Raw genomic sequence first — 144,179 nt, forward strand, 5'->3', positions numbered from 1 at the left:
ACTTCCAGCTGATGTAAAGCGTTCCCTCCTACAACAATTATTTATTCCGCTATGCATCATTGTGCTTACTGCCAAACTGCAACTCCCATTAATCTTAACCAAGCTTCTCGTTCCGCTGACTCGCAGGTTAACTGACCCTCCATCATGTCTGTGTCCGCATGCAGCGTAGGCAGTAAATCTTTGTGCAATTCCAAACTTTTCCTATGAAATCATGATGGGATTAGCCTTCTTATTAGCCTTTAATGCATCACAATAAACATTTCTCCTTCTGAAGTCTTATCCTTACAGATGTGACTTTGACCTTGTGGTGTGGGGAGACAAGCTGCTTCAAATGTAATAAATCTACGTATTATACAAAGTCAGACCTCACAAGAGCTCATAACTAAATGAAAGACGTTTAACCCCTTAAGGACAATGGGCGGTCCCTAAACCCATTGAAAACAATGCATTTTGAGCCCGTACATGTGCGGTCTTTGTCATTAAGGGGTTAAAAAAGTATTTCATGATGTTTTTTTTAAGCAATCAGTCGTTATATAAGTTAAAGGAGTAAGTTATTTTGGTGTCCCAATGTTCGTATTGTGCTTCTTGGAACCAGGAAGCTCCACTGATGGCTGTAATTATGTCATCGTTACCCCGCATTCTAAGGAAAAATATGAAATATATTTGCCCTTTGAATTTTGCCCGTTCTGGTTTGATCACGCCATGTCTTATAAAGAGATCAGGCTGTCCCGGGCTTTCAGGGCTATTTAATGCTTTGAAATGCCCGTGGCCAGGTTGGGCGATTGGGTAATTTGTCCACTAGAGCCCAGCAGTGCCCTTTTACTATAGGCTTAGTAAATGGTTCATTTTGGGAACGATATGGCAAGGGTTGTGGTTGAAGTAAAACACTGTATTTTCCACCAACCCAGGTATAGTTTCATGTGAACATCGGATGTCCCTGGGACTGGAGAAAAGTGGGAATCCTATGTCTTTGCATCATTTAGTGGTAGCCTAAAACTGGGTAGCCTCGTACCTGTAAAATTCCTAGTTAGACTCAGATCACTGAATTCAACTTTTCAAAGGAATTATATTCTTATATTACATTACATTTATTCATAGAGTGCTACTAGTTCCATAGTGCTATTCAATGGGGGGGGGGGGTGAAAATGAACAATAACATTGAAAGTGATAATATACAATTTAACAATTAGATGAACCCACGTTAACACTTACTGGTACAAAAGGAGGAGAGGATGTCACAATTTACAATCTATACTATATTACATGACATTATATATATATATATATATATATATATATATATAAATACACACCGTATATAATAACAATTAATAATTAAATTCTGTGATTGGTTTCTATACAAAGTCGTATTAAAAAGTTCTTGCATAAGATAAATGCAGATATCATACTTATGACTCATATGGAGAATGAGCAGTGAAGCATAATTCGGAATGAGAGAATCGTTGTATCAATGATTATAGCATTTTATGCCCCGTGACAGTGGTATTACACATACGAGGATGTTGAGGTGTGGTGGAGAATAAACAGCGTTGCTATTCAAGGGGGCAAAAGTCTGGTCTTGTTTGCCCTGAAATAGTATAATCCGCAGCCGTCGTTAGTGGCTAACCCATGCAACCCCTGACTCATCGTGGGGGTCCGGGGTCTGTGTCACACGTTGTGTCAGAGGCTGCGCATGCCGCATTACCTGTGATCATACTATAGCGCCAAAGAGAGGAAGACATTTGTCCCCTGGTCAAGTGACAGTAGGGAAGGGGGATGGTGGTGAGACATCTTATTCCCCAGGTCCTGAAGGATGTGGTAATAGCCCTAGGTCACAGCGTTTGAGTGAATCACGGAGACCGCACTCCCCCTCTGAATCTCTCAGTGTGAAATACAATAGACCTCACGACTTCAGAGAGTGATCCATAGCAAGAGGCATCCTGCGTACGTGAGGGGAGGCTGGGCGCTCACAGCTCCACAGAATCTGATGCTTCTAGGCACAGGTTTAAGTATTCCCACCCCAAGGCTTTCAATTAACCCATAGGCACTAGAAGAGAACCCATAGGCACTACAAGAAGATATATGCTAGGCACCTATATAAATTCTCAGGCACGCATGAATTCTCTCAATATTTTCCTGCTGATTATCAGTGGTTAGATAATGGCGGGGCAAAAGGGGCAGTTGAAAGTGTGAGTGAGAGTGTGAGTCAATGAGGGTGAGTGGCAATTTCATCCGAACCAAAAGAGCAGGAAATCAAATTTGTTGTCTGAAAATGAATAAACCAAAAAGAAAACAAAAAATACGTCGGGATCGTTTTTGGCCCGTTTGCACACAGGTATGCTATTCTACCTCAATGTAAGAGAAAACAGGAGGGACATGAAGTGATAATTAACCTATAGATTGTAAAGGGGCTGTCTAATGTCCCATACAGCCAAACTGCAAATTATATTAAAGTGCGTTGTACCTGTAAGTAGCTTCATACGCATTTCATAAACCTGTACAGAAAAAAAAGAAAGGACACGTACCTTAAGGAGAAGCTGCAGTGCTCTGCCCCCTTTGTGATCTGATTTTTAATGGAATATCTTCATAGGCCTACAGAGGCCCTTAATCACTCCCATCACTCCTGTGTCCCAATGGTGCGTTGTGTTCGCTGATCCAATTTTACATTTAAAAGAGTAATTGATCTAGGGCTGCAACTAACGATTATTTAAATAATCGATTAGTTGGCCGATTATTTTTTCGATTAATCGATTAATCGGATAAAAAAAACAATATGCAAATTTTTCGTTTATTTAAAATAATTTAATGAACTGGATGTTAAAAAACAACTTAAAATTTACATTAACATTCTTATTTTGTTATGATGTAATAAAAAACAATATTTTCAAAGTACAAGAACCCAAACACAATATTTATGAAACAAAATAACCCCAAACATTCTGAAAAGAGGTGGACTATTACTGTTCAAGAAACTTTGCCCCAGCACTTTGCACCTTGCACCCAGCACTTTGCACCCAGCACTTTGCCCCAGCACTTTGCACCCAGCCCTGGCACTTTGCACCCAGCACTTTGCCCCAGCCCTGGCACTTTGCACTTTGCACCCAGCACTTTGCACCCAGCACTTTGCACCCAGCACTTTGCCCCAGCACTTTGCACCCAGCACTTTGCACCCAGCACTTTGCACCCAGCACTCAGCACTTTGCACCCAGCACTTTGCACCCAGCACTTTGCACCCAGCCCTGGCACTTTGCACCCAGCACTTTGCACCCAGCACTTTGCACCCAGCACTTTGCCCCAGCACCCAGCACTTTGCACCCAGCACTTTGCACCCAGCACTTTGCACCCAGCACTTTGCACCCAGCCCTGGCACTTTGCACCCAGCACTTTGCACCCAGCACTTTGCACCCAGCCCTGGCACTTTGCACCCAGCACTTTGCACTGTGCCCCTGCACCCAGTCTCCAACTCTGCCCTGCACCCAGCCCTGCCCCCACATTCTGCCCTGCCCCCACACTCTGCCCTGCACCCACTGTGCCCTGCACCCACACTCACACCCTGCCCTGCATCCCCACCCCCACTCTGCCCTGCACCCAGTCTCCCACTCTGCCCTGCATCCCCACTCTGCCCTGCACCCAGTCTCCTGCCCTGCCCCCCACCCCCACTCTGCCCTGCCCCCCCACCCCCACTCTGCCCTACACCCCCCACCCCCACTCTGCCCTGCACCCACACTCACACCCTGCCCTGCATCCCCACCCCCACTCTGCCCTGCACTCAGTCACCTACCCTGGCCTGCCCCCCCACCCCCACTCTGCCCTGCACCCAGTCACCTACCCTGGCCTGCCCCCCCACCCCCACTCTGCCCTGCACCCACCACCCCCACTCTGCCCTGCACCCACACTCACACCCTGCCCTGCATCCCCTGAAACCCCACCCCCACCCCGCCGTGGACCCCCACCCCGCCGTGGACCCCCACCCCCGCGAATCGCTCTGTGCGAATGGAGCCACTCGCACAGAGCGATTCGCACATAGACATGAAGAATACTTACCTCCGGAAGGCGTCACATCCGTCACGTAGCTGAAAGAAGGCGGAGACTGCAGAGCGTGTAGCAGAAGCGGGGAACGCTCGCGGAGGTAAGTAAAAGGAGCCGAGTGCTCCAACAACGAATCGATCACTCGATTAATCGATAACGGAAATCGTCGACAACGATTTCCGTTATCGATTATTATCGATTTTATCGATTCGTTGTTTCAGCCCTAAATTGATCGTTAGAAACTCTTTTGCAATTATGTTACAGCTCCTTGTTTTCCAACTAAGTGACCCCAAACTTTTGAACAGTAGTGTATATATATATATATATATATATATATATATATATCATATCATATATATCATATAACATGTTCATTAGAAAGCCCTACTTGTCCTAAACATGTGTAAAATACATGGTTAAACCAGATGACAGAAATTACAATTAAACAACGACAAAGCAAAAGCAAACGTAAACTGCTTTCCCACTTAATGTAAAAGCATTACATTCTTGTTCTTTAAAGGGTTAAAACAAGCATGCAATAACATACCTAAGAACATAGCGACAATCGTGCGTATCCAACCAACAACATTTTTTTGTACAGTCATTCTAAATAATAGGAAAAACGACAGGGACAGACGTAAAACTCAGCACCCGGCGCGATATTTACATTTTTGGAATATTTTTGTTATGATTAATGATTTAACAATTGGATGATTTTTTTTTTTTTTTGGGTAGGAAACAGGAATACCTTTGGCTCATTTTTACTTTTTTTTTTTTTTAATTAGCCCAACGTGTTAGTCCGTTTATTGGAAATATTTCCAGGCAGGACGTGACCCTCTGGCAGTTGGGATGGGAAATCGCCTCGGGGGTTATAGAGCCGGGGTCCTGACCAGGCACAGCTCCGTACACGCTAACAATTTCCGAAAAAGACCTAAAGGGGGGGTTACTTCCTTCTGCTGTGACGTTCCCCAGTCGCAATCAGCCCCAACCACGTATGTAATTATCTCCCAACAAAAAATTCCATTCTGGAGCCCTCTCCTCCCAGTTAAACCAGTATGATTCACAAGAAATGCATGCTGTCTGGTGTGGTGTAGTCACTAAACCGACAGGTGGCTTCACAGGAGTACTTGCCGACTGCATTATTATTATTATTTATTGATTAATAATCAATAATTTATTATATTCAGACGTGGCCAGGACTACCTGCTGACATCGTGGTGGTCTCGCTGACATTGCTGCTGATGTCACACCTCCATTTAAGGGGGGAAATGGGTGGGGAGTGTCAAGAAGAAGCGGGTTCCCGGAGAGTTCCCAGGTATTGAAATCATTGACTTTCAATTGGAGGCTGTGCCGGCCCGACACTCTGCAGTGAGGACAGTGACCATTGGGGTGGCGGTGTGTGGCATTGAGGTGCTGCCCTGGGTTAAAAAAGGTAAATAGGCCTCTGCTCACCTTAGAACAGGATTTTGGCCTATTCTACACTGCTGTGATCACACATACGACTTCCAATTGGTGATTTTTCCACCGGTATCTTATGGTTGATATCCCTGCTTGAATGCAGGTGGCTCAATTAAGTATATCTTTAAACAATGACAAGCCAAGCTTTCCAAAAGGACCCATGTTAGAGCCTTTTGGTGTACGCATTTGGCGAGTCACTACATTTATTTATGTAGCTATTTTTTTAGAAGGTTCTCAAGTAAGCTGGTAAACTGTACCTAGCAGCCAGCTGAGAGTAATGGGAGTTTTAAAAAAGACGTAGTGCAGGGCAATATCATTTGCGACGTCATTATTACCACCCACTCCTGACAAATATTATTTTAATGTGTGTTAAAAACGGCGCTGACAATAGCCAGGCTTCCTAATATCCACTGCCTCGGGGCTCCCGCCGCTGATAGAAGGACACGCAGTTGGGCGATGATTGGGTTACGTGGGACTTAAATGTTCCTGTGAGAAACTTGGGTATATCCTGTATGATTTAATGGACAAAATTCATCTTTCACGATACGCGGGGGAACAAAACATTCGCAATAGCGAGAGCGCCAGAAAGCGTGCCTGATAAGACCTCCTAAAGAGCACAGAGATAAGCGGCCTGGAAGTATATTGCTCTTTGCTGTACGCATCTCTGCTCTGAGACAGCGCTAGTCACTAACTGGGTTATATAGGGGGTTAACTTACTAAAACCAGCCATATGACAGCCAGATGACCCCGTCTTCTTGTTATCCAAACAATTTTCCATGAATTCTGTATATTGAGAGCTGCCTCCTGACATCAGCTACACAGTTACACCAGATACACTATATGGACAAAAGTATTGGGACACCTGACCATGACATCAACAGGGACTTTTGTGACATTGCATTAATTAATATGTAGTTGGTCCCCCGCTTTGCAGCTATAACAGCTTCCACTCTTCTGGGAAGTCTTTCCACAAGATTTTGGAGTGTTTCGGTGGGAATTTTTGCCCATTCATCCAGTAGAGCATGTTCAGGTGTTCCATGGTGTTGAGGTCAGGGCCAGTCAAGTTTTTCCACACCAAACTCGTCCATCATGTCTTTATGGACAGACCCATTCTTGCACCTCGTTCTGGAAGTATTCATCTACAGAGACCTCAGCGTATAGAAGATATGCTGAAATCAATGCGAATATATAGAAATATATTTTTTCATGCAATTCACCCTTTTCTTAGTTGCTAAAACAGTTAATATTAAAGAAGGTTTAGATCAATCCACTATTAACTAGAATATTAGAACATAAATTGTACCCCATTGCTTTGACACTGAGCCTCCCAAATATAACACAGTCCATCGTTCTCAATGTTCCATGGCCTGCTGATCCAATGTGCTATGTCTAATGGAACAGAATGATGGAGGTTAAATGTTCTTGCACTTATGCTTCATATTCCATAGTTCTACCTTGCCTGGTCCTACCAACCTTCTTTTCTTTTCTGTTGTCAGAGAAATAAAGACCGTGATGTTCTCCTTGTGTCATAATATAGAATATGTTCTGTATCAGAGAAGATTAGTTGTAATTCTTGTAGACACATAACCTCACGAACAATCAGATTTGACTGGTGTTACACCAGGCAGGTCTAGAACACATTATTCTCGCATGTCCTTTACATCCAGGATGCCTTCCAAATCGTACCATGAGACATAAACCATTAATGGACTTCTTGATGGAAATCTGTGTTGTCCATGTAACCTGAGGGCAGATACGTAGGAACGGTGGAGATATGGGGAGGCACCACGGACACTCATATTTCACTCTGTCGTCCCTTATTTCTGCTGCTGATAAAAAAACCCCCTTAAAATTAAAAACAATCAATGGGCATCTGGTCGGCGTGAGTTTGGAAAACACCAGATAAGGAGAACATCTCTAGTGCTGTGTTCTTATTTAAGGTCACGACAGGATACATTGTGTAACGCATATAGCGCCAGACATTCAGTACAGGGTATTTCATAAAGCATCTGGGGCTTTAAATGGGTAAATCTATAGATTTGGGACGTTTACTGATAATTTCTTGGAGAATATGGGACAGTCGAAGCTGAGCCACATTGATTAATTTGACAATATGTATGAAAACATGCAATCATTGCACCTTGGTTTTAAGCAATGTACCCACCTGCCTGCTGTGAGAACTCAAATCTTACTTGGCCCGTGGTTTAGTTTTACATTAAGGATAGCCTGTCCGAAGCATGTGTAAATATACCTTACTGTATTACCCTCTACCACAGGGGCGTCCAACACGCGGCCCCCGGACCTTAAGGTGTGGCCCGCGTAAGATCTGCAGCCAGGGCAACCTGGATGGCAGGATCGCAAGGGCCCTGCTGATTACCTGTGGGTTGCTTGCACACACTGTGCAAGCAGTGTCTTTTTACAGCACAAGGGAAGCTGAACCCAGCAACTTGGCCAGGGGAGACCATGGTCTCCCCAGGCCAAGTTCCGCCATCAGGAGTTAAAGGGCTGTGTGAGCGACTCTATTGGTCACCTGCAGGGGCCTTCTCCGGCATCAACCAATTGGAGGAGGCCCCTGCAGGACCAATAGAGTCGCTTGCATGGCCGTTTAACTCCTGATGGCGAACCTATGTATTTCAGCTCCCATTAACCCCTGCTATGCTGCGTAGATAAGGTAGGCTAGATGGGGAAGGGCTCTGTGCGGCCGGTCAAGTTCTTCCACCCCAAACTCATCCTTCATGTCTTTATGGAGCTTGCTTTGTGCACTGGGGCACAGTGATGCTGGGATAGAAATGGGCCTTCCCCAAACTGTTCCCACAAAGTTGGAAGCATAGCAAGAACTTTCAGCTATCCAAATCATCCAAAAATGTCATACCAAGACATGTCATACCAAAGAACTATGTAAAAATCAGACAAAACTGTTCCTTTAAAAATACAGTTACGGGTAACCAAATAATCCAGACCACGCTTGTGACCTGTGGGCAACATTAGCCATTGTGCAGAGGCTGACTTCTGCATTCACACATCTACTGGTTGCTTCTTGTTAAGATTGGTACATTTTATGAGGCCAACAAAGAGAACGATCAAAGTTACATAAGTTATGGAACCTAAAATACCTTTCTACGTTGGTCCAATAAAAGAAACCAACCTCAACCAGAGATGTATTTTCGAATATATATGTGCCATATTATCATGTTTCACGTATGACATAAAGGACATATCATAGAAATGCATTGTCTATCCACAGCCTGTCTGTCCTCCTATGACATAGCATTCCTTTCAAAAGGGAGTAGTTACCCAGTGAAACCAGTTAAACCAGTGTCATGGGCTCTCTGTATCGCTCCCCGTGACCTCTTCAATCAGTGAGGCGTGGTCCATACAGAACACGTCACAAACCGTGTCACACATTGACCCCACAATATGACTGGGGGGGTTCTCTTCTCATCAGAGAGATTCCCCGCACCCAGAGGCAACGTGAAAAGATTCAATTACTGTCATATCAGTGTATTCCAGGGCAGCTCCCACGACCGCCCTCGCTGGTTGTGCCGATTGCGCCAGATGGAGAGCTGAAGGATCTCCCTATTAACTGGCCAATTATCAGCACAGCGCTGAGGCCAGAATACGTCCCTGGTCATTATAGTACCATTGTGAGGATCCCCAACACACTAAACTACTGCTGAGCCATTTTCTCTGTATCATTATACACTGTCCACTCCTGACCTCTCTTTATAGGATACCATCCCTCTCCTGATCTCTCTCTATACACAGTGCTGTCCATCTCCTGATCTCTCTCTTTATAGAGCACTGTCTCTCTCCTGATCTCTCTTTATAGAGTGCTGTCCCTCTCCTGATCTCTCTTTATACACAGTGCTGTCCATCTCCTGATCTCTCTTTATAGAGTGCTGTCTCTCTCCTGATCTCTCTTTATACACAGTGCTATCCATCTCCTGATCTCTCTTTATAGAGTGCTGTCCCTCTCCTGATCTCTCTTTATACATAATGCTGTCTCTCCTGATCTCTCTTTATACAGTGCTGTCCCTCTCCTGATCTCTCTGTATACACAGTGCTGTCCCTCTCCCGATCTCTCCGTATACACAATGCTGTCCCTCTCCCGATCTCTCTGTATACACAGTGCTGTCCCTCTCCCGATCTCTCTGTATACACAGTGCTGTCCCTCTCCCGATCTCTCTGTATACACAGTGCTGTCCCTCTCCCGATCTCTCTGTATACACAGTGCTGTCCCTCTCCCAATCTCTCTGTATACACAGTGCTGTCCCTCTCCTGATCTCTCTGTATACACAGTCCTGTCCCTCTCCCGATCTCTCTGTATACACAGTGCTGTCCCTCTCCCGATCTCTCTGTATACACAGTGCTGTCCCTCTCCCAATCTCTCTGTATACACAGTGCTGTCCCTCTCCTGATCTCTCTGTATACACAGTGCTGTCCCTCTCCCGATCTCTCTGTATACACAGTGCCGGCTCTCTCCTCCTCCTCCAGTAACAGGTACTTAGCCGCTCCTTAATCTCAGCTCCTCCTTTGTCATACGTCTGTTCCTCTCCTCCTTCCCCCTCCTCTACACAGAGAGGTCCTGCCCTCCTTCCCCTCTAGCTGTCTCTTGGCATGGAGCTGGCACTGCCCCTTCCCTGGCATTTGCTCTGGTTCTGCCTTTCTGGTGAGTTTGAGTATGACTTCATGGAGTGTCATGTATGACTCCCACCCCTCCCCCTCCTCTCTGCCTTCTCCCCCCTATCCTGTCTCCCCGAGGCTACCTGTTGGTTATTACAGCCGGTAGGGCAGAGGCAGGAGGGTATTGATTCCAGACAGACCCCCCATTTCACCAATGGGATTACAGCGATCTACCCCGGGGAAGGGCAGGAAACAGAGGGGGGGGGCAGTTATATCTAGTCTGCACACTAATGGGAATGCGCAGAATTGGGGAGGAATAAGTTAGAAATGACTTTTTTTGTGGCCTCTCACCTGTGCATGGGGCCAATCACATTAACCTTGCTGTTTTGCGATGTGATTGTCAGGAGGCAAAGTGTGCAAAGTTTCATTGATTTAGTGGAAAGGTGGCATTTTACAGGGAATCCCAATGCACTTTGATAACAATAACCTATGGGATATAAAGACAAGATTTTTAGGGTTAAATAGTAAAAGAATCACTGAGAAATCTGTTTGAAATGTTTATTTCTGTGTTATGTACGCACATGCTGACCCATCTGGCACTGAAAAGGTTAATTGCAAACGATGTTGTTCTGTAACATTAGAATGCGATAAGTTCTTCATCTATTGATCTATTTCATATACTTTGTTCATTTGATCTATACTCATAGTCAGGACTGATATCAGAGGCAATAAGTAACAATGTAGGGAGGTTGTTGACGTATTTGCGCTGGATATCTCTGGGCTGGTTTGGCCTATGATCCATTTCCAGGAGAAGAATGGAATTCCCAACACTTTTATCAGAGGAGAGTCATAAACGATGCTCCTTTTGTTTTTGCTGGTGGTAAAGAGAGTCTGGATAAATATGTATTGATCGGGGCTGGGGAGATAAGAATGGCATACTGGGCCAAATGGAGGACTTCAGTCCAAGGGCTAGATTTAGGGAGCAGGTCTCATCCATAAGACAAGATCATTAACCTCGCCAAGAAGTTCTTCTCGAGACCAAATGGAAAATTAGGAAGTACAGATGCTTTAATTACTTACCGATCAAACCAGGGGTGGTTATGGAAAATCGCGGGGATCTCATAAAAATTGCTGCTGTGCTACAGAATGTATTTCCTTATAGGAACCATCTGTTGAGCCTATGCTAGCCTGCCAACCATGATAGGATGGGTTGTCCACTTATTCTTAAAATGCCACCATGTTTAAAAATACCTGTGAAGTCCCCAAAACTTGTGAGAAAGCAGCTTGTACTTTAGAAGTTACCAGCTTTTTTCCCATGGAGACTGGCACTCACTGCTTGTGATCAGGTGACCGGCAATCTTTCAGGAGCAATTTTGACCAAGATGGACGTAGGAGACCCCAACTTGATCTCCTCCACTGATTAGAAGCTGAAAAAGAAAATCCTTGCGACATCATGGTAGCACATTTAAAATCTGTTATGTTTATCTTTGTCTCTTTCTTAGGTTTAAGCTGTGGCTCGTTACTTAGGAGCTCGCTAGTACGTTTCCAGAATGGAACTGTGGTTGAGAGCGAGGAACCATGTACAGGAATCGTTCTATTGGTTACCAATCAGACAAGAAGCCTGGTAAAGCCCTTTTGTAAAAACTACAGCTTTAGACATATTTTGGGAAAAGTGTAGAGTTTTCTCTGTCTGCATTCTGACCTACAAAGCTTCTCCAGCTTTTCACCGGAGCGTCTTCTCTCACCTTTGTTTATCTTGGCCTTGGAGCTGGACAAACCCATGAACCATGTACAGGGCCGGACTGGGGATTATCAGGTGGTCCTGGCACATGAAGGCCAGCCGCCTGCATAAATGCAGCTGACGGCACATTATGTTTTTAAGCCCACATGGTATCCTTAGTTGGCTTAGTGTTTCATGAAGCAATGTGTAGGAAGGACTTACCTGAAGTTTTTTGTGTTTCCTTGTTGCCTCTTTGCTTCAGTCTTCACCACCAGACCTGGCCTCTGATGTCATCAGATGCATTTTAATGAAGCCGTGTAGCCAAAAAAAAGGCAGTAATTTGTGACCTTTTACTTACTCGATATTTACTTGGTGACATTGCATACAGAGCCAGACTAGCAATGACTTCACTTTAAGGCCAGTGGCCGCCTTATGACGTAAGTGTGGCTGGTGGCTGGATATGTGCGGCTGCGTTTTTATGCTTACTTAAGGCGCGGCTGGGCATATCCAGCCACTGGCTGCAGACCTCAGAACCCAATCTGCCGCTGCCAGGCCTGATTGTTGCTGCATCGTGTGTGGTATTCTGGGTTCAAGGAGGCTTCTAGGTCATGAGGGAAGAGTGTGCCAGGTGATCATGGGTAGGTGCAGGGCCGGCCTTAGGTGTGTGCGACCTGTTCGGCCGCACAGGGCACCATGGCAACAGGGGCGCCTGCCACGGAGGATGTTAAATAAAGTTAAAACAAAGTCCCGGGCCGGGGCGCCGAGCGGTCGCTCGTGGAGTTTTCAGCAACCGCTCGGCACCCCTCACTCTCAGCGACTCTGTCGCGGTGCCGGCGTTTCATGCTGAGCGCCGGAATTATTCTGGTGCTCAGCTGTGAAGCGCGCACCGTGGCAGAGCGGGAAAACGGACACCTCCCGCTCCCACTGCAGGACTCCGGCAACAAGGTAAGTAAGGATAGAGAGAGGGGGTAGATAATGAGAAGGGACAGGGGGGGTAGATAGTGAGAAGGGGCGGGGTAGATAGTGAGAAGGGGCGGGGAGCAGTGAGAAGGGGCAGGGGATAGATAGTGATAAGGGGCAGGGGGTAGATAGTGAGAAGGGGCAGAGTGGGGAAGGCAGTGAGAAGGGGCAAGGGGGGGTAGATAGTGAGAAGGGGCAGAGGTGGTAGATAGTGAGAAGGGGAGATTTTTTTCCCTTTCTTTTTTTTTTGGGATGGGGGGCGCCAGAGGAGTAGTCCACACAGGGCACCAGAACACTTAAGGCTGGCTCTGGGTAGGTCAGTATCCCCGTTTAAGCTACAGGTAAGTAAAACAAGTTCTACTTTTCCACTAAGGTCATCAAAGATTATCTGACTACATATTTTTCTGTGATAGACCAATAAAAGGAATCACCCTTGACTAAAGACTCCCATGTTCTTCTTGGACCAGTAGATCCGTGTTGCTTCTGCCATTGAACTGCAAACTAGTAGCACCAACTCAGGAGGACAGTAGATAACTACCCCAAAAGAAGCCTCTGGAATAAAATATTCGGAGTCTTCCATAATTGGGAATGTTACTGACTTCTGGTCACATTTGTGAATACAGCCTTGGGGTGAGATGACCTCTCAGCCAAGAGGCGTAGAATCCCATCAAGCAGACTTGGAAACGATGACCAAGCTTCTTAATTTATTAAAGCTGGTTTTGTTTGTTTTTTTGGCTCTGATCCTATTACAAAGCGATCCTCAAATATAAGATTTAATATGAAGCAGATTTAAAACATATGAACATCTTAAGAAGCTTTTTCTTAGCGTGGCAAACAAGCTAAATAAAGATGTTTTAAATTGGTTTGTGAAGGAGATGTTCCAAGGAGCATACTAATGGTTCTGGATGTAAGGGGATGTGACTGCAGATTATCAGGACAGGTTCAGACAGTGCTGGGTTTGTATGTAATGTGAGGGGATGTGACTGCAGATTATCAGGACAGGCTCAGACAGTGCTGGGTTTGTATGTAATGTAAGGAGATGTGACTGCAGATTATCAGGACAGGCTCAGACACTGCTGGGTTTGTATGTAATGTAAGGGGATGTGACTGCAGATTATCAGGACAGGCTCAGACAGCGCTGGGTTTGTATGTAATGTAAGGGGATGTGACTGCAGATTATCAGGACAGGCTCAGGCAGTGCTGGGTTTGTATGTAATGTAAGGGGATGTGACTGCAGATTATCAGGACAGGCTCAGACAGTGCTGGGTTTGTATGTAATGTAAGGGGATGTGACTGCAGATTATCAGGACAGGCTCAGACAGCGCTGGGTTTGTATGTAATGTAAGGGGATGTGACTGCAGATTATCAGGACAGGCTCAGACAGTGCTGGGTTTGTATGTAATGTAAGGTGATGTGACTGCAGGTTATCAGGACAGGCTCAGACAGTGCTGGGTTTGTATGTAATGTAAGGAGATGTGACTGCAGATTATCAGGACAGGCTCAGACAGTGCTGGGTTTGTATGTAATATAAGGGGATGTGACTGCAGATTATCAGGACAGGCTCAGACAGCGCTGGGTTTGTATGTAATGTAAGGAGATGTGACTGCAGATTATCAGGACAGGCTCAGACAGTGCTGGGTTTGTATGTAATGTAAAGAGATGTGACTGCAGATTATCAGGACAGGCTCAGACAGCGCTGGGTTTGTATGTAATGTAAGGAGATGTGACTGCAGATTATCAGGACAGGCTCAGACAGTGCTGGGTTTGTATGTAATGTAAGGGGATGTGACTGCAGATTATCAGGACAGGCTCAGACAGCGCTGGGTTTGTATGTAATGTAAGGAGATGTGACTGCAGATTATCAGGACAGGCTCAGACAGTGCTGGGTTTGTATGTAATGTAAGGAGATGTGACTGCAGATTATCAGGACAGGCTCAGACAGCGCTGGGTTTGTATGTAATGTAAGGGGATGTGACACAAATATGCACAGACACAAACACTGTAGGTCTAATTACAATTTTCCACTCTATATTTCCAGTTTCCGTCTCTCTCCATTCACTGGAATCTCGCGTAGATCTTATCAGAATCTCGCGTAGATTTTATCACTGCAAGGAAAGCTATTTTTGTTCTTGATGTGGCTATTTTTAGTTGCAAACAGGATTTCTACCGTAAGATCTCCGGAAGCTGGTTTAGTTTTCTCACCTGCTCGACCCACAACTTAATTATAAAGCAATTCATTTCCTTTCCCACCACGCAAGCAGGACGCATCTTAAACGTTACCCAACAAACCCGGCGTTACCTGTTACCCAGAAGCCAAAACTCGTACGGATTGTATATATTACGGAATAAAAAAGGAGATATTCGAGCTGCTTCTTATCTAGAGCAGGTTCAGGTTTCTGAAATAAATTCTGGCAGCGATATGCTGCAAACTTTAAAAAAAAAAACAGTAAAAAAAAAAAGTATCTAAAAACAACCCTGGATGGTGAAATGTTTTTGTAATGTTATATCACATATGTTTATAAACAGCTGTAGCATAAATAAGATGAGAATTTGGGGTTTATATATATATATATATATATATATATATATACATATGTAAAGGTTTGTATCAAGGAGATCTGGACACATTCACAGCTAGTTTAACTTAATTGAACTTAATTGAATTGTTTAAGTCGTTTGATCGCATTTGGGTGCCGGGAGGTTTGATCTGATCTACATCGGCAACTTGAAATTGAAAATACTATTGGAAATGAGGAAATTCAGAGTTATGTACGTGCGGCAGAACATTTAGCGCTTGTTACTTGGCTATGTGCTCTGAGAGTCGATTCGCTTACTAGTGAGTATGGTTTTAGTGTTCTTTTTTTTTTTTTTTCTTCAGTACTCCGGATTATTGAATCAAGCCCAATGTTTCTTAGTGAATACTTTATTAGCCGAGACTTTTAACGTGTTCTGTATATCGATGCAGATAACGAGGTTCAGGGCTGCTGGCTCTGCTTTCACGTCCTGCTGAGATGACTCTGTGGCTCTAATGAAGCTGGTTTGCGAAGCAGACACTCAGCCGGACCGCAGAACGTGTCCCTCGCACACACGCGCTATTCTTCTCCCAAATATTTTCTAAGAATAGCAAGGAATTGATCTGTCTCCGCAGCGCCGTATTATACACAGTAATGTGAGGACGCAATACGTGACACACGGTGACAAGTCGGTTACTCGCCGTTAGTATTGATTTCTGCCTCTTGGTACCGGCTGCATCAGGGATCATAATTAGATATAAGAGATCTGCCTAATTTACTGTCAGGGATAGAGAACTGTTTGCAGGTACACTGGGTATGATCATTCCCAAAATCTTGCAATATTCTAAATTTTGAGATTTACCACCATTCCTGCAAAATTATATAATGTAGGTAGTTTTTTTTGAGGGGGGGGCAAAGAAAATCAATTTATGTTTAATATTTATGCTTTCTAAGTTCGGTGCCATGTTTCCATGTCTAAACCTTTGCACAGATCGTGTTTCTGGCCTCTCTTTAAGTATTTTGGGTTCAGTTAAAAGGGATTTTAGAATCCAGAGAATACGGAATGCAGAGCCCATAGAGGCATCGGAATCTATCATTTGGCGGCATATAAAAACCGGCTGGCATCCTTTTATGTGCCAGTGGCACACATGTCTTGTGACTTAGGGGCTGACATCTGCCAAAAAAGGGTTAAAGTATCACAAAATGCCATATACAACCCTGAACACAATGACGGGTTAATTCAAATCTTTTTTTTTATTATTTATTATTTATTTTATTTAGGGTTAAGCATTTTCCTACACATTCATGCTAACACACAAACACACCCATTCTAGCACACATACACTTACACATTCACTTCTATGTTAACACAAAAACGCATACACATCCATGCTAACACAGAAACACGAGCATATACACATCCATGCTAACACACAAACACACATTCATGCACACATACACTTACACATTCATGTTAACACACACACACACATACATACAGTCTCATTCTAACATACATTTATACATGCTCCTTCCCTTGTCCTCTCACTCACTCGCTCCCTTCCTCTCGCACTCCCCTTACTTCACCGGTAGCTTTTTCTCTGGCTACTTGCAGAGTGTGCAGGAAGCCTCACTTTACTTGGTCCCGCTGCATTCCTGCCTCCCTGTGCCAGTCCAAAATTGTTTACAAAGGGCCAGTACAACCTGGACTGGTATGGTCCAGTTTGGACCAGCCCTTTGTAAACAGTTTAAAACCGGCCAGCCCGCCCCTGATGTGAGAATTGTTAGAAAGGCAATTTTGACAGGGCTGCACATGCATAACTCACAATCGCTACTCCACATGCGCAAGCAATATAGCAAATACCTGAGCGTGTGCGTGCCACATTGCTTACTTATGTTAGGTTACATGCAGAAAAACAAAGGCAGGGAGGCCTTTACTTAACCTTAAAAATGACATCACTGCCCCTTAAGTAGAATTAAACAATTATGAGCCATACTAGAGTTAACCCTTTTGTGGTTGTGTGCAGGTGTGTGATAAATTGTGGGGTGTGGAATCCCTTCTCGCTAACGTCGTTTGCCACGAATCAGGCTGCGGAAAGCCAAACCTTACATGGACCCTGCAGTTTCCTCCACCGTCCTCCTTAGGGGCCGTCCAGGGGCTACGATGCACAGGTACCGATACACTCGCTAGGTATTATGTATGTTTGCAAGGCTTGCTGATCAGTAACACGATTTTACTTTAATTTCAGGAGAGGAGTCCTCTGTGAACGAGTGTGAGCACTTGGGGGAAGCTGCGCAGGATTGTGTCCCGCAGGGCATTGCAGCTGTAACGTGCGAACGCAATATCACACAGGGTCCAGGTATAGCTAGAGTGGATGAAACACACTGTCTGGGTACAGGCTTAGTATATGAGAGTCACACTCACAGACCAAATACAGCCGGAGCGTAAGAGTCATACATACATCGCAAGTGTGAAGCCTGAAATGAAGCTTTAACCCATTTGTAGACTGAAACCCTGTGTATACAAGTTTAGGAAAGTCATTGACCTAGGGCCAAATCGGCCACCACCAGCCATTATGTGGAATACGGACCAGACATTCTGTACAAAGTTAATTTTATTCCTGTTCACATGTTTCTATGCACCTTTTTTTCTAAATGTCACTTTCTCCTTGCGATCTCCCAGGTAACTCTTCCATGCGTTTGTCCAGGGGCCGTAACTCATGTGATGGACACGTTGAGGTGTTTACAGGGGACACTTGGAGCCCTGTGTGTTTCACGGGTATCAAGGATGGTGACATTCAGGAGCTCTGCACACAGGTAGGAGAGCACTAATGCCCTTCTTCCTCCACCATCAGGTTCTAGCCATGGCTTGAGTTCTGACCTCCTCAGTAGAGAGTGGTCTCACGCTCTCCCCCATTGTCTCGTTACTCAGCTGGACTGTGAGCCTCAGAATCCTCTGATTACCGCTCTCCATAGAGGACAGTTACAAGAAGCTGTGATGTTCCAATGTTCGGGGAACCAAACTTTGCCCTGGGAATGTGACCATGAAATGGTGGACGTGTGTCAGAATGGTGTGACTACATACCTGCAATGTCATCGCCCAAGGTGAGCCTACGACTGGTGCAAAACCCAACATGCAGGGGATACATTGCAGTGCTGTGCCTGGGTACATGTGTAGGGAATGGCATGCTCAGGGTTAAGGTTTTCTTTTTTTGTATTTAACATTGAGAACCAAAGGAACAAAGTCTGGTGGGCATTTGAATAGCCATTATTTTCACCATGGGTGCCACAGAGGTGGACAAGGGTGCAGGGCTTTGCAATGTGTTTGGGTGTTTATAGAATGGTTGTGGTACTATATGATCTTACGACAGGCTTTCTGAGCCCCCATCTGTGTGTCTTTCAGGATGGAGGAGTCCTGGATGGTTTGGACAGCCATATCTTTAGCTGTGCTGATGATAGTGGCGCTTTGCTGGGTTCGTGTTGCGAAGACCTGGAAATGCTGTACTCAGTCCTTGAACAGGCATTTACGGTCGTGTTGTTCTGGTGCCTCGCGCAAACATAAACCGCCCCACCAAAGTGCCAAGAGGCGTAGGAACATTTATCGCAACGAGACCCCCAGTGTGGTGATTCAGGAGATCCTGAGTGCTCCATCATCCCCTGGGGCTTTACAGGATCCAGGAGGTAAGTGAAGTAAAAAAAACATTAATGTAGAGAGAGACGTTGTTATAGCCGGAGGGCGAGATGAGAGGTACTGTCATTTTAAATCTTCACTTGGTCGGTAGGAGAGTGGCAGGGCCACCTTTAATATTGAGTGGACCCTGGGCAAGCATTAGCTTGGGCTCGCTCCCTCACTCCACTCCATCACCAAAGAAATCCCCACAAAAAAACCCAAAAGTACTTGCCGCACCGACTCTACAGATTAGGAGGAGACTGTCAGAGTCAGTGCGGTCTCCCCCCCACATGCGCAGGGCAGGGGAGCACACTATGCAGATCGCATTGCCAGTTAATGGTGCGGGTGCAAGTGACCTGAAACGGACGTGCGAGTCGTGATCGGGGCAGGCTTTAGGTGTTCAGGCGCCCCTTTCACTGTACCACACCTTACTTTTACATACACATTCATGCTAACGTGTGCACATACACACATACGCACAAACTACATACACTCTCACATGCATGCATATACACTCCCACCCTTACTCACTCCCTTACCTCACTCGCTTTCTTCCTTTCACTCTGAGTGAACAGCGCGTTACGTGACCCCACTGCGTTTCTGCCTCCTTTAGGCCTGTCCAAAAGTGATCACAAATTGAGCCTGCCTCTGCCTACATATCATCCTTCATTCAATGAACTCATCCCCATCCAAGCAGCGCTTTCCTATTGTTTCACCCCCCCTGCCCCAACCACTGACTAGATTGTAAGCTCTCAAGAGCAGGGCCCTCTTCTCGTTTTCTACCAGTTTGTTATTGTCTGTGACCGCTGATTGTAACAGCGCTACGCAATGGCAGTATAGTAAAAACGTGTGTGATGTAATAGTTCAGACAGTGAGGAGCAGGGCTGGCGATCACAAGGGCGGCCCTGGTACTTTAAGGCCAGCTCCCCCTGATTTTAAGCATGACATGATAAATCTGGTGTGATATTTAACTTGTTGGTCTCTGCAAAATTAGATTGCAAGCTCTGCAGGGCAGGCAGGCAGGCACTATACTGAAAAGCGAGAGAGACTACATTGTGATGGAAGCTTGGGTCGGGGAGATATAGGTTGTTAAATAACATATGGCGTTTTGCTGTGTATAACATTTTCTTCCCCTGTCTTGTTTGCAGAAGTAAATGCCCTGCTGGCTCCCCATGGATTTCGGCTTAATAACACCATCACCCCTCCCCCCAGCTACATGCACGCTCTTAAAATCCTCTCCCGTCCCCTGGAGAACACGCAGACTCCACCACCTAGTTACCTGGAAGCTCTGAAGATACTTTCTCGGCCGGTCCTGGTCCACGTCCATGCCACAGACTGCCAGGAGGAGAAGGAGGATCTGGCGGCTCTCAAAGAGGAAGAGAAGAGAGACGACGCTCAGAACCATTAATGTGAATTGCTTTTATACAATATTCTGTACAGACCGTATTTAAAGTCACAGAGAAGAATCGCTTGTAGAAAAGTCCATTAGTAAAACATAAAGAAGACCGTTTAGTGAATACAATATATCCTTGTAGTATGGCTAGCAGGGACACTCCAGCCATCACACGCACTTTAATGCAAACGACAGCTGATTGTTACCTTTTAGTTAACATTGTTTGTGTGTAAATTCATGGAGAGATCCATCAGAATCCCCTCTGTGCGGTTGGACCGTGACATACGGTGTTACACCGCCAGCCAGCGCCCGTTTCCCGCTCATTTATGAGGTCCAGGCATAACAAGCATTGTTCTGTCTCCACATGAAGGCGAATGAAGGTGTAACTGGTAGTGGCTGTGTGACTTTCCTACCTTCGTGTCCAAGCAGTGGAGCAGACAGGACCGGCAAAAGCTCAGGTTAGACGGATACACGTAGACACGGAGATTTGAATCAATGTGGGTTTATTTGACCCAAGTCAAACACAAACAATGATACTGAAACCTTGGTGTTGTCTGTTAATATCTTTCCTAAAGCTATCTGCTGGTCAAAAAACTGATGCCTTACGAGCCCAAGTGATGAATGTCCAGTCACACAGAAAGCAGATCCCTCACACAAGGGTTGCAGGAAGTGACATGGACCCAGGCTCCTCAAAACACGCCCAGAAAAGGAAAACTTTATTAACAAGAGCAGAGGCATGCAGCATGCAAATTCTGGCCAGCGGATGGCAGCAAAACAACCATACATAGAAACAACATGGTGATGGAAGAACTGATAATATGGTGGACAGTTAAATAATTACAGTACAGAGGACAGCACACTCCCCGTCTGAAATTCCCTGAGGGAATTTCACTATGACTAAATGTCCAAAAAAAAAAAAATAAAAAAAAAATATATGGAACAAACCTGTAACAAACATGTTAGAATATAACGGGAAACATTACAACATAGTCCTGTTTCAAACTTGAAATGGAGAAGATCCACAAAATTCAAGTTCAGTTCTGTTCATCCTGCAGATAGGCAACCGCTGCTATGGCTTCCGTGGAGGCGTCTGAGAACACGTGGAGTTCTTTCTTTATGCTAGAGGTAGATGAGGTTTTGACATAGCATCTCGGGATGTGGATCTCATCCAAGGCACAGAAACATTGTTTCCAGGCTTCCCATTTTTGCTCTTTATCAAAAGGAAGTGGGGTATCCCAATCCTTGACGGTTTCAGAAAGCTTTCTCAGTAGGGATCTACCTTGTATGGTGATGGTCGCTACAAATCCCAGCGGATCAAATAGCCTGTTCACCACTGATAGGACACCACGTTTTGTGAATGGCTTGTCCGCACAACTTATTTGAAAACCGAAGGAGTCGGCCGAGAGATCCCACCTGAGGCCCAAGCTCCTCTGCACAGGTGGACTGTCCAGTCCCAGGTTAATGTCCTTGAATCCAGGTGCATGATCACCTGACTCAAAGGCTCTCATTACGGCCAGGCTGTTTGAAGCAATTTTGTGTAGTCTAAGTTTAGCTTGGTACAACATTTTTTGAGTCCTCTTGAGCAGACTGATAGCCGCTTCTTCAGTCGGTAGTGATTTGAGTCCGTCATCTACGTAGAAGTCCTTTTCTACAAAGTCTCTCGCGTCTGCACCATACTCGGACTCTCCTTCTAACGCAGTTCTCCGAAGGCCGTAAGTTGCTACGGCAGGTGAAGGGCTGTTTCCAAATACATGCACCCTCATTCGATACTCCACCATCTTTGCGTTGGTGTTATTGTCCTTGTACCACAGAAACCTGAGGAAATTACGGTGATCCTCTCTGACTACGAAACAGTGGAACATCTGTTCAATGTCGGCAGTGATGGCAACAGGCTCTTTCCTGAACCTCATCAGCACTCCTACTAAGTTATTTGTCAGATTGGGACCTGTGAGAAGAACATCATTTAGAGATACACCTTGATGTTTGGCGCTTGAATCAAAAACGACCCTAATTTGATTAGGTTTCCGTGGATGATACACTCCGAATGAAGGCAAGTACCAGCACTCTTCGTTCTTCCTTAAGGATGGAGCTATTTCTGCGTGGTTGTTACGGAATATTTTATCCATAAAGGCGACAATGTGTTTTCTCATTTCAGGCTTGCTGTTCATGGTACGCTGAAGAGAGTTAAATCTAGACAGAGCTTGTTCCAGATTGTTAGGGAGTCTTAGCCTGGTAGCTCGGAAGGGTAATGGAGAAACCCAGTGATTGGTTTCGTCTTTAAAGGACTCGCTGTCCATTATCTTGACAAATTCTCTGTCCTCTACTGACAAGGCTACTTTATCGTCGTTCTTGGTTGTGTGAAAAACTGATCTCCCCAAGTCGTCGGCAAAGAAGGGAGAAATGATGTCAGGTTGCTGTATGAGGTCTGGAGACTTCTCTTTAACTTCATAGTGATGAGGACACGGCTTAATGCTAGTTGCGCGTCCATCTACACGCACGTAAGTCTTGAAGGAGTCAATTCCTGGTTGATCTAAGCATACGTTCCCTATGACTACCCATCCCAAGTCCAGTCTCTGGGCGTATGGCGCATAGTCGGGACCATTACATTGTTGACGCACCTTGTGTACCCTTAGATTGTCTCTGCCGAGCAGGAGTAGAATCTCGGCGTTGATGTCCATAGGTGGGATAAGGCTGGCTATGTGCCTTAGGTGTGGTTGGTGAAATGCAGCTTCTGGGGTAGGAATCTCATCCCTATGGTTGGGTATTTGGTCGCATTCGATCAGCGTCGGTAGGGGTATTTCGGTATCCCCATTGATAGGAGAAGCAATGAATCCTTGTGCCCTTCTGCCGCTAGTCTCTATGCGGCCCGAGCAGGTGTTTAAGGTGTAGGGTTCTGATGGTCCTTTGATTCCAAAGGCTTCAAAGAATTTAGGTCCCGCTAGGGACCGGTTACTTTGGTCGTCGATGATGGCATACATTCTTACTGCCTTTTCTGGTTGTCCATCTGGGTAAACCTTGATTAGGCATAGTCGGGCACAACATTTCTCTCTCTGACTCTCCCCACATACTTCCAAGCATGAGCAGGAAACAGCTGTGGTGGTGTTGGCGTGATTCTGGGGCTCCCCGCCATGACTTGGAGCGGGACTAATTGCGACTGCAGCCGGTGAGTCTCTGGCGAGTGGGGTTGGATGCATAGCTGAGGTATGTCTTTCGCTATGACACTCTTCACACTTGATGGCAGATTTACAGTCCTTAGCCATGTGCTCCACTGAAGCGCAGCATCTGAAACATACCCCAAGCTCGGTGAGGACTTTCTTGCGCTCCTGTATGGTTTTGGATCTAAACCCTCTGCATTTGTTCAATGAGTGTGGTTTTTTATGAATGGGACATTCACGATTGAAGGACTTGTCTCCTAATGAGGTAGTGTACTGTTTTCCTATGGGTACTGCAGGTGATGGTAGGTTAGTCTTTCTAACGCTCACGCTGCTCTTAAAGTCTCTGTGTTTATGCATGACACTTTCATACCTTGATGATGACGTCGCTGAGGCTATAGTGTTGGACTCCAGGAAGTCAAGGCTGGGGTCATTCCTCATTTGGGACTGTTCATCGATGAACTTACAGAAATGAATAAATGGGGGAAAGGTGACATCATGCGCTCTTTTGTACCTTGAGACTGACGCTGCCCACTTCTCTTGCAGACTGTATGGTAGCTTCACAACAATTGGGTTCACTCCATGCGCTGTATCCAGGTAGCACAGCCCAGTCAAACGAGGGTCTCTTTTGGCTAGCTCCAGTTCCATGAGCAGATCACTTAAGTCCTGAAGCTTATGGACTTCCTTGAGATTGATCTTTGGGATGTTTTGCAGTCTCTGGAATAGGGCCTTCTCTATCGCTTCTGCACTACCAAAGGTACGTTCAAGTCTCTGCCAGGCGGCAGTGAGACCTGCTTCTGCTTGTCCCACATAGACAGTTCTGAGGCTCTTGATACGATTTGTAGAGCCTGGGCCCAACCATTTGATCATGAGGTCAAGTTCTTGCTCTACGGTTAGGTTGAGGTTGGCAATGGCGGATTTGAAGGTTGCTTTCCAGGCTCTATAGCTCTCTGCACGGTCATCGAACTTTGAAAGACTGGTGTTGATTAGCTCTCTGCTCACCATAAACCTGGCGAACTCAGACATATCTGATTTCTCACTGCTTGTTGCCATGACAACTTGTGATGCCCCTGGGGCGTATGGGCTGCTTGGCGTGAAAGGGTGAGATGCTACCGGGTAGAATGATGTTGCTGCAGGGTTGAGCTGTGGTTTAGCCTCTGTAAATTCTGATGACTGCTGCTTGAGCTGTGGAGGTAGGCCAGAAAACACCTGCTGTAATAACTGTCCTTGAGAGGGCACATCCGGGTGACGGTTATTAGCTTGCTCAGGTGCTGTGGGTGGCACTAGCACCGTAGGTAAAGCTGGCTCGGAGGTTTCAGTGTTGTCGGCTTGTACAGTACTGGAAATAGGGGCTGGCACGGGTAACTGTTTCAGCACATAGTCACTGGTGCGATCGACTGGATCGTCCATTTCCTGTGGTAGTGAGCAGACTGGATCAAGACCTTGGCTCAATGCTTGCTCAAGTATTCTTACTTCGGCTAACGCAATTTCCTCATCCATCTCTGATTCCAAAATCTTTATCCGAGCCTCTGCTTCTGCTTCTACCCTCTTGGCCTCTGCTTCTGCCCCTGCCCTCTTGGCCTCTGCTTCTGCCTTTGCAAGAGCTGTTTTCTCAATGAAGGTACGTCTCGCCTTGGATTGTTCTGCATTTATGCGGGCCTCTAGTATTCTGTCACTCATGGCTGAGCTTCTAGAGCGCGATGATCTGTATGACCGAGAGGAATGTTTAGATGAATTTGATCTGTGTGATCTAGTTTCATGCATATGAGAGATATGGAGTTCCGCTTTATTTTTAACATCCTGCACCATGGCGTCTCTTTCTCTGTCTACTGATTCTGCCTTGCTCAGTTCTGATGGGGCTTCATCGATATTAGAGTCTCTTAGAAAGGTTATATACCTTGTGGATACTCCCTTGTATCTTTCATAAGCTGTGTTCAGCCGTCCAACGGCGACTTGTAAGCTGGCAGCACCACCTGAGGAGGATTTAAGTCCTGACATGAGGGAGGAAACCCGTTCCCATTGCTCTTCCAGGTTATCACATAGCTCATCTTTCATGGTGTGATAGTTTTCAATGACCTTTATTGTCGGTTTAAGAGAGCGTCTTGGTCGTGCGTCTTGGTCTGCTGGAAGCATGGGTTCTGCTTCCTGCTCTTCATAATTACCATTATCAGGTTGCATTTGCTTTGTTTTATCGCTGGGGAACTGAGCAAGGTCCTTTTCGGCCATTTTGATTTAAGGTGCGCTATCTCTTTAAGAAAATAAACGGTTCCTATACGGCACCTGATAAGCTTCCTAAGGTGTTTTGAGTGAATTGCTGGGTTTTGGGAGTTGTGGACTTCCAGGCGAGAGAGTAGATTCTGCGGATGCACGTTGATTCCCCTAGGCTTGTCCAGACATATTCAGTGGCTGGGTTGATTTGCTGCACGTAGGCCTGTTGCTAGGGAGATTCCTGAATGTGGTACTGGTCACTAAGGCAGTTTTTTGACTGTTCTGTCTCCACATGAAGGCGAATGAAGGTGTAACTGGTAGTGGCTGTGTGACTTTCCTACCTTCGTGTCCAAGCAGTGGAGCAGACAGGACCGGCAAAAGCTCAGGTTAGACGGATACACGTAGACACGGAGATTTGAATCAATGTGGGTTTATTTGACCCAAGTCAAACACAAACAATGATACTGAAACCTTGGTGTTGTCTGTTAATATCTTTCCTAAAGCTATCTGCTGGTCAAAAAACTGATGCCTTACGAGCCCAAGTGATGAATGTCCAGTCACACAGAAAGCAGATCCCTCACACAAGGGTTGCAGGAAGTGACATGGACCCAGGCTCCTCAAAACACGCCCAGAAAAGGAAAACTTTATTAACAAGAGCAGAGGCATGCAGCATGCAAATTCTGGCCAGCGGATGGCAGCAAAACAACCATACATAGAAACAACATGGTGATGGAAGAACTGATAATATGGTGGACAGTTAAATAATTACAGTACAGAGGACAGCACAAGCATACCTGGGAGCTCCCTGGCTCCGGCTACTTGCGGGTAGCAGGTCCCATTGGCGTTGCAGGCGGTCGTACTCATGTCTGTGAGCGGTCCCTCTGATGTGAGTGGGTGGTCCGGCTGACATCCCGGCACGCCAGCAATTGTTGGAGGGGAAGTGGCCGGGGAGTGGGACAGGCTGCAACAAAGCTCCCGCGACCCGGTGATTCCCGGTAGCGACCCGGAGTCCCCCCCAGTATGCTAACAAGACCCCCCATCAGCATGTGCAGAGAGCACTTCTAACGCGTACCACCCAACTTCTACTCCTGGTGAAGCGTGATGCGTCAGGGGGGGGGTTTGGTTCAGAGCTTGTAGAGTGTCACAAACTGGCAGCACTACTGTGCATGTGCACAATTCTGAGCATGCTCAGTCCTGAATCCCGCTGGCCCTGAAAAGCAGATAAGAGGTAGACCGTTAGGGGGCATTCTTATTGAAGAGGTGGTACTTTCCTGCCACTGATTGCACTTACTTTGCTGATGGGCTGTATGGGGCATTATATTACCCCTTTAATGGGGGTAGTAGGGGACAGCTGGCTTATACTACCCCCTCTAAGTGGACCCTACCTATTCATGGGTTAATCATGTCAAGCGTCACTTAAAAACTATGAATTATGCTATTGGTATATTATTTGGGAATTATTGAAAGTCTTGCCCCTCTTGGTTTTATTCTAGAAATTTGCACTAAGGGATCTAATGTATAGATTAATGTATATTTTCTTAGGTGTTTATCGCAAGCTTTTATATGCTGGGCTTAGGGGACTAAAAATCTCCTTTGGTGAGGACAAATTATGCTATTTTTGATAATGACCCTTTTAAATAAGTGCCTTCAAATACTGTAATAGACAGTAATGCCTTAATTAAATTAACTTTATACGAAAAAAATATGTTTTGGGAGATTTTTCTATGTGTAAATTTTATGTCATTTTTTATATGTTTTTCATTTTATCGCAGACAAAATTGAGTTGGGCCAACAAAGAAATAGATGTAGAGCAGGAAAATGGGGGCATTGAGCTCCTTTTAAAAGAGATTTATTTTTAATTAAGCAACCAGTCAGGTGCATTGTGGGAAATATTACGGGGAGATGTTTAAACAATGGTGCTATCTCTAATTCTTGATTTTTAACTGGTAAAATCATGGAGAGGGTGGTGGACAGTTTTAGTGCAATAAAGTGATATTGAAATGGGGCACATATGCAATTTTTAATTAAATGGCCTTTTCATAGGCTTAGACAGTAATTGTGTCACAACTGCAATACTTTTATGCCATATATACTGTGTGTATATATATATATATATATATATATACATACCCTACCATTCAAAGGGGTCACTTAGAAATACCCTTGTTTTTGAAAGAAAAGCACATTTTGTCCGTTAAAATAAAATGAAATGGATCAGAAATCCAGCGCAGACGGGGTTAATGTTGTAAATTACTATTGTAGCTGGTAACGGCTGATTTTTAATGGGATATCGTCATAGGTGTACTGAGGCCTTTATCACTCCCATCACTCCCATCACTCCTCCGTTCCAATGGCACGTTGTGCTCTAAGTTTGAAAGGCTAATTGAGCGTTAGAAACCCCCTTTAGTAATTATGTTACCGCTAGAAATGTCTTGTTTTCCGTGAAACAATTAAATTAACCGTGTGTAACCTGACGTACGAAATGGGGTTTATTCACTAAAGAGAGTGTCAGAAGGAGCGCGGTGTTCTAGAACCTTCAGTTCACTATACATTATGAAGGGCCCACCCCTGCAGGAAGAGCTTATAATGTATAGTTAAATCAGTTAGAGGCCTTACACATTATACATTATACAGGGCCAGCTCAGCCCTTCTCACTGGGGAAACCTGCCAATGTGGGCCCTTCATAATGAATAGTGCCTACTCTCATTTTAGTGAATAAGCCCTAATTACAAGAAGAAGATGCGCTGTGGAGTGTATCAAGACTTTGTAACGAATCATTCCGCTGTGATATTTTATGTTATTTTACTGTATGGTTTATATATATAAATAAAATGTATTTTTACTCTCTTATTTGAACAAATCTGCTTGTGTTACGATGTGACGATGTTCTAGACCTCGATACATTTCTATAGCAACCTGTTGGGTGCATTTTTTATTTCATGTCTCAATTAGGGTTAGACAGAGCTTCTTAATGTCAGTCCCTCTAATAGTCTCTTATTACCAGAGGGGTTTATTTGTTAAAGGGTTGTGATTTTAACTCTTTGGCTTCACCATTCATTAAGAAGGGCCAACACGGGCAAGGGTTTCTCCAGCAAGAAGGGCTGGACCTGCATGATGCATTGTTCAGTGGGTTGATAAAGGTCGCTGATTTAACTATACATTATACAGCTCACTGACGATGGGGCTTCTTAATGTATAGTGTAGTGAAGAAGCTAAAACACAACTATCATGCAAACTCTACACTTAGTGAATAAAGCCCTCGAATATGCAAGGAGAAAAGACAAGATGTGGATAGGGTGTGGGTGTGCAAGGGTTAACGATACCAGCCCTCTGGTCACTCACTTAACCCTTGAACACACCACAAAAACCCACACCAGACTGGTAATACACTGCCACCGCCAAGTTATGTTTTAAGATAACTGCAGCTTACAGATGCTTCAGTAATGCCCAGAACCACACTGAACCGATCAAAAAATTATAAAACCCAATTTAAGTAAACTATTAAGTAACGTGGTTTATTCTAGTTTTCTCGGAAGGTAGAGTTCTGTTACAGCCCAGAGAAGGAAACTGGATTGATATATAGTTTAATCTGACGAATGTCACAGTGCTTATGTACAAAAATATGAACAAAGGTGATAGCAATTTAGACACACAGTATACAATACAGTTTGTAAAAATAAAACAAATCCAAAATCCATAGAAAGTTTCAGGAGAGATTCTAAGAGAGGTTCACTGATTTTCCATAAAGCCATTTTATCCCCTGGTGAGATGTTCTGCCCCTCCAGTGTCACAGAGAGACATCCCAGGCCTAGCCCTTAGTATCACATAAATTATTATTTATTATTATTTATTGTTTTATATAGCGCCATCAAATTCCATAGCGCTGTACAATAGGTATACTCTTAACTGTTAAGATTGACAGATCTCATTGTGTCCTCAAGAGGACCCAAACCCAGCATAGAAGCCATCACCCTAAATTCCATATCATAGGGGAGGCACCACCAATGGTCACTGTGGCAGGGCTCTGGTATGTAAAAGGTGTCGGTCAGTCTGAGTGGCTGAAGAGGGCAAGTTGTTGGCTCTTAAACACATCTGGCTAGGTTAACCCTTCCAATGCCAAACCCCTGCGTTAGCCCAGCATGCCAAAATCTACCTGTTTGCAGGTATGCTCACTAAGAAGTAATTTAAAAAAAATGCTAAATGGCACAGAGCTCCCTGCATTTTACACTCTGACCACCGGAGGGCAGAACAAGCTTATTTTAACAATTTTGGTAAATGAATGGTTCCCTTGAGACACTTGCATGAACTCTCAAGAATGGCCATCATTACAACTTCATGTATCCCTATCCACAATATAAAAGTGGCAGGCGAGCTTAAAGACACTCAGTGAACGCGTCAATGCCATACCAGGTATATCTGGTGCTTGTTCATGAATGGAGAATGACTGGAATTCTGGAAATACGTTACTGAACAGTTTTGTGTTTTATTTTTAGGTAAATAGCGGAAAGGATGATGAATCCATTATATAACAACGGTTTCTGTATGTCTTAAAACCAATGGCTCCTACACTCCCCCATGGCATTGGTGCGGAGCACAAAAACAGGCATCAGATGGTCTAGTAAGTCCTTTCTAGGACCCACATCATTTTATTTCTCTTTTGTACCCTCATGTACAAAAGAGAAATGTATGGAGGGTGTGAAATGAGCCATAAAGATGTATTATTACTGTAAAATCACATATATAATACTCTTTTTGGGACACTTATGTGCTAATTATGCAAATTAACAAAATTACATTTACAATAACAGATTTATTCTGTCATTGTAATTATTTATTATGTATTTATTATTTAGCAAATCATATGTGAGTGCATATTATACCTGTGATATTTCTTGGTAAGCAATAGTTTGTGTTGTTGAATTGTTGTTACAATAGAACACCTGGTGGCTGTATATGGAATTACAAGTGCAGGCTTTAGTAGTTTTCTATAGAAAAAGATGTAAAGAGGTCTCTTCTTCATATCAAAATCATGGTTTTCATCTGTTTCTACCTTCCTTGTTAGATTCCAAGTAACCACTGGGGTTTCCAGCATAATAAGGTCTTACACACTGACAGCACCTTTACTGGCTCCTTTCTGTTTTTTATGTAGGACTTGCCTACTGAGCTAAATGTTGCCAGCTGTCCCATGTTTCTGGCCAACTTGCTCAAACCTACAACAAGGATGTCTACTTAAGTGTCTCGGGGTGGGGGTGGGGTATTCAAAGAAAAATGGGCAGACTAGATGGGCTGATTGATTCCTAACTGCCATCAAATTCTATAATTGAAAGTTGATATAATTGACATGTATGTGACCGATAAAAAATGTGCACACCTCGCCTTAAATATTCTGCGATACTTGCAACTACGAAAGCATAACCTTATTCGTGCACTTACCCCTTTTGAATGGCTACATATGAGAGGGGCCCTGCTTTCTCATGGCATCTCTGCCCTATATAGGCTCCTCATTCAGGTTGACGGGGACTCTTTGCCTTCTTTTGTAGGTAAATGGGAAAATGTTCTCGATGTGTCCTTATCCAGGGAAGAGTGGGCAAAGATTGTTCGCCTGACACATACGTGCTCTATTAACAAGTGAACCCAGGAGCTTTCTTACAAGCTCCTGACACAGTGGTATAGCACACCGTCACGTCTCCATGCTATGTTTCCCGACCATCGCGATGTCTGCTGGCATTGTGGGTCGTCAGGGGGATCGGTTTTGCACATTTGGTGGGAGTGTCCCCTTATAGTACCTTTTTGAAAAGCAATACATGGAGTTCTTTATCACTTTACTGACTCACCGCCCCCTTTCCAACCTGTCAGCTGTTTACTCCATCACACTTCTGTCTCAATGTCGGTTTACAAAAGGTCTGTAGTACGACCCCTGCTAAATGAGGCCAAGGCACTGATCCCCATACATTGGGGCAAGTCATTGCCGCCCTCCCTCAGAGAGTGGGTTGCCAGAGTGGAAGATGTCCGAGCTCTGGAGGAGTTGGTGGCCGGTAGTGCTGGTCGGGAGGAAGAACACGGGAGGATGTGGTTTTATTACTGATCCGTCCACACCAACCATCCTTGCTACCTAACTGTGGTTATTGTGGCCATGTATTTCTATGATATCCTTTGTGGGGTTTATGTGTTTTTTTGTTTCGTTTTTTTCCCCTTCATTTTTCATTTCCTTTGTTTCCTGTATTGTGTTGTCCTGCTGCGTCAGGGCATGAGGTGTATTTCCCTTTTTTGTCCAACCTCCCTCCCGCCCTTTCTGTGTACTCCTTGTTCTTAACTTAAAAAACAATAAAATCTTGATTTACAAAAAACTAAATGTGCACAGCTATGTATCTATGTGTTATTCTGAAATCCAGAAGTGTGTTGGCCCCTCTGGACTGGAGCTTGACAGACGTGGTTGATGCACCACAATTTATAAAGCTCTTTGAAAATTGGGAAACACAGCGTTTTTTTACTTAAACACTTTATTAAAATCGAATATTACAACTGATTGTAAATGTACAGAAAAATATAAAATATATAAAATATACATTCTGACAAAACTAGTTGATTAATGGTTTGTGAAATAAGGCAGGTAATTTAATAGATAACATAGAAAACAAATGCATTGGAAAACAAAATAAATTAAAGGCGTATACAGATAATCAATTCAAAATGTAAAGTCTCTTGAGACAAGTTCTTTCCAGAATTTCTATGGTGATCTCAAAAAACTGATAACTGGGCGGCTATGGACCATGGATGGTCCTGGAACTGCTCCAGTTTGCCTTAGTTAATATTTGAAAAAGTCTACTACCTAGGAGCGATGGCTGTAAAGGAATGTTCATAAATGGATTTATTTATGAATATTACTAAATATACAGTATATATATATAAAATATTTATTGCACAGCAGCATTCTCATAGGGCGTTACTCTCTTCTGATCTTGGGTTCAGTTTAATACCTGATGTGAGGTTTCAGCCCCTGCAATAAAGAGAAGGACCTTGTCATCATCACACACAAAAACTCAGTCATGAGAAGCCCAAAACAAAAGTATCTCACAAGATCTCTCGTATGAAATTACAATACCAGGAACCGGGACAATATTCTCCATAAGGCAAAAAAATGCAGGAAAAGATGGCAATTGATGTATCACTTATGGAACGCTTCTCCGGGATAACTACAAAGAACCTCTTACTTTAAACAATTTACTTCATCTCCATCCTGGCCAACAAGCTCTACTGGGAAATAAGGTGTCACGGTGACCCCCTGAGGCTGAGGACACATTGGGGAAGGTTTGAGTTTGGGAGGGGGCCATGACGGATTCATGGGAAGACTCTTTGCTTGCTCAGTCCCCTCTCATGTCAAGTCACCCTCTGCTCATTTGGGCACAGAGTGACCGGGAAAACCCCTCTGGTCTGCCCTAGCTTCCATGGACTAGCCAGCTATGGGGTCTCTACATGGCCACAAATGCTTCATGCGCCTGACTGGGACCTAGCTGCAAATCCATGGAACTGTACAGTGGCTACAGATGTCCGTTGTCACACCACGTTCCTCTTTTGACGTTATACTTTGCTCGTGGTGGGCCACAGTCCGAGGTGGTTAAGGGGAAGGAGCACATTTTATTACCTATTTTTAGAACCGGGGTTTAGCCAGCAGGAGCTCGGCTGATGTGTTCCAAAAAGCGACTTGATCTGTCATCAGGTCCCTGAGCGACAGTGCTGGAAGTGTCCCCAAGAATAGTCTGCACGATAGCCGGGCCAGTGCAGAGGTTTTTTTTGTTAACTTTATTTAACATGGAGGATGTTAAATAAAGTAAAAAAAAAAAAAAACAACCCCCCCCCGATGTTTTAATTTAAGTCCCGGGCAGGCGCCCCTGTTGCCATGGCGCCCTGTGCGGCCGCACAGGTCGCACACCCCTAAGGCCGGCCCTGTCTGGTGCTCTGGCCCGGCTATCGTGCAGACTATTCTCGGGGACACTTCCAGCACTGTCGCTCAGGGACCTGAGGACAGATCAAGTCGCTTTTTGGAACACATCATCCTTTGACCCTGAGCTCTCCATTGGGGCCACTCCCTCAGGATCACCCCAAAATAGTGACTGTCTGGTAGGCATTGCTGGCCATAGAACTGTATGTTTGTGTGTATAAATATCTGTGCTGTTCCAAATAAATTCATTTCTATTTGGACCCTACACCAAGTCTTGTATAATGCTTGGGTGATCACAAAGGGTGACCGTCTACAAGTCTAGAGACTACATCCCTACATGAAAGGGAGAGTTGGTATAAGCATATACATCACTGGGTGAGTAAACTCTAAGATACCTGTGGTGGTGGGGCAGGAAACACTGGCTTGTTGGCAGGTGGGTGAGGTGGCATGTTAGCTGGTCTCTGGATCACCTACGATCAAAGCAGAGTCTGAGAATCAATCATTGCAACAAATCAATGCAAATATAGCAAAACGGTTTTACTGCTTTTTAAATGATTACGTTCATACATCTAACTCTAGTGCCGATTCCACCGTAGATCTATGAGTGCATTTAAAATATTTATTGCATTGCCTATGCTGAAAAATAGACTTTTTTAAGGTGTTTATGGGTCCAACTACCTACAGTTAAGGTAAAGCATCAGGATGCAATGACTAGGAGTCAGTGGAATTCCAAGTGCCTAGCTAGGTGGAACCTGGCAATGTTTACACATGGCTATAAGAAATTCATGATACGGGCATGGATCATGTATCCTCATCAGGGTGTGATTTGGCAAAACTGGAAGGATATCCTTAATAACTAAAAAAGGCAAATTAAGGTTAGCTAATGTCATCTTTGTGTGAAATATGATGTGAAAATGGCATGACCCTAACTTTGACATACCTGTGCTGGGGCGGTAAACACCGGTGGAGGGTAAGATGGATTATTTGGTCTCTGGAACCCCTAAAATGGAGAAGTAAAGAAAATACGTAAATGAACAGTTTAGTCACCCAAATTGTATTTATGTTTTGTATGTTGGAGTCCATTTTTCATGGACTTCAATGCATTTTACTGCAAGCAAATTAGAGCATGCCTCCTTTAGTTATTGGAGTTATAAAATGAGACTTCTCGCTCATTTAGCTCCTCCCCGGCTGCCCCTACTAAAAACAGGAAGCATTCCTATGTACACCACCTTCACATCCTAAATAACAGTCCCTTTGAAATCAGTAGGATCCATGAAGAAATGTAGTTAACATGAAATAGAGCCGTAATGCTCTTGCAATCCAATTTTACTCTATTCAATCGAAACTTCTTAAAACATACAATATTATGGTTTATTTTTAACCGATCCAGCCCAAGCACTGAGTACACTGTATGGGGCAGTGTAAGTTTTAATGGTTTTAATGTGCAAATTTTTTTTTGTCTAACTACCCCCCAGATAAGCAAACTCATCCAGAGACAATGACCTGGAGTCATTGTTATTCCGAGTACCTGGCTGGGTAATGTTTAGTGTGGATATGGGGAATTCTGGTTGTAAGCATGGATCATTTTTAAAACGAGAAAATCACAGGGCTGTAATTTGTCATAACCGGAAGGATATCCTTAAGACTATTTACTAAAGAAAGGTAAGTTAAGGTTATCTAATGCTGTCATACATGACGTCAGTGTGTGCACTTGGATGAAATGCCATGGCCCAAACTCTGACGTACCTGTGGAGGAATATTAATATTCTGTTTGTAGGGTGGAGGGTAAGGTGAATAATTTGGTCTCTGGAACCCCTAAAATTAAAAATCAAAACATTAAGGAGAAACATAGAATGCACAGAAATGACTACCGTCCATCGAGATTGCTAGCTTTCAATTCTACCCTCACAGGACACAGGAATATTTTCATTCTAGCTTTCACCACAGTTGTAAAATCGTAATGGCTATACCAGAAGTTACAAATGATCAATTAGGTTAACTAAAGTGGAAACAAAAAAGAATGTTTTATTGCCTAGATTAGCTCATGCTAAAACAAATCTTATGAAAATATTACATATTTGTATAATTTGACTCATAAAAGACAATCCAAGAGCAATGCTGTACCCCTCTAGTCTGCCAGTCTGTCTCTCTGAAACAATGTCATGTTGTCTACCTTTCTATTCCTTGAAAGGAGATTTAATACTCACATAAGCTACTTGAGGCTTCTGTGACTGAGCTGGAGGAGCCGGAGGGTTGTACAGAACAGTCTAATAGAAAATAAATGTAATGTTAACAGGTAGAAGCAGAGTAAAAAAACACAGTCAGAGACGGACTATTCCCCAATTGTATTTTGTATTTGTTATGCATGTGTGGGCTCAAATGCATTTTACTGCAATCGAATTGAAGCATGCATCATTGAGTAGTTTGGGTTAGAAAATGAGACTCCTGTCTCATTTAACTCCTCCCCTGGCTCTGTCTACCGAAATCAGGAAGCATTCCTATGTACACTTCTTGCACATGCTCAGTAATATTCCCATTGAAAACATGCCGTTGACTTCTCCATATCATATTTCAGTGGGGTTTCTAATGGGCATGTGAAAGAAGTGTGCTGACAAATGCTTGCTGCTTACAGTAAGGGGGAAGAGTTTCATGAAACAGATTTTTTTTTTCTCAAATTCAACAACTAAAGAATATCTGCACCTATTTGCATGCAGTAAAATTAACTTCGGTGTTAATTTGTTTTGAAAATAGGGCTGGAGTGTTCCTATATATTTTTCAGAAGATGGGACCCTGCATTTTTTTTACTCTATTGACTAAAGTTAAGAGATCCAGAATTATAAAGGACCCTAGAAGGTAATCTCAACAAGTCTGCCAAGTAGAGGCGAGGACATATTCTGTTATTCAGATGGATAGATTAAAGAATTAACAGTTATCATAGCAGCCCTGCTTAATGTGTGAATCATAAGTTTGGCTAGAAAGAACAGTGATTTACATTATGTTTTCAGTCCAATTTCTACTGTCCGCCACAGGGCCAGACTGGGGATGACTAAGAGGCGCTGGCACTTTAAGGCCAGGGGCCACCAAATGACGTGTAGCAGCCAGCTGGATATGCATGGCTGAATTTTCATACTACATTTTCATTTTCACACAGCGTGCGGCCGCATAGATCCAGCTGGCAGCGGCATATCGGCGGACGACTCAATCTGCTGCTGGACAACTATTGGCCAGTGGACATCCATACATTTGGCCAGTGTGCAAGGTTGCCAGTCTGGGCCTGGTCCTCCCCACCTTTATTTTAGTATTATTATTAATTATAATATATAGTAATATTATTTATTTAGATTAAATATTAATTACAAATTGTTTATTTCTATACAAACAAAAATATAGGTTAGATTATTAAAGGTTAGATAGATAGAGCGATTTTCCCAAAGCAAGTTGACTGGAGGCATGACAATTCAATACAAAAAGCTAACCATATAGCACGCTTCCCATAGATCCTGCTTGTTATACTGCGAAGGCACCGCTTACCTGGGGAGTGGCTGCATGTGAGCCTGGCTGTATATAGGCTTGCTGGTGAATATTGAATATTGGGTTTGCCACGCCGGACACTGCAGCTTGAGAATGTCTGCCAAGAACAAAAACATACATAACTTCACAAATGGCTTCTGCTAAATTGTAGACAGGATATGTAAGAGTCCTCATGCATGGGTTAGGCGTATGGCTATCCTGAATCTAAGGCCAGGCCAAGGACTGATTAAAGTTGAAGTCTTTACAGCAGATTAGATGAGCTGAACGGTTCTACGGTGAAATTCTATGTTCTTATCGCTTATTGTAATAGAGATTGCTAGACAATAGACAGAACAGAAAAGGTTCAAATTCCCTATGACCAGCCAACGCTGTTACCTCTTGTCATTTTATCTTTCCTGCCCGTCTCAATATTCCCTTAATGCATCTTTCTGCCCCATTGCAAGTCACGCTCTCATGTTATGATCCCCTGTATTGCCATTGTCAAGTTTATATCTCTTCCTTTCTCACCACCCTTTTTTCTCACTGTCCTCCCAGCTTAGTCTTTCCTTCTTTGCCGAAAGACATCTTCCCTTCTTGCCCTTACAAAGTGATTGCATTTTCTTCTTTACAGATTTTTACCTGTTTTTCCTGCGCTGCACTCTCTTGTAAAGTGTCAGCAGAATCAAAGCTATGAAGATGACGACAAAAGCCACGCATATAATGATGACAACATAGCCTGTGGGAACAACAAGTGATGTAAGAACAAAGATTCCTTATTCTCGTAAGGATTGATTTAAAAACAGAAGGTTCTTATAAGTAACACTTTGACACTAGAAATAAAGTAGCATCCTTACTTCATATAACTATTATTTATTATATTTGGAAATTACATGAAGCTGTACAGTCTTAGTGATTTTCTAACCATTGATAAATAGAAGGTTATGCTTTTGACAGTTAGGAAACGCCTACTAGCGAGGAATTATGTCTGGTTAATTAATTTAATATTGGAAACATTAAATATTGAAGAGATATAGCAGATTAAGCAAAAGTAGCATCTACAAAAAGAAAGAAACAATTTTGGGATCAATGTGTTATAAGAGTATCTCACCCTATTCAGTGCTACACAGCCTTTATGCAACTTAAACCCAGCAGAAAGTATATTTAAGGAAAACTGCTGACTCAATAGAATCTTGCAGTCATCAAATTTGTTATATTGCTAAAAATATGAACCCTTGTTGACAATACTAGTCTGGATATAAAAAAAATAAGGGTGTTCATAGTTTATTTTAACATCCACCAAAAGCACTGTTTTCCAGCATCTTCTCAGACCCTGATCTTTCTCAGGATGGATATCTGGATTCCACCATGAACGGGTGGGTTGGTCCACTTGTTGAGCAGATCTGGCAAACAAGCACTCAGCTTTATACTTTAGAAAATATTTTGCTGTCTGAGACAAAGTCATTGTGACTTTGGAGACTTTAGATGACCCCAAAATTACCACACTGATGCAACTGAATCACGTAACTTATGCAATACTTTATATGAGACCTAATGGGTATCAGTTGTACAGTAAATTAATAAATACCATGGAGACAGTAATGCAGAGCAAGAATACTCACTGATTCTAGATTTGGGCTCACAGTTTGGTGGTGCGTAGCCTTCTAGACACTGACACTTTAGCTCATTGTCACAAACCTGAGGAAGTATGAGTCGGTTATCAAACAACCAGAATCTATAACAATACAAAAGGCATTCCAACTCCTTAGAGATACATCAACAGAACTAAATGAGAGCCCAAGACACTTGGCATTGAGTTTAATGGGAGGATTATTAATGTATATTTATAGAGCAAGCAGCTAACTTGAGTGGTCCTCACTTGAGCTGAATTTAGCCGTAGAAACGAGCCTACAAAGTAGTCAGGGACTGAGTTGCTCTGTGAGATGATTACACAACAGTTTAATTAATGGAAAGGAGTCATCGGAAAATGACCCCAGTATAGACGTATAGCCCTACCCCCTCCCATCTATGAACCCTCTATCTATATTTTTCACATCTTTCACCTTGTACCCTCCTTTTCCTCCCCTGCCCTTGTTTTTTTAATTTTTTTTCCTCCTCATATTCTTTGTGTTTCATTCACATTGTGGATGGAAATTCTCTGAAACTGATTTCCGGGTAAGTGGGCAGGCGAAAAATCATTCCCCAGCATTCTGCGTTTCCTTCTCATTGTACAATACCCTTCCTCGGCTCTATATGCCTCATGGTTTCTTACCGCATTTTGCGGGCACTTGGCCAAGCATTGTGCTGTCCTGTATGCATTTTCAACGCTGGTGCATTTCCCTCTGAAGCAGATCTGAAAAGGAAGGGAAGATATAAGTTAAAGCCTTCTGAAGTCCCACCGAATAATCAATGTATGTCATACGTCATCAAGCAGGGGCAAAATATGAAGGGGTCACCTCCAGACTGTGTGACCCTGGGAAACCCTCAGCCTGAGAATCACTTAGGACCCTTGGAATACCTCGAGGCTCAGAGAACATGCTTAAAGCTTGGGTTACCCAAAGCCTTTGGTATGTGTGTCTGGGGGTTTCTTTAAAGGTGTTTCAGGGTTGGTTGGAAACGTTCAGACACAGATATCAGTTCTTATTATCTCCCTATGACATAATGTCAGAGAAGGCACCTATGTACATTGTTTATGGCTTCCTACTTGACACTGGCTCATTATTGGTGGTGTAACACAATATGCTGCCCCTCGTGTGTATTATTTTAGATTCTAAATAGTTTTGCTGTGTGCAAGATCAGTGCTTGTTTAGATGTGGAAACAAATAGTGTGAAGTAAAATACACGCAAGGAGAAATGCCAGTAATAATCAGCTACAGAAATCATTAACAACAATATGTTTAGTGCCAGCTTAGGACCCATTGGTGCTATATTATACCCCCTTTACTTGTCTAATTGGAGGAATTATGGACATATAAATAGTGCCCTGATATAGGATCCCTGTGCACTCACCATGTCATCTCCGCATTTTGTCCCGTTTTCCACCATAACTGTAGGAGTCACGACAGCTTTGCAGCCATCAGAGAAGGTGTACCTCGATCCACCTGTTGCGGCTTCATTATTCCCACCGGAGCAGTAGAGTAGCCCACATTTTACATCTCTGTATACACAAAAAATAGAACACGCTCATTTCCATTATTTATAGAACTGTTTTTAGTACGCTCACTATCTGTTGTACTAAAATCAGATCCTCTTCATTAGGTACAAACCCAGTACTGTCTGAGCCTGTCCTGATCATCTGTAGTCCAAAGATCAATGTAATACATGTATACTCACTCAACACTACATGGTAGAAAGTTGTCCCGAGATATCTGACAGTGCCCATAGACAACACCTCTTAAATTGTTATTGAAACACGAATCAGTTGCCCGAGCGCCTAAAGAAAAAGAGATTTAACAGTGCATTTAAATATAAAGATATTTGCATATAGATATGAAACATATAACACCATGGTTTAATGGAACATAAACATTAACCCACGAGCGAGCATCCTTCCCTACAGTGTGGCTATGAAAAGAAGGTGATCCAATATACATCGGAATCTATATAAGACGTACGATAACTCACCAGGTCCCCAAAGTGCAGCACACTGACTCTCCAAGGTCGGACATTTTCCATTATAGCAGAACCCCTCACTGTTTCTGCAAGGGAAACCATTGACTCTGAAGCGATCAGACGGGCAGGCGGCAGAAGTCCCATCGCACATATCTGCCAGGTCACAGTCATCCTTGGCCGGTCGGCACACCTCTCCTGCTTGTTTAATCTAGAAGAACACACATTGCTCAGGACCCACAACACAGTTTTATTTGCAGTTTATTTATAGGAATATTTCCAAAAACAATACCTGTGCTATTAATTTAATAATCATATTGCAAACCTGATTACATCATCCTACTGTATCAAATCGATGACACTCTGGCTAGGGTGGCCCTGTTAGTAATCCCTCTAGGGTCACCAACAGACTGTGGTTGCCCACATGCCCTGGTTGAGGCTGGATTGCTATCAAAACTGAGAAAAATGTTCCAAAAAACCTCTGTCGTCTCTACATTCTATCTCATCACACACAGCCAAGAAGACCAGCAGGCAATCAGTGCTGGTAAGAAAGAGAGCTATCACATTTTGTGCATAGCTGCCAACAGTCCCAAATCTATAAGCCACAAATATCACAAAATACAAAACGAAGTGAGACTGGTAACCTTTTGGCATAATAGTGTCTTTATAAAGCATCCAGATTCCTTTGTTGCTGCTAGAATACTAATGACCAATAATAACACAAAACAAACCAAGAATTCAGCGCATACCCAGCTAATACTATTCAAGAAACACCTAAGGCATAAATATTGTGGATTCCGTCACACTATATGGCCGTATATTGCTTAGCCCACCAATATATTGAAGTACTCACAGCGTACGATACTATGCGTTCTTCTAGACCCTTTAGTCCCTTTAAAAATCAGAACACTGAAGCAGTTCCTAATAAAACACTTACTTTACAATTCGCACAACATTCTCCTTCTGCACACTGAGCTTCTGGTTTCAATCTGCAGGTGGTGGCGTCGCAGCACAGATCCCTGCATTCCTGCAATACATCAGAAGCACGTGTCTCACTGACATAATGTACCGCGGTCCTAATATTAATTCATTTCAAAGAGTAAAATCAGGGGCCAAAATAAATAAAGGGAGCTCTGTTAGCTATGAGGAATGGCTAAACGTGTGTTAAATACTTCCCCACTAGAGATGACAACTCCATTCTCCACCTACTCTTCCTAATGCTTTTAAACCAAAATACATATTGAATTTGTTACCCAAACCCTGCCCAATAACACTTTTTCTTGGCCCGTTCATATATTTTTTCTAAGAATGCTCACTCAAAACTAGTAATGTGACAATCTCTATTTTCATATCACCATAAGGTCCTTCTAAAATTATCTATTTTTAATTTTGATGATAATAATAATAATAACAAGACATCTCCCGGTGCTAATACCGTATCTGCTCGATTATAAGACGACCCCCCCCCCCCAAATTTGAATATTAGGAAGAAAAAAAAAAGAAAATACCTGAATATAAGACGACCCTATAGGAAATTTCTTTTACTAGTAAATATTCATTCACATGTAAACTATTTTGTCATATTAAATAAATACTATGATTGAGAAAAATGCATTTTTTTATTTTATTTCCTTTAATTTGCCCCCAGTTATGCACACCTGCTTCCAGGCTTGCCAATCTGCTCCCCAGATATGCCACTCTGCCCCCCCCAGCGCTGCGGGGAATCTGGATCTTAGTCTTATAGTCAGACCTCTATTTGAGGTCCGATTATAAGACAACCTTGAATATTGAGAGTATTTGCTCTGGGGAAAAAACTTGTCTTATATTCGAGCAAATACGGTAATACTGACACCATAAAAACAGCCATAAACCAGCAAAACTTCATATTAAAGACACTGTTGGTGGAATATTTGCTGGACAGGACAATTTGGAATTGAATTCTAGAGTTTAGCATCACACACCTGACTTCTACGACCCACCTAGGTAAATGATGCCCTTGACAGTATCCAGCAAACTTTGTGAGAAATCCGGTGTATATATTGGCACCTCATTCTATTGATGGTAGTCGTTACCTGCTCTGTGCCACAGTCACATTCTTCCCCCTGCTCAGTGAATTTATTTCCGCACATGGGGGTTGCCAGTATGTCTTCCTTGCGTGGTCGGTCCTTCATACATAGGGGCATTCGGTTCAGAATGAAGTCCTGGTAAAATCGGTGACTGCAGGTACTGAAATCACGTGGGGTGTTTGTACTGAACGAAAAACACAAGATAGAATGAATGAGAATGTTATCTGTAGAAGGAAAGCAGAGGGAGAGGGAAAAAAGTGACATTTATGGTAAAAGGTGAGAAAAGCAGCACTAGGAGAGCAAATTAAATGAAAATCTTGATATCTATAATTTAATGGTCTGCTCACCTTAAGACAGAATCTAAGAGTAAATATTTGTTCAGGAGTCCATAGGCGTAAAGATTATACTGTAAGTATCATCGCCTTGGCCTTCTTGAACAAAGTCATTGTTTATATGAGCAATTTAAGGCTTAGCTGACCCTCAAAGATTAAATAAATTTACACAAATCAACAAAATGTCAGATATAAATTATAATATATAATATAATGAGTGCCCTTGGGGGTTTGGTGGTGTCAGTGGCATCCAGACTCTTACCTCAGCGAAGGCTCCATAATGCAGGATCTAGCAGAACAAGTGCAAGACCCATCATCGTGATTCATCCCAATGTTGTGTCCCATTTCATGAGCAAGTGTGGCACCAACAGCGATAGACTCTGGACTGTGATCCTGAGAAGGATGAAGGGAGTTAAAATGTGTGGATTAAAAATTGGCCAAAGAGCATAGGTGAAGCAAGACCGAGCCACATAAGGGTCTATCGTCCAACATGACACACAATAAATGACTAGTGGCTAGTTAGGACCTGATTGTGTTAAATGGGTAAAATAGGTATTTTCTGTTGGGATTTGTTCCGTTTCAATGGACCCTCTGATGGGGCAAAGGGGGGGGGGCAGAAAGGTTGCGAGACGTTCCAGCTTCCCTCTCTACCTCACTGTGGTTGAGAATCGAGCTCAATCATTAAAGGCAGCTGGATTGAGGTGGAACTCAGACCTAGACACAAGTCCTGATTACAGGCTGAGATCAGCAGCTGTCATAAGGTAATGGCACAATAAATATGGGGGCAACTGATGACATAATACCATTTTTATTTTCAGGTTTTCATATAAATTTACTAATGAATTTATATATGTATATGTATATATATAAAATTATTAATTGAATTTATATGTTTAACTGTAACACCACTCACCTGGATCACTCCCGTAGAATGAGTGTCGCTGCACATTGTCGATACAAACGCCAGTCCCACTGTAGAACCATCAAAATCTACATCCCTGAGGAAGACAGAGATTTTATGACCGCACGTGTAAATATTTGAGAGAATTGTGTTGCTTTACCATTTCACTGTGGGCAGGGGCGTGCTGGGCCAGGGGGCAGGGGGGCAATTTTCCCTCAGGCCGCCCGAAATCTAATCTAAACGCCTGCTGGGTGCTGATGCCGCCGGCCAGCACTACTATAATACTTTTTTTTAAATTTAATATGGCAAGCCGATCCGGTATTAAAGTAGCGCCGGCCGGTGGCATCGGCCGTTTAAATTAAATTTCCAGCAATCTGATGGCCGCATAGTGATGGGAGCAGCGTGAGGGGTGGAAGCTCCGCCCCCTCGCACTCAGACTGCTGGAGCACCGGATGTCGGGTCAGTGACTTCCTGTTTACATAGAACAGTCTGCAGCTACCAGAGGATGGAGGCCTAGACGAAACCCCCCAAAGTGGAAGAAGTAGAAGGTTAGTAAACCAATTTATTTTTGTACAAACTATATAAGTTTTGTTTCTATTCGTTAAAAACAAAAAAAAAACGGTATGTGTGTGTATGTAAGTGTGTCCGTGGGGGACAAACAACATAATGCTTTTTTAAATTATTAAACAAAGAAATGTCTGTGTCTGTATGTGTTCACAAGTTCAGCTCCCCAGTGTCACCTCTGTCCCCAATCAGCCCCTCTCAGTGTCACCTCTGTCCCCAATCAGCCCCTCCCAGTGAAACCTCTGTTCCCAATCAGCCCCCCATGTCATTGCTGTCCCATAATCCTCAGCCAGTATCATAGGGGAAATTTAACTGGCTGAGCATCAGGGGGACATTAGGTTTTGCTTTTTTTCACCATCCTTTGTTGCTATTAAATTTACTTATGTTAAACCACATTTGAATCATATTTGTATTTTTATAATCAATATACATTAGAAAATCAGGAAAAGATGGGCGTGTACGGTAGGCTGATTCGGTGGCACAATGGGCCACTTGACTTGACAGATATGATAGACAAACACCCGTCCCTGTATCTCCCAAATGTATACAGGAATAACAAGGCAGGCGCAAGATATGGCTATCACATCGGGCAACTGCCTATCGATTTCTGAGAGGAGGTCTACCCCACCCTCTTCATCTGGGAACTCAGAGGGGCCATATTGTAGCTGGTACAAGGAGGTAGGACCCGCCATGCTTTGGAGTGTGGTTATTAATAAATGAAGGTATAATTGTTTTTTGTGGGTGTAGCTGGGCAACGAATGGGCAGAACCAAGCACCACTTCCCCCGCCAACAATAAAAGGACATCCCCTGAGGACCCAAAATCATACCACACTATACCTTGAGGCTCTGGGGCATGTTCAGACTGATCCAAAATATGGTGGTTGCTGTTCCATGGGAACTCCCTAGATTTGGCCACTTTAGCCACATCCACTCCATGCCCAATTCTCCCCCCACTCTCAACCAGTTTAATGTTAGCTGGGGCTAAGAAGAGGGGGAGATCTGTATAGCCTGCACTGGGGAGTGTCCAGGTATAAGGGTTGCTAATAAAATGACCCGGTTGCAGCTCACAGGACATAGCTGTATTCACACATTATAGAAAATATTTACATTGTGTCAAAGGAGACACTTTCTGTGGGGCAAACACATTATGCATTAGCAGACGAGGACCATTCAGTCCACCTAGTCTGAAAATGTCTTACGTTATGAACTGTGCGTTGTCATGTGGCTTCCGAGGCAGGAGGTCACTTTTCCTCCAATTTGAGAATCGATCCAGAAGAGAATTCGGGTTACTCTTGACTTGAAACAAATCCCCCCTGCTCCAGATTTCAAACCCGGTCAGTGCCACAAAGGTATTAATAGATTTGTACACCTGTAGAGGGATGTGTTAAGACAAATACAATTAATTACTGCACTTTTTTAAGGATGCGTTAGAAGTGAAGCAGGAAGGGTCGGCTTTGGCCACTATCTCCCATTTTGGAACATAACATTTCCAAGCTATGAATTTTTGATAATTCTTCATCCATTGCTAGTAGTCTGAGCCTTAGGGCCCTTGAAATGTAAAACTGGATAAGGCAGTGATATGCATTACATGCAATCTGTGAGCATCCCCCAGGTACATGATGATTAGATTCACCAAATAGTAATTGAGGGGGTAGCAAAAACAGCGTTGAAGAATCGGGGGATCTCACACGGCTCTGGGCTACTTTCTACCGTTTGGCCTGGCTTTGCCTTGTATTTGCCTGTATGTACTAATACCTGTTTTGGTCATTTATTAGAGATGCATTTCACTTATCGTTTTGTGCGCGATCTCAGAGCGAATAGATATATTCTCAGGGTTGCGCAGTCTGGTGCTAACGTATTCTACTCGGATTTAAGCATATCTGGGTATCACCGATATTAAAGACTTAAACTTTGAAGATGCTATCAAACTGAATCATACATATGTTTTTAATAATTGTAATAATTGTAATAATTATTGGTCAGGCTTAACACTCAATCCTCTTTATTTGAGTGAACCAGCTTCTCACCACCCATCCAGTGTAATGTACAGATCATTCCTCTGGCACCCAAACTTCATGATGATATATAGGAAGGGTTAAGCACATGAGTGACATGGAAATGTATATCTATATATTTTTACGTGTGAAATATTCACTGGAACAACAGAGTAAAGAATGGCCACAGATCTCACTCGTTGAGGTGGCCTTTTTGATGGTGTACTCACCACATTGACAAAGTTGACAATCTCAAATATTCTCCTTTTGACACTTTCAGTATTGCGTTTGTATTTTACGAACTGGAAAAGCAAAGAGCATATTAGTTGTAGAGAGTCACCCTCTATGGGCAGACAAATAGCTGTGATGAGCACTCAGAGAGGGGTCTGGTGGCTTAGAGAGCCTATTGGCTTGAGTTTGATCTGCCAAAATCAGTCGAATGGTTACCACAAGGAGTGGAACCCATAAAAATTACAGAAATCTCATATGAAAATCCAGGTTCAGTTCCAGAGACATCCATCCATCTACTACTACTATTATTATTATTATTACCTTTTACTTATTAAGAGCCAAAAGATTACGGAGTACTGTTCAATCTAAATGGGGCAGTTAACACATATAAGAAATATACATTAATACAGACACATCAGTAGATGAGAACCCTGCCTGTGAGCTACCATCCAACCCTATGGAACCTTATACAAAATTCTATAAAAGTTCTATAATATGTTACCTAGTGCAAACAGATCACATTGTTCCATGTTAATCTGATACATTGTACGTTTCAAAGACACCTTATGTTTAGGGAGCGTTTTATATGATTAAAGACGATTTGAAATGTATTGGAGAGAAAGCAGCATTTTAAACATTTTATTTAAGTAATATTTTACTGTGCGTATGAAAAGATACATACACCCCTCTCTGGTCACTTAACAGCTACACAGTGGTAAGACAAAGACAACGTGACTAAATAAAACAAATAGCTTTAAAAATGATCATTTCATTTATTATTTATCACCCACGTAAAAAAGGTAATTGCCCCCTAAACCTAATAACTGGTCATGCCATCCTTGGTAACAGCAACTACAATCATTTGCCGTAACTGGCAATGAGTATTTTTCATTGTGAAGGAATTCTTCTTGGCAGAATAGTATTAATTCAGCCACATTGGATGGTTTTAAGCATACACTGCCTTTTTAAGCTCATGCCACAGAATCTTATTGGATTAAGGTTAGGCCGTTGAGTAGACCACTTCAAAACCTTCATTTTGTTTTGAGCCATCCAGAGGTGGACTTGATAATTGATGGCTGGGCATTTTCCTTTGTATTTTCGGGTAGAGAGACGATTTCATGGTTCCATCAATTATGGCAAGTCGCCCAGGTCCTAAGAAACAAATCAGCCACAGACCATCACACCACCACCACGTGTTTGACTGCTGGTATGATGGTTTTATCGTGGAACGCAGCATCAGCTTTGCGCCAGATGTAACAGGACCCATATCTTCCAAAATGTCCCACCTTTGACTCTTCAGTGCACAGAATATTATCCCAAAAGTCTTGGGGTCATTGTGAGCTCGTGTGTTCTTTTTGGTCAGCAGTGGTTTTTGTCTCTTTCCTATTGTGGAATTGCTTTTTCATAGCTGTTCTTTTTGACACCTTTTAGCCAACTTCACTTTGCAAGACTGTTAAATTGATGATTAGGTTCAATGAATCTGGTATTAATCATGCCTGGGAGTCTAGTGAAATTAAATCAATTATCTATAAAATGTGGTTAATTGGTTGATTTAATAACTACGGGGACATTTACTTTTTCACATAGGGCCGGGTATGGTTTGGTAGCTTTTGTTTGCTTGTACAATGAAATCTTCATTTACTTTGGGTTATCTTTTCCTAATATTAAAATTAGTTTGTTAATCTGAAGCATTTATGTGTGATAAATATACAAAATATAAGAGATCAGAAAGAGGGCAATTACTTTTTCACAGAACTGTATATATATATATATATATATATATAAATATATATATATACACATTACTCTACCCCGACACTCACCATGGAATCATCTGCCACTATATAGAGCTCAACGTATTTCTTTGCGGTCAGAAATGCTTGTTTCTAATAAAACAAAATAGGGACATTGAGATATAGGATAGAGACTGGGTACATTATAATACAGCACACTTAAAAGGCCTCCATTACTACCGTAATATCTAAGCACTCATAGAGATACATTTAAATTACTCGTACATCAGATGAGATGGAATGGAAGAAAAGGAATGGAGGAAGAAAATAAAAAGACGTTACAATGGAACTGAAAAGGGAGAAAGTGTGGGGGGGGAATAAGAAAATTAGATCTAAAAGGAAAGGAGAAGGGTAAATGAAAAAATGAAGGGCAAGAGGATAAGAAATACATGAAGTAAGAATTCATTGCATGGTCTGGTTTGCCATTCAACATTGGGTAACAATTTAGCGGTCCCCTCCATATCTGTTTCTGCTTTTTCTTGTAGAGCAGATTTACCAAGTGAGGAAAGCCAACGGTTTATCTCACCTCAGCATTGCTGCTGGACAGAGATACCATGCTGTAGGAGTCCTCGGTATACGTTTCGTTGGTCACGCCGCATGTCATTGGGACGTCTTGCCGGGCCTCGTACGGGTACACTGCATGCGCCTCGCTGTCCGTCAGCTTTAGGGGCTCAATCAAGAATCGTCGGCCTTGTGTCACGATCATCCCTCTAATACAAACAGAAATAGGCACACTGTACCCCTAATAAACAAGCTCCATGTTCCCACAAAAATTACAGGGCCAGCCCTAGCCCTAGACAAACAACAAATATGTTATATTAGACATAAATGTATTTATAACCTTCACCTTATAGCAAAGAGCTGCATGTATGAGATATTGTAGTCTACCTTAACACAAACTGCTAACCCAAAATGATAATTATTGAGGATATTATCATCTTTTCCAATATTATTTTTTTCCAATAAATGTTAAAAAGTATATTGATTAACGACCTTTTACAATAATCTACAGAATGTTTGCCCCTCCTAGCTATCTGTAGGTCCATTAGAATTAGAATGCTGTGTAAAGTTCCAAAAGGGAAATGGTGGATGGAATAATGTAGTCATTCCAATCACAGCATTCACTTGCTATATTATCAAATAATAACCTAAAAATATTTTCCGAACAAAATGCAATATTAATTAAATCTAGAAAGTGTTCAACATCTTTGGAAACAAAGAAAAAATCCAGAGAACCACATATCTAGCCCAAGAATACCATACCATTTATTCAGCTATAAATAAGACAGAATGGCAACCGCCTAGCGCGTTTTGTGTCTAAGATGGCACTTAATTATAGCCTCCTTCATCTTACCTTATCCCTCTGCATGTACTAATACTGGCCCAGGAATCAGTATCATTTGCCACATGCCCCTGGTAATAGCAGTGATCCTGCAAGAGAGAGCACACAAATTCTCTGATATATCGTTATAAATGTTAAACTCTTTATTTTAATAATCATAACAAACTATTTTACCATTTTTTGGTAATGCTACTGTAGAAGCGAAATATACACAATTAAATGGGGTCAGTATAAATTCCACTTAATGGGTATAACTGTGGTGCTAGGACATTCTCATGACCTCCCCAAAGGCATAGCCTGTGGCCATATTGATACCTGGATAGTTGGGCTGCTTGTTGTTGGCGTCCCATCTGGTGAGTAGTGAGTCTCAGTGTAATTCTCAGATATCAAGTCTCTATAGGAAAAGAAAATGTTTGATGTCATGCATATGTATTCACTTGGTTTTACCTCTTTCACTTTAAAAAGGGTCAAGTTAAGGGCCATCCAAGCCCCTGGAGCAGTAGCTCTATGGGGTTGGATCTTCATAATGTATACTGAAGTCACAGTGCCGAGCACACAACCCTGGTTGTCAACATGGCCATTAGTGAATAAGCCACTATGTCTCAGAAGCAGAAAATGCACATATATGTATATATACACATACAAACACTTACTCATTCTTTTCAAGGTGTAGAATCAAAGGTCTTCCCTCCAGTTCTAGCCCATACTGTACCAGGTCTGGATGCTCACTCTGTGGAGAATGAAGAGAAATAAATACAAGCAGAAGGGTTTTGAATCAGTCTTTGGGAATGTAAATTAGGTTATTAAATGAATCTGGCCAGTGCTGTGCACTTATATAGGGCCGTAGGTCCGACTCCATTCAAAGGAACTAGCCAATATAAGTCCAAGACAAACATTCCACTCCTTTGGTTGACCTTTTATGAACTGTTTGTAGTCGCACAGTCTGATATTTATAATACAGTTGATTCATTTATTTTCTAAGATTAAATGAAGGCACAATTCCATCAAACTCAACATGTTCTGCCCAAAAAGCAACTTGAAAAAGTCAACCAGATATTTGTGTAATAATATGCTTCTGCAGTCACTTGCTTTAAAAATATTACCCGTGTATTCCTCTTAGATGACCTTTTCCTGAAATGCCAATCATGGTGGTCAAGTCAAGCAATGGACTCAAACTGGACTAAATGACCCAAAAGCAACAATAACGTCCATATGCCTGGTGTCCACGTATGGAGTATTTCCCTAGGAAAATACAGCTTGTTTGTTGAGACCCACGCCGTCAATCTGCCTAGAGTCCTTGTTAAGGACTGAACCCTACCGCCATCTATCAGTGTCAAGACTATGGCGTCATCAGACCTTGGGGCCACGCAGCTTTACAGAGTGTTTCATGAAAACCAAATGTTGATCGAGGATGTGTGTATACGGTATGATAAGGCAATAACTTAGAACTTAGAGGCGTTGTTGATTAAGGACCGCCGGATTACCTGTACGTCTCTCTTGTGCTGTGCATGAATTTTCCGTGGAAAAATCACCTCATATTTTTGCCCTGCTGGTGGCCGGTGAAATGCTGAAAGACAAAAATATATTCTTAGCAGGCTAAAAAAAAGTACACCAACCTCTAGACAAATGACCAAATATGCAATCAACCTAAAATCAGCACTGAGGATATGACTAAAAGCAATGTGTGACCACACCCGGTGTCCTAACAGGAAAGACACACTCGGAGGTGATATATTATATTCACTGATAACTCTGATAAACTGATATTTTGTTGGCAAAAGTGGGCGGTCATGACAACATCCATGGTCCACGTCATCTCCATCTCTACAGGAACTGTTGTGATCAGTGGTGGAGCAACCTGATTCTTTGACCACGTATCGGAAATAGTATTGGTTAATGTTTTTTTTTTGTCTTTGGAACATGATGTTTCTTAACTCTCTGTCCTTCCTAAAACATTTAAACCAAATAAGGTTACAACAGGGCTTCTGAAACCCTGTCCTTCTTAAGACAGTACAACTAGATACACAGTGCAACCTTTCACTTGAAATGGAGGGAAGAGTTCAGGAATTAAAAACCACATTGAAGAGCATAGTTCAGATTTCCCGTAAGTCATCGTTGCCTCTTCTTTCCTGCGTAGAGTGATTATAATCAGAGCTGAGGGCCTTATTTACTAAACTGTGACTTGTTTTGCATTAACTATGCAACATTTAGAGACAGTTCTGGCTTTGCACATCCTCAGGCACCAATGAGTCTCACTGACTTCCATGGGTTGTATAATTATTATTATTTATTGTTTTATATAATAACAAGTAGCATGTAACATAACATAATGACTAACAGAGACAACAGGTGAGGAGGGCCCTGCTCAAACGAATGGAATAAACTGGGATAAACTTTCAATGCAGAGTTATTATTGTTTTATATAGCGCCATCATATTCCGCTGCGCTGTAAATAGGTAGACATGACATAACAAGTAGTAAATAACATAACAATTCAACTTACAAAAACAATAGGTAAGTGGGGCCCTGCTCAGTAGCGTACCTAGCGGGGGGCGGGGGGGGCGGTCCGCACCGGGTGCCGCTCATCAGGGGGGTGCCAACTTGCCGGCACCCGGCACCCCTCCAGAGACGGACAGTAATGTCCGCCGCTGGAGGAGCAGGCTCGCAAGAGAGCGGTATCGGAGGTCTTTAACAGACCTCCGGCTCCCTTGAGTGATTTTAAGCCGGTTTCCTTGAACCGGCTTAAAATCACTCAAAGGAGCCGGAGGTCTGTTAAAGACCTCCGATACTGCTCCCTTGCGATCCACGCGGCAACTGCTGCTCTGCAGAGGGCACTGTGGGCGCGGCTTCAGTGCCGCCGGGATCTGACAACAAACCCCGGCGGCACTGAAGCCGCGCCCACAGTGCCCTATGACCCGGAAGAAGACAGAAGAAGAGGAGCGAAGAGGAAGACTGCTGTAAAAAGAAAAGACTGCTGTAAGAAGAAAAGAAGTAGAAAAGAAGGTAGGAAATCATTCATTAAGACTGAGTGAGAGTGGATTGGTATGTGTGGAATCTGGATTGGTATATGTGTGGATTGGTATATGTGTGGATTGGTATATGTGTGGATTAGTATGTGTGGAATCTGTGGATTGGTATGTGTGGAATCCGTGGATTGGTATATGTGTGGATTGGTATGTGTGGAATCTGTGGATTGGTATGTGTGGAATCTGTGGATTGGTATGTGTGGAATCTGTGGATTGGTATGTGTGGAATCTGTGGATTGGTAAGTGTTGATTGGTAAATATGTGAGAGTGATGGGTGTTATGCTGTACCATTTCCAATGTCTTTTTCATTATAATTATGCTCTAAAGTACATCATAACTCCCATCACTCTATACTGTTCCGTACAGTGGCAGAGCTGGGAGACAGAGGCCTTGCACCCCCACCGCAGGGTGCTGGTCAGGTTCTATGTGGGCAATGTGGACGCTGGCTTTGGGGTGTGCAATCTGTGATCTATGCCTGTAATTTAGGGTGTTTTATCTATAACTTTAATGCTGAGTTTTTATGTGAATTCCAATTGATCTGTACCTGCAAAGCTGGGTTTGTGTGTTAATGTGTTGGTCTATATCTGCTATGCTATGTTTCTATACATTATTTATGTTTACCAGCAAATACAGGATTTGTATGTCTTATTCAGTTGATCAATACCTGGGGTGCTGTTTCCATGTGTTGTTTATTTGATCTATACCTTCAGTGCTGAGTGATTTCCAGTTGATCTATACCTGCAATGCTGGGTTTGTGTGTTCTGTTGATTTATACCTGCAATGCTATGTTTCCATACATTATTTATGTATACCTGTAAATACAGGATATTTAACACGTGCTGTTTCCATGTGTTGTTTATTTGATCTATACCTGAACTACAGGGAGTAATTAAAAGAGAGTTGTGGTTTAGTGACGTAGGGGACAAATGGACTTTGGGGATGATTACGGGGAGAGGACCTCCCAATGTCACGGTGCAGTCAGAAGAAGGGAAGGCTGTACTGACTCTCACAGTCTTCCCCTGATCTGCAGTTGAGGGCAGTACAGCATAATCCATATCACTATACATCGATCTAGACATTTACAATAATGCAGCATAACCCCTACCACTATATACTAAGCCAGACACTGAAGTGGTAGGCCTACACCACATCAATGGCTTTGTATATAGTGATATGGGTTATGCTGCATTATTGTAAATGTCAGGCTCAATGTATAGTGATATGGATTACGCTGCCCCACCGTCAATGTGTGCTCACTATAAAGTGATAGGTGTTATCCTGTATCACCGGCAATGTGGGCCTCAGTATAAAATAACAGTTATGTTGTACCACCGTCAGCGCGTGCCTCAGTATATAATGGAAACAGTTATGTTGTACTACTGTCAGCGCGTGTCTCAGTATATAATGATAGCAGTTGTGCTGCACAACTGTCAATGTCTGCCTCAGTGTATAATGATAGTTATGTTGTACTACTATAAGTGTCTAGCTCAGTATATAAAGATAGCGGTTATGCTGTACCACCATCAATATCTGGCTCAGTTATAGTGATAGGTGTTATGCTGTTCCACTGTAGTATCTGGCTCAGTGTATAGTGATAGGAGTTATGCTGTTTCACTGTAATGTTTGCCTCAATATATAATGAAATTACTTAAGCTGCACCACCGTGAATGTCTGTCTCAGTATAGACAAAAAGAGAGGTTGGAATGCAGCACTCAGCAGTGAAATGGTGCACGAGCCAGGGTACCACCAAGTCCCTCAATAAATCCAAAATAAAGAAGCAGAGGCTCAGCACTTCAAATAATAAGGTGAGTTTATTTCACACAGGCAACGTTTCGACGCACAGGTCTTTCTCAAGCCTTAGAAATATTAGTGCACACATTCAAGTTTTTATGCAACAGCAAGTGATTAAGGGGTCGGACACACCCGATCCTACATAACAATTTAAAGTGACAGTGCAAACTGACCAGTCTATATATAAAGTGACAGTGCAAAGATAGCCAGTCAATGTGTATATATCAATAAACAACATTATATAAAAAATATGAATAAATATGAAGGTGAAGTGATAAATATATTACAAATATATATATATATGTATCTATTATATAAAAAAGTGTACACAAATTTAAAATCAACACTGTACTACAAATACAGACACTATATGATCTAAAGATATTACTGTAACAAAACTGTGGTATGATAATATACAATATTAAAGATCGGTCTGTCAACGCAGTGGCACAAATATTATATAATCTCAAAATTTACAAAGAGGCATTAAATAAACCTACAGGACCAGCTACGTCCCGGAATAACCATCAGCCGAGCTAAAATAAGGAGAATCTAAAAGAGATAAAGGATAATGGTTAAGTTAATAAATAGGAATATCTTCCAAACTTATTGAATGATACATATAGATCGGTTAAGGAAACATCTAGAGTGGATTTGTTATCTAAAACACATAGGGTTCCTCAGAACAGACTGGCTTTTGTGTCCACTTTTGGTACCCATAGCAAAGATGTTACAAAGATTTTTAGAAAACATTGGCATATATTATCTGATGGCTACCCAATGATAAAAGAGTTTACATCGCCCCCTCTTATGGCATATAGAAGGGGTGGTACTATTCGGGATCAATTGGTCCACGCTGAACTTAAAAATGTTAAATGTGATAATTCACAGCGGTTTATGGGTTTAAAAAAATGTGGCAATTTTCCATGTTTAGGTTGCGTGGCCTGTCCTGATATATTGAAGGGGGACAGATTTAAACATCCACAGAAAGATAAATGGTACAATCTTAAATCCCATTATACATGTGAATCATCCTATGTAGTTTATATACTCACATGTCCTTGTAACCTTTTATATGTAGGAGAAACTACACAGAAGATCAAAAATAGATTTTCCAAACATAAATCCACCATCAAATTAAGAAAATTGGATTTACCGGTCCCATCCCACTTTGATGAGTTGAAACATAAATTGACGGACCTTAAATTTCGTGTTATTGAACAGATATCTAGACCTAACCGAGGGGGTGATCGAGTTAATATTCTAAAACAACGTGAAGCATGGTGGATTTATGAATTGGATACATTATTTCCAAATGGACTTAATAGGGAACTGGATTTAATGCCGTTCTTGTGAGCCTATGGCCATACTATCCTGAATACACCCGATCTCGACAGATCTTGGGAGCTAAGCAAGGCTGGCCCTGGTTAGTATGTGGATGGGAGACTACTTGGAAATACCAAGTGTCATAGGCTGTTAACTTGTGTGAAAGCCTTGCCCTAATATGAGACATTTAGGATGATTGGGAATCAAATTATTTTGGTAATATATACTTTTATATAAAGATATTCCTATTTATTAACTTAACCATTATCCTTTATCTCTTTTAGATTCTCCTTATTTTAGCTCGGCTGATGGTTATTCCGGGACGTAGCTGGTCCTGTAGGTTTATTTAATGCCTCTTTGTAAATTTTGAGATTATATAATATTTGTGCCACTGCGTTGACAGACCGATCTTTAATATTGTATATTATCATACCACAGTTTTGTTACAGTAATATCTTTAGATCATATAGTGTCTGTATTTGTAGTACAGTGTTGATTTTAAATTTGTGTACACTTTTTTATATAATAGATACATATATATATATATTTGTAATATATTTATCACTTCACCTTCATATTTATTCATATTTTTTATATAATGTTGTTTATTGATATATACACATTGACTGGCTATCTTTGCACTGTCACTTTATATATAGACTGGTCAGTTTGCACTGTCACTTTAAATTGTTATGTAGGATCGGGTGTGTCCGACCCCTTAATCACTTGCTGTTGCATAAAAACTTGAATGTGTGCACTAATATTTCTAAGGCTTGAGAAAGACCTGTGCGTCGAAACGTTGCCTGTGTGAAATAAACTCACCTTATTATTTGAAGTGCTGAGCCTCTGCTTCTTTATTTTGTCTCAGTATAGAGTGATAGGCATTATGCTGTACCACCGTCACTGCCTGGCTCAGTATATAGTGATAGGTGTCATGCTATACCACAGTCAATGTCTGGTTCATATGGTATATATAATCATGAGTCGACATGGCAACACCACTATATATGCAAATGCTTAAATGAAAAGAGAACAATGTTATGGTGACTCCTGATTATAATATCAGAATTTTTTTTAGTTTATAGTGTCTTTAGCTGCTTAGCCAGTACTTAATTTGTAATGTTTGTCACTCATTTGCTAGGTCTTCTTAGAAACTTGTTGTGTTTGTTGTTTTTTTGGGGGGGGGTTATTAAAGAAAGCACTATTATATGTTCAGTAAATGTTATTTAAACATATTTATTTTACTTATAAGTTATTAATTTATTTTTTCAGATTTCTTGTTGTTTACAGTTGACATACAGTTTACAAATTAGTGCAATAAATATTCTTGCCAACATAATTTTGTAGATGTCTTTACATTTGGGGGGGGGTGCCACTTACAGGATCCGCCCCGGGTGCCAAATACTCTAGGTACGCCCCTGGCCCTGCTCAAAAGAGCTTTCACTCTAGAAGGAGTTGGGGTATTTTACACAAGAGGTAAAAGTGCCACTGTAGGGAACGACCAGCCACACTACATGTGCAGAGTTTAGTGTATTTAGCCTTTGTGATTGTGGGTTTAGAATGTAAATCTGTCACAGTCTGGACCTTTTATGAGCAGAAGCAGCAACGACTACTGTATTGAAAGACAATGCAACTCATGCTTTTAAATGCCCACTTAAATGCTAAATGATTTTAAAGGTGAACCTGTCATCCAAAATAAAACTTTTCATTAAAAGTAAATTAAAAGTAAATAATGTCTATATGACAATTTATTTTATTCGAAATGGTTTTATGTTAGCATTGGTAATGTATTTAGAGATTTTTCTGAGCTTCTGTGACGCTCAGACCCTGGACATGGGCAGTGGCGGTCAGATCACCCCTTTGTGAACGATTTAGGACCAGACCGAGGAGGTAGGAACGTAGCTGAGTCACATAATGTGTATGTGTAAACGTGTGTGTATGTGTGTGTGTGAGAATGGATGCTTGATTGCATATGTGTGTGGGCATGGATTTGTAAGTGTGTGAGCACGTATGTTTAAGTGTGTGTACGCATGAATGTATGAGGGTAAATGTGTGAGCATGGATGTCTATGTGTAAGTGTTTGCGTGTGAGCATGGATGTGCAAAAGTTGGTGTGTGAGCATGGATGTGTGTAAGTGTCTGTTAGCATGAATGTGTAAGTGTTTGTGTGTGAGCTTGGATGTGTAAGTGTGTGTATGAGTATGGATGTGTAAGTGTGTGTGAGCATGAATGTGTAAATATAAATGTGTGTGCGAGAGGAAGTATGTGTTAACATGAGTGTGTAGGATTTAGGTATGGGTTAATGAGTGTGCATGTGTGTTGGTGAGAGTGTGTAAGTCTGCAAATGTGAAAGTGTGTGTAAAAAAGTATGCCAGTGCGTATGTGAGTTTCTGGGGGGGGGGGCAAAGGGCTGATGGGGTATATAGGATTCTCCCTGGATGCCAACTACCGTACTTTAGGTCTGAACACGCAGAAAAAATGACAGCAGAGCTTCCAAAAGGAAATGTACACATCTTAGTCTTTTAGGGCAGTCTAGAACAGCAACAAAGAAAACCATTCACATCAGTGGCCTTGTGGCCTTTTTAATAAAGAACACATAAAAAATAAAGCACGTAACCCAGGGACATCCTAAAACATTGAAAATAGCTTAATGTAGCTTAATGTGTCAAAAATGTGCCCAAATGTCAATTAATTGCTTCAAAATTTTACACAACCTTCCTTTTTAACTTCCCAAACCTAACCTAGACCTTACATGGATTTGGGGAGATTATTGTGGTTTAACATACAAAAATTAATTCAACCGTTAATTGACTTGCTCTAAACTTTCCACAAAACAAGAATTCATCTCTTCCAACGTTTCCTAGCAATTTCAAGACTTTTGGTAAAACATATCAAAAGTAATTCACATTTCACAATTTTTTTTAAAAAATGTTTAAAGTGAGGGGCTGAATGTACAAAAGGCTTAAAGTGCCATAATCTGTCCAAATTTCAATCAATTGCCTTGAACCTTTTCACGAAAGAGCTGTGCGTAGAATTGTAGTTTTGCATTTTAAATCACATTACGCTCCCAAAAATACCAAGTTTAATGCCACTTATTTACTATATGGGAAGCCATAATCTATGAAACCTCTAGGATAGGCTTGAATAGCTAAAAATGTAGGTTGTGCAAAATTACAAAACAATTGATTGACGTTTGGGCACATTTTGACACATTAAGGTACATTAAGCAATTTTTCTTTGGCTCTGTCTAGTTCACTTTTTTCACAAGTCACATTGTAAGCCACATCATTCTACTTAAAAGGGCACATATCGCCTTAACAGTGCTCAGAGCGGTTATTCATAAGATTAGTATATTGTGCTATTAGAATAACAAATTAACTTCTGTAGTTAATAGAACGGACTTTGCATATAACTCAGAGTAATGTTGCCAGCTAAAATAATCCACACTCGCAGAAAGTATGCAATGTTTACAGCATTACATCTAAAACTTTAATCCTTCCAAGTATTAGCCTTTCAAAGACCATTCATGAAACGCTAACATGACAGTACTTAAAGATACTTCAGACTGAGTCACCTATGTTCAAGCAGGGATTTTTACTTTCTGCATACAAAGCATCAACACTCCAAAATTAGAATTGCTTAATTTTGTATTTTTTTTGTATTAAAAAAACTCCAACTTTTGATTAATTTGATTTTTGTGAACGGCTCACTTACATTCCTTTTTTTTTTTAAATACTTTCCACTAAACATTGGATTTGCTTGCCTTTCTATGTAAAGGTACGAGGCATGACGGGTAGCAGTACTCACCTAAAGTTTGGCAGCTTAGTAGCCCTACAAGGAGCAGCACCGTGGTCATCATCATCAAGTGTAATCTTACTGCAATAATAGTTACTGCAATTTTATACATAGATCTTCAGGGGAAATAATCCCTTACACAACACTGCAACAAAAGAGGAAGTTGTTTTTTTTTTTTGATGATTTAAGTGTGAATCCCAGTGAGTTTTATCTGAAAGAACAGCTGGCTGGCCCTGTATCATGCATAGTTAATGGGGGAAATCTCATTGATTTAGCTTTTGCATTATGCGGGGACAGCTTACTGGGGTCGGCTCTTCGTTATGCATTTTGGAGCCTGTGAGTAAATTCTTCTGAGCACATTCTGAAAACAAATAAAAGTCACATAAAAATAAGGGAACACCTTTAGGGAACAACCTGGCAATAACACAGCGGTGATATCATAATGTAGTGATGCTGCTGTACCGGGGGTGCTTTGGTCCTGAGAAGTAAGCTCAACATAACATTTGTGCACATTGGTTTTTGGCTCTTCTGTGAGCCAGGACTTCTCGGCCAACATCAGTGCTTGACCTCGGCCAATATAAGTGCCTGACCTCACTAATGTTCTTTTGGCTGAATGGGCACAAATTCCCACAGAAACCCTCTCTTCCCAGTAGAGTGGAGGATGTTATAGCTATAAAGCAAAGGCGACTCCATAATAATGCCCATGGTGTTGGAATAGGATGTCCAACAAGCTTATATAAGTGTGATGGTCAGGCGTCCACATACTTTTGGTCATATGGTGTACTTTTGTTATAAAGAATCACTAACGTGGAATTATCATTCACTGATACATTTAATGGTGGAGAGGATAGTTAAAGCTAGCTTCTTCAGACCTGTTCTACTGGCTAACATAGTATGATCCTAAACCCATTCCCACAATAATGACATGACTCTGATATGTGGGTAACGGGGTTGCACACAGCTTTATTAATCCTATGCCAGCAATGAAGACATACACTTATATAACCAACCATAAAACAACTCGCCAGCTGCTGAGCCATGCCCAACAGGCGTTTCTACCACCAACCTCCAAGAGTCCTGGCCCACCAGTTGCCATAAGATGCTTACAGTTATCCTCATCACTCACTGGCCAAGGGGAATCTGCTTTGCTGCTTGTGACCAAAATACCGTATTCCCCCATGTAGAAGATGTACCTTTTTTCGAAAAATTTGGGGTGTAAAAACAGGGTGCGTCTTATACGGTGGTTGTAGAATTTTTTTCCCCGCTTACCTCTGTGTTGCTCAGCAGCGTCTCTTGTTCCGTCAAGGAGACACAGCAATCCAGTGGAATCACGTGAATGTACATCACATGACTCCACTCCATTCCTGCTCCCCTGGGCAGCACAAGAGAAGTTCACTCAGAGTTCTAGCAACGCAGAGGGAAACAAAGTCTGAGAGTGGCACCAGAAGATCTGCAGTTCAGGTAAGGGTGGGGGAGGGTGTATGAGTCTGCATGAATGGGGGAATGAATGAATATGTTTGTGTGTGATAACATGGATGTGTAAGTAGGGGGGGCAGGGCACAGGGAGGATGAAAGTGATGTGTATGTGTTGGCTGCTTGTGCATGATAGGAGTGTGATTGCTATATTAAATATATATGATTGCTAACAGCAATAACGCTCCTACCATGCCCAGGCATACTCAGATTCCAGCACAGCTAACATCACACTCATCCTGGAACCTGGGCATGATAGGTTCCAGCATGATAGGTTCCAGCATGATAGAAGGGCCCCAAAATTAAGATGTGGTAATACATGTAATACATGTTATAATAATACATGTACAAACTATACAAACAACTGGGTGGAGATCCCTACCCAGAAGGAGTCCAGCAGGGGAAAAGTGTGGGGCCCCTTCCTCAACCACCTTTTAATCACCAATGTTATGACTGCTGGAATACCCATACTGCACGATCAGGCCTGGATCATGTTGAGGTGCATGATCACCTCATGGATCCTTTTGGATAGGTCAGGGTCATTTGGGGGCGTGGGTCAATGCCCCTTTAAGTAGGGTCATGGTGTAGGGCCTCTTCATTATTGTACATAGACACAACGTAGAGGCAGATCACGAGATTTTACCCTCCCCCCTTTTTTTTGTTTTGTCTTCCGGCTTGGTGTTTTTGGGGAACTGAGGTTCCGGTCATGTTTTTTATGGTTGATTTATTCACGGTATGTGGGTGAACTCGTCGCGGTTTCTCATCCGAGGTATGGAAACCGTGTTTATTTTGTACTTTGAAGGGCCTTTTACCACGGACAGGGGCTCAAGGGAATGAGGGGGCCATTGTGATTACACCACGTGCTAGTACGGTTTACGGCACGTGGTTTGGTGTACGCCGCAACATGGTCATGTGAGTTCTGGCGTGACGTGGATCTTAAATAAAGCTGTGACCTTTCAAAATTCATTCGGTTGTCTGTCTTTTTTTTTATTTATTATTTAAGAATTTAGCAGACCAACAGAGGTATCCAGTGCCATGATCAAGTCCAGGGGGGCCCTTTGTCTCTGCAGTGTAATATTATTCAGTCTGTAGTGTCTGATAATTGAGGAACAACAAGGGTCACACCGGTCAGTAGTTTATATAGCCTTGTTATACCCCTCGAAACCAATATTCCCGGTGGTGGATTGTGGGCATGACACTATGTAGCTGCTGCGGTGAGATTTCAATACAGTGTCATCCTCCATTTTTAGAGATATGATATAATTAAGGAGACATTTCCGCCTCCACGTTATGATAGCTACTATGTGGTCCCTTTACATTTTTGTGGTGCCCTCTTCTGCAGATCCCCCAAATGGATTTTCCCCATTTCCCACCTCCACTTATTTTCCATGTGGAACACATCTCCATGCATGCCAAATACTCAAGGCCAGTCACCTCCAGGGCCTAGGGTATGGGTCAGAAAGGTTTTTTTTTCTTTTCAGCCTGTTAAATTCCTTACAGAAACTCTTTTTAGTGGATCTGTCAGGGACAGTGAACTGTGCCTTTACTGTTTATTTATTGTACTAAATCAAATAACAACCTCATCAGTCCATCTCCGCCTGCCTCTGACGTCATTCTGTCGTACATTTATTTTGTAATTAATTACACAATTAATGATACATCCAATTGTAAGGAACAGTGTGTGAGAGCAACAGCATCCTACTGTAAACCAAAATTACACAGGGAATTGCAACATCTATACACAGCTCTGCAACATGAAAGCATAATCAGTTCCATGAAAAGAATGGATGAAAGCAAGGTCCCTGTCACGGTAACCCCCTGAGACTGAGGACACATGGGGGTAGATTTGGGAGGTAGATGGGGGTAGTTTGGGAGGGGCGCACTCATGGATTCCTGGGGATACTCCTTGGCTACCTGCCCAGTCCCCTCTTATGTTGAAGTCACCCTGTGCTCACTGGAACTGAATCACTACGGACATCCGTTGTCCCACCACGTCTCTCTTTTGGGGTTACACCATGCTCATGGTGGGCAACACTCGGAGAGGGAGCTCATTTGCGAACCCTGGTTTTATTACCCATCTTTAGGACTGAGGTTTACCCAGCCGTGGCTATGGAACTCTGGCCTGGCTACCGCAGGGACTATTTCCGGGGTAGTATAGACCCTCAGCTAACAAAAAACAATATGATACACACATCACATCCAACTGAAGGGTGGGAGAACTTTGATGACTTTGCACCATACTATGTTACTATGTCTCCCTGTACACAGCCACTATAATACTGAACCCCTCATTCTAACTATAGCGATCTAACTATGTTTTGTTGCTAGAGGGGTACCACTGGGATTGGTACTGGGACTCGTACTTTTTTATATTTTTATTAGCGATAGTATGAGGTCTTAATGCGGTCAGTGGGCATCATGTGGCATGGCTTATAAAATGAAAGTGAAATAATGAATGAAATGAACTAGTAGTGTACCGGTAATTTAAGAGAATAAAGGCAGACAAAATCCTGCTTGTCCAGGGACCAAAGGGTAAATGTTTTTCTATATAGGGAAAGGTTTACCCTTAGGTCTTATCACATGTCCATTATATAGCATTAATGTATAGTAATTCTACTTTTATTTTTGTTGTAGTCCCCAACAGGTAGTAGGTAAATAATAAATATTCTTTTTTTTATTTTCTAAATGAATGTACATGATATTTTTACTTTTATTGTACTTCTTTGAAGATGTCAGTCCCCTGTCAGATGCAGCTGTGTCCTTCTACCTGTATCATTTTCTGATGTGTATGTCTCACATCTAAAGGTCTGGTGGGTGTTATATGGGACTCATTAAGTGTATGGACTGCTCACCTTCTGTTCCAAGCAGAGTATGGATAGTTGACGGCAGCACCCTTCGATGCAGCCCATGGGACCCATATTTCTGGTAAAAGTAATATAGGAATGATTAAAACCTTTTTATCTGTGTCCATGTTTGATATGGGCAATATATGCTACACGTTGCTATATTTGAATGCAATTTATAAATTTCCAGATAGTGACAGTAAGCCTTTGGTGGTCCAGCCTTGTACAGGGAGACCTGTCTCTCAGCTTGGCATTGCCCACCCATTCTGAGTAAAGATGGGAGCGCTGAGTTATGACATCATAACCTAGTGCTCCTCATGCTCCTCGTAATGTCCAGAAATTAGATATTTGCCAACAGAGCCACAGGCCTCATTCTTCCATGTTACATTGTGTGTTATCTCTTTTTGTCACTTACTTGTGTTTTTTTTATGACTACAACATTTATTTGATTGCAATGTTTCCTGTATGAAACAATATCTTGTGAAACATCAACTAAGGAGCTATTCTTGTGTAACGAGAAAAGGAAATTACAAACCCATAATAAGTCTTAATAATGCAACCAGATGAGATAGACCAAAGTATCGGGACACATCTCTTAATTATTGAGTTCAGGAGTTGCAATAAGACCCATTGCCACAGCTGTATAAAATCAAACACCTAGCCAGGCAGCCTGTATTTACTAGTATTTGTGAAAAAATGGGTTATTCAGGAGAGCTCAGTGAATTCACGTGCGGTTCGGTGATAGGATGCCACCTTTCATCCCAGCTAGATATTCCACAGTCAAATGTAAGTGATATTATTGGAAAATGGAAGCGTTTAGGAACAGCAGGGACGACGCGTAAAAATCGCCAACGCGGGTGCTGATTCCAAAACTTCCACTGGCATTAATATTAATATTAAAGAACCGCTAATTCAAAAATGTTGTTAAGTCCCCATTCTTCAAAGTTCTATTAATTCACACACAATTTACGATACAGTTGGAATTTTACATTTTTTTTATTTTATGACTTAAAGTGCACAAAATGTTGAGAAAATAAACTATAAAAAGCAATCTTATTTTACCAACTTATATCCTCATCTAAGTTGATTTCTGGATTTCCCCCCACATGACCTTATACAGGGTGATTTAAACATATTAATAGTAAAATGATCAAAACCAGACTAATCCTGAAGTCATTCCTCTGGAAATCACACTTTTTCTCTAACGAGAATATTTACAAGTCACATACAGGGCCGGCCTTTGGGGTGTGCGACCTGTGCGACCGCACAGGGCGCCACACTCCAGGGGGCACCGCCGCGGGGTCCGCCGCCGCCGCAGCGCGGTCCGACGCCACTGCCGCCGCGGGGTCCGCTGCCGCCAGTATGGGGGCACCCGGCACCCCTCCAGAGACGGACAGTAATGTCCGCCGCTGGAGGAGCAGGCTCGCAAGGGAGCGGTATCGGAGGTCTTTAACAGACCTCCGATACCGCTCCCTTGTGATCCCCGCGGCAACAGCTGCTATGCGCCGGGGTTTGCTGTCAGATCCCGGCGCACAGCACTGAAGCCGCGCCCACCGGTCTCCGTGCCCTCTGACCCGGAAGAAGAGAAGACAGAAGAACTAAGAAGAAGAGCGAAGAGGAGGCAAAGAAACTGAAAGAGGATTAGTATTGTGTGGATTAGTATATATGTGTGGATTGGTATATATGTGTGGATTGGTATATATGTGTGGATTGGTGTATGTGTGTGGATTGGTGTATGTGTGTGGATTGGTGTATATGTGTGGATTGGTGTATATGTGTGGATTGGTATGCGTGTGGATTGGTGTATATGTGTGGATTGGTGTATACGTGTGTGGATTGGTGTATACGTGTGTGGATTGGTATGCGTGTGGATTGGTGTATATATGTGGATTGGTGTATATGTGTGGAGTGGATTGGTGTATATGTGTGGATTGGTGTATATGTGTGGAGTGGATTGGTGTATATGTGTGGATTGGTGTATATGTGTGGATTGGTGTATGTGTGTGGATTGGTGTATATGTGTGGAGTGGATTGGTGTATATGTGTGGATTGGTGTATATGTGTGGATTGGTGTATATGTGTGGATTGGTGTATATGTGTGGATTGGTGTATGTGTGTGTGGATTGGTATATATGTGTGGATTGGTAAGGGTGTGAGAGTGATGGGTGTTACCATTTCCAATGTATTTTTCATTATATAATTATGCTCTAAAGTACATCATAACTCCCATCACTCTATACTGTTCCATACAGTGGCAGAGCTGGGAGGCAGAGGCCTTGCACCCCCACCGCAGGACTCCTGAAAGGTAAGTGAACTTCAAAGAGGGAGAGGGTAGATAGTTAGGAGGGGGTAGATAGGGAGAATGGAGTGAGACGGGGTACATAGGGCAATCATACTCCTATCATGCCAAGTAGTCTACGAGTACATCCTGGAATCTGCGGGCATGATAAGAATGTGATTGCTGTTAATCATATATATATATATATAAATATTGTTATTTAATTGTTTTGTTATGTGTTATGGTGTGGGGGGGGGGGTCATATTCGGTTTCGGCCAGGTAAATGCTGCACTTTTGGTTTCAGTCCAGAATTCGTTTCGGTGCATCCCTACTACTAAGCCAGACAATGAAGTTTTGATTCCTTTCTTTTTTTGGGATGGGGGGGCGCCAGACGAGTAGTCCGCACAGGGCGCCAGAACACCTAAGGCCGGCTCTGGTCACATATACACAGAAATCAGAGTAAACCCCTTCAAAGAAAACAGTATGAACGCCACGGGGAGTGAGAGACCTGAACACAGTATGTATGTCTAACGACCTTTAACATATTAATGCCAGCTGCACTTAATTGTTTTATATAAGGCCATCATATTCCGTAGCGCTGTACAACGGGTACAACGGGTTATACCATAACAATTCACCTTACAGAAACAAAGGGTTAAGGAATAGAAGTAGTCTATACTTAGAAGACCAATCCAGGAGGGTTGACAGAAGTCAACGTAGCAATAAAGGGAGATGGGGAGGGGGTAACTGAAACCTGAACAGCATTATGAAGCGATATTAGTGCAAGTTCTTCCATATTTATTAAAGAAAAATGTCTGGACTATTGTGGTATATATTTTGTTGACTGCTCTATAGTTAGCACTTCTGCCCCCGTTTTACAGTAAAGCAGGGGGGGGTTGCCAGATATTTTATAGATCTATACATCCATCTATACGTCCATCTCTCTGATATATGATAAGGATCGATACTATGTCTCCCTGGCTGTAGATCCTGGCAGTAGATAAGCTATGGAAGTTTTTTCAGTAGGTATATCGGATCTGCTGAAAATAGTTTTCCCTCTCCGCAGTGCGAACTTGTTAAAAATTGAAGGATGACGGGGCCTTTTGTCCATCTCAGTCCTCTGACCACTGGAGGAAGTGCAGCCATTTTAACAAGGATCAGTCCACCGAGGACTCATAAAGCCAGTCTATGCATAGCTAGACTGTCCGAGCGCTTGTTGGTTGTTTCAGGGTCGGTGTTAATTTTGAACTGGAGGCTTCAGTGCCTGGAATGAGAAGAAAATATGTGCTGTGATATAAAAAGCTTAAGTTGTACAATTATACATTTATTAACATTTTCTTACGATTAGACTTTATGTACAGCAGGGAGAACCTATTTATTTTAGCAGCCAACTCGCTTGGGTCGGTTTTAATCGGATGACTGTAAAAAGTACTGTATAAGAGGACAACCATCTACGATGCATTCTTAAGATGCATTATCTAGCACCAGGGAGCTCTGCCATGTTCCAAACTACCTGTATGGGACTCTGTAGTTAGAACTACTATATCGAAAAAAACATATATACTGTATTTATGTCAAATTGCATAGCTCAAAATGTGAGAGGGCTGACACTTAATTGCATTAATTAGCTGTTTTTGCATGAGAGGCTCACTCAGGATAGCCCTTCTTAATGAGGTAGTGATATCAGGTAGTTGTAATGTTTCAATGTGCAATAATTTTAGGGTATCCCCATTCAGGAAGTTTTCTGTGTGCTTGTCCCTACACGGTGACTTGCGGTCACAGACCTGTGGACTTTGAGGACGGGGTTGTATTACTTTACCAACGCTTTTTGTGACCATCTGACTTATTGATCCAAAGTTCTGTAACTGGGCATTTAGAAGAATATTTTATTCCATTTCCACAATGTATCTTTTAAATGTTATTTCTGCGATATATATATATATATATATATATATATTGTTGCGGCATTTAGTGCCGTGAAATACTAATTTCCAGAGAAATTTGGGTCCTAAAGAGGGACTCTCCTTTCTAAAATGGGGCACATGGGGGTATATACTGTATACCGTGCCAATGAAGGTTTGACTGTTTAAATTAGCATAGTTGAACACACCTGTGGCGGAGGTGGAGGAACCGCTGGTTTGACCGGAGGTACAGGCGGTGGAGCAGTGGTTGGCCTCTGAAATAAATAAAGACAGTTTAATAAACCAATAAGTCACGTTAACAAAACCATCATGTCTGCAGTCAGACTACAGCTACAAGCATTATGGTTAAAGGCTGTACCCATTCTTAAAATATGACTACCGGACAGCTATGGCCACAACATCATCATCATGAAACGTTTACATATATAATATATTGTAAACATCCTACAACATTACACCCGCCCAAGGTAATACTAGCATCATCATCTGGTTTAATCATACCCCCTATTAATGCTATATAACCATGATGCTACCTACATGCTACCCCAATCCCATCTGTTCGGCCGACTCCATAGCAGCCATACCATTTGTCGGGTGCCCCGACGTTGGTCGGATAAATGATCTTACCGTTGGCTTGCTCTCAAACAGAACCTTTCTGGAGGCCTGATAAAAAAAATAAATTAGATTGTAAGCACACTGGTCCTCGTGTGTAGCAGGCTAAGTCAACTGTCAGAAATGCTGTTGCTAAAAGTAATAATAGTATAATAAAGCCAAGTGGATGTGATTGCTTATGATACAGGAAAGCTGGTATGAGTTGATAGCAGGTTAATCAAATGAATGTGAATGACATTTGGTTTGGAATAATGGAAGACCACCCTATTGTTTTAAACATGGGATAGGGTAAGATGAGACCAAGGACAGATTGGCAGACTAGAAGGGCCGAATGGTTCTTCTCTGCCGTTTAATTGTTTTAACTGTTTTTTTAAATGTCTGTGGTAAGAATGAAAATGATTTGTCCTGTACAGTATTAAGCAATAAGTAAATGCGGTTACCTATATCCACCCCTTAACACATTACACTTACCACAGAATATTGGGGACCTTGGTAACCATCTCGGCTGAGGCGCCGGGACGAGTCCCCACCGGTCTGTAAGAGAGAAAACAAAAAGGATCAGAAAAGGGTTCACAGATGGCCATCCCAACGAGGGGAACTGTCACCATCTTTTATAAAATGTGTTTATTAAAAAATATCCGCAGCTTCTGCTTTGTGTGGTTTGATGAGTATATGGGGTTTGGGTAAATTTGGTTTAAAGGTAAGGGATGGTATTAGTAGACAGCCCATTTTTTTTCTACTCCCTAACTTTTTGCAACATATGTGATTATTAACCCCCGAACCCAATGGTTTGTGAGCAGACTTACGAATGAGATCTGTGGCTTCTGTGAATTTGCCGGTGGTGATGGGTGTGGGTGCAGGAGGTTCCGGGTAGTGAGCTGCATGTGACAAAGATGGAAACAGTGAAAAATATCAGTATAGTAAATGAGGCTTTCACGCCCCTATGTGGCACTTATTACTCAGGGACAAAGAGCAGAAATAAAAAAAAAATAGAAAAAGTTGAATTGTGCTACAATTAAGCACAAATGAAATTTGATTAATGTTGAAGCAATTCCAAGGCTCTCGCGCACATGCAATTCAAATCTGTCCAAATCCCAACACAGGGCTCACCCTTCATATAACGCCTGCTCCTCACACAGGGCTCACCCTTCATATAACGCCTGCTCCCCACACAGGGCTCACCCTTCATATAACGCCTGCTCCCCACACAGAGCTCACCCTTCATATAACGCCTGCTCCTCACACAGAGGTCACCCTTCATATAACGCCTGCTCCCCACACAGGGCTCACCCTTCATATAACGCCTGCTCCCCACACGGGGCTCACCCTTCATATAACTGCCTGATCCTCACACAGGGCTCACCCTTCATATTACGCCTGCTCCTCACACAGGGCTCACCCTTCATATAACGCCTGCTCCTCACACAGAGCTCACCCTTTATTTAGCGCTTGCTCCTCACACAGGTCTCACCCTTCATATAACGCCTGCTCCTCACATGGGGCTCACCCTTCATATAACGCCTGCTCCTCACACGGGGCTCACCCTTCATATAACGCCTGCTCCTCACACAGGGCTCACCCTTCATATAACGCCTGCTCCCCACACAGGGCTCACCTTTCATAGAACACCTGCTCCTCACACAGGGCTCACCCTTCATATAATGCCTGCTCCCCACACAGGGCTCACCTTTCATATAACGCCTGCTCCTCACACAAAGCTCACCCTTCATATGACGCCTGCTCCTCACACGGGGCTCACCCTTCATATAACGCCTGCTCCTCACATGGGGCTCACCCTTCATATAACGCCTGCTCCTCACACGGGGCTCACCCTTCATATAACGCCTGCTCCCCACACAGAGCTCACCCTTCATATAACATCTGCTCCTCACACGGGGCTCACCCTTCATATAACGCCTGCTCCCCACACAGGGCTCACCCTTCATATAACGCCTGCTCCCCACACAGGGCTCACCCTTCATATAACGCCTGCTCCCCACACAGGGCCTATACTGTTAACTCCTCACACACATTTTATATAGTGCCAATTCCCCACACACGGCTCACCTTTTATATATAACACGCCATTTTCACACATCAGGCTCACAACTTCCAGTAAGTGCTGCCTACACAGTCATATCATATCATATTTCCCACTCTCTGCACACAATATGGCCCACTCGCTGCACACTATCCTTCACTTTCCAAAGTCTTCAGAATTATGATAAGTTGGGGAATACTGCTGTAGCCTCCATATTCCATACCTCAGGTGTTGACACGTGGAAACCAGACTGTTGTTGCTGAACCTGAGGGCCAAAGGATGGGTTGGTCGCACCAGATATAGTAGGTGGAGAACAACTACAAGAGAAGAAAATGGCGATGCTAAACAAGGGTAATTTGCAACTAACCCTTTTTTCAGGGAAAAACCTGATAGCCACCAAGGGTCAGAGTCATTAGGAGGAATTTTAGCAGGTGGTGAGTAGGCGCCAGTATTTAGGGTAGCTGGTGTCTGGCCTTCACACAGGTTATACACATTTACATGAACAAAGGGCATGTTATGGTTTTCATTTATACTCTGTTTTTCCTCCTCTACATTCTTTCCTTACTCTTTTTTCCCCTGTGGAATTTAGGGCATTGGCAACGGTCTATTAACGGCTCCCATTCCTCTTTGCATATGTGATTAAAATGGCTCTAGAAGATAGAAATGACCAAAAAATAGGGGCAGATTCAGAAACAAAATATTACGCCATACAAGAGAAAAGGTGAGGGGCTGAGAAGTAGCTCTGTCTTTCACGCCTATACTACACATACTGGCGCATTCTTTCTGAGAATGCTCTGATTAGTTCCAAATTATTCCACTTATGGATTGTAAACACGGTCAAGATATACAAGCAAGAAGGTTCTAATTTATTTTTAATAAGGGCGCCATTACCTCTGCTTCCTGCGTCGTGACCGTCTGCAGAACACCACCATTAACACAAGACCAAGCAGAAGAGCAACGGCAAGAATGACCGCCACCACGATGATGATAATATCTGCGGAAACAGGGATTTATAATTACAATAGTGCGCTTGAGTAATAACACATGTTAAATAATCTGTCAGCTCTTATGACTCCCAAGACCTTTATAAGTGATAAATACCTTAACCTCAAACAATATTTGTTCCTTGGTCTTGTCTTAGATTCAGGAGAGCCACATGCCTTTCCCCATGCAGGTTTAAATCCCCTCACTGTATTAGACCTCTACCACTTCTGCTGGGAGGCTGTTGCATTTACGTGGGAGGTATAGTTATTATTAGTTAAAATGTGCACAGAGCATTATTCTCCTGTATCGTGTCTATAGTGGCCTCACTTCCTGTCTGCGTTTTGGAGTGATGCGTCCGCACCACAGCTATGTAGCAATTCTGGATAAATGTGGTTTAAAGAGGTACGACTATGATCTCATAGTATCACGACCGGATGTCCTATGGACTCTTTGTGAGTTATCCGCTGAAGATGTTGAAGGACAGAAGCTAAAGTAATTGGTGCTGGCAGAGTTAGACTGATTTGGGTGACAGCAGAGGCTACTTGAAAGGTCTGTGCAGTTTGCGTGTAGGAGGAAAGTATTTCTGACATCATCCTCTGTTGCCATCTCTCATCATGTCTTATACTTACTGGTACTTGAAGCCGTGTCACAGGTCGGGGGCGCCCATCCCTCCTGACACCGACATTGAAGCTCATGGTCACAAACCTGAAAGAAATGAATCAGAGTGAATCCTCGGCATGAGCCGAACCTGAGACCCTTCCAATAATATCTAAATATTAACCATGTAATAGTCAATCACAAATATTCTGCATGTTACGTTCCATGAGAGTTGCGCAATCATAGGCGCAATCAGAGAGTGGATTGCATTTTACATGGTCTATCAAACTCTTCTTGCAGCAGATGGTCACTGGGTTTGACCCTAGTAAGTAAAGAGTTAAAATGCAATTTTTTTTCAAATTAATCGATACATCCTGTAGTTAAAGAACATAATCCAACACCAGGATCTATGTTTCTGAATGATAACAAGGTGGAAAGAATGGTTATCTCTATGGGTGATGTGAAACTGGAATTCTGACACTGATCACTGAACATGCTCCATTATGAGTTATATGTTGGCTAGCACAATTTAATGATTAACCACTAGTGTGCCATGGTTTACCTCCTAATCAGTAAAAATCAAGAAAAAAAACCCAACCCTGCTATCCTCCCCCTTTTCCCACACCAAGGTCTCACCGCATGTCCTGGGCACTTGGATGAGCAGTTTGTGGATTTGAACGCACTTTCAGTGGTAACGCATTTCCCGCTGTAACAGACCTAGACAGAGAGTATGAAAGTTAAATCCTGCAATACCACATCCCCACCAGCAGAGGCAGCGTAACATAATCCCTACATAGAATGCAAACACTGAAAGGGGCCACAGTATGATAATGAAACAGTCAACGCTTAATTACAAAGGAGACGGAACCGTTACGCGTGCATGGCAGTGAGAACCTGTACACTGAGTACTACCATATTATTAGAACCTCAGGGGTCTGTGTAGTAGCCAAAACCTACAATTCCAAAGACTAGAACGTAAACACTTTTAAGATTATTGGCTTGTGTAATAATTGCTAGATTTAGCAATTATTTAAATAGTAGATCCATAGTAGATTTAGTAGTAGGTTTTTACCATATCTGTTCGACCATGATTCCCCCTTTCCATGTTTAGTGTACCCACACAAATTATATATTTTTTTTGTTTTCAAGGAAAGATAGGGCTTTCTCTTAATACAACTTTTTGGATAATCTGTAATTTATTATAAATATTATACAAAAAAAAATTTAATTTTAATTAGGATTTCTGCCACTGATAAAATAGCCCCTGAGTAGAATAGTATCCTACATGCATAGGTATTAATAGTATCATACATGCATAGAGCAAAATGCTCCCTTACATACTACATTTTTAACTTAATTTTGAACTTTGGATATGGGGCAAAGAAGACGATAATTGTTAATATATATTTCTAAAGGGGGAGGTAAGAGGTGTTTGGGCAATTACTTTGTGATAGTTTATTTTTGTACATTTTTAAATTATTTGTATTATTATTTTCTACATATTTATTTTTTATAGAAGAGGGAGAAACAGTTTCTCCTTATTTTCACTTTAATCTCTACTGCTGCTGATCAGCAACCAGGGTGTCATTGTTCTGCATTGCTGATCGCAGTAAATTTGATCAGCCTACAGGGGAGTTCATCAGAGGTTTCAGGAGGGCTTGGAAATTTCCCTTGGGAACCTTTTCATTTGCAATTATATTTCCGGCAGTGTCAGGACTGACACCACTGGTAGAATATTACAGATCAGTCCTGCTGAGAGAGGAGACCCCAGACTGTCGAATAACACCCTGATCTCCCTGATGCAGCTGGGGAAAAAAGTACACACTGATGCGAAAAGAATAGGATGTACTATTACGTCCTTGGTCACCTAGACTTGTTTCTGAGAATGTAATGGTGGTCAGGAAGGATTTAATATACATCTTTCAGAAACCATTAAAAAAATACTTGTGGTAGAAACTGCAGCCCTGCTATACATAAAAAAGTATTAGAACATAAACACCATATAAATGAACCAATCCAAAGTAATTATTACCAGGCGCTATAATATAAATTACCAAGATAGGTCCTAAAGACCTACTAGATTTCGATAAACAGGGTCCTCACTGGGGTTATAAATCAGAACGTCTCAGATGCTGTCATTCACTCACCATTCCATCTCCACACTTTGTTCCATTCTCAACCATTCCGTTTGGATGCAGAACTGCTTTGCAGTTTGAAAATGCAGCAACAGAAGCATAAAGATTGGGATTGTCAGCACCACCAGAACAATAAAGTACCCCACATTTAACATCCCTAGGAAAAAAAACAAATTATGTTACATATAAATACACAGGAGAAAAAAATGGATATAGCTGTACTGGTCAAAGAGAAGATGGGTATGCTGAAGAAGAGACCATAATAACAAGAGACCTCTGAGGCCCTGCAAACTAGCTCTACATGTTTTGGCCCACCAAAAGGCCAACATAGAAACATAGGATTTGAGAGAAGTTAAGAAACATTTGACCCATTGAACCCAACCACTTCTGCTGGGAAGCTGTTCCACTTATCTTAGTCAACCTCCCATAAATTGCAACTCAACATTGTCTGAGCCTGCCCTCTGCAGTCTTCTTACATTAGCTACGAAGCCAGCACTGGCTGGGCCTGCACGAGAGCTGTGTACTCACTTGGCTTCACATGGAACGTATGTGCCCTCAGACTTCAAACAGTACCCATAGTTAGTGCCTCTTTGATTCACATTGAAGCAGGAATTGACTGCCGTCTGAGAACCTAATTGAAGACAGAATAAACGTTAGGAAGGTTGAGGGGTGGGATATCATACTGGAGGTCTAGAAGATACAGCAGCTTATGTGATTTTATTGGGTTTGTGAAAGATGTTCTTCTAAAGTTTAAATCCAAAATCCACTGTGGAGAAGACCTCCTCTGCATTAGACGGCCTGAGGAAAGTCCATGCGGGTCTGAATTGTTGCTAATTTTGTTTACCATCTAGAATGTTTTATATGTGTGTATCATAGAGATCCATAAAACTTGAACCTAAAGTGCAGGACCATCTGGATTTCTACATAAATCTGTGTAAATAATAGAACTTACACTCGTGTATACAACAGATAAAGCTATTAATAATCTCAGTGAGGCTCAGCCTTCGTGACGCACCAACAAGCCACATAAACCTACAGCTTTCCTATTTTCGGTTATATGAATTTTTGGAGGATATGGAACACAACATTAGCAAGTGCAAACAAAACACGATTTTTTTCGTGATAACTTCCCTTTCGCAATATTAAACTTAGTGACAGAGTTGCAGCCTGGAGAGGAAGAAATCCCCTTACAGTCATTTCCTCAATAAGTGATCCCAAATTAAAAATTTAAAATATTAAAGTATGAATTTAGGTTCCACTTTCTATGAACCAGATAAGCCAACTATTTTGTGTTATTAAAGATATCGTTCTTGGATTATAAATTACTGTTTGGAAGGCAGAAGTAATATTGTTTCAACATGGCTAGACTTTTATGGCTGAAACACAGTACAAGTTAAATTAACCTAGTGGATCTGTTATACGGCCAATAATGTATGAAATCCATATAGATAATTTAAATAACCGAGGCTCCTGGCACTCACTTGCTCCCCACAGCGCAGTACACTGACTCTGTAGAGTGGGACACTTCCCGTTGTAGCAGCTTCCTTCTCCGCTTCTGCACGAAAATCCATTGACTTTGTAACGATCAGAGGAACAGAAGGCAGACTTCCCGTCACACATATCCGCCAGGTCACAGTCATCCTTGGCAGGTCTGCATATATCTCCTGCGTCCCTAATCTGTGCAGAATGAACTTTAATTACAGAGAAAGGCAAAAAGGAGAGCAGATACCCAACTACATTCCATTCCACTTTGCATGTGACATTATAGTTACCAAATACTGAATGTTTATGAAATATTATAAGATGTATCCCACTCACCTGGCAGTCTTTACAGCATTCTCCTTCCGCACACTGAGCTGTGGCTTTGAGTCTGCAGGTGGCGGCATCACAGCAAGGATTGGTACATTCCTACGGGACAATCAAAAGACATGACCTGTCCATCAGCACCGGGGTAACTTGGACAATACAGAGCCACTGGATTTACAAAGCTTTATGTATTACTCTGGAAACCAATGTAGTTCAATAAAGAATCCAGAGGTTGACAGCAGAAAGAAACCATAAAGTATTCTTGACTTTTGTCTATCACTTCGCCTTATGCTTAAACGTCCTCGCTGTTACCACTTCTGCCAGAAGCTTGTTTAACTAATCCACTAATGAAACTTTCTTACTCAATATACGCAATTACCCAATATATAAATACATATAAAATATATTTATAAATACGCAAATGTATTTTGTTGAGCCTTTGTGGAGTTGCTCTGGAGCATTGACTGATGTACCCTCGATGACCGGGCCAGGCCCCCCAACCAATTTAACTACCCAATAATTAACATGACACCAAGAGTGGAGTTGAAAAGGCCACCGCTGATTTATTTATTTAACCAAGCCACCTAAACCAAAACTAGGTGTGTTTACAGGGCAATGACTACCAAAAACTGAACACCAATAAATAACAAAAATTGAAAACACCCCTAAGCTTACCAGGGTATCCAGGTACCACCAACAATGGGGAAGACATACCCGGATACCCAACCCCAGACTTGAGGATCTGAGCACCACCAGCCAGGAACCTCCCACCAAAATACCTCCAAGTGCTTTCCCCCCAAAGCATTCACCCCCTAGATGCCTGGTAAGCTTCCCCCCAACTGACAAAAACTAACCGCCCCGCTAACACCACAAACTACACGAGGTAGGGTGACACGCAAAATGGCCCCGAACCTAATGACACCTGTCCATAAATAACCATCCCAGGCTCCGCCGCCCAAAACTCAAGAAATGCCCTCAGGCCTAGCCCTACTCGGCATCCCAGTCAAGGCCCATTCTGGCCCCCTGTGGGCGTCATTCTTAGAGTAATATCCTCATAGGTTAACAGGGACCAGCAATACATTGGAGTGTCGTTATAAGAGAGTGCGTTGCCCCAATGTCAGAGGGAAAGGAGCTGGCATTGCCAAAGTGGCTGTGCCTGGACACTCATCAAAGGCTCGTGTAATTCATGGGTGGCTATTGGCATCCCCTGGAATGTCCTCAACAAAGGACGTTGTAAAAGATTTGATAATTTTGTTTATTAAATGGAGCAGCAATGTGTCATAAAAGATAAGTTCAGACCCACATTTACCCGCAGAATACAGTGTAATAATCAGCACAGGTATTTACCAGCCACAAAACAAGAGAACAATGTGGTATCTACCGCAGAGACAAGCGATATGTCTATACAGGTAAAGCCTGGCTGGGTTCCAGTACTTAACACACCTGGTTAGAACTAAACTGCTACCTTATTCTATAATAAGGTCCTGGCATTATCAGGCAGTGTTTGTAAGAAGTTTTTTTCTGGAGGGATGAAAACCACTGACGGAGTTTCTGACTTTCTAGATCCTGAAAAGGTGTGTTAGGGGTGAGGGACACGCTTTGCATGCATCGTGAATAGACGTTACCTCCTCTGTGCCGCAGTCACAGTCTTCCCCCAGCTCCGTAAACTTATTGCCACACACTGGCGGTGTCTGGATATGCGTTTTCAGGGGAGAGATCTTCATACACTGTGGCATTTTATCGTAGATAAAGTCTTTGAAGTTCTGGTGGCTGCAGCTACTAAAGAACTTCGGAGTTTTATAACTGCATGAGAGAGATAACAAAGTCATAAGGAGCCAAAAAGAGGGAAATCATTAGGGGGGCATGGACATATTCAAAAAATGGGACAAAGGGAAAGCTAGACAATAAAAAAAAAAAAAAACTAAAAAAGAGATGAACTAGGGGGAAAATAAGTGAACATACCAAACAATTATTAAAGGGGTGAAGTCAATATACATTAATTGTTATTTTAACTATGATCATTCAATTAATGTTAACCAGGACTATTTAACAGTTAGATTGCAAGCTCCTTGAGTCTAGCCCTTTCTTTATAATACACAGTGATGTATAATCGCACCTGAGGCTGGCTGACATGATGCAGGATTCAGCGTCACAGGTGCAGGAGCTGCTATCATGATTCATCCCCAGGTTGTGTCCCATCTCATGCGCCACCGTAGCCCCTACTGAGATAGGTGGCTTACTGTGATCCTGGAAGGGGTAAGTGAAAGAAATGACCCAATGCATTACATGATTCTATGGTCCAAAGCAAGATTGACTTGAATGCTGCAGAACCGCTGACGTTAGTGGACATAGAACGTGATTCTAGGAACAAGATTTGTTGGTGAGGCCATGGGAAGAATACATAGCACTGAAACACTCAGCTTCCCACATGCTGGCCATTAAATTTAGATGAATATGCACCCTATGGGATATCTTGTAAAGGAACTATTGAACAGCTGATGAAGAATTGGTCCAATCAGCTCAAAGAAAAGAGAGATTCCAAACTTCTTAATCATAGCGGACAACTTCTGCCACCTGCTGTTCATGGAAGGTAGTTCAACACATGTTGTTCTTACTAACGCTGTACACTTTGAGAAAAGAAAAGCGATTGTAAAATAAGATTTTATCTAAACTGAAGGTTCTTTCTAAATCCTTTCCAGGATTTTAAACAACTGGACCAAAAAATGTAACATTTCTTTTTCAATTAAGATGATGAAATACCCCCAATTTCTTTTTAATCCATGCCACCATGGATGAGATTATAAAATCATAAGGTAGCATTCACAAGAGGAGAGGTATTTAAGAAAATAATTATCTATTCTCACCATACAAGCTTATGGTTTTTAAAAAAGTATACAGGACATCCGGTATTGCATGACACCGGAAATACCTTATCAGGGAAAGGTAACCATCTAACATGGTTGTTAATTTAAGGAAGGTAATAAAATAACTAAAACGCAATTACTCATACAGATAAACCTTAATTCTATATGACAGTAAATATATGGAGCATCTCACCTGGATAACCCCCGTGGAATGAGTTTCGCTGCACATGGTGCCCACGTATGCCAGTCCAACCGTAGCACCATCAAAGTCTGTATTCCTGAGATGAACAGAACACGAGGCATATCAGAAATTACTGCTTCCAAAAGTACTATTTTCTTGATATATTCTTCCCTAAGGCTTAGATTTACTCACGTGATAAACTGGGCATTGTCATGTACTATCCTCGGCAAGAGGCGTTCTTTCCTCCAGGAAGAAAACCTATCCAGATTTACAGATGCCGAGGGGACAACTTGAAACTGGTCACTTTTCTCCCAGATTTCCATCCCAGTGAGAGCCACAAAAGTATTTATGGCTTTATACACCTGAGCATGAATGAGCGATGGACAGGATAAGTCAATGCAAGATATCGATTACTTTTGGATTTACCCCCTGATCCCTTCTAGATCCACCTAATGGTCTTCTTGCAGATGGTTTGATATCAGTTAAATAAACCCCAAATAAATTTGACTACCCCAATGATCAGTCAATTAAACTCTACAGCAGGGGCGTGGAATTTGGCACTCGGGGCAAATCGTTTATTTGGAACACCCACACTTCTCGAGGCTGGAGGTCTGTGCCAGTGTGGCCCCCAGGGTGGACCCCCCCCAAATACGCCACAATATCAATAATAACAACAACATGTTTCACTAGGTCAGATACTATCTATCAGGGTAAACTTACCAAGTTGACATAGTTAACAATCTCAAAGATTCTCTTTTTAACAGTTTCTGCGCTGCGGTCGTATTTTACAAACTGAAAGAGATATAAAAGGTTGAATTTCAGTTTTTCTGAAATGATGTACTGAGAAGTTTAGAGAAAATGCATCACACGGCTACACAACTTGGTCTTTATTGTATGACTCTGCGTACGGTTACGGCGGTCCAGACAAGACAAATTTAGTTTTTAGGAGCCAATGACCTTTTCTGGCAAAATATTCTGCCGTATGAGTCTATATTTAAGTATAAAGTTGATTTTAAGATTCTTGGATTATCAGGTGCTGAGAAGGTGTAATAACTTCCTAATCTGAATAACACATTTTAATAGATCATCACGAAGCCTCCGGATACTGACTCGCCATTTATGGTGTAATTGTTCAAATTCTTGTTTTTTCAGCGAATAAATGACATGGAAGAGTATACAGTCTAATACCTGGATATCAAGTTCAAGGTGACCATGCCCAAAGTTTATCATGAGTGCATCTAAAACCACAATCCAAAGTCCCTGAGAACGTTTATTGATGGAAGCCCATGGGATAGGTCTAGCCAGATGGCCCAGTAATAGGACAGAAAAACATATTTGATGGACAACAATCTCATTGCACAACATCCAGTACTAAAAAATATATACAGACGGAAGGATCCAGTCATGATACTGAGTAAAATCCTTGTTACTGTAGACAACCTGGTGGCATATGAAAGCTTCAGGTAGTGGCCCAAAAGCTCTAAAAATAGAGTCTCAATTGCCCCTTTGCCAGCCATCCCATGGTTACAGCTAGAATGAGACCACATGGGCAAAAAAGCATCTTTAAATCCGGGGATTTGGTAATGGACACATTTTGCCATCACTCACCATAGTGTTATCTGCGACCATGTACAGGCGCACATATTTCTGTGACCGTAAGAATGCTTGTTTCTGCAAGAAAAGAGAATATATCAAAAAGAGAAAGAGCATATTGTAAAATAAATCACAACTATTGTTTCTGGAGCACCCACACCAAAAATACCAGCAAAACTCTATACATCAAGAGGCGCATCGTCTCACGAGGCATGCGACGGATGTTGTGAGATGCGCAACCCGTGGGGGCAAAATGATATATGAGCGTCTGAATTTGCATGCACTGCGCCGCAGTAAAGCGTGTATCGAATAACATTTCCAAAATTATTATTTTTTTGGGGGAAAATAAGAATATTTGGGATTCAGTGGTTAATGTTCAACACAACCTTTCAACGCAAATAGATGCTAGACTGTAAGCTCTTCTGCAGCCGGTACATCTATCCTAATGAATTTGTATGTATTATAGCCCATTCAGAATAAAGTACACCTACATACAAAAAAATACATCTTACATAAGACTTTATTTTAATGAATTTAATTAATTTGTATCACTTGTCATGATTGATGAGTATGTTTTGTTAGCAGCTGTCGTTATTATAATGATGTTGTCTTTTTTATGTAACGTTAATGTCATCCATTGAGAGAATAAACACAGGGATTAATAAATCCCATTCTGCTATTCCAGGGTATTTCACCTCGGCACCGCTGCTACGGGATGACTTGAAAGACTTTCCTTCCAACCAGGTGGTGTTGGTCACTCCGCAGGTTTTGGGGGGCTCTTCTGGAGCCTGGAACACGGCATGTTCTTCCGTGTCTGTCAACTTCAAAGGCTCGATCAAGAACCGCCGGCCGCGTGTCACAATAACCCCACTACAACCAAAATCACGATATGAAAGAATGATACAAATAAATACGGAGAACATATTGAGCAATGGAAAGGGGTGACATAAAACACGCAAGGGCCAAAGAGATTTTGTGTTCAAATCGACTGTAATTCTTTTTTTTGTAAATACTTTTTACTTATTAAATTATTCTTACTTTTTATTAACTATATCTGGAGGACTACATCTATTAGGCACTTGGCCTATTTTGTGAATTTTGTGAATAAAATGTGATTAAATTGGAAGCAAAGCCTCGTGACAAATAGAATAATTATATGGATAAAATAACCAAGAGATGGGGTTAAGGCTCTGATTTTCAGGGAGCCTGTGAGGTCCAAACTTGTTCAGATCTCCTAAACAAACTCACTACTGTAAACTTGATGACAGCGAAACACTTCATTTAGTGGTTATATTGGTTTTGTAACACTGGCATCCAGAAAGACCAGTTTTCAGAGGTATTACAGATAAGTCCTCCATTATCTAGCAATGAGCTTGAGACTTTATGATTATTAAGAGAAACATTTCTGATACAAAGATCCTCCTTCGCTGGATAAAAGTAACAAAAGCAAATTACCTAGAAATTACCTAATCAAAATAAAAGTTTGATACCGGGAAAAGGAATGAGGATAGCGGTTATTTGTTCATCAACATTAATCCAGAACAGAAAACACAAGGTAAATGTTAAAATAACAACACTGGGGTGCAAAATGTGCTGCAATTAAAGGCAATTAGCTATAATTGTCTAGAAAAGGATGAAAGGCAAACAGAGAAAGAGGACTGGAGGGTGTCTTTAATGCTAACAGGGCTATTTGCTGGATCGCAAGCTGTTAAGCCCAGGCAAAATGCATTATCTTATAGAACTGCTGAAATCCGCCCTATGGAGCTTGCAATCTATTTTAGGGAGATTAGGATGCAGTCACTCCTTTCGCACTCTATCTATGACAGCCAGCATGGCAAAGGAAACAGAGTTCTGTAGGTGTTTGGGCCCCAGTTCCCTGGTTTTATTAATCTCATCACTTCTATAACTAAATATTTAATGCCAGGGACAGCCGACCAGGTCTTACCTTAATCCGCTGCATGTACTAATGCTGGCCGCTGAATCGCTGTCGTTCTTCACGTGTCCGTGGTAGTAGCAGTGATCCTATAAAGCAGAGCATGTGTTAAAAAATCCACATCTAGCACTAATACAAACCTCAGCGCTTCTGAACCGGGACCGTATTAAAGCATACGGCTAATACAGGCTGACCAGATCTCCTCTTCAATCATCAACACAAAAAAGCAGGTTTAATGTTACCCTATAATGTACATTTTACATATATGTTACCCCAGGTTACTATATTACTAGAACTGTATTTGTGTAGGTCAAACCTTCACTTGCCACGTTGTATAGGTTAGCAATAGGCATACTGTGACATCTGTTGAACTATAACTCCCATGACCCTTAGGCAGCTGTGACCAGGTAACCCTTTTAACCACAGAGACTGCCTTCCCAGTATGTCACCAGGGTGCCGTGGCAACAGGGGCGCCTACCCGGGACTTAAATTAAAACATCAAGGTTTTTTTAAACTTTATTTAACATCCTCTATGTTAAATAAAGTTTTTTTAACTTCATTTAACACAGAGGATGTTAAATAAAGTTAAAACAAAAAAACCGCTGTAGATAGTGAGAAAGGGCAGGGGGGGGCCGTGAGAAGGGGCAGAGGGGGGAGATTTTTCCTTTCTTTTTTTGGGATGGGAGGCGCCAGAGGAGTAGTCCGCACAGGGCGCCAGAACACTTAAGGCCGGCTCTGTATGTCACATTAAGTGTCCCCAGTTAAAGGGATCATATGGACGCTGTATCGTAGGCTTCCTGAGGGTCCTTAGTGAAGCATTTTAAGGCTGTGACTTCTATTGAAAGTACAATACTTTATTCTTATGCAAAAATGAGATATTATCTCAATACACAGAAATCCACTCAAACAGCCCATGTTATTCTAATCAATTCCCCTCCTCCAAGCCTACAGTTTCACAATCGCCGCACCCCGGCCGGGGACACTCCCAGTACCTGGAGCCGAGGGCTGTTCGTGACTGGCGTGCCATCTGGCAGGTAACTCGTCTCTGTATAATTCTCGGATATCAGGCCCCTGCAGGAGACAGAACGCAGCCATCTCAGGAATGTTCTAACCTGCATTAAGTGTGCAAGCAGCGCAAACACAAAATGTACCTGAAACAACTCAAATACGGTAAAAAGGAGCAACACTAACATGTTTATAAACATAGAATTGGGGTTAAGTATTGTCCAGGTTATAGGTGACGCGGATTAGCCACCTAGGTTCTCTCATTGATCACAGAGTGTCTCTCACTCTCCGGGTAATCTACCGTACGAGTGAACTTTGTCCTCCTCTTTTAAGAGATCTCTCTGCTACAGACCTTTATTATCGCTCAGCCTATGCATTCTAGCATTTTTCCCCTTGCTGGGGCAAGACTGTCTTCCCTGTAGGAATAGATCCCTATAGATCACATTCTGTAGATCTGTGATCAGAATAACTCGACGAGTCAAACTCTGAGATTCCAGAAGCCATTATTCTTACCTACATAAAGTATCAACACCGCCGTCTGGAGCTATGTGCCCAAAAGACCTTCTTGTCTAGTAGTTAATAAGTTTCTAAAATAATCATTATTTATCTTCTCCTTTTAAGATAACATTGGAAACATTGTATTAAGAACTAAAAATATAAATAGAGAAAGTCCAGCGTTAGAAGTATCCCAGATAATTGGCAGTGGAGTCTTAAATGTTTTAAATGTTGGCAGCCATCATATAACTCCAGTTATCACCCACGGATCCAGATACTCAAATAAATCCATATCAGTAAAACTGGATCACTGTAAAAAAATAAAAACGGAAGATAGGAACCATTCGGCCCATCGGCTCTGTAAAAATTCAGACCTTAATCAGTCCTTCTTCTCATAGATTCAGGAAACCCATATGTCTATCCAACATATGTTTAAATTCCCTTACTGTACTAACCTCTACCACTTCTGCTGGGAAGCTCTTCCACTTATCTACCACCCTCTCATATATGTGTGTTATATTCAGTTTTCTTAGTAGAAACACTGTATAACCAATAACAAACAAACTGGGAATCTATCCCCATAGTGGAGATTTATCATCTTCTCTTGTACACCATCCACCTATATCCATACACAGGATCTCTGTATAATATAATAATATAATTATATATATATATATATACACACAAAAGGTACTCACTCTGTTTTCTCAAGGTGTAGAACAAAGGGTTGTCCCTCCAGTTCTAGTCCATACTGTACCAGGTCGGGATGCTTACTCTGGAAAATATGGATGATACAGAAAGAGAATGCAATAATTTAGATTTTTTTTTTATTTTGCTATTTTCACTTTACATAAATGTGTCAAATACAACCTAGCGGCTTCCATATACATCTTCCAACCAAAAACACGCAAGGCTGAGGCTTAGGAGAGTTGCGGCCCAATAACAAGCAAATGTCACCTACGATACACCTTCACTGTATTACAAGAATAATGTTTACATAACTTCGCTAACCATCTGCTCTCATAATTCTACAAATATATATAAAAAAAATTCCAAGCCCATGACACAGTTAAAGTTAACGCCAACCTGATCTCATAGGTTGTATTTCCAAAGAGTCTCCAGGTGTGGAGAGTTCCAGGTAAGCATTTAATTGCAATTGATATAGATTAACATAGGCATGGGGATTGTATTACTGCACACTGCGCCATCGTTTTAGTGATGAGCATTTTAAAAGGATACTTGATAAGAAAAAAACAATAAAAGTCCTATTAGATTAGATTCCATCTGAAGAAGAGATTTTAAGGCATCAACTTCAACTCAGGGTAAACTGACTTCTTTTTTTTTTATTACAAAAAAGTAAGCAAAAATATAATAACAAAGTTAAAAAAAAGCTGCTAGAAACCTCAAAGGTGTCCATCCAAACAACACCTCACAATCCAAAATAGCAAACACAAAAAGAGGGCAGCGCTAAATATATATGATATTATTATTATTATTAATAAAAAATTATTCTAAAGGATTTTTGCAGCATATTTTTCTTTTTTCTTTTTCTTTTGTTTATTATTATTATTATCAGAAATTATTATATCAGAATTTATTGTTATATATTATGTTGATATTATATCATTGTTGTTTTGTTTTTTTTCTCATTTTCTTCTATTTAGCGCTGACCTCTTTTGTTGTTTCTTTTTTTAATTGGATACTGTATTCCAAGATACATGCACATTGTATATATGCTCTTTCTGGCACTAAGCAAGGTTTAGCTAAGGTGCAGTTGCTAGGATGCGCATACACAGGGCCGGCCCAAGGCAAAATGCCGCCTGGGGCGAATTTTAAAATGCCACCCCCCCCTTATCTACCCTTCCTCTCCCCCCCTTGTCTACCCTTCCTCTCCCTCCGTCCCTGCCGCCCCCCCCATTATCTACCCCCCCCTGTACTTACCTTTCAGCAGTCCTGCGGCGAGTCTCCCTGTTCGGTCTGGGTGCCGGCTTGTAATGCTGAGCGCCGGAAATGAGGTAATCCTCCGCCACTCAGCATTACAAGCCGGCACCGAGACCGAACAGGGAGACTCTCTTTCGCTTTAAAAAAAAAAAAAAGGGCTTGGGGCGGCAAAAGTGCCCCTTCAAAAGTGCCGCCTGGAACCGTTGCCCCACTCGGTTCCATTGTCGGGCCGGCCCTGCGCATGCACACAATCACTACATAGCCAAACAGATGGACACCAGTTCTGCTGGCGGGATTGTCCCAATTAATAAATATGTATGAAGAATAAATTCCATATAGTCGATTTTTCTTTTTTCATAAGCGTGCGTAACACAACATCGCGCCTCATACAGGTTCCGCTACTTACAACTTTCTCTTTGTACGCACGATGTCCTTCATGACTTTCACATACAGAGAGGTTTATGCTTCTAACACAATACAAAGTTTATATAGAGTCACTGACCCAAACTCATGCTATAGAAGGCTATTCTTCATGTTAAGGTTGAATGCTACACCTTTTAATTTCCATCATAAGACTCAATCTATGGACTCAATTGAACAAGAGATAGTGTCAGGTGTTTTCACCAACGAGTGACAAAATAGTCTTTATAGAATGAACTGTGTCCAAAGACGCATTATATAAAGAAGTACTGTAAATAAAAGTGGTGAGAATATCTATCATCAGACTCTATAGTAATCACTTATTTCAATCTTTGTATAATCTGCTCATAATCTGTCTTTATTTCCTCAAAAAGAGCTAAAAGAGAAGTTATTTGTATCTATAGTTTTATACCAATATCAGAAACATTTGGTAGAAGCATACAGTATAGATCCGCGTCACGATTAAACCTCATGGTCACATAACCCAGTCCTCGGTGTAAGTGATTTTTAGTCATTGGACAGATTCTAGGCTGTGGTACCTGTGTATCTCTTTTGTGCTGTGTATGAAGTTTACGTGGCAAGACAACCTCGTATTTCTGTCCAGGGGGGATCCGATCGGATGCTGCAAGGGAAGAGAACACGCCAAATAGTTATTTATAAAATTATTATATTTTTTGATAGATCAATAATACAGATTTCTGGAGTTAAAAAGTCAAATAACTACTCCCTGAATCCATCAGAAGTACCCTATGAAGAACACGTAACCATCATCATGGCTAAAACCATATTAGCCTGCGTGTACTTGTCTGCCTTGGAGTCACATACACCGATAATAACAGTCTCTTCACTTTGACTTCACCGGCAAGTTTGACAGCGCTGTCGTCTCCGCTGACATTACCAGGGTAACTTTGTTTGTCAAATATTCTAATATCCCGTTTGAAGTTGAACAATGAAATTTAAGACAAGTTATTTTTAGTTCCCTACCCTTTTTATCATTGTAAACTAAACAGGTTACTTCCTGCATTATTTTAATACCATCTGAGATTGTGTTATACATCGATAGCGTCCAGCCCCCCAGCTACTTAACAAAATCGAACTTTCCCCATCCAAAAAGGCATAAAAAAATAGTATTTAGCTATAGGTCTGACATCATTATTCCGGGGCGATAAGCAGCACACGCTAGCCGTGACATCATTCTTCTCCTGTAATTTGTAGCTTCTGCACTGCCCGCTATACATGCATTGTGGTTAGGACACAATTAAAACATATAATAAATATTAGAGTTTACCTTTGGCTAACTTAGGTACTGTTATCACGATTTAACTCTGTTCTCCTGTTAAGCTTATTACCTGTTTAATTACCAGTATAAACGAAGAAATTCTATTTTTTTTTTTAATATTTGTTTCCATAACATTTTATTAGTTTTCTTCTCCAAAAGATAATACATAAAATATAATAAATATAATAAAAAAAAAACATAGACTAACTCAAACTTTTTTTGTACACATTTGTTTTCTTTTATATATCCGGCCTCTCATTCTAAAATTACACAATACAAGGTTACTCTTGCCGTCTAATAAAATCACACAAATGTGACGGGCCCCAGAATCACGCTGACTGTTCCTCTGATACTATGAGTCATAATCACATTCACTATCTGTTTAATAATGATAAACAGGAACACACTCACTACCTTTCTGATTGCATAGAGCCAAACAAAGAGCCCTTGTCATTAATCTAATGACACGGTTCACCATACAGTAAGTACTGTGCAATAAAACAAAGCTTTCAGCGACTGTGTACATTGGAACCGACTGTATTTTCACCCAGGCTTGGTGTACTTTGAAGCACCTGGTATGGTGGTCACTGTTTGCCGAGTTACAGCAAGGGCCGGGGTTGTACTTCTACAACAGCTGGAATAATATCGGCTGCTTATTCCTGATTTAGACAATATTTTTGGTGTCTACGGTTAAGATAATGTTACCAAGAGTGTTTGGCAGGTTCTGTTGAGGCCTAGGCCATGGACACCTGTTTTAAAGACATGAGCGATGGTGATACATGGGCCCGGACTGGCTAATGCCCGGTGGGCTACTGGCCGATAACTTTGCATACTGTGGCAGACTGGGCCCTGCAATGTGAAACTTATCCAGTTATCCGCTGCACCTACGTCATTCAACATCCTCCGGCCTTAAAGTGCCGGGGTCACTTTTTATTCCTAATCCTGGTGGTGCAGCTTTATAAGTGGTCTTATTACCATGCCAACCAATGGACTGACCTAAAATAACTATCGTATCTACTAATAAAATTAGGACAGGAATAACAGCAGATAATGTTTTGCTATAGGTGGCACCAGCACTTCAGTGCCGCTATCTGTGTGAATCAGAATAAGTCACAAGCTATAGTGTTAAATCACACAGTAAACAGTATAACGGCGAGGATCTGAGAGTACGGACCCAGCCGAAGGAGGGCAACTGCCAGGCTAACCTTAGGGACCGGCAGCAGCTGCCCCTCCGTCTCACTCAATAGCTGAACTCTAATGTTTAAAGCTTCTCAGCTTGTATCATACATTGGAGTGCACAGGACATTGGTGGGAAAAATGGTAGCCTTAGGCTAAAGAACCCGGATATGCCCTGCAACCAGGTGAGCCGGTACCTTTTGTTTAAAGAGACAATCCAGCCATCATATGCATTTTGCATAAAATAGCATTCATGGTGATCCTTTTGCAAATGCCTGGTGGATTTTCTAGAATACAATACGCATTTATACGCATTTACCCTTTTACTGCGACCACCAGCTATTTTGCCCATAGGAGAAACCCATCTCTCTTTTACGTGATATACTTCTGTAAGCTCCAGTTCCCATGACTGGGTGACACAAAATCCCAAAGCTATAAATAGGATAGTAATATATTTAAATTCATAAAAAATAAACCACGACTGCCTGGCATTACTCAATAACTGCGTTTCCCGGTGCCAATTTCATTGCGTTTATTTAGATAGCGTCAGCAGGTTCTGTAGCGATATTACAACAGAGATGGAAAGTGAAAATTAACAATAACGTTAAAACTAGCGATACTCTTATTGTCAATTTGTATAACACATCCTAATGTCGGTGCAAAAGGAGAGGAGGGCGCTACGATCCACCGATATTTTAGAGATTTTTCTTAATTTCCCTTTTTCCCCAGACATGTGTCCTCTACTTAAACTTTCAAAAACACTTTGCTTTAAGCTCACTAACGAAACCAGAAATGACCCAACATTTTCGCTAATACCACTAGACAATTGCTACACAACTAATTATAATTCAAATGACATAATCTGATTGTCAACCTTCTGATGGAAAACCTCAATGTCCTACATGGTACTGTCCCAGTGCTAACCGGGCAGGAATAATCACACAATCACAGCTCTATATGTTAAAAGCTTAGATCCAGATGACAAACATTCTAAACAGAATGTGGATAGGAATTATATAGAAACAGGACTGCAGATAGGTGACAATTTTTTTTTTTGTGTTAATCTAGGAGACACAACTGTAAAACTCCGTGAATCAATAAATCAGAACATACAATAACTTTTTATCCACACAAACAATTCAATCATTGTAAACCTCAAATATTTATATCTAGTCCCCATAATTATTCCTCCTCCTCCTCCTGAGAATACTAGAGACTATGTAACACTTCATTAAGAACCCTGCTTTTATAGAATTATTTTGCTCATTATGTTAACATGGAATTCCAAGCATTGCAGCCAACTTCCACCAACACACTCCCACAATCAGAAATAAAATGGTATGGTCCAAAACCTGGTGCACAACCTACAGGAAAAGACAATGACTATTCATATAAATGCCCAGAGGGAGCAGCTTACTGGAATTTCTTCTTAAAAATACATTGATTCCTTCACTACTTTTCTGTCATTCTTGAGTAAAAGGTGTGGGGCAAGGCAAGGATTTACTCACCTAGAACCTGGAGGCTGAGGAACCCAAGAAGGACCAGCATGGGGGGCAGCATTATGGAGATCTGTCTTGCTGGGATCTTGCTCTGGTGAAAGTGACTGACAAAGTGCTTGGATCTGAGGCTCTTCTCTGAGTTTATAACCAGATCCTGACATGAGCAAACAGGTTACTCAACAATCCAGCCAAGGCGGAAGCTACAAGAGTCTCATTGTGTTTATACATGTGTATGTGACTCCAGGAGGGAGGGGGGTAATGTTTTTTTTTTCTGTTGTGTGTATGTGTTTTGGCACACATGTATATTAGGTTATTTTCCCCAATAATTAATGGTTCATTACATTTTGTTATTCCTTTTTAAGGAGGTAGCCTAATTGTTGAGAGAGAAGTTTACATAGTAGACAATCCTGGTAACATTCCAATTTATCTGAAGATCCTATTAACTGATTGCTAGTTTACTATATTTACAACTTAAGATGAGCTTATAATTATTATTTTTATTTTGGATCAGCACCCAATTGGCGATAGGAGCAAGCAGGCTTTATCTGTACTCAAAAATGTATTTTAAATGAATATTAGTGGGTGATTTTCCATGTTAGACTTGTTTTTTTCTTAAAGAAATCCAGATGTTTGTAAATATTTCTAGTGTGTTTATTCATACAGTATTACATGGTCCACTTTACTTAGCAGTGAATTCATTTTATTTGTTGGTATGTATGAACAAACCGTTTTGTTACGCACAAAATAAGAATGATTATTTCACAAAATGTTTGGGGGGGGGAAAGTGCGTGCGTATAAATAAATAACACTATGTTAACTATGGCTTAAACTGTGATATTTTATTAAGTTTTTCAAGTATATTATTTTTTATTAAAAAAAAATATTGTTTTGTAACCCCAAATAAGATTTATAAACTAACAAGACTTTTTATCACCAGTATGTCTTAAGGGCGTAATAACAATGTTATTGTGTATTTTCACTACCCCCTTATTGTGATAGTGCCACGTAATCTGCTGACGCTTTCTAAATAGATGGAATGTACAAATAGAGTTTCTTAAATGAACAAATGATAAGACCCTCATACCTCTGAACATCTATAAGATCTAAAGATATATAGTTTCAGAAGGGGCCGTATTGTGAGTTGGGCAAGTAAGCACAGGTACTGCTTGTATCACAGTATTTAAGCCAGAATGCTTAAAGACTGCATGCCTGCAAATTAGCTTCTGTAAACAATGCAGTTTCAAAGCACTTGCACGTATCTTCCAATTTCTCGGAATGGCAGAGATGGAGTCTGGGAGGCAGAGCGAGACTGGCAGCGCTGCGCATGTGCTGTATACACTGGATCACACTGTCCCACCAAGATCTAACTCTGTCCTGAATATCATAACAGAGGTAGAGTTCAGCGGTATATCGTGACAAAATCAGGACCGCTTCCCAGGACACGCATACATTTCACATGTTGCAGACCAACAGATAAAATAAATCTTTCCCCTGTGGGATGTAAAGCTGAGTAACAGAGCATACCTCCTAAGTGCCCTTTTTTCTTCAGTATTGTCCTGATTTTGGGGCATCGTCTGACTGTCCTGGACTTGGGGGCAGTGAGATCATGGGCCACTTGAGAGATCCTTTGAGCTACCCTGACCAGCCCAGGAGCTCCATTACAGCTCCACGTGGCCACCTTGGGGTGCTCTGAAGCCGAGTGCCACAGCTGGCAAAGTGGTGCCATGTTTCAGGCACTTCCCAACTGTCTTCAGCCCCACCGCTCTCACCTCCATAGACACTCTATCCAACACGGGTACCCAGATTTTGATTTGATGACCTAATGCGGTGTAACTCCTGTGTTGGTCAGCATGTGACAACAATGCAATAAGTATGATGATCATCCTCTTGCATTGTTGTCTATTTTACTTTATTGAAGCATAATATTGGCAAGTATATGTTTTTTTTTAAAAATAGAAGATCTTAAGCAACTCACTAAATCACCTGCCAGAACAAAAGCACCAGTTGGGGGAAACTAATCATCAATAAAGCAACGTAATGCATAGAAGATCTATCTCAGGACTGGGACTCTGGGCTTTGCCAAGAAATCAGTTTTGACATTCCAGTTCAAGCCCAGCTATGGTAGGTTTCCAAGTATGCTAATGTGCTTAATTTCATAGCTCTGGGCCATGGAAAACACCAGCACAGGCATGATTTACCAGCAAACATGCTTTACATGCTAATCATTGATTAAAAAATCATTCAATAGGAAATTATTTTTAGCGTGAAATATATGTATATCTGGAAGGAGCTGAAAAAAATGGAATGCTGGTTTCACTAAACCGTTCTATGGAGACAAATGGGGATACACAGTCCTTTCGTACGTTTTCTCCCACAATTAAAGGTTGGTGCAACGTTCTTGCCTCTCCGCCTTTTCCTCCATAGATTGCTCTGCTGATACAGGCTGCAGCTTGCCTGGAATTCAGTATTGACCCTTATACATATCGTAAACTAACATTTACATATCAAAGACAGGACTTGAATAAGCAGCATCCCGTATTTACACACCCCGTCTGCTGAAAGGGACATGATAGGCTAAACAATAGAAAGGCAAAAACATTAGAGAGGCTTAGTCTTAATCACTCAATGTGCCGTTCTGACTATTGAATGCCTACGGAGGAAGGGACTTGATTAGCATTGCCATAAAGAATCAGCTCAGTGTGGTGAGTGAGCAGGAAAAGTCACCCAAAATATCACACAACAGCAGGTCTGCAGATAAAGAACATTTATTGGAACAAAAGGAAATGAAATCAGTTTTTTTGTCAATGCCGACCAGCATTTGTATACAGCACTGGGTTTTATGCTTAAGTAAAAAAAAAAAAAAAAATTAAAAAATAAATAAATAAATAATAATAATAAATATATATAGCCATAACCCTTTCCCTCTAATGTAGAAATAAGGATGAGGAAAAACATGTTTAGTTCCTTATCTTATTTTATATCATGATATGGATCTTATCACATGATATGTTTGGACCACGCCCTACAAACAAGCATTATTAGGACTCTCGCTTTGCTTTAGACTTCCGTAAATCCAGATTAACGTAAGCCTGTAACCGGGAAACAAAGCTACCCACCCCTTTACATTCAAATTCTGCAAAGGTTTTTCTACAAATTCCCACCAAACAGTAAATCATGGAATGTGAACAGCAGTCATATACATGATAGCTGGAGTGTACCTTTAAATTATGCATATGAAAAGACTGACAAAGTACTTCCATATTCATTCATTGTTCAAGCCCCCCAACCCCCGAGACATTGGTGTGTCCTTTTAATTAATAGGTTACAAGGTCATCTTAAAAGTATTTAGAAAAATGTTTCCCCTTTCTAATATGCCGCGTCTGAACGATTACCTATTTCCTGTTTATTTTGCAGCAATTAAAATGTTACCAAATGAGTGGCCAATCAAGACCAAAGAGAACACATGCATCATGGGATATATCACCTGGTAACAAAATAATGTTGTTGATGTTATATGGTTATCATCATTTTTTTTATACCCCTTCATACACAAATTGTTAAATTCTCTCTATTGAAGATCAGTAAAACCAAGTCTTCCAAATCCGTGGACCATCTGAGACTATATTCTAAAGCACTGTTACCATAAGAAACAAAGTAAGAATTATCTGTAGACCTTTACTGGTTTTAAAAATGAGACCAAGGATAATTTTGCTTCACTGGGTAATCTTTAATTCAATGCCAAGCAAGGCTACTAGAAACAAAGGAACCTTGTGAGACCACATCAGCCGTCAAGAGGAAACGTTTGATCTAAGTAGACTTCGGTTGGAGACCCAATTAACTCCTATGTATTCAGGTATTTCAACCATTTTTAAACATAGAAGACCATTAATTAATGGGCCAGTAGAATTTTTATAGTAAATTGACTTGATCAATTTTGTTTCACCAACATAACTATGTTTATGAAGGGGCTGCTCCAGCAAAGATCTCGTGTGAGAAAATGTCAAGTTGACCTGCACTAAAGCACAGTGACATCAATCGAGTCATCTTTTTTGCTTAGAGCCAAAAAGGGAAATCAGAACAAGTCTGGGGATATATATACAGTAGATCTTTGGCACTTGTCATGAAGCTCTAATGTCACTTCCCCAGTAAGACACCAGACACAAAAATGTGGGCAACGGGTTGGCCACAGCTTTATTGAACAAGTATTCACCGCCATGCCAACTTGAGGACATTAACCAACTGCCAGCTTCAAACCAGTATTGCTCATCAGCCCACACTGGCTTGGTCTCTTCCGATTTCCACAATTGCGGATACCATATTGTCCTCTTAGGCGCTGGAAAGGTGACCACAAACCACAGCTGTGACTAAACAGATATAAATCCATGTTAATTACCAGAGAAATTGACCAAGTTAGCATGTCAGGCAGGTACATCGTATTTACCAAGAGCTTCAAACCAGTTGTATTGGCCACCAATGGCTTGGTCTCTCCCAATTGCCACTGTTGCAGAAATACCAATATTAGTCTTAGCAATTCATTCAGGGTGGGAAAGTTCCAGATCTTTTCCCTGCCTGATCCTGGTTGAAAAGGAAGTAAGAAAGCACCACTTCTGTTTATATACCTGCTTGATACAAAGTTATAAACATGACCAATGAATGAGAGGGACACAAAGCACTCCTGCATAGGCCAACAGTCATATCCCCCTTCCCTATTGGTTTAGGGGGCCCACTCCAACAACTCTGGGTAACGACCAACATCCTGCTCAAAATGTGATGTATCTAGGGAAAGTAAATTCATAGGAATATATATATCCAGTAATGTTGGTTGGCATTGACAAGACCCCTCAAAGATTATGTCAGGACCCAGGCAAGCAGGTCGGGTAGGAGCCCAGTTGCAGGGGATACCAGGGGCTCTGTCTGTACCCCTTGATGCATCATGACTGGTAGGTAGGTACAGACAGGCACACAACAGATAGAAAAGCAGGACTGGAGTAGAAGAATAAAGGGGAAGTGTAGTGAGGACAGGGGAGCTGTAGTGAGGACAGGGGAGCTGTAGGAAGGAAAGGGGAACTCAGAATGGCAGGGCACACGGCTTAGAAGCCCTCAGGCAGGACACACGTCTTGGAAATGGCTGGACAGGTAGGTAAGTCTGGGACACGCTGGGGTCTGGTACACAAATCTGGATTGTGAACGTGGCCAAGGTCATACACAAGAGATAAGAACGAAGTACACGGAGCATTAGCTGCAAGCAGACTAACAGGAACCCAAGCTAAACAATGCAAAGGCCCAGACTGAAGGACAGAGCAGGTATAAAAGGGCAGGGCTAAACTCAGGTAACGTGGCTCAGCTGTCCCAAGCAGGCCCGGACTGGGACAAAAAATAGGCCCGGGCATTTAAGCCTGAGCCGCCCATTTTTATTTATTTATTTATTGTTAAAGCCCACCCTTCTTGTACCATCTTTGCATTTACTCACTCATTCACACAAATCATTAACACATTCATTAATGCAGTCTCACAAATCATTCAAGCAATTCATCCACACATGAATTCATTAATTGTCATACGCATTCACACAATTCATCCACACATTTATTCATTCATTCTCGTACGCATTCACACTACCCCCTCTCCCCATCTTATCTGCCCCTTCTCACTATGTTTCCCCTTTTCACTATGTACCCCCTTCCCCACTTCTCAATATGTACCCCCTCTCACTATCTATCCCCTCTCCCCATTTCTCACTATCTAACCCCCCTCTGCCCCTTCTCACTGCACCCCCCCTCCCTCACCCTACTTACCTTGTTGCCGGAGCAAGCAGCAACTGCGACCGGGCCCGCGGCAGGGACGGATTGACTTAGGGGCTGATGGAGCTGCAGGCCCCTACCTTAAAATAGGCCCAGTGAGGACTGGACTGACTGGGCCTATGCAGCCTCTACGGCCACATTAACGCAGGGCTCCTTAAGCCCGCCGCAACTGCGACTGGGTCCGCCACTCTAAGGGGCCGGGAAGCCCCCACCAGGGCCGGCCTTAGGGGTCTGCGGCCGCACAGGGCTTAAATTAAAACATCGGGGTTTTTTTAACTTTATTTAACATCCTCCATGTTAAATAAAGTTAACAAAAACTTTATTTAACATGGAGGATGTTAAATAAAGTAAAAAAAAAAAACAAAAAAACCCTGATGTTTTAATTTAAACCCTGTGCCCTGGTGGGGGCCTCCCGGCCCCTTAGAGTGGCGTACCCGGTCGCAGTTGCCAGTGCCCCTTATGCCCTGCGTTAGTTAGGTAGGGGCCTGGAGCTGTAGCTGAAGGGTGGCTACAGCTAGACATGACAATTAATACTTACTGCATAGTCCAGGCTGGCAGGGTGGAACCCTGACAGATTATCTAATTCTTCTCCCTTAAACGTCCTTTTTCTGCAGACCTGGAGGCGGCCATTGTTGTCAGTCAGGTGATATATTGGGTGACTTTCTCTGCTTAGACATGACACTGAGCTTATTGGTAATGCCGATGAAGTCTGTTCCTCCATAGAGTTTCACTAGTCAGAGTGTCCATCTGGGTGATTTAGACTGGGTCATTCCAATGTTTACCACAGGCAGTATGAGGAAAAAGTCAGGAAGTTTGTCTATTTAGGGTGGGCTGAGATAACATCTACAACACATAAAGATGGCTAATGTGCAACTGCCTTTAAATAGTATGCACAAATTAGAACTGTCTTAAAATAGAAAACAGAACAAAACTAAAGATATATTTTAATCTGATACAAGCGATAAAAACAATTGTTGGGAGTTCCTCTTTAAGGACGAACTGCACGGGACACAATTATTTGAGAGGAACTGTCCTTTGCATGTTGAACAATATGGTTCTCATAGGTCTACAGTAAATACATTAATTTCTACTTGAAGGAAAGCTGAACACTTGATGGAGCAATCAAATTATAAAGGGGACAGGCTCTAAGACTGAGGTAGGGGATTCAAAGTGGAACTGGCGCAGAGGGAGAATACAAAATGGCAGGAGAAAACATGGGCAACCTAGAGTGGGGACAGAACTCCAGAGAGGACCCACAAGCAGAGAACTGCGGAGAGCTTCATTGACATTAAAGACATCATTGAAAACATGATAAATGTAATAAAAAATGTAAGGAAAATATACTTCACTAAGAGGGTGGTTGATAAGTGGAACTGTTTTCCAGTAGAAGTGGTAGCTGTTAATACAATTAGGGAATTTTAACATGCATGGGATAAACATACGGCTATCCTGAGTCAAAGACAAGACCAACGACTGATTAGCGGCTCAGTCTTTAAAAACTGAAATGGGCAGACTAGATGGGCCAGAGGGTTCTGATCTGCCGTCTATGATTCTGTGTAAATAGGACATATGACACGTTACGTCAACAACAAGAAAAATAATTTCTTACCAACAAAATAAAGAGCAGAGTTTGGCTAATCAGAGCTAGCATGTGACTGGTTTCCTGAAATATGTGACATTGTGGTGTCTGAGTGCGGTTTCTTTGGAAATGCAGTGAAAACGTTCTCATGCAAGACTTACATTGTTCTTCTGTCCAATATTACTGATTGTTTGAGTCACACACATTATTCCCGCATCAGCGTTATTCATACACCATTTAAATGGAAAAGAAATATCTTGAAAGGACATATTTTTGTAGTGACTATAAATTTTCACTTTTTTTCATACTTTTAAATGGATATGATTTCCAGCAATTAAACAAACAGGCAATATATATGTATCAGAAACCTGTGTCCTATGGTGGACATGTTGTTCAGGTTGGGGGCTTGCAATCAATAAAATAGGAACAAGAAATTGGTCAAACTTGTGGGTAAGTAAAAGGAACATGGTATTCATCATACAGAGATCTCCCACTAATGTCACGCCTTGAAACAGTTGAGATCTATCATATTTTTCTCAAAATCCTAAATTTGATAGTTTCATATACTTAATACCCAACAACGTTTCAGGTGACGGTGAGGTGAGTGGTCAGGGCCAGAGTGCCCACCTTTCCTGAAGAGCCACCTTGCAGCCCTCAGTATCTGAGCGTTTGGTGGGGTCATGTGGGAGAAAGGCAATTGAAGTCTATCCTGCAACAATTGATTTTACAGTTCCTTGGGCTGGTCAGTGGAGGTCAGAGGATCTTGCCAACAGGCTTGTAACCCCATCAAAACAGGACAAAAAACTTGGACTGCTGGTATGACATAAACCCATGTAAAAGTGTGCCAGTGTGTATGTTAATTCCCAGGGGAGCATGGGGCCACTTGACCTGCCAGAGGCCAGAAGGTGCCATCCCTCCCCTGAAAAGTAAATGAATGCAGGTACACTAAAATCTTTGAAGGTGACAATTCCCATACAGTGTATTTTAGTGTTTAACGCAGTTCCCTTAGCAACGGTGCCAAAAGGTGTCTGAGAGGCTAATTCATCCTAAACTATTTTATGATTGGTGTAATCAAACGTTTTAACTTTTACGGGCGTTTTACACAATTAAGAAATATTTTGCAATCGTGAAAATGGAGAAGATTCACAGAAAGCTTACAATAATACTATAGTACTATATGGATACAATAATACTTCCTCTTTCATCGTGTACGTGCAAAATGTTAGAACACTTTTCCCAGCATACTGATTCGCACCTTTAATGCCTCGTCACTAAATTTTAAACCTGAATTTTTCATAATCAGTAAAAAAAAATTTGGCTTTAAAATTAAAGTTTTCATATGCATTCTTAGATGGCAGTGGCTGTATGAGCTCATTGAAACTGATTACAGTTGGTTTAATGACTAATTAGGGCAACAAGGATACGTGGGAAATCTCTGGCTCCACCTCCCTGGGATGTGGGTAGGAGATCACCCCAAATCCTTATTCTCTGACACTCAAGGTTCCAGAAACCTTAATAATCTCATCCATATACCCCCCCACTTCTCCTGCACTCATTTTTCCTTTGCTCTCTGTAACAAACTAACACACACATACACACTGCCCATACACACACATATACACTGCCCACACACATATATACAGTGCCAATATACACTGGCCATACACACACATATATACTTCCCATATACACACATATGTACTGCCCATATATACAAGGATGAATACATATGCACTCAACATTTTGCCTGTTTTTATTATTTTCTTCATTTCAGTTGACCAATTTGGACTATTTTGTGTATGTCCATTACATGAAATCCAAATAAAAATCTCTTTTAATTCCAGGTTGTAATGTAACAAAATAGGAAAAATGCCAAGAGGGGTGAATACATTTGCAAGGCACTGTATGTGTTCATGTGCAGTGATGGGAGTTATGCTGTACTATTGTCAGTGTCTGACTTACTATATAATGATGAGAGTTGTGATGTACTACTGTCATTGTCTGGCTCAATATATAATGATGGAAGTTATGCAGTATTATATAGTAATGATATTTTACAACATATGTCTCATTATGCGCTTATGCTAACTATGAGCTTCCATGTATCATATCTACATATGCTAACTGTGTGCTGAGGCTCTGCTATAACACCTGCACATGAATAATGGAGATTGTAGTCCACAACCTCTAGAGTTACTTTACTGTCCCTAATGTCCCATTAAGCTTATGCAATGTACAGTGCCTGCCAAGCTCACTGGGGTTGGACCTTCATAATTTAAGAAGCTGAAACAAAACTCTCCTACAAACTCTTCTTTCAGCAAATAAGCCTCAATCTGTTCTGTAACAATATGCATTTTGATATTGGATTATTTATTTTATTATTTTTTATTTCCTCATCATTTTTTTAATACATTTGAAAAGTGGTTTTATCAACACAGCAACCAGTGAAATGGTCCAAACAGCAGGAATATTTAATTGGTTCATAAGGTGAAAAGATAATTTTTTACACTTTGCACCATTATAATGCACCATAATGCAACACAAAATGTGAATAAATCATTGGTTTTGGGAAAATTTGTTTTACTTTCATATTTTTATTCTCAGCAGTTCTACTGTCAGTTTCTTAAAATTTGAATCATTTTTTAATCATTTTTGTATCAGCAATGTTAAAAAAAATCAAAGAATATTTTTAGAATATATATTTTATGTAATTTTATATAATTTTGATATATTTATCATTTTTTTTAGGAAATCATTCTATCCTGAGAATAGAAGTCGCAGTCCCCAGATTCCAGGAAATATACAAAGGATCAGTTGTTTATCTCTTGCTGGTCTTCAAGAAATGTTATTGCTTGATGTAAAATGCATTAGATCAGATTGAGTAATTCCTTCTTTTACCCAGAGAGCAAGTACCCTGGGCATGTTTGAGTTTGACTTTTTTTTTTTTAAAGAAATTCTAATTAAAAAATCTGTTAAATCCCTTTAATCCCCTTTTCGTAGCTCTATGAATTCAAACACAAATTACAATATAGTTGAAATTTTACAATTCAGTGGCATATATTTTGTTGACTGCATCTGTTCGATAGATTATGGTTCTATATACGTTCCCATATATACTGTATATATTTTGTAACAGTAATGATTCATTTGTTACCCCGACTGCAGATGCCGGGAGCAGATAAGCTGTGTGTCTACATTTTAACAGCAGGTATATTGGATCTGCCATAAATTGGTTTTCACTCCGTGCTGAGAAAACAATTGAATGATGATGATGACGGAACATTTGGCTCAGCACTCTGACCACAGACAGACAGACAGAAGGAATACAACCATATTAACAAGCAGCCCAAAAAAGTCTTATAAAGCTAAACTATGCATAACTAGAGTGTCCGAGCGCTTGTTGGCTTTTTCAAGGTCAGTGTTAATTTTCAATAGGAGGCTTCAGTGTCTGGAATGAGAAAAAAAGGATTGTGCGTTGTGACATCACAGTTATGTCTTCATATATTTATTGAGATTTTCTTATGATTAGACTTTAAGTAAAGCACAGAGAAAAAGAGCTGTAAAAGGATAATATTATTAATAATAATAATAATAACAATAAAAAGAATTGTGTCAGAGGACAGCCATTTACTTTCGGAGTCACCTGTGGCCACCAGAGATCTCTATCATGTTCCTATGTGTGGACACAGGCTGGTTGAAGGTTATGGAAGAGCTGGTCTTGGTTGCTCCAAGCTCAGATTGTGCTACTGGGATGTCGTAGCTGATGTTTTACTTTTACAGGGACTTTTTTCTGAAGTACTTGTAAACTAAAGGGTATCCGTGAAGACCTGGTTTAGAATCAACTAGTTACTACTATTTCTAAACCAAAAAATATATATTACCGGTATTATTATTATTAAAAAAATATTTTTGTGGTAGATAAGTGGAACAGCCTCCCAGCAGGTGGCATGGCATGGGATGGGAAAGGCATTTGGCTATTCGGAATCTAAGATGAGACCAACGACTAATTAAGGCTCGTGTACGAAAAATGGGCAGACTAGATGGGGTTCTTATCTACCATAAAATTCTATGTTTCTTTGTCAGATAACGGGCAGTGATTATGAGGTCGTTAGAAATTTCTGGTTTATTTCTATGATGAGTTGTTTAATGATTATTATTTTCACGGTAACTTCAATAGGGAGGTTGTCAGGTGTGATGGTTGTGTATTTCACTGTACATGTGTACTTATAGAAATATGTATGTGCCATACTTTGTGGCTTGTATGTATAATTGTGTGTAGTGTATACGTGTATATTTATTTCACTTTTTACGTGCTGGGGGTTGGAACACATTTTCCCTGTTATAAGCCATGTCAATATTGATATTATAGTTACTTTTAGGTGATAACCTTAGAAATAGTTTACGCTTTAACTAAGAAAACTCTGTATATATATTTGTTTTTTTCAGGACAATCTTTGAAGCTATTGAAAGATTCTTTATTTAAGGCAAGTTGTACCTTACGTAATGTGATATAGCGCTGCAAATCAATAAAATCACAACTTCCTCATAAATTCCAAACCAAAAGGTAAAACTAAAACGAAATTGTTTTCTTAAACGATTCCAGCCTCCACCTAAGTGAACTTCTGTGATATAAATGGTGGTACATACATGTACATTTCACACGCAGTACGCAAGTGCACAAAATATCCACAACCAACCTGGTGTTATAGTTAAAGGCTACAAGACCCATTGGCAAAATATTACCACTACTGCTAGGCCAGTGCCACAGGCCGCATTTCCTCAGGCCCAACACGCTGAGTCTGTGCACCGAGATATGACATTATTTCCTAGCATGTGTGGCAACAGCCTACCCCCTCCTGAGCCAACAAAGGTAGGTTGTGAATGTGTAAATAAATATGTTAGTGTTTACGTGTATGCTAGTATATGTGTGTAAAAAAGGATGTTAGTCTGTGTAAGTATGTAACTGTATGTGTGTATGCTAGTATATCTGTGTAAGTATGATAATGTGTGTGTGTGTAATAGTGTGATACTGTTTAGGTGGGTATGTTACTGTATGATGTGTGTAAGTATGTTTGTACAAGTATGTATATATAAGTATGCCAGTATGTTACTGTGAGTGTAAGCATGTTAGTGTGAGTGTATGTTGGTTCATGTGTGTGGTACTATGTGTAATGTTACTGTGGAAATATGTTACAGTATGTGTATGTGTTGGTGTGTAAATATGTTAGAATGTGTTTTACAGTGTGTGTGTGTAGGAAGGTCTTGGAAGACCCAACTGTACGCCTCGCTGGCAAGAATGATGCCCACGGGGGGCCAGCATGGGCTATAGTGGGCCTTGACTGGTGTGCGAAGGAGGCGTAGGCTTTTTGGCGGGAATTTCGGGGGTGGAGTTGGGGGAAGATTATATAAGTGGCTGCTTTCCCGGGCTCAGGAACCATTTTTTGTGGTTAGCTTACCTGGTTGCGTGTCCCACCCTCCCTCCCTTTTTCTTTTGTTTGAAGGTTTGTGTCGTTTGTCACAGTCTGTGGGGCGGCAGCTTGCCAGGTATCCAGGGGGTTAATGTGGTGGTAAGTGAATGGTTGGTAACATCTGGTGGGAGGTTTTTGGCTGTCAGTGCTGGAACCTCAGGTCAGGGTGGGGGCATCTCGGTATGTCCCTTCCTTAAGTGGCATTTGGTTATGGTACCTGGATTGCTTGGCAAGCTTGGGTGTTTTATTGTATATATTTACATGTTGGTGTTTTGAGTCATTGTCCTTGTTAACGCACCTATGTTTATTGTTTCAGGTTTTGGCGTGACAATGACTCTAATAAATAAAATTGGCTGTGGCCTTTTCTCATCCATATTTATGGTGTGGTGTCATTATTGGGGGGTTCTTAATGGGGAGTTAAGCCTAGCTCGGAGAATCGAAGCTACAACAGTCATGTGTAAGTAAGTGAAGGGTCAGAGTGAGTTAGTGTTAGGGCGGGTTTGTGTGTTAGCATGTATGTGTATTAGTTCTAGGTGAGGCTGAAGAAATACTGCACTCAGGCTCCACTAACCCTAGGCTTGCCTCTGTTCTCATCAGGAGTGCTTATAGGATGATCTTAAGTGATGGGTGGGACAATGGGATGGACATGGGGCAGGCTGGTGAGAGGGGCATGTGGGCCCAGGTATTAAGCCTGTACTGGGCCCAAAGGTTTCTGATGGTAACCTTGCATTTAGCATTAACATGCAGTCCATATGCTCTTGTTATATCTCATCCCAAATCAAACCCTTCATTTAGCTCACACACCCATCCAAGGTAATACTAGCCTCTTCATCTGGTTTTATCTCATTACCGTACCCTCCAATTCGCAATAACACTATGTAACCGTTGTCCACCGCCATCAAGGTACTCCCATGGTACCAAAATGGTAATCCCATCAGTTTGGTGGACAGCACAGCATACTGTTTGTCAAAGAATTTGTGCAGTATTAATTGATAAGGAGTGTATATATGTATCTGGGTTTCCTTAACTCCTTACACTTACCACAGAATATTGGGGACCTAGGTAAACATCTGGGCTGAGGTGTCGGGGCCAGTCCATACCCGTCTGTGAGAGAAATAAGGGTCACAGATGGGCATTCCAGCACTTAAGTAAGTATTCCAGCACTTAAGTAAGTATTTTCTCAGTTTATTGAAACTATTTGCAGCTTGTACTTTTTGTTGTTTAATGAGTATATATGTGTTTTGAGGAAACTTGGGACACTGAAATCCATAGCAACGTGAGGCAATTTCAATTTACGTCAAGTCTTGAAATTCGTCCCTCCTCCTCATTTCATCCCTATAAAGGCTGTGTGAAACTAATTTTAACCACTATAACATTTGGTAAAATATAGAATTTGGAAGAGTGACAGATCAAATTTAAATGGCAAAGAAATTGTTTTCTGGAAATAGACCATTTTTTTCGAATCCTGAACTTATGCAACATTTGTGATCATTAACTCACGAACCCAATGCGTTGTAAGCAGACTTAAAAGATGAGATCCATTCCCATTCCCCACACACAGCTCAACTTTCATTTGCGGCCCACTCCCAAATACAGCTCACCTTTTATATACTACTCACACGCCACTTACACACACATCAGGCTCGTAACTTAAAGCAAGTGCTGCCTACACAGTCATACCATATCACATGTTTCCTACTTTCTGCACAGAATATGGCCCCCTCTCTGCACGCTATCCTTCACTTTTCAAAGTTTTCAGAATTATGATTAATTGGTGATTACTGGTGTAGACTACTCATTCCATACCTCAGGTGCAGATACGTAGGAAATAGGCTGTTGTTGTTGCTGAACCTGGGAACCAAAGGCTGGGTTGGTCGAGCCAGATATAGGAGGTTTTGAGCAACTACAAGAAAAGAAAATGTGGTGCTAAAGCAAAAAGTGAGGGGCTAAGAAGTAGCTCTGTCATTCATGCCTGTACTACACATACTGGCCAGGACCCACTTCTTTATGAGAATGTTCTGATTAGTTCCAAACTATTCCACTTGTGAAAAGAAAAACGTGGAGAAAGAAAATAAGCAGCAGAGATAGAAGGCTTTCATTTATTTTTCATAAGGACGCCATTACCTCTGCTTCCTGCGTTGCGACTGTCTGCGGAACACCACCATTAACACAAGACCAACAAGAAGAGTAACGGCAATAATGACCACCACGATGATGATAATATCTGCGGAAACAGGGATTTATAATTACAATAGTGCGCTTGAGTAATAACACATCATAACTCACAAGAAGCAGCATTTCATCAACAGACACTAGCTTAAACCTTGAGAGTTCCCGGGCAGGGTGACACCTTGGGTAATTTCAGCGGGGAGCTACTGACAGAATGGCTGCCATTACATTATGCACTGCTGTTACTATGAAAATATAACATAAAAAGGTTGCTCTTCATGGACCAACGATATATTAAGTACATTTTATTTGTTTATGTGTTCAGAAAGGCTGTGTGAAGCTTCATTTCTAAAAAAATGTGTATTTGAATTGGAGTTTGACCTCCAAACCCTCTAACACTCACACTCCCATCAACTGAGGGCAAATTTGTGGTGCTTGCGATGGAGGAACGGGGAGGACATCACCACAGCGCCGTTATTTTGGTAGAAGTTCCCGGCGGGTTATGTCCACGAAGATACGGACAAAGAAAATACCAGATTAAGGATTGAAGATAGAATAGAGAAGAGAAGGAAGAAGATAGAGGATGAAGAAACTGTGGAAGAAACTGTGGAAGAAGATGTGGTCGACAGAAGCAGACTTGGTTGGCAGAGAAGGTAGGGAAACATTTAGAGAGCGTGAAAGAGAAAGTGAATGAGCGTGTGAGTGAGTGAATGATGAATGGACAGGGAACGAAATGCGTTGCCCGAAAATGAATGGGCCAAAAAACTAATCGAAAAATGTGTCTGAACCATTTTTGGCCTATTTGCACATGTCTACTCAAGAGCTACTCAGCAGTAGTCAGAGAGCAGAGAGTAATTTGTGAGTTATCCTCTGGAGATGCCAAGGACAGAAGCTAAAGTAATTGGTGCTGGCAGAGTTAGGCTGCTTTGGGTGACAGTAGAGACTACCTGAAAAGTCTGTGCTGTTTATATGTAGGAGGAAAGTATTTCTGACATCATCCTCTGTTGCCATCACTCATCATGTCTTATACTTACTGGTACTTGAAGCCGTGTCACAGGTCGGGGGCGCCCATCCCTCCTGACACCGACATTGAAGCTCATGGTCACAAACCTAAAAGAAATTAATCAAAGTGAATCCTCAACATGAGCCGAACCTGAGACTCTTCCAGTAATACCTATGTAAAATATCTAAATATTAACTATTTTATAGTCAAGCATAAATATTCTGCATGTGACTTTCCATGAGAGTTGCAGTATCTTTCATAGACACAATCAGAGAGTGGATTTTCAAGAAATGACACTGATTCAACTATGCATTATACATGGTCTGCCAGACTCTTCTTGCAGCAGATGGTCACTGGGTTTGGCCCATCATAATACAAAGTGTTGAAGAGTTAAAATGGGAACATTAATCAATACATCCTATAGATAAAAAGAAAAATAACCCAACACCAGGATCTATGTTTCTGACTGATAATAAGGTATAATGGTGATTCTATGCTATATGCTTTCAGGAATATTATGTTACTAACCACAAGGAGTGGTGTCAAAGTGGAATTATGACATTGATTCATTGAAATGATTAACCACAAGTGAGTTTACCTCCTAATAGGTGGAAATCAGGAAAAAAGACACCAGTATAAATGCATGCATATTCCTTTTATCCTCCCCCTTTTCCCACACCAAGGTCTCACCGCATGTCCTGGGCACTTGGATGAGCAGTCTGTTGATTTGAATGCACTTTCAGTGGTAACGCATTTCCCGCTGTAACAGACCTAGACAGAGAATATGAAAGTTAAATCCTGCAATACCATATCCCCACCAGCAGAGGCAGCGTAACACAGAATGCAAACACTGAAAGGGGCCACAGTATTAGAACAAAACAGTCAACACTTAATTACAAAGGAGACGGAATTGATGAGATTCTTGTCAGACCCCTCAGGACTATTCCGCGTAACAAAACCTCACAAGTTTATTACAAAACAGGAGGCCTTATTTTGTGCTAAACTTCCTTTACTGCTCCCAAATAACAACAAAAGTGAAAATACAGGAATTGAATAGTTAAAATGTTTGGACAGTTATAAAATGCCCCAATTAATCAATAATATGATGAGGAAGGAAGAAGCCACTTTTCCGACCCCTCATCATCGTACACTCAATCTATGGGTAGAAACAAAGCTTCGATCTCAAGGTGGCAGAGGTTATCCAAGATCCAAAACTACTTTCGGCAAGACCACACAATTTCCTTTCTTCTCAGGATAAAAATGACAGCAGATCCATGGATACTGCAGTCAGTTCAGGGTTACGTCATAGATTTCGTTACCACTGCTAAAAAATCCATCAAGATCCCCACACAAGGCTGGAGTGTCTTGGCTTTACCATAGATTCTACAGAATGCCAAACTCAGGAAAGAAATAAGGTGTATTCTGGTGGGAAAAAAAAACAAATTTCTTTTCAAAGGCTGGCCAGAATAGGATAGTTTCAGCGTCAATCCAGGCCATATTTCCAGCTCTTTATTACTATAGAGCTCTTCAGAGCTCATTAACCCAGCATTTGAGAAAGGGACTCGGGAATACAGATTTAATGTATTTGTCTATAGAAGCAAAGAAGGGGCTCCACTGGTGGTTGAAACAGATTCAAGCGCGGAACAAAAGAATTTGGTGCTATTCCAGATCTAGTTATAGAGTCAGGACACCAGTCATCATGGGTAGGGAGCTCCATTTGGTTCACAGATGACTGGTGGCAAAGATCAGCACTTCGTATGAATTATCTGGAATTATGTGTTCTGAATTGTTTGCAGATGTATTTAAATAGGATAGCCCCATTATGTTAAAAGTACAGCTTCTATCTTCTTATTCTCACTTGGTGGATTAAATGGGTCATGGAAATGCACGGAAAATAGCTTTGGGCACAGGAGAAACAGCAAATACACACGAGGGTTTCTTCAGACACCACAACAAGGGACCATGCAGGTATCGCATGAATTAAAATGAACATGATGTCTGGAATATCCCTTTAAAGAACTATGCTGTGCTGCATAACATTGCAAGAGTGTAACAATATAGCTATAATATAAATTACCAAGTCGGGTCCTAATAAAACTACCAGATTCCGATAAACAGGGTCCTCACTGAGGTTATAGATCAGGACATCTCAGATTCTCTCATAATTAATGCCTGAGCTCACTCACCATTCCATCTCCACACTTTGTTCCGTTCTCAACCATTCCAAATGGATATGGAATCCCTTTGCAGTTTGGAAACATAAAATAAGGACCAATAACGCTGGGATAATCAGCACCACCAGAACAAAAGAGAAGCCCGCATTTGACATCTCTAGGTAAAAAGAAATGAAGTCAGGGGGTTAAATGTGAAAACACAGTAGAGAAAATGTATACAGATGTACAGGGTGAAGAGAGACTGTCTTAAGAAGAGACCCTTTGCGGTATTGAAAGCTAACGCTACATCTATTTGGCCTTACAAAATACCAACATAGAAACATAGAATTTGATGGCATAGGAGAACTATTTGGCCCATCTAGTCTGCTGTTTTTTCTGCTTTAAAGACTCTGCCATTGGCCTTGTCTTAGATTCAGGATAGACGTCCTTATACCATGCATGACTTTACTGTATTGAATTCTACTACTTCTGCTGGGAAACTGTCCCACATATCAACCCCCCTGTAAATTGTTTCACTTCTTACATTATATACAAACCCAGCACTGTCTGAGCCTGTCCTGATAATCTGCAGTCACATCCCCTTACATTACATACAAACCCAGCGCTGTCTGAGCCTGTCCTGATAATCTGCAGTCACGTCCCCTTACATTACATACAAACCCAGCGCTGTCTGAGCCTGTCCTGATAATCTGCAGTCACATCCCCTTACATTACATACAAACCCAGCGCTGTCTGAGCCTGTCCTGATAATCTGCAGTCACATCCCCTTACATTACATATAAACCCAGCACTGTCTGAGCCTGTCCTGATAATCTGCAGTCACATCCCCTTACATTACATACAAACCCAGCACTGTCTGAGCCTGTCCTGATAATCTGCAGTCACATCCCCTTACATTACATACAAACCCAGCACTGTCTGAGCCTGTCCTGATAATCTGCAGTCACATCTCCTTACATTACATACAAACCCAGCACTGTCTGAGCCTGTCCTGATAATCTGCAGTCACATCCCCTTACATTACATACAAACCCAGCGCTGTCTGAGCCTGTCCTGATAATCTGCAGTCACATCCCCTTACATTACATACAAACCCAGCGCTGTCTGAGCCTGTCCTGATAATCTGCAGTCACATCTCCTTACATTACATACAAACCCAGCACTGTCTGAGCCTGTCCTGATAATCTGCAGTCACATCTCCTTACATTACATACAAACCCAGCGCTGTCTGACCATATGCGAGAGCTGTGCACTCACTTGGCTGCACATGGAACGTATGTGTTCTCAGACTTCGAACAGCACCCATATTGAGTGCCTCTCTGATTGATATTGAAGCAAGAAGTGTCTCCCACCTGAGAACCTGATTTGGGAACAGAATAACTCAATGAATTAGGAAGACTGAGGGGTGGTATATGTCCAGGGGACACAGAAGCTAATACAATTTATATAACACATATGGCAACTATTATTATAGCCCATTATTGAACATATCTCTTGGGTTACTTATTAGTAGCTGTATAGAAGGCAGAATTTTTATTTGTTTCACATGGCTAAATTACATTTTTGTAGCCAAAACACAGAACAGGTAAATTGTCCGTACGCAGATCTTTTCTCCCGCAGTCAGCATCCAATGAGTAGCAATAAGCTTAAAAACACCATTTTAAAACCATTTAAAAAAGGTTCATCCCTGACACTTCCAAAAGGAACTTCAGAATTACACAATCTAGCAGAAAAACATGGCTGTCGTGCCATGGAGTAGGTCATGGCACCGTTACATCAGGAGTACTGGAAGAAGATGTGCCTAGATAAACTCTAGTAGATCTCTTATACGGCCAATAATGTATGAAATCCATATAGATTATTTAAATAACCGAGGCTCCTGGCACTCACTTGCTCCCCACAGCGCAGTACACTGACTCTGTAGAGTGGGACACTTCCCGTTGTAGCAGCTTCCTTCTCCGCTTCTGCACGAAAATCCATTGACTTGGTAACGATCAGAGGAACAGAAGGCAGACTTCCCGTCACACATATCCGCCAGGTCACAGTCATCCTTGGCAGGTCTGCATACATCTCCTGCTTTCCTAATCTGTGCAGAATTAACTTTAATTACAGAGAAAGGCAAAAAACGGCGAGCAGATACCCAACTACATTCCATTCCACTTTGCATGTGACATTATAGTTACCAAATACTGAATGTTTATGAAATATTATAAGATGTATCCCACTCACCTGGCAGTCTTTACAGCATTCTCCTTCCGCACACTGAGCTGTGGCTTTGAGTTTGCAGGTGGCGGCATCACAGCAAGGATTGGTACATTCCTACGGGACACTCAAAAGACATGACCTGTCCATCAGCACCGGGGTAACTTGGACAGGAAAAAATCACTTTAGCCTCCTTTGACCTCATAGTGAGATTAATATCAAAATTAACAGACTGTTTGAGAACCAATGCAGCATCAAGAGGTTGACAGCAGATAGAAACCATTTAGCCATAGCCATGCACATGTGTAAACAATGGTGGTCACTCCCTGGTTACATTTCCTGGCTGTCTGCCGGAGATAATCCCTCAGGCAGTGATGAGATGATACTGCTGGGGGTAGCCACAGAATTCTTTACAAAGCCAGGGCCCATAGTCAATAGGGAGGAGGCTGGCTGTTAGGCCTCTCCAGTGGCCCCAGTGATGGAGGGTTCCGTCACAGGTGGCTATTGGCATCCCCTGGAATGTTCTCAACAAAGGACATTATAAAAGATCTAGAAATTTTGAACATTATAACTGGCAGCATTGTGTCACAGGATATAAGTGCTGGTGAAATAAATGAGTGCAATCAATTGAGTAAGAATAACATCTTTTATTCAGCTGCTAATATGGTTTTAGTCCCACTGGGAGAAAGGTGCTATGTAAATACTAGTTGATATAAGTTCAGACCCATGTTTCCCTGTAGAATACACTTTGCTACTCAGCACAGGTATAAGGAACCTATTTGCCATCCCCAAAACAAGACAACTTTGCAGTATCTACTGCAGAGACAATGTTTGTCAGAAGATCTTTTATAGGGGGATGAAAACCACTGACTGAGTTTCTGGCTTTCTAGATCCTGAAAAGGTGTGTTAGGGGTGAGGGACACGCTTTGCATACATCGTGAATAGACGTTACCTCCTCTGTGCCGCAGTCACAGTCTTCCCCCAGCTCCGTAAACCTATTGCCACACACTGGCGGTGTCTGGATATGCGTTTTCAGGGGAGAGATCTTCATACACTGTGGCATTTTATCGTAGATAAAGTCTTTGAAGTTCTGGTGGCTGCAGCTACTAAAGAACTTCGGAGTTTTATAACTGCATGAGAGAGATAACAAAAGTCATAAGGACAGTCTGGTGACCCGACAGAAAGATAGAAAAACAGAAGGGGGCTAAAAAGAGGGAAATAATTGGGGGAACATGGACAAATTCAAAGAATGGGACTTAAAGAGAGTTACAGAAGAAAAAAAAACATGAAGCGGGCAACATATAAGTAAACAGACCGAAATAGTTAAAAAAATTAATGACCGTGTACAATAAATGGTATTTTGACTACAACCATTTCTGGCTCAATAATTGATGACACAGTTGACGACCTGGGCTATTAACAGATTGCAAGCTCCTTGAGTCTAGCCCTTTCTTTATAATACACAGTGATGTATAATCGCACCTGAGGCTGGCTGACATGATGCAGGATTCAGCGTCACAGGTGCAGGAGCTGCTATCATGATTCATCCCCAGGTTGTGTCCCATCTCATGCGCCACCGTAGCCCCTACTGAGATAGGTGGCTTACTGTGATCCTGGAAGAGGTAAGTGACAGTGCCGATTCGGTTTCTATGGTCTAAAGTCAGATTTACTTGAATACTGTGAAACCGCTGACTCTCAAAAAATGAGTGGACATATAACATGATTCTCAGAACAAAATTTGTTGGTGAGGTCATGGGAAGAATGCACAACGTTGAAGCACTCAACTTCTCATATGCTGTAGCCTAAACTGTTAATTAGCTACTGAATAGTTGATGAAGGATTGGTCGAATCAGCTAAAACAGATGTCCACTCCTGGGAAGATTGGCAACTGTTTTGAATGTTTTCCACTTTTGAATAATCTATCTTACTGTGGAAAGATGGACTTTAAATTGCTTTAAAATTGCCTTATAGCCCTTCTCAGATTGCTGGGTGGCAACAATTGCTTCTCTAAAACCATTGCTTATGTCTTTCCCCCTTGGCATTGTGTTAACACACACCTGAATACTCCAGACCAGCAAACTGCTAAAACTTTGGCTTTTATAGAGGTGGTCACACTTGATGATGATCAATTAATCAAGGGCATTTGAGCAGCAGCACTACTTAGCATCTTAATTCCTATGGAAGCTTAAGGAGTACTTTTTCCACACAAGGCTTCTCCATTTTGGCTCTCTTTTTGTTGAATATTTCATTATACAGTTTAATGCCAATGGTTCATTGTTTATATGAGGTTGTATTTACTAGACTTTCTTAGATTTACTAGTGCATTCTTATTCGAGCGAACATGAAAACGAACACATACGAACATGGTGGCGGCAAAACGTAGACGAAGACGAAGACACACAACACGAAGAATCTTCGTGTTCGTTTTCGTCTTCTAATCTCCCTGGTCCCTTCCCCATCTAGCCTACCGTATCTATGCAGCATCGCAGGGGTTAACGAGAGCAGAAATCCGTAGGTTCGCCGTCAGGAGTTAAAAAGGCACCAAAGCTGCTGCTCCAAAGCTGCTGCGCTAAAGCTGCTGCGTAGTCCGTAATGATTGTACCCATTTGGAAAAGTTTTGGCATAAAAATTACCATATTGGCTCGAATATAGGCCGCACTCCCCCCCCCACACTTTAAGTCTTTAAAGTGGGGGTGCGGCCTATATTCGGGGTCTAGCGCCCGACGCCCGGGACATGCAGTTCCGGGCGCCAGGCAGCGGGGTTAGGATACAGATCCCCCGCAGCGGTGCAGGGGACCCATATCCTACTCTCCGATACGCTTAGACAGCCTCCCCTGCCAGCACTTTCCACGGGGGGAGTGCCGGCACGGGAGGTTGTCTAAGCGCATCGCGCAGACGTTCACCGGCAGCGGCGATGTGCGTAAACAGCCCCCGCTGCCGGCACATCTGCATGTGCTTTAACAATCTCCCTTGCCTGGAATTCCCACAGGGGGAGTCCCGGCAAGGGAGATTGTTAAAGCACAACGTGCAGACGTGCCAGCAGCGAGAGGTTGTTAACGCTTGCACCGCCGAAGCCGGTGAACGTCTGCGCGATGTACGCTAACAATCTTCCTTGCCGGCACTTCCCACGGCGGAAGTGCCAGCACCGGAAGTTAAATACGCGTACTGCGTAGCTGTCCCTCGCCGGCCCTGCAAGACCCCGGGGAGTCTGCACCGGTAAGTCTAGGGGGGGGGACCTCTTGGGGGCAGAGTGGCAGCATATGTCAGGGGGGGATAGAGTGGCAGCACATCTCGGGGGGGGCACATCTCTGGGGCAGAGTGCATATCTCAGGGGGGGATAGAGTGGCAACATATCTGGGGAGGGCAGAGTGGCAGCATATCTCGCGGGGCAGAGTGGCAGCATATCTGTTCCACTAAGTGTTTTTTTTTTTTTTACTAAAAAAAAATTTTCTTTGAAAAAGCACCTAACTTTTAGGGTGCGGCCTATATTCGGGTGCGGCCTATATCCGAGCCAATACGGTAATTATTTATGGCAATTCTCAGCACACACTTTCTGAAAGGGATACAGGACTTCTGGTATTGCATGGCACAGGAAGTAAAAACATTTCTTATCACAAAAGGTAACCATCTAACATGGTTGTTTATTTAAGAAAGGTAATAAAATAACGAAAATGCAATTACTCAGATAAACCTTAATTCTATATGACAGTAACCATATGGAGCATCTCACCTGGATAACCCCCGTGGAATGAGTTTCGCTGCACATGCTGCCCACGTATGCCAGTCCAACCGTAGCACCATCAAAGTCTGTATTCCTGAGATGAACAGAACACGAGGCATATCAGAAATGACTGCTTCCAAAAGTACTATTTTCTTAATATATTCTTCCCTAAGGCTTAGATTTACTTACGTGATAAACTGGGCATTGTCATGTACTATCCTCGGCAAGAGCCGTTCTTTCCTCCAGGAAGAAAACCTATTGAGATTTATCGATGGTGAGGAGACAACTTCAAACTGGTCACTTTTCTCCCAGATTTCCACCCCAGTGAGAGCCAAAAAGGTATTTATGGCCTTATACACCTGAGCATGAATGAACAATGGACAGGATAAATCAATGTGAAATACATGTTATCATCACTTTCTAAATTACATTGTTATCCTTACTTTCTGAATTACCCTTCTAGATCCACCTAATGGTCTTCTGACAGATGGTTTGATATCAGTTAAATTAACATGAAATAAATATGACTACCCCGATGCTCAGTCAATTTAACTCTACAGGAATGTAATAATTATAGGTTATACTAGGTCAGATACTATCTATCGGGGTAAACTTACCAAGTTGACGTAATTAACAATTTCAAAGATTCTCTTTTTAACAGATTCTGCACTGCGGTTGTATTTCGCAAACTGAAAGAGATATAAAAGGTTCAATCTGTGTTGAGACGTTTAGAGAGAAGGCTATAACAGGAGCTAGAGAAGGCAGTCTACACGACCCAGTTCTTTTCCCACGCGCTGTTTATGATAGCGAGTATGGTAAAGGAGACAGTTTAGAGCTCTGAAAGTATTTGGGCCACCAATTTCCTGGCAAGTCTAGCCATGTGACCCGGGTAATACGCCAGCAAAACATATCTGATGGACAACATTGTCATTGTACACTATTCAGTTCTGTCTTAAAAACATATTTAAAGAAACAAACTTGAGCACAGAAAGGATCCAGTTGCAATGCTGACTACTCTCCTTGTTACTGTTCATATATGGTGGATATGTGTGAAACTGCAAGTAAAACACACATGAAACCTCCAGGACGTTGCCCAAAAGCTTTAAAAAGAGAGTCCCAATTACAACCCCATCGCCCTTGCCATCCCTCCGCTAGTTACAGGTAGAACGAGACCTCAAGGGCAAATAAACATCATTAAATAAGGGTATTGACAAGGACATTCAAAAATTTCACAGATTTTGCCATCTTTATATACACTTACCATGGTGGTATCTGCCACTACGTAAAGTTGCACATATTTCTGTGAATTAAAGAATGCTTCTTTCTGCAAAATGTAAAGAGAATATGCTGAATTTAAAAAGAGGCGAAATTGGCTCTTGGGCAACGCACACCCCACAAGGCACACGTTGTGAGGGGAGCAGTGATCTACTGCAAAAAGATGAATGTGAATTCAGTGGAAAAGAATGGTGTAAATAAAATCCAAAATATATAACATTGTCCTCATTTACTCTCAGGAAACTCTCACATGTTTCCCTACCTTCTCTACCAACCACTTTCGCTTCTGCCGACCACTGCTTCTGCATCTTCTTCATGATTTTTTACCTTATCTCTTCTATCTTCTATCTCCGTCCGCGTATCCGCGGCTCTAACCCAGCGGGAACTTCTGAAAAAATCCTAGAGGATGTCACTGAAAGTTCCGCCATATTGCCAAGCAAGTTCAAGCAAGAGCAACATGATGGCGCTTTCGATGATGTCCTCTTCTCTCGGATAGGAGGTCACCAGGAGCCCTGCCATTTTGGCAAAAGTTCATTTCAGGGTTATGTCCCGGGAGATGCGGACAAAGATAGAGGAAGATAGAAAAGAAGATATAGGAAGGGAATGAGAGAGTGTGAGAGAGAATGAAAGAGAGTGTGAGTGAATGTGGGCCCACAAATTTGTACGAATCACCAAATTCAAAAAAATTGGTAAATTTGCAATTCATACAAATCCAAATGCACAAGTCTAATATAATTCAGCAATTAAATCAGAACTTATCGATGGAAGGTAACACGTTCCACACAGTGTTTCAATAAAGATATAATGAGTGATGACCGAGGTTTAGTGCTGCACACACAAAAGAATAAAAAAAGATATTTAAGATTTCGGATTTATGTATCTTACATAATTTGATAAACAAAAAAATATGCATTCATACATACATCTTATATAGAAATTACATGTTTTATTTAGTCTGTCCTTTTGTATCACTTGTCACGATTGATGAGTATGTTTTGTTAGCAGCTGTACTTATTATAATGATGTTGTCTTTTTTATGTAATGTTAATGTAATCCATTGAGAGAATAAACACAGGGATTAATAAATCTCATTCTGCTATTCCAGGGTATTTCACCTCGGCACTGCTGCTACGGGATGACTTGAAAGACTTTCCCTCCAACCAGGTGGTGTTGGTCACTCCGCAGGTTTTGGGGGGCTCTTCTGGAGTCTGGAACACGGCATGTTCTTCCGTGTCTGTCAACTTCAAAGGCTCGATCAAGAACCGCCGGCCGCGTGTCACAATAACCCCACTACAACGAAAATCACGATATAAAAGAATGATACAAATAAATACGGAGAACATATTGAGCAATGGAAAGGGGTGACATAAAACACGCAAGGGCCAAAGGGATTTTGTGTTCAAATATAATTATTTTCTAAACATGTTTACTTTAACTATATCTTCTAAATCTGATAGGCCTTTACTCTGTATATCTAAGGTTTATTTCTGCATGGAAATTTTTACAAGCTGGTCAAAAAATTAAATCCAGAATGTGTTGAAGTTTTAAAAAATAAGTTATTCATCACGATTTTCACGTTAAGATTTAAGAATTGAGTGCTAAAATGTCCAAGCATATATAAATTCTTTCCTAAACTCATTACTGTAAATGTGACGACAGCTAAACGCTTTATTTTAACAGAGCAGTTATATCGGTTTTGGAAGATTATCTACTAGCAATGAGTTTGAGACTTGACCGTTATATGAGAAACATTTCTGATGCGAGCGTATCGCAAGGCCAGCGAGGGAGGATCTTTGTAACAAAAGCACATTACCTAGAAACAACCTAATCAAAATAAAAGTTTCACGCTGAGAAAAGAAACGGAGATAGCGGTTATTTGTTTAGAAACGTGAATCCAGAACAGGAAACACAAGGTAAATGTTACTTAATATAGCAATACAATTAGTGGTGATTACCTATAATCACATAGAAGAAAAAGATGAAAGAGGGAGACGGTTTGAGAAAAAAGTGCATTAAAGGGTGATTTTAATAATAACAGGGCCATTTGCTGGATCACAAGATGTTAAGCTCAAAATGTGTCCTATGGAGCTTACAATCTATTTTAGGTAGATTAGGATGCAGTCGCTCCTTTCACACTCTATCTATGATAGTCAGCATGGTAAAGAAGACAGTTTAGAGTTCTGTAGGTGTTTGGGCCCTCAATTCCCTGGCCTAATTAACCTCATCACTTTCATAGTGTCCATCGCATACAGTCCCTCTGCACTGATTACAGGGATCTCCCCTCCATTCTTACCTTAATCCGCTGCATGTACTAATGCTGGCCGCTGAATCGCTGTCGTTCTTCACGTGTCCGTGGTAGTAGCAGTGATCCTATAAAGCAGAGCATGTGTTAAGAAATCCACATCTAGCACTAATACAAACTTCAGCTCTTCTGAACCGGGACCGTATTAAAGCATACGGCTAATACAGGCTGACCAGATCTCCTCTTCAATCATCGACACAAAAAAGCAGGTTTAATGTTACCCCATAATGTACATTTTACATATATGTTACCCCAGGTTACTATATTACTAGAACTGTATTTGTGTAGATCAAACCTTCACTTGTTGTATGTTGTATAGATTGGCACCAGGCATACTGTGACAGTTGTTGAACTATAACTTCGATGACCCATGACATGACATGGCAGCTGTGACCAGGTAACCCTTTTAACCACAGAGACTGCAGGTCAGCATTAAAGCCCTGACTGCCCAGTATGTCACATTACTTAAGTGTCCCCAGTTAAAGGGATCATATAGACGGTGTATTGCAGGCTTCCCAAGGGCGGTTTAGTTAAGCATTTTCTGGATCACAGGCTGCTATCTCTGTAACAGATTTGAAGTAAATACCTTATTCTTATGTATAAGGGAAACATTGTCCCAGTACCCAGAAATTCACTTATACGCTCCCCGTGATTCAAATCAATTCCCCTCCTCCAAGAGGTAGACAATCGCTGCACCCCGGCCGGGGACACTCCCAGTACCTGGAGCCGAGGGCTGTTCGTGACTGGCGTGCCATCTGGCAGGTAACTCGTCTCTGTATAATTCTCGGATATCAGGCCCCTGCAGGAGACAGAACGCAGCCAACTCAGGAATGTTCTAACCTGCATTAAGTGTGCAAGCAGCGCAAACACAAAATGTACCTGAAACAACTCAAATACGGTAAAAAGGAGCAACACTAACATATTTATAAACATAGAATTGGGGTTAATAGTTATCCAAGTTATTGGGTTTATGGATTAGCCACGTAGGTTCTCTCAATGATCACAATCAGAATGAAGCCCACAGGGGCCAGAATGGGTGGGAGTGGGCACTGACTGGGCTGCCGAGTAGGTCTGGCGGTATTTTTGAGGGAGCGGAATTATTGGGAGGGTATTTAAGGTTGTGTGCTGCAGTTTGTTTGATAACATAAGCAAGATGGCGGCTGGATATGAGAGGCACACTCTGTGTATGTGGTTATGACGGGCAGCAGCCCACTGGGCATGTGCCTGTGTGCCAGATGGCCAGTCCAGGACTGAAGTAGGCAACTCCAGTTAGCACCTATTTACTCAGATATATATCACATATCTATATAAATAAAAATAAATACAAAAATAAACACGGAAACATAGAAGTTGGCAGCTGATAAAAACTAGATAAACTTGACGGTAGATAAAATATACAAGGCACTCACTCTGTTTTTTCAAGGTGTAGAACAAAGGGTTGTCCTTCCAGTTCTAGTCCATACTGTACCAGGTCGGGATGCTTACTCTGGAAAACGTGGATGATTTCATGTCAAATACAGACTACAGGCTTCCATATATGTTTTTCAACCAAAAACACACAAAGCAGAGGCTTAGGAGAGTTGCGGCCCAGTATCAGCGTGTGGCCACAGTTAAAGAGAAAATCTCAGCTACGACACCATCGATATTTTACAAGGAAAATTTCTACATATCTTTTTGTGGAGCTGATCCCGAAATAGCACACATCTAACACCCTCAGCTTTCATCATTTTATTGCCAGTTATAAAAAGAATATATACAATTATTGAAAATGAGCATCCAAAGAGGATGAGTAGCCAGGTGTGTCTTACCCATTACACAGATAATGGAACCTCTGGTAAACAATACTAATGTTTAGAAGGTCTTTAAATTGAATTTACTTAAATTCACATAGATTGCCAATCCCATAAACCCAAACATCGGACCTTCCCATGGAGGACTACCTGGAGCTCTCCTTCTTCTGGGGGAACAGCTTTTCAAAGGTCCATGGCTATTTACATGTAGGGTTGACCTAATCCAAAATGCCTTAGTTTGAGGAAACTGAGTGGGGAGTGGGGGAAAGTGGGTGAAGAGTCGGCAGAATGTGTGTGGGGAGTGGGCGCTTTGACCCACACAAAGTGTCTCTGGGTTAAATATCCAGTTTAAAGGGATACCCTATAAGAAAAATTGGTATAGTCATATTAGCCAGTATTAGAGAAAATAGAATATTTTGATGAAAAGAAGAAAAGTCCACTGAGATTTTTTCTGTGTTGGCCCAATAAAAGGCATCAGCTAAGGGATACTTGACATGTTTTAATTGTATACTGTATATCAAGGCATAGCCACTTTGTATAAATGCAATGCTCTTTCTGGCACTAATCAAGCTCAGATAAATTGCAGTTGCTATAGTATGCGCATGTAAATAATCCAGCCATAAAAGAGCTGTTCTGCTGGCGTGATTGTCCCAATTAATAAATATGTATGAAGAATAAATTCCATATAGTCGATTTTTCATTTTTTCATAAGCGTGCGTAACACAACATCGCGCCTAATACAGGTTCCACTGCTTACAACTTTCTCTTTGTACGCACGATGTCCTTCATGACTTTCACATACAGAGAGGTTTTTGCTTCTAACACAATACAAAGTTTATATAGAGTCACTGACCCAAACTCATGCTATAGAAGGCTATTCTTCATGTTAAGGTTGAATGCTACACCTTTTAATTTCCATCATAAGACTCAATCTATGGACTCAATTGAACAAGAGATAGTGTCAGGTGTTTTCACCAACGAGTGACAAAATAGTCTTTATAGAATGAACTGTGTCCAAATACGCATTATATAAAGAAGTACTGTAAATAAAAGTGGTGAGAACATCTATCATCAGACTCTATAGTAATCTCTTATTTCAATCTTTGTATAATAATCTCATATTATATAATTGTATTGTATTGTATAATCTGCTCATAATCTGTCTTTATTTCCTCAAAAAGAGCTAAAAGAGAAGTTATTTGTATCTATGGTTTTATACCAATATCAGAAACATTTGGTAGAAGCATACAGTATAGATCCGCTTTACTATTTAACCTCATGGTCACATAACCCAGTCCTCGGTGTAAGAGATTTTTAGTCATTGGACAGATTCTAGGCTGTGGTACCTGTGTATCTCTTTTGTGCTGAGTATGAAGTTTACGTGGCAAGACGACCTCGTATTTCTGTCCAGGGGGGATCCGATCAGATGCTGCAAGGGAAGAGAACATGCTTTATTTATTATTTTTGCTAAAGCATTAAATCAAGTAGAAAGCCTGCATTGCTCAGTATCATAATCTAATAATAACACAAGACAAAGAGACATAAAGTATTAAGGAAAAATAACTTTTCTATGTAAGTCTTAAATACAGTGCTGTGTACAGTCACATAGTTTAGCACAGAAACTATAAATGTCCTCTATCTGCAGACCTGGAACCTGCCATTGTTCTCAGTCATGTGTTATTTTGGGTAACCTTCTTTGCTCAAACACCACACTGAGCTGATCCTTTATGGCAATGCTAATGAAGTCCATTTATAGACTTTTATTAGTCAGAGTGTCAGGCTGGGTAATAAACACTGAGCCATTCAATTGCTTAACATAAGGCAGCATGATAAGGCTGGGACCAGTGGCCAAAGGTAGCAAGACTACCAAATTAATCTTCAAAGGCTGTTTTTCAATTGTCCACATAAAACCCCAAACATGTAAAATAAAATTAAAAAACCTAACCATGATAAATCAGTGGTAAGCAATAATTGTCCAGGTCTTCGGAACAGGACACTAAGGTTTAAATCCATAAATGTAACTTTAATTAATATGTAGAACTAATGTATGCATTAAATAAACCTATGTAATGTATAGAATTAAAGATTTTCTAATTCCAACACGTTTGGCGTTAAAAGGTCAAAGAAATACACCCTGAATCCATCAGCAGCACCCCATGAAGAACACAAATCACATACACAGACGCAGAGTCCATGACCGTCCATGACCAGTACCCAGCATGACATTATCAGGGTAACTTTGTTTATCAGATATTCTAATATCCCTTTGAAACAATGAAACGTCAGACATTTTAATACAATTTGGGATCTTAAGTGTTATACATTGATATGGCCTACCCCCAGCTTCTCAATTAAATTGATCCGTCCCCATCCTAAAAGTCATAAAAATACACGTAAAACATCTGGGTCTGACATCATTATTCTTTGGTGATATGTATTAAATCCTAGTGTGACATCATTCTTAATCTATAACATGTACAGTAGGTTCTGCACTGTCATTACGCGTTATAAGTATTAGACTTTACCTTTGGCTGACAGAAGTACAGTTGTTATTATTTAACTTTTTTCTCTCTCAATATTCATTATTACCTAATTCATTCTTAGTAAAAATTAAGACATCCATACAGACATGCATAAAGACATTCTGGAGCCATGTGGAGTGAAAATTATTTTTTAATATAGAAAACAATGACCCAATAACCTACAGCATTCTAATTTAAAAGTTCAGGCATTTAAATTAAATAGATAATTTTTTATACTATTCAATTTTCTTCTCCAAATTTTAATATATAACATATCATAAATATAATAAACATAAAAAAGCAAAAGTATTGATTTTTTATGTCCCATACTCTGTAGCGTTCTATTAGCTATCAGTCCGAAATTATACACTACAGGGTCAATCTTGCCATCTAATAATATCATGATAATGGTGCAAGAAAAAACACCCTCACGTGTCTGAAGTGAAAAATAATAATATATAAATAAATAAATATACTCCCCACAGGTTCTGCAGCTCCCAAAACAACACTCCTCACAAGTGTATCAAAACAATATATCGAACAAGGGGCGCCCCTTGTTCGATACATCTAATAATATCACACATATATGACGGGGCCCAGAATCACGCTGACTGTTCCTATGACACTTGCCCTGTTTGGCCGAAACGTTGCTTTTGTTTGCTCTCGATTAATAAAGTATCCTAAAGACTGGAAGCTGTTTGGAGTGCTGGGATCACATTTACTATCTGTTTAATAATGATACGACAGGGTCCAGGAACAAATTAATTACCAATCTGATTGCATAGAGCCAAACAAAGAACCCTTGTCATTAATCTAATGACACGGTTCACCATACTGCTTACTGTGCTGTGCAATAAAACAAAGCTTTCAGCGACTGTGTACATTGGAACCGATTGTATTTTCAGCCGGGCTTTCTGTGATCTTCTGATAAAAATACAGATTTAATATGATCTAAAACACGATACAAGTTATTATTATATGTAAAACAGCTTGGTATACTTTTAAACACTTGGAAAGCTGGTCGCCATCTGTTGCCGCCTGTTCCCACCTTACAGCAGGGACTGATTTAGAGAATATTCTTGGTGACTACAGTTAAGGACTTATTATGTTTGCATTACCTGCTCACCGTTGTAGGATAATTACATGACTGTTTGACAGGTTCTATAAGTTGGGGCCTATGTCATGGACACCTTTTTAAGATTTACGTGTGCTGGTAGCGCACAGGCCCCCGCTGGCCATCTGGCACACAGGGCAAATGCCAATAGGGCACTTCTTACCCAGTGGGGAAATGCCAGAGGTCAGAGGAGAATGGGCAGACTGGTTCGAGATGACAGAAAGGCAACAGTAACTCAAATAACCACTCATTACAACCAAGGTATGCAGAATACCATCTCTGAACACACAACACGCCGAACCTTGAAGCAGATCGGCTACAGCAGCAGAAGACCACACCGGGGGCCACTCCTGTCAGCTAAGAACAGGAAACTGAGGTTACAATTTGCACAGAATCACCAAAATTGGACAATGGAAGACTGGAAGAACAGTGCCTAATCTAATGAGTCTCGATTCCAGCTGCGACATTCAGATGGCAGGATTAGAAATCTGGTGTAAACAACATGAAAGCATGGATCCATCCTGCCTTGTATCAACGGTTCAGGCTGGTGGAGGTGGTGTAATGGTGTGGGGGACATTTTCTCGGCACACTTTGGGCCCCTTAGTACCAATTGAATGTGTCCAGCACCTTGTAGAAAGTATGCCAGGAAGGATGAAAGCAAAAGGGGGTCCAACCCGGTACTAGCAAGGTGTACCAAATAAAGTGGCCAGTGAGTGTATATGCACATATATATATGAGGATAAGGTCTGTTCTAGCAAGCATTGCACTGCCAATATTGTAATGTGTAACTGTGCAGCAAGTGATTTATTTAAAACACATGTTTCTTTAGTATAGGGCAGGGGTGTCCAAACTGCGGCCCTCCAGCTGCTGCAGGACTACATTTCCCATAATGCTCTTTCAGCTAAGGGGCTGGCTGAGGAGGATGGGAGATGTAGTCCTGCAGCAGCTGGAGGGCCGCAGTTTGGACACCCCTGGTATAGGGCATTAAACTGCCCTTTTAAGAAAATCAGCCGGATCTTTGAAGAATAAGTTCTATTATCAGTAATCAATAAAGTTTCTATGATTACAATTAATTCATAAAAGGACTGTGCATGTTATTGGTTATGACGACTGGGTGACATCAAATTCTGAAGCTATAAAGTCATATTAAAAATATGGAAGTTAACATTAAAACTAAAATTGACAGTGATACAACAAGATGACCTTGCCTTAAGTTTACCGGTACAGAAGGAGAGAAGCCCCGCTCTTGCGAGCTTACAATCTATCTTTATTTAACAGATTTTTCTATATTGTATTTTCGGAGCATTAGCATCACTTCTTAAGCACTTTTAGACATGACTAGAATGGCTAACATTCTAAATAGAGTGTGGATAGGAATGATATGGCAATAAGATTAAGTGCAGGACTGCAAATAGGGAATGGGAGGGACATTGACAAAGGTATCTTTTTCTATGAAATACATCATTAAACTCCATTAAGTGAGAAATAATGTTATGATAAAAAATAAATCAGACCATACAATAGCCTGTTATAGAATGATTTTGCACATTATAGTAACATGAAATTCCAGGCATTTCAGCCAACATTCTTCAACACACTCCTACTATCAAAAATATATGGTATGGTCCAAACCCTGGCGCACAACCTACAGGAAAACACAAGGACTTCTATGCCTAGCAGCAACTTTTTTGAATTCCTCAAAAAAATACATTGTGTGTCAGGACAAGGATTTACTCACCTAGAACCTGCAAGCTGAGGAACCCAAGAAGGACCAGCATGGGGGGCAGCATTATGGAGATCTGTCTTGCTAGGCTCTTGCTCTGATGAATGTGACTGACAAAGTGGTTGGATCTGAGGCTCTTCTCTGAGTTTATAACCAGAAGTTAAAAGAGTTTTATTGTGTTTATACACGTGTATGTGACTAGTGGAGGGTGGGATAATGTTATTTTTCTGGTGTGTATGTGTTTTGGCACACAGGTATGCTAGGTTACTTCTTTCCCCAATAATTAATTGTCCATCACATTCTGTTATTCCTTTATAATGAGGTAACATAGTTCCAGGTAGAGAGGTTTACATAATATACATTCCTGGTAATACTCTACTTTACCCAGAGATCTTATTAACTGATTGACAGTTACAGTAAATTTACTTTTTTAAGAGAAGCTTATTATTATAAAAAAAAAAAAAAATCAGCAGCCAATTTACTATTACAACAAGTAGGCTTTATCTGTACTCAGAAATGCATTTCATATTATTATTAGTGTCTGATGTTAGACTTTATTGTAGTGAAATTGTTCCCATTTTTTTTAAAGAAGGAATCCAGATCTGGTGTGTTCATTCATACAGTATTACCTGGTCCATTTTACGTTAAAATGCATTCATTTGATTGGTTAGTATAGATGAGCAAACTATGAATAAAACCGTGTTAGGAAGCCAGAAAAAAAGTCAAAAAAGTTTCTTAGAATTGAAATTAGAAAATTGACAAATAACCAGCCCTTCTGGACAGGGTAGGTCTTTGCTATGAAATCGCTGTTGAAATTCCAGTTAAGACCCAGCTATCCAAGTATGCTAATGTGTTTAATCATATACCTCTGGGCCACGCGAAACACCGGCAGAGGATTTATCACCAAACATGTTTTACATGCTAATCATCAGTTCAATAACCATTAAATAGCAAATGATCTTTAGAAAAAAAATACATCTAGATGGAGCAGAAAAAAAGAAAGGTTTAGCCAAACTGTTCCATTGAGACAAATGGTAAAGATGAAACCTTTATTGGATAACTAAAGTACACTGACTGCAGGCTTTCGAGACGATCTAGGTCTCTTCTTTAGGCATATTATACATTTAATACAGAAATTGCTCATACATTTATGCAGTAAGAAACAGACGGTCATAGCAAGATACAAATATCATAAATTGAGATTATATTTCTGTAGTGTTGTTAAAAAGAAATACAACTGTATGTCTTGTTAGTGTGTTAGTGTGAGTTGTAGCATTCGGCACGGGTAGTCCCTTTTGGTGTTGTAGACTGCCGCAGTGCAGTGTCTGTGTATAATGGTTTTTGGATAGTGTGAGATATATTCTTTATCACGATTTAGGTCTGAATTAAGTGTGTAACATATTAGCATGAGTTTGTATTCCCATATTTCCCTTTCTCCCTGTGTCCAGAATTTCCACATTAATATGGAGACCCTCAGATTTTTCATGCTCTGTCTATATAGCAGGTTGGGTGTCCTCTGTCTTTTTTCTGGTCACATTATGATTATGTGAACCTGGCCTGTGTTACCGATTTATAGTCCAGAATTGGGGCAAAGAATTATGACATAGACCACATCGGGGAGATACCATTCATTGTTATCTGTTTAGGGAGCTCCTTACTGCACGTTGTTTTAGGTATAGGGGTTGCTTGTTACAGAGCAGAGGAGGGACTGGGAATATTTATTTCAGTCTCTCATCTATTGTGTTGTTTGAAGTTCTTTTGCTATTTTGGGTAGGACCCTAGGCTGCGGGTGACCACTATCTATACATTACATAGTGCTACCTGTAAAGTGAGGTGGATGAGGGATATTGGTCTGGGCTTTTGTTTTAGGGTTTGGTCCCCTTAGTTTCTGTAAAGGGTAATGTTAATGCTACAGGATACAAAGACATTTTAGGCAATTGTACGCTTTTAAATTTGTGGCACCAGTTTTGGAAAGGCTCTTTCCTCTTCCTGCAAGACTTTGCCCTGTGCATGATCAGGCGTCCACAAACATTTGGTTATATATATATATATATATATGTATATATATATATATACATATACACACACACAATGCTGTAAATAAGAATGCTTTAAAAAATAGACATGCTAAGTTTATTTTTATCATTTAACAATGGACAGAACATCTAGAAACCCTGATCTGCCTTGACATTTCTGCCTGGGAGAGACCTTGCGGATGCGATATAACTACCTTGTCTCTCTCTAAAATAGACCCTTCATTTTCAGCCAAACATCTCCAATAATATTAAAAAATAAACAGGGATAAGTAATTTTAATACATTTATTTAGTTACACTAAAATCTGTGATGTGACAGTTTCCCTTTCAATGTATTTTAGTGTTTAACGTTTCTTATCATTGGTGCCAAAAGGCATCTTAGGTACTGATTCATCCCGGACTATGTGATCGTGTACATTTTGCTATCCTACTTTTCCGGGATTAAAAAGGAAGGGGTCTTACACAATTTAGTAATATTTTGCAACTGTAAAAATAAAGAACATTCACACAAAGCTTAATCTGTATGGATAGAATAATACTTCCTCTTTCATCGCATACGTGCAGAATGTTAGAACACTTTTCCTATCATACTACTTCACGAGGACAAGTTTTTAAGGTTTACCTTTATTGTCTCATCACTAACTTTTAGACCTGGATGTGTCATAATTAATGAAAACAATAAATTGGATTTTATCTATTGTCGTCATTATGCTTTATTAGCAGATGGTATCTGGGTTCACTATATTTCCATACCTTGATTAACGATTACATTAATATCGTAAGGTCTGCTCCAAGTTACAGCCAAAAGAACCTTGTGATGGTTTGTGTAGTTAATGGCCAGCAGGGAGTATTGAAGGTTTCCGTGCGCTGAAGGGTCCCTTATAAGTGCTAGGTGAGAAACCCACAAGGGGTTAATATCTGGATCTTGGCTAGATGCTAGACTGAGAATTGGTTTTATGATGACGTCAGTAGGTGACACGGATTAACCCGACCCGCTGTGTTGAGGAACGACCAGCGGTACCTGGTGGGTGGTCTGCCCCTGATACGCCACGTTGCAACGTTTATAGTAGTGTGATGGGACCCTACAGCGGTCTTAAGTGGTTAGGTGAATTATTGACGTTTAACTGCCTATTTTATTTATGTTTTCTCAATAAAGTACGTTGCAGCATTTAGGTAAATGAATGCCGCGGCCATTTCAAAATCCAAGCCGGGCTGGTGTCATTTATTGTGTATGTGTATTATTTATGGTAATATCAACCACTGTCACTGCATTGTATAGGCAGCGCAAGGGTCATGTTTGAGAATTATCAGATTTGTTTTATTCACATATTTTCATAACAAGAAGAAACTATTTTAAAAATACGTTTATAATTCAGATTTTAAAAGGAGATAAGACATTGATATTTCATTTGTCCTACTTTTCAGTCTATACTTTGAAAATGCCTGTCCCCTGGATAATAATTTACATTAATATCATGGGCTTGACTCAATGACCTGACCGAACCTTAATTGTTTAAAAAAAAAAAAATACAGTAAACTATTCAATGACCTGACTAAGTCTCATGGAACGATTGTACATTCCACGGTTTGAACGAGCAGAAATGCATCATTGACACCATTGGAAACCCTTCCCTGAAAGCAATTTAATGGGGTGCGTGGTGTGTACATACATACATTTTTGCACATACACTTCAGGCCATCAATTTGTTTGTCTAACTAGACCTGAATAAACTAAATGTAGACGCCATACAAGAAGCAATTAAACATGCGCAGTCAAACAAGGATGCTTAATCCTCTCAATGCTGAAACAGTAACTGTTTCAAGTTATATGAAGAGACACATGTGTCTAATTCAGTTGGCTGCGATCCCAGAATACTGTAGAGAGCTGAGTACTTCCTATATTTCTATGGAACTATCTGGTTTCAACATTCCGAAAGCTGTTCTGAAAGGACGTGCATTCAGTAGGATTTAGGAGGCTCCGTACCACAAAGGGTCTCGCGGCTGATCCAGCTCTGGGTAGGAGCGGGTATCCACCTGCAGGCAGAAGAGGTCACAGAATCCTGGTGTGTAAAGGTCTGAATGTACAGTCATGTATTTATTTCTCATCTTCCTCATAATGAATGTCCTCTGATCTGAGAGCCAGGGCATTACAGGGTATCTCAATCTGTTTTAGAAGGTGACAAGGTGAGCAGAAGAGAACCTTCAGAGGTATGTGCTCAGCTGCCTAATATGACTGCGCCAGTTATAACGGGGATATCGAATCTTCCTAACCCCCATGGAGCAGAATCCTACTGGGAAACCCGATCGCCCAATAGGTTTATCTGCCCCTGGTATTGCACCATTGAGTCTACCACCTCATAAAGACCTGCAGTCCATGTCTAGGCAACAATTTACGCAGCGCTTAATACAATACATATATTTAAGGGGTCTGGTGAGGCTAGAATTGACAGACTAAGTTAAACCGATACATTAGGTGAAATATGTGTTAAGGCTGAATATAAGACAAGCAACGGGTTTTTTTTAATAAAGCCTTGCATATGAGCAAACAAATGTATCTGCATTACTATAGTCTAGGTGTTTGAGTCTAAAAAAGTAGCAGATAAATAAGTTACCCATTCCTAATTTTCCAAAACTGTCCACAACACAGCCTATTGGGTTGAAGAAGTGAGGATGTGTAAACATATCACTGGTATTAGCCCGAGAACTACCACAATATAAGAAATTATGTTCCTGGCAAAGTGTTGGGAAACTGTGGGCTTTTTATTTGTATACAATTAGTTTATATGAATATTATTTTATAACCTTCCCTTCTCCTCCAAATGAGCATTTGATGAAATATGCAATGACCCCATTGTAAATGGCACCAACCGCCATGGTCTATTCAATAAACAATTTCAATTTGCATTGGCGAGGTCCAACCTTAGTGAGCTTCTGGTACAGGAAGAGCTTGGATGGCCCTGTATAATGTATAATAAAATCAGAGATGTTTCTGCAGAGTATACTCTTCAATTGCATTATACAGGACCAGCTCAGCCCTTCACAATGGAGAACCCTGCCTGTGTTGGCCCTTCATAATGAATAGTGAAGGGATTTTTTTACTGACTAAACTCAAATTTGTGTTTTTGTGGTATAACAATAAATGTGGTATATACCATAAGTGGTGTGTAATTGTAAACTCCATTTTTTTTTAGCCATTTTTTGAGCAAAATACTTTATAAGGGTATTGGCCCATAATACAATGACCATCAACCCTTTTCTCGTGCACAGCCCCAGACAAGAGGTTTCACAACTTGCAACCTGAGACTCAACAAAGCTGAGATGACGTAATCTTTGGGATCTTTTCAAAGAATAAACAGAATGTCAACTCATTTCTTGGAGACTGAAGATGAAAGAGGCCGTTTTGCTGCTCTTGTTCTGGGGTGGCTGGAGGAGACAAACAAGGGCTGAGTCATTAGATGAAAACCGCACGTGCCAAGGCTTGAGGTATTACGGCACTAAGGAGCGGCGATGCCATACTAATAGCTATGCGTGATAATTAATGACCCTGGCACCATAGAAAGGACATTTAAATCTCGGAAACAAAGCTTCCAGAGAACATCCGTCACAGAAACTAGTTGAAGGACAGAAAATGTTACTTCTGGAATCTCATAATAACATGAGACTCATCAACCTCAATGATTCTATTCATAATGTACAGATGATAATAGAACAAGGTGTGCTCAACATATCGAAAACCCACAGAAGTAAATCAGAAAGGGGTTTAACCTTTCATTCAAACTCCATTCACACTCATATTATAAATGTACCTAGTAAACGTTGTACTAACCTTATACTGATTCCTACTTTTTTACCGCAAAAGAAAGATCAGTCTGGTAACAAAATTTCAAAGTAGGACTGATGAAGACTCATTTTTCTTTGGACCTGTTGGACACAAAGTTCTCTACCTAATGCTCCATGTTTTATGGAACTATAAATCTTGTGGTGTAAGCCACATTGGATAATATTCTGCCAGAAATGGTCTTTCTACATGTGAAATGCGTGTGGGATCACACTCATAGTGTTTTCCTATGATTTGGCTGGATCACCCCTTCGGTACTTGATAAGTCTTTAATAGACATGGGTCTGAGGGCAAGCATAAGTCTGGACTAGAAGATTCTCACTCCAGTCTTTCATATCTCTGTTGGAAGGGATGCCCAATTACTTTTAAACTAAAAAGGTTCCAAGACAATTACACCGATTGACACACCAAAAGTACACGCAATAGATAATTTTGATATGAGAATCTAGTTATATTAAATCCTGTCAGTGTTCTTGAGACTGAAAGCCGATATGAATTCAAGAAACACGTCCCACTGTTGATATACCTGTCACCATGCGCATAAGTAGATATAAGAAAATGGAGCTTCCTCTTAGCATTAACAGTAAAATTATGAGTTATGATATGAGAATTAACAATAAACGTATTACATTTGAGCAATTCTATAAACTGTGTGTTATAATAATACATATTTGTCAGTTAGTTCAACAAAACCTGTAATAAAATAATTATTGGACCTGCACTCCCTGCTAAGCCCAAAAATCACAATTATGGTCACGGACGTCTACAACGATTAATTGAAATTAATCATATTGCAGGGATCTGCCAGTTACAACAACAACAAACAGCACACCACGAATCACTGTTTAATTGAAGACTTGTTACCAATACACAATAAGCTGTGTTCTCGTTCCAAATACCATAACATTTATATCTCTAGTATATTACACTTGGCATAGAACAATACATTTGTACATTTTGTTACACAAGCCACTCACACATAGACACAAACAGAGACAACGTTGGGTAATTTTGATTAACAGGTTCCCATTGTCGCAGTCCTAACCAATAAAGCTTGTGGTCGTACAGAAGACAATGTTTCGTAAAAAGGGATTTATTTAAGAAGAGATTTTTTCTCCCACAAACAGAATTACCCGCTCTGCAATCAGGGCTGACCCTAAGATGGTTAGTTCCTTGGAAGGAACAAGAACGTATGGGACTTGTGCCTCACCCCACCAAACCAAAATTCAAGTATTCCTATTTATAGAATATTATGTTCATTAGAAGTGCACACTTTACTTAAAAGCCATCACGTAAAACAACAAGTCCATTGTTCCTGATGACTTCTTTATTTTTGATACGGGTTATAACTGAGGTTACTGCTCCCTTTCTAAATGATCTATCTTTCTGTATCTTTCAGATTGTCAGTTACATGATCTATGTCTTCGTGACCCGGCTTACACTTAAAGAGAACTTGATGCAAATGACACCAATTTATATTTATATTGTTGACACAATTTCAAATATTAACATTTTCATCTATTTATTTCGACTTAGGACTGCAGAACACTGTGATGATAGAGATACCCACTAAACATTTTGGAGCTTGTAGAAAAGAGGGACATCAGGGGAAGACAGATGGATTTGGGTCCAGTCAAGGACTGCCAACTAAACACTTGGTTGTGTAAAAACACAAAAAAAGTAAGCCTTTCATGTAGGGATTTCGTAGACCTTTCATAATATCAGATGCTCATAAAGATGAGAGATCTTTCTAAAATATAGGGCTTTTAGATCAACAAAACAAATAAAACCTCCTAAAATCACAATGTATGTTTGTTATAAAACTTAATTACACAAAACGATGAAGTCCATAGAAAGATAAAAATAGTCTTATTTAAACAATTGCACCATCCTCATATGTATTGTTCATTTATGGCTTGACACAGAAGAACTGTTAAACTGTTAATAAAACCTATTCCTTCAGCTGCATGATTGTTCTTCCAATATTTTTCTTGTGAAATCTTTGATGTCAACATCTACTTTATCTTGTTCACCAGACGCAGCTACTAAGTAATAAGATGTATGACATTGCCAATGCTATTTTATGTGTGAATGCTGTAGATTTATTTTCACAGTGGGTGCATGTTACGTGACCCTGCCGTTGTAGGGTGGCTGCATCAACCGGGCTCCATATGAGGTAAAAGTGAGGGGGTGAGAGAGAGAGCTGGGAAGAGTGTGTGTTTATATACTGTGTGTATGTGTGTATGTATGTGTAAGTGTATGGTGTAAGAGTGAGTTTGTGTGTTACTATAGGGGAGTGTGTGTTAGTGTTTGGTGTTGGTGTGTGTGTGTTACTGTTTGTTGTTAGAACGTTCATGTGCAGTGTGTGTTCATGTATGGTGTTAGCATGTGTGAGTATATGATTTTGACATGTGTGTGTTCATGTATGGTGTTAGCATGCAGGAAGATCAGCCAAATGACTCCATCAGCCCAAAGCACATCTGGTAACAAATGCTTCCCTGCCACCTTTGCCTACTCTGTAGCCCCAACTAAGGTTAAAACTGAGTTAATGCGTATGATATAGGTGGCATTGAGTCTTGGATTGCGGATTGTAGCTCAGATAGCAGTTCTGTACTAGAGTTATAGTTATCATAAAGCAATTAAGAGGCCCAATTCTACACCAGATGTTTGACATGAAGAGAATATTGGATTTTAGCTGTGTTCATGCACCCAGTTACTAGGATGCTAACATAATATTCCACACCCCGCTTGAGGAGATACAGCATGGGTAAAAATGTAAATGAGGAACATGTATTTCAGATAAATAGAATTAAAAAAAACATGTAAAGAGAATGTAGGTGGATCTTAAGAAGTAAAGCTATAAGCCTTGCAAGAAGAGTGACGGGTACACTAAAAATAAACATTCTTAATGATAATAATGAACTTTTTATAGGCTTGTTTGCCAGGGTGTAAGAGTCAGAGGGCATTAATGATATAGACATTTTTCCCAATGTGTACTTTATAACACACAACACAGACATACTACATTTATATGATTATGGTAATTTTATTTCACCACTGATGTATTTTCTGGTGTCTGCTTTGGTTTAAAAAAAGCAAAACCTGGCCTATATTGATTTTCTTAAATTGTCTGCTGTGGATGTACGTGGATCACATGCATGATACTGGATCTTATATTGTCTTTGAGACGGGCCGTGCAGCTCTGTTCTTTTACCATTGAGGAGTCAGGGATAGGCAAAGTGTCTGTACAAAGACACCAGTGTTCATGGCAAGTTTTATGAAGGTCCATAGATAATCATTAAATTGTCCATGACAGACGCCAGTAAATGTTCACCATGAGCAATGTTGTTGCCTGCCCCTGGCCAGAGCTTTATTAAGCTGATGTTCCTTTCTCAGGATGATCTTGACATGGAAACATACAAAATTATTGAGGCTACAAAGTGGTCCTGTATAATTTACTTTCAGTAGTGATTACCAGTGTAGCTACAATGTACTGGTAATTTTGGAGAACATTAGGATTTTGCAAGGTGTTCTTATTATTTCTTATATCATGTAAATGTTTAAAGGATGTATATTTTTACCTGTTATGTGTAAACTGAAGGTGAAACCATAAGATTAATGAGGACAGAATGCTGAGACAATACACAACGTTGTGAGAGAAGACAAAAGTGCATGAAGACAATTAGTTGACCATGTTAAATTGCCATAAATAATACCATAAACATGTAATGACGTTATTTCAATTGAACTAGGCTGTACGCTCTCATTTTTAATTCCTTGTAAAAGAATGGTCACAGTGGGTAGGTACAGCATGCCACAATTGCATACTAATTGGATTAAACATTAAACAAATTCGCTCTGTGTCCACCTTGATTTGCCTCATCAGCCATTGTTTCTTCATTTTGTGGTTTACTCCTGAAAGTAGGAACATTAACAAGGTATTTTACAAGAACATTTTGCCCTCATTCATAGAGGTGTCTTGGGAATTGGCTGCCAAACCAAATACCTGTTTACCGTAGATTCTGCATAGGATTTACAGGAAGATAGCCATTTAGGTCGTATTGTATGCCGTCTTCAATACCTTCTGACTCAGAGCATCCATATATTTTAAGAAAATCAGTAGGTATGACATGGTTTGTTAACTTCAATTGTTTTTGAGGAACAGTCATTCTACTCACTGCCAGTTGGTATAACGTTATGCCCCTAGCTTAGTTTCAATTTTTGAATTGACGTCCATAAGAATCTTCGTGTTAGTCTTCGTTTACTAATCTCCAATTGGTTGATGCCAGAGGAGGCCCCTGCAAGCAACCAATAGACTCACTCGCACGGCCCTTTAACACCTGACGGCGGAACTCTATTGGTCCTCGTACGGACCTTTAACTCTTGGAGAGTGAAGACCAGTGGTCTCCCCCGGCCAAGTTGTGGAACCAGGACTTTAAAAGTCTGTACGAGCAACTCTGTTGGTCGCCAGCAGATGCACTTCATTGGTTGATGGCAGAGGAGGGCCCCTGCCGGCGACCAATAGAGTTGCTCGTATGGACATTTAAAAGCCTGGCGCCAAAGCTGCTGCGTAGTGTGTTCCGAGTTAACCCCTTCTTAGAACTGTCTTTTCTCAGTCTCAATATTGTGTTACCAACAAAAGCTTTCCATATCATTTTGAGTTCGACCATTGCTATTACCGCTATTAAACATGGTTAAGCACACACACATATATTGAGTGGTTTTATTGAATAGCTCTAGTTAAGAGGGATTCAATAAACTATAATGAATGAAGTACTTAGTTACATAATGAGGACAGATACACCCTGTTACAACTTTTCTACTGGCTTGCTGCCAAGAACAACAGACTTCAGGGTCCTAAGAATTAGCGCTCTCTATTTGTCTTACTTTTCTCATCTTTAGTGCCAACAGCTCACTAAGACATTTAGCTGAAATGGATCATAAGTGAGTCAGAGCATAAATATGGATTTTGACAGCAGATAAAGAATTTGGTTTGCCCATCTATCTTGCTCATTCATCATCACTATCTTCATTCTTGCTTTTATTAGGGACAACTAAGCGTCAAGGGTAGTATATTTATTAAGTGTGTTTATGGAATGTATGAGAGCATGCGCACCTGGTACCAAACATTTTAATAACACCACAACTAGTTATGGTGACATTTTGATGTAAAGTTATTAAATTATTAAAATATTACATGCCACCAAATGCTCTCAGTAGGTAGAGAGCTGGGTGTGCCTTAAAAAAAATCAAATTCCTGAGATTTAATGTCCCCTGGAGCTACTAAATTATACAAGTCATATCAAGAAAGTTTGAGAAACGTCTGGCACGGAATTTACAATACATCGGGTGATAAGGAATGTATTCTTACCCTAGAAGTAGGCAATCGAAGGTATGGTTTCTCAAGACTATGCCTCTGGGCTGGTAATTCATTTACATCCCTGAGAACTCTATTGAGTATGATGATAGCCTTCTCGCGGGCTCAGGGGGTCTCACGCTGTAACACTCTGCGCTGACTCGGATGTCTACATCTGTCATGGGTGTAGGTGCTTCACAAGGAGCTGGTTTTCACGGTGTGAAAATCCAGCAACACTGAACAGCCCTGAGGAGAAGATGATATAGATGTGGGTGTCTGGTCTTAGTACACAAGGGCTGCAAACAGGTTGCTTCTTAAGACACTTTCCAAAGTTGGATAAAAATTGATTGCTTACTTAAGTGTCAATTAGCAGAAAATGAAGGAAAAAAAGACTAGTAAGAGGCTGGATTCAACGTTGGAGAAAGGCCTATCACAAGTAACAAAGTGGAAAAAACAAAATGAGACTAAAAAGGGCATCCTTGTTAACAGCCGATGTATTTGGGTTTATGTTATCTTATTTTTATAAGTCTATGGGTGGATTGCTTCTTAATTACTTGTGACAGATTATTTATGGTAATAAATCCAGGAGGTTCCGGTATTCATGTTAAGTTCTTAAAATACTTTTTACTACATTGGATGTCTGCAAACTCTCAGGGTTTTTGCCCCAATCACAGGGTCTAAGGGTCTCACAGCTGGAGGGAAAGCTGCGGTTGAGGTAAGGGGGTAAGGAAAGGAGAGAGAGGGTAAGGGAGGGAGTATGTATGTATCAATGTATGAATGTGTATGTAAAAGTGTGTCAGCATGGATGCGTTTGAAACACAGTTGGTCATTGGTGGGAGAGGACGTCCACTATCTTTCTTTTTTTGCCCAATGCCCAGGGCCCACCAGAGTAGATTGAGCTAAAATACCAGAGCTATAATAGATACAAATGACTAATGTGTAGATGTCAGAAAACATCATATTATGCAAAAAAAACATCAATATTTTGTAAAACTTTAATATGATACTATTAATAACCACTTTCCCCTCTAAATAAGTAAATGGGTGTATATTGTGAGTAGAATTCCTTTAACAGACTAACATCTCAATAAGAGTATTCACTGCTTTGTATTGGCCCTCGGGACAGGCACATCTGTACACTGGGTATGAGCACCGCGACCTACTACTGCATTGGCACAGCTGTTCCAGCTGTACTCCTCTGCGCTGGCAATCCTCGTTGTGTACACCTCATTACTTAGTAATAATTAGAATCGGTATCCCCTTCCTGCCGCTCCTTCCCTCTCTCCTTCCCTACAATGCCCTGTAACTTCAAGTCACAGTGCGTTCATATCCTTTGGGTTAACCCCTCATATCCCAGATGGAAAATCCATCTACTTTTTACTGTCTGAATGACTTCTGTTTATCACAACTTAACGTAATCACTTTTAAATTAATTACAAATATATTATTTCTCCCAGTGGATGTGACTTTTTTTTAACCATATCTGGAAGGAAAATTGAGTAACACTTTATTGTCACACTCAGTGAGTATTTTGTGTTTACTCACATTGTCTTAAAATATAGTTGGATGATCTGAAACATTTAACTGCCACATGTGAGAAATAATAGAAGAAATCCAGAAGAGGACAAATACCCTTTCACAGCACCGTATATAATGCCATATGAAGGGTAGAATGCTGACTGTATTGTTCATGGTTTAAAACAGGGTCTTGGATAATAAAACTTTGTTGTAACCAGAATAGGTGCTAATTATCTTTAATCATCTATGGCAGTGACCTTCGGAAAGTGTAATTTTATATTGTGAGTTTAAATTTAATGGATCCTAATTAGACGAATATCAATAGATGGATGACGCGTGGAACTTTTTCACCGATCGAATGTAAATACAAATGTAGAGAAAAAAGTTTTTTTTTTCTTTTAGATTGCACTTATCCTGGTTCTATCCACTATTATTAAGAACATTACTAAAACAATACTAAATAATACTCTGCATATCATGTTTTCAAGCTTTAAGAACAACTGTGCAGGGAAATCACCTGTCTTGGGGGATTAGAACCTAGGGTATTAAAAATATCAGGGTTAACCCCTGCGCTATTGGGGCTGCTGGGGCATATGTTATACCCCTGATCTCACAGTCCAGCTCATAGGTGTTTCACATTCCCAGGCTTGTCTATCGTGTACAAGAAGCAAGAGTTGCGTGAAGAGGTAAAGTGTTGATTTATCATCAAGAAACTGACGGTCAGTTTTCCCATGTGACAGAACAATAGGGTATGTGTCTGACATTGGGCCTGGTCCAGGAATATGTGGGGAAAGACATTCTTCCGGTTCTATGAATCCTGCGTCACCAAACATTCACGCACCTTTTCCACCATCACTGCAAGAGGCATGTCTTAAAGAAACGCATTTTACTTAATGAGGAACCTGTCCGCTCAACTACTGTGCAGGAGAGAACATTCAAATATAACCAGACATATTAGGGTTACCATGCATCCTCTTTTCCCCGGGTATGTCCTTTTTTGAGTACAAAAATTTCATTCCAGGCGAGTTTTTTAAAATATGCCTAAATGTCCGTTTTTTAGGACAAGCTGCATGGCCAGAGAGAAGAGGAGCGCGGGTAACGGTGCGACGATGGCACCAGGCCACCAGCGGTCTATTGCGCAAGCGCAGGTCTACCAGGGTGGGTCACATTTTGAACTTCCGGCTCCGATTGTGTGACGACACTTCTTGGGACACCTGGAGATGTGCCGGTATCAGCACTGAGCAGCCCACGCTAAAGAGAGGGCGAGGGACCGGTTTTCGGCCACATATATTTTTTATGTAGATGTGCATTTGTTAAATCAGCTATGGTGTCCTCTTGTCCAGTCACTAGGATATGATAACCCTAAGTCATATGGCCCGGGCTGGTGGGCCAGTGCCTGATGGCACATCTCATCTACTGTTACTGCCAATCACATCTTTTATTATGCAGACGCTGGCTGGATACACACAGCCACAAGCTGTAAAAGTGTGCATGTTTCCAGTAGCTGACCGCACTTACATCATTTTACTGGCAGAGGGCCTTACTGTGACCGGTGTCCCTGACTGTGATTACAACGCTTGATACGTGTATCAAAGGAAGTCTAAGGCAGGTACATTTCTACACCATGGCGCCAATAGATGGCAGTGTGGTTGTTCTACTGGCCTTCACCCTTTTTGGAGGCCATGGGATATATTCACCAAAACAAACCGGTTCAGCTGCTTCTTCAGTTCAATTTGGTGCCATTTGCATGAAATAGATCAAGTTTTACATTTACTAATATCAAAGCCGTGATTCTCAATTAAAATTGTCTCAGAGTCTCCGTGGGAACCCTTGCTTCTCTGGGTCTCCATGTCACTTTCCATGTGGCCGTGCCCATTTCTGTCCACATCTTGCCTACTCCCCGCCCATTTCCTTCCCACTAAAGGATGTCTAGGGCTAGCTCCGCCCACCTTTGTGACTAGCCCCACCCCCATGCAAAGCCAACCCTTCAAAGAGGAAGAGCCCCAGGTCCTGGAAAGATCCCAGATATAATTAACGCCATAACAGCATTAGCTCCATAACAGCATTAAAGACATATAGCTCTGAACCACATGAATATTCCATGCACCCAATGCTCTTTGTGTAATTAACTTTTTGCTCTCTTTGTCCCTTTGCTATTATATATAAACGATGTGTGAATCTCTTTACCTTCCAGTAAAGTTATCATCTCTCTGATGTATTCACCATGTTTTTCTTTCTGTTATACTTATAAGCATCAGAGTGTTTTATTTACACAAATGATTTTCATTTGTTTGATCTCACCTCAGACAAAGTGTAATCCACAGACCAGGAGCATTAAAGAAAGACAGGAGAACCTGAGAATCGATGTGACTCACATATCGAAACAACCCGATGATTAGAAAAATAACATTGTCTCTCGGTTACTGAACTGCGACTGTGACATAACTGCCAGGAATTAAAATGGAAAAAAAATGCCTGAGGTTATTATTTATGATACAGCCTAGAAGTACAGGATCACACTATGACGCTGGGTTATACTGAATGAATTTATATATATCAGGGTAAAACAATTGATTACCAAGCAGGGTACAAAGATGGGTGCAATCATGGCCATCTTTAATAATTATGGGGCCCTAGGCAAGCCTTCCCTTGTGGACCCAAAAGTGTCTCTCAACCCAGCCACAGACCTCTCCGCTAGTGATTCCACGTGTTTTGTGGGATGTCTGATGCTGGTTCCTGGCTAGGATATCATATGATATCCAATTGTAGAGGTCTGTGGCAGCGGCTTAACACACATCAACCTCAAAGATGCTTTGCAGCCTTAGCATACACTAGGTGGCTGCTGAGCATGTCGAAAGGACAGCTGCTAGGTGCTCATAAGATAGGAGTCACACTAAACGGATTCTTTATGGCAATGCTTCTGAAGCTCTTTCCTCAGTCATAGTGTTGCGCTGGGGGACTAAGAAAGACCCATTTCATTCTTTAAAACAGGCAGTTTGACGAGTAGTCAGGCTGTTTGGCAGATTGGGATAACAAAGCTAGAACTCAAACAAATTGCTGATATGCCATGAAAACATTATAATAAAACTTTTTGTGTACAGAACACAATAAGTTGAAAATAAAGAATGCTTGGAATGTGAGTAAATCTGTCCTAAAGAATTAGTAGGTATAATTGGATTTTAAAAATGGACTGGATAAATGAGCCAACTGGTTCTTTTTTTTATGTACTTGACTATGTATCTGGATAAAACAGAAATGGATTATCTCATCAAATCCTCCCACCTAGTGGTGAAATAGATTATTGCACTTGTGTGCATTAGCAAACCCAGCAATGGCAATTGCTATTATTACTTTTTTGTGTTCGTCTTTGTGAGGGGAAAAATATTCATATTTCACAAATATTCGCCCGTTCCTGTGTTCGCTCCGGGCGAATATTCGTGTACATTCTTCGTGTTCGTTTAATAAAAATAGTTTAAAAAAAATAATAAAAACATTGTAATATATGGTTTGATGGGGTAAATTGCATTGAAAAATACCCAAAATAGCACATGGGGGAAGAATTACCAGATTTGGAAAAAATGGTTTTGAAAAGGCAAAAAACTCAGGACAAATAGCAGAATCTATTTAGCAGTTTTTTTCATTAGCTTTTACAGATGAGTAACATATTTTTCAAGTAAAAGTGATGTCCCAGGCTGCTCAGTTACCTGTTTTGCACACGACTGGGGCTGGGGTGGCTGAACAGGGCTCTGTGGATTGGGGTTCTTTTGTTACCGCTTTTAAGTCACTTCCTTCCGCTTCCCCAGCGGGGCAGGTTTTCTCGGTAGTGCAGGCATCACCTGCCACGGTTTGGGAGAGTGGGGTTTCAAATACCGACAATGTGACTTCTGTCCTATCTCTTCGTCAGGCCCTTCTGCTGGGAGGGGGGAAGGAACGCGTGCAGGTTCTTCTGAGGGCGCAGTGCCTGCTGCTTCTGCTGCTGGGGCGAAGGAAACAGGGTATCTGGTTCACCCCTCAGATACAGCGAAGGGCAAAGTGTATGTTTGCTTTAAGGGTCCTTTGTGGGGCTCATCTGAAGCAGGAGGTGAAGGAAAAATATGGAAAGGGGAATATGTGGACATATAAAAAGAGGGGGCCATTGCTCTTGTGCTAGATTACGGCTCCTGGTAGGGGTATGCGGCTAAAGTTCCCGGAGTGTGGTGGAACTGTTGGTTAATCAGTATATTGTTAAAGGGCGTAGTAGTAAACATTTATTATATGTTTTAAGTTTTAAATAAAGATTTTAGGTGTCACAGTGCTTTGATTATAAATAAAGCTGTGGCCTTTTCAAAATCCACTCCGTTGTCTGTGTTTTATTTTGCCAAGTCAATAGTTCATTATTAAGATAAAAGCAGGACCCACAAGCTGTCAAGTGCTGCGATCGTGTCTTTTTGCGATGCCAAGTAGGGCAGATTTTACTTGTAACTCTCAGACTTTTCACAATTCGTATAAAGCTGCTGGGGCAGATTACCCTCATCAAAAGTCAGTAAACTCACACGGAAAATTAATTTATAGAGATCAGGTCAACGTTGAACATTTTAAGAAGATAATCGGTTTCATGTTTCAACTATTTTTATTTATTGAATCATCTTTTTTATTACTGCACAATACTTTGAAGCACAACTTTACATAAAATTATAGAATAAAAAACAATTGTGGAGGTTATCATGATTGTTATCAAGACCAATCGTTTTGTGTAGTAGAATAATTGTATTCATTAAAAGAGTATTTTGATTTCTATTGAAATTATATTACATGCCATCTTCATGCCCCCACGGGGGGGGGGGGCAGCATGGGCTATAGTGGGCCCTGACTGTTGTGCAGAGGAGGGGTAGGCTTTTTTGGCAGGTATTTAGGGGGTGGAGTTGGGGGTAGATTATTTAAGAGGCTGTTTTTCCGGGCTTAGGAACCATTTTTGTGGTTATTTTACCTGGTTGTGTGTCTGTGCACTTCTGGCTGTCTCTTCTTTTCTGGCTGTTGTCTTTTTACCACCCCTGCAGGTTGGCAGATGGACCCGGACATAGAGGAGCTGCTTGTCGGCGTGAGGAAGGCAGCGTTGGAGCACGGTTAATCGTGGCTGAGGGAGCAGCTGGGATCTGCGTTGGAGCCGGTTAAAGGGTCTGGAAGGCCAGTGAGGAGGACTCGTCCATCGCTGGAGAGGAGCTGGAGGAGCGGCGTCCAGAGCGGGACCAGGCCGGAGCAGCGGAGTTTCCCAGGATGTCGGCCACGTTGCGGAGCAGAGGAGGCAGCATCCCCCTTACGAAAAATTACTGCAGTTTTTTCTGAAGTAATACTGCAGTTTTTTGGACATGAAAAAACTGCAATACTGCACGTTTACTGCAGTATTACTGCACATTTACTGCACTTTTTTTATATTGCAAACCTACAGTTGTACTTCAATGTACCGCAGCTTTATTGCATTTGTACTTCCTGTGACAGGCCTCCCTTTTCCTTGGGATTTTTGTCAAGGATCTTGGCTGTAACCACAGTCTTCTAGGGTAAATGAAGTCCAGGACACATCCAGCTCAGCTTCA

At 41.3% G+C, this 144,179-nt stretch overlaps 4 protein-coding genes and 1 pseudogene across 5 annotated transcripts; 2 read left to right on the top strand and 3 right to left on the bottom strand.

The window, feature by feature from the left end:
• Positions 1-10,064: 10,064 nt before the first annotated feature.
• Positions 10,065-20,642, top strand: LOC128491893 (deleted in malignant brain tumors 1 protein-like). The gene is made up of 8 exons (XM_053464277.1): positions 10,065-10,156; positions 11,613-11,734; positions 17,331-17,475; positions 17,553-17,663; positions 17,987-18,120; positions 18,236-18,408; positions 18,707-18,984; positions 20,122-20,642. The coding sequence occupies exons 1-8, from the start codon at positions 10,105-10,107 to the stop codon at positions 20,379-20,381; spliced, it is 1,275 nt and encodes a 424-aa protein (XP_053320252.1). The 5' UTR covers positions 10,065-10,104; the 3' UTR covers positions 20,382-20,642.
• An 11,708-nt stretch (positions 20,643-32,350) lies between these two features.
• LOC128491296 (zinc metalloproteinase-disintegrin-like batroxstatin-2) lies at positions 32,351-60,023 on the bottom strand. Of its 2 annotated transcripts, XM_053463604.1 has the most exons (26): positions 59,955-60,023; positions 51,490-51,572; positions 50,659-50,735; positions 50,321-50,399; positions 50,018-50,094; positions 49,190-49,373; positions 48,694-48,756; positions 46,870-46,941; positions 45,845-46,014; positions 44,093-44,177; positions 43,442-43,572; positions 42,854-43,031; positions 41,719-41,808; positions 40,797-40,992; positions 40,506-40,605; positions 40,182-40,329; positions 39,445-39,525; positions 38,795-38,870; positions 37,815-37,911; positions 37,197-37,293; positions 35,873-35,932; positions 35,412-35,480; positions 34,606-34,665; positions 34,061-34,135; positions 32,938-33,008; positions 32,685-32,723 (listed from the first exon to the last, which is right to left on the bottom strand). In XM_053463604.1, the coding sequence occupies exons 1-26, from the start codon at positions 60,007-60,009 to the stop codon at positions 32,717-32,719; spliced, it is 2,481 nt and encodes an 826-aa protein (XP_053319579.1). In that variant the 5' UTR covers positions 60,010-60,023; the 3' UTR covers positions 32,685-32,716. The 2 variants fall into 2 exon arrangements, with proteins under 2 accessions (XP_053319580.1, XP_053319579.1); XM_053463605.1 differs by lacking the exon at positions 32,938-33,008 and having other exon boundaries at positions 32,351-32,723.
• On the top strand, positions 56,179-56,297 carry LOC128492975 (uncharacterized; annotated as a pseudogene).
• A 7,209-nt stretch (positions 60,024-67,232) lies between the features above and the next one.
• Positions 67,233-91,202, bottom strand: LOC128491098 (zinc metalloproteinase-disintegrin-like batroxstatin-2). The gene is made up of 25 exons (XM_053463283.1): positions 91,029-91,202; positions 87,605-87,687; positions 85,403-85,479; positions 84,197-84,275; positions 83,217-83,293; positions 81,967-82,141; positions 81,287-81,349; positions 80,399-80,470; positions 79,871-80,040; positions 79,691-79,775; positions 78,750-78,880; positions 78,259-78,436; positions 76,646-76,735; positions 76,309-76,504; positions 75,356-75,458; positions 74,840-74,984; positions 73,329-73,409; positions 72,725-72,800; positions 72,003-72,105; positions 71,335-71,428; positions 69,877-69,948; positions 69,542-69,604; positions 69,086-69,121; positions 68,647-68,712; positions 67,233-67,800 (listed from the first exon to the last, which is right to left on the bottom strand). Exons 1-25 carry the CDS (start codon positions 91,078-91,080, stop codon positions 67,774-67,776), a joined length of 2,394 nt encoding a protein of 797 aa, XP_053319258.1. The 5' UTR covers positions 91,081-91,202; the 3' UTR covers positions 67,233-67,773.
• A 13,456-nt stretch (positions 91,203-104,658) lies between these two features.
• Positions 104,659-125,967, bottom strand: LOC128491488 (zinc metalloproteinase-disintegrin-like batroxstatin-2). Its single transcript, XM_053463808.1, has 22 exons — positions 125,878-125,967; positions 121,850-121,932; positions 120,123-120,199; positions 119,434-119,512; positions 118,705-118,781; positions 117,527-117,701; positions 116,398-116,460; positions 115,754-115,825; positions 115,326-115,495; positions 115,146-115,230; positions 112,898-113,028; positions 112,368-112,545; positions 111,443-111,532; positions 111,104-111,299; positions 110,471-110,573; positions 109,226-109,370; positions 107,730-107,810; positions 107,071-107,146; positions 105,992-106,091; positions 105,674-105,770; positions 104,909-104,971; positions 104,659-104,826 (listed from the first exon to the last, which is right to left on the bottom strand). Exons 1-22 carry the CDS (start codon positions 125,927-125,929, stop codon positions 104,659-104,661), a joined length of 2,361 nt encoding a protein of 786 aa, XP_053319783.1. The 5' UTR covers positions 125,930-125,967.
• Positions 125,968-144,179: the final 18,212 nt, after the last annotated feature.

Source organism: Spea bombifrons, chromosome 4 (assembly GCF_027358695.1).
Source record: "Spea bombifrons isolate aSpeBom1 chromosome 4, aSpeBom1.2.pri, whole genome shotgun sequence".
In the NCBI taxonomy this organism is placed as follows: Eukaryota; Metazoa; Chordata; class Amphibia; order Anura; family Pelobatidae; genus Spea; species Spea bombifrons.

What these genes read in the sequence shown, in the direction of transcription:
- LOC128491893 (XM_053464277.1), top strand. Translation starts at nt 10,105, where the DNA reads ATGGAGCTGGCACTGCCCCTTCCCTGGCATTTGCTCTGGTTCTGCCTT. An exon ending in CCAGGGGCTACGATGCACAG is followed by an intron (nt 17,476 to 17,552) that starts GTACCGATACAC and finishes CTTTAATTTCAG; the next exon opens with GAGAGGAGTCCTCTGTGAAC. An exon ending in CAATATCACACAGGGTCCAG is followed by an intron (nt 17,664 to 17,986) that starts GTATAGCTAGAG and finishes GCGATCTCCCAG; the next exon opens with GTAACTCTTCCATGCGTTTG.
- LOC128491296 (XM_053463604.1), bottom strand. Translation starts at nt 60,009, where the DNA reads ATGATGATGACCACGGTGCTGCTCCTTGTAGGGCTACTAAGCTGCCAA. An exon ending in TTTCTACCATGTAGTGTTGA is followed by an intron (nt 40,330 to 40,505) that starts GTGAGTATACAT and finishes TTGTGTATACAG; the next exon opens with AGATGTAAAATGTGGGCTAC. An exon ending in TGAGCCCAAATCTAGAATCA is followed by an intron (nt 37,912 to 38,794) that starts GTGAGTATTCTT and finishes TTGTTCCCACAG; the next exon opens with GCTATGTTGTCATCATTATA.
- LOC128491098 (XM_053463283.1), bottom strand. Translation starts at nt 91,080, where the DNA reads ATGCTGCCCCCCATGCTGGTCCTTCTTGGGTTCCTCAGCCTCCAGGTT. An exon ending in CCCGTAGCAGCGGTGCCGAG is followed by an intron (nt 81,350 to 81,966) that starts GTGAAATACCCT and finishes CTTTTCTTGCAG; the next exon opens with AAACAAGCATTCTTACGGTC. An exon ending in TGACACGGCTTCAAGTACCA is followed by an intron (nt 72,106 to 72,724) that starts GTAAGTATAAGA and finishes CTGTTTCCGCAG; the next exon opens with ATATTATCATCATCGTGGTG.
- LOC128491488 (XM_053463808.1), bottom strand. Translation starts at nt 125,929, where the DNA reads ATGCTGCCCCCCATGCTGGTCCTTCTTGGGTTCCTCAGCTTGCAGGTT. An exon ending in TAGTGGCAGATACCACCATG is followed by an intron (nt 115,826 to 116,397) that starts GTAAGTGTATAT and finishes TATCTCTTTCAG; the next exon opens with TTTGCGAAATACAACCGCAG. An exon ending in CAAAGTGTGGAGATGGAATG is followed by an intron (nt 107,811 to 109,225) that starts GTGAGTGAGCTC and finishes TTCTCTGTCTAG; the next exon opens with GTCTGTTACAGCGGGAAATG.